The 144,179-nt window shown below is 45.6% G+C and overlaps 1 long non-coding RNA gene across 1 annotated transcript; it reads right to left on the minus strand.

Moving 5' to 3' along the window:
• Positions 1-8,088: 8,088 nt before the first annotated feature.
• LOC138528746 (uncharacterized) lies at positions 8,089-98,642 on the minus strand. Its single transcript, XR_011284221.1, has 3 exons — positions 98,396-98,642; positions 10,150-10,217; positions 8,089-9,596 (listed from the first exon to the last, which is right to left on the minus strand). It is a non-coding gene; the product is annotated as an uncharacterized lncRNA (long non-coding RNA).
• Between the last annotated feature and the right edge of the window lie 45,537 nt (positions 98,643-144,179).

Raw genomic sequence — 144,179 nt, forward strand, 5'->3', positions numbered from 1 at the left:
AGACCTACCCTGTCTGCTGCCTTAAACCTAGCACTTGCAAATTGCTGGCTGCACTACAACTGTTTGTTGCCTTTATTATTTATTTATTGTTATTTATCTGTTTCTCCTCTGCTTCGCACTTTCCACTTCTCCCCCCTTCCATGCACTTTTCCCCTCCCCCTCTCCCATGCACTTGCGCGTTCTCAATGTCACTGGGCCTAGTAAGATTGCTGTTTTGTTCTCCCCTGTTCCCCTCCCTTGCCTTGTCGCGCTCTGAAACACTTGTGTACGAGCGTAATAGAAATAAAATATCAATATATCAATATCACATTAGGCGCACATAGGGAGCATTGTCTGCACATCCGTCTAGCCGTACACAGAGCAAAGGATTGATGCTGGAGACTGTAGGAGCAGCACCCCGGAACGCAGAAAAGCGTGCTGGAAGAGCAGCCGCGAGAGGCCTGAAACAGATTGAGGACCCTGTCAAAAAGGAATCGCGGGTCGGTGGCCCTTCGTTGTTGCGGCGGCGCAGGAGTCGGGAATGTGCACGAGAGAGAGACACACAGGGGGAAGGAGGCCCGTTTCGGTAGCAGCCGTGGACAGAGGCAGTATGCAAGGATGAGCGGACACATCACCAGCGGGCCACTGAATTAAACGAGCAGTGAAAGGCACACTAGTAAGCTTATGTGGGGAGAACCACATACAAGGGCAGCGCTCCACAGATGCAACAGACAACGACGGAAGCTGAGCGGAGGAACAAAACTGACTAAACTCTGCAAAGACACATTTTAACAGGTACGCGAGTGCAGAGCAAGAGTTGGATGGCACGTAGATGTACTGCAGGCAGTGGCAACATTGGCTGACAACTCCAGGTTGACACCAAATATGAAAGAAGCCCTGTAGAGATGGAAGACACAGGCAAGGCTACAGGCATTATTGAGGTGGGGTCTGAGGGTGATAGAGGCATGATAACAGCGGTGCCTTGCTGATGGTGAAAGGTATGAGCAAAAGACATTAAGATAACTTAACATTCTGCGAGGGACCCAACGACCAGCCCAGATGCAGCACTGAGCACTAACATTAGAGTTCAAGTCATAATGGAACACCCACCGCCCTGCGAGGGACCCAAATACCAGCGCAGATGCAGCACTGAGCACTAACATTAGAGTTCAAGTCATAATGGAATACCCAGCGCCCTGAATCGATGAGCCGGGCCCGGTAGAGATCTGGGTCTGCATTTATCCCCCTAGAGGCAAGTGACCCCCGTGACAGAGTGGACCATGAGCACACCAACACAATCAAGAAAAGACATGCTGGGGCGGACGTCCCCTAAACTGGGAAGGTGCGCCCACAAAAGCAAGGAGCGCCAAAACGGACTCGTGGCACCTTGTACAGGTGAAATTTGCAACCAAATTGCCCAAAGTCAAGGGGAAACAATCCACCATTGAGGAGTTTGCCAAATCTCCACAAGTGACTGAGGGGACCAGCGGGAAAGTACAAGGCACTTGTGAATCCGAGAGGATGGCACTCAACAACCAACAGATACTGGACGCTATAGCTGAACTAAAAGTATCATGGGAAAGTAAGATGGGCACAGCAATATCAGAATTGAGGACATCGCTGCAATCTAAAATTGACGCAGTGCGCATAGATGAAACCTACTGCAATAAGATGTAAGATCATTGGCAGAGCGCACAGGAACCCTGGAAAAGGAAGTGAAAGACAACACAAGCACGTGTACGACTAACGCAAAAGAAATTCACGTGCTGCAACAACAGATGCGCAATCTAGAGAATAGAGTCGAAGAAGTGGAAGGACGAGCTTGCAGAAGCAACATGCGCATAGTGGGGCTTCCAGAACGTGAGGAGGGAGCTGACCCGACAAACTACGTTGAAAACACGTTGCTGCAGGAGATTTCGGGTGGAGCGCTAAGCCAAGGGTTTACAGTGGAGAGCGCACATAGGGCCCTGTCAAGAAGGCCACCAGCGGGAGCCCCACTGCGGCCCATCATTGCTAAGATTTTAAACTATAAAGACAGGGAGAAGGTCCTGGAGCACTTCCGCAAAGGGGGAACGATAAGCAGAGCGTCAGCAACCATCACCGTGTACCCGAACTATACACTCATGGTGCAGAGAAAACGCTTGAACTATGTGGCAGTGAAAAGGAGGATGCGTGAAGCAGGCTACAAATACATGCTGCTGCATTTGGCAAAAATGAAGGTGCTCCTGAAGAATAAAGCTCTGTTTTTCGAATTACCAGAGGACATGACTGCATGGATGGACTCCAGGAACTGTCCGATGGGAGAGGACGATCAGAAGGAGAGTGCGACCGAGAAATTAACTGGAGACTCGCACGTGCCACACTGATGCATAAGAAGCCTTTTTGGGAGATAAGTACGGCACATATAGTGACACTGGGACTGGATTACAGCAGATTGCATGGGAAATAAATGGGTTAGCTTATACGGTTCTGTATTATACATGCAGTCAGCGCGTAGCAGGAGGCACAATACCAGGAGACACGCTACCGACCCCCAGGGGTAGTTTAGTTGGGATACTGTTAGGGCGGTATCCCCGTGCTGAGTACAGAGTATCAGTTATACCGAGAAAAGGGCTAGATGCGGGGTAGCCTGAGATCCAGAAATGGAGCTGGGCAACAAGTTTGGGGAGCTAGAGGGGAGGTGTGAGGAAGGCAACAGTTGGGGTTGGGGGAGGGAAGGGAGACGGGGAGTTTGAAGAATTTGTTAGGGAACGAGCTTACACCCACGCACTAACGCGCATGAAGCGGAAGACAAGGGAGGATACAGGCGGTACTGGATATGGATGAGAGATGGGAGACCTTAAAATAGAAACCTGGAATGTCAGGGGGCTCAATAGTTATTTGAAGAGGAATAAGATCATGATGTATCTAAGGAGGCAGAGAATAGACATCGCCCTATTACAAGAAACTCACCATACGAAGGAAAAACAGGATGTGATAAGGAAGAAATGGAAGGGGACCACCGTAGGGGCAACGTATTCAGCATACGCCAGAGGGGTAATCACTTGGATAGCACCACATATCCCCTTCCAGTTATTACAGTCCACCATGGAGTATGATGGGAGGATGGTGGCGATACAGGGATTGATAGAAAATAGGGAGCTGTGTATTATTAACACATATGCCCCGAACCAAGCTACTGTGGCCTACTTTAAGACCTTATATAGCAAAGTTAGCCCATACCTCGGTGGTGCAGTCATATGGGGAGGAGACTTTAATTGCACGCTGGACCACAGAGCGGACAGATCAGACAGGAAAATGGATAGACCTACCCCTGCAGCCAAAACCTTGAAGACCCTGTTGGGAGACTTTCATCTGGAGGATGTATGGAGACTGCACCACCCACATGAAAGACAGTACTCTCATTACTCGGTCCCACAAAACTTGTATACACGGCTAGACTATATGTTTGTTACTCTGGAGCTGACGGGGGAGCTAGTGCAGTCGGAATACAAAGCGAGGGTTCTCTCGGACCACTCGCCACTGATCTTAACATGGCAATATTTGTCTCCTAGAGCCAGGATTCCAACGTGGCGGCTCAGAGCCGAAGCATTGAAAGACACAGGGCCTCATTACGAGTTTGGAGGTAGCCATGGTGCTATTAGCGCCATGGCTGCCTCCAAACTCATGTCCGGGTCCGAGTTCCTTGAATGAGGAATTACCGGGTCATTCCAACCTTGGAGGATCCGGTAATTCTTCATTCAAAAAACCCATCCCCATTCCCATTCGAGCCCCCATAGGGCTCAATGGGAATGGGGATGGAGCTAATAAAGGGCCCGTTATTAGTTCCCTGGTCCCCTTGCGGGACCCGCAAATGATGTCTGGTCTGACCAGACGTTCTGAGCGGGTCCCGCAAGGGAACATCGTAATAGGGCAGAATGGGTTTACCGGCACCAGCACCATTACCTGTACCGTTAAACCCATTCCACCCACCTCGTAATGAGGCCCACAGTGTTCAGAGGGGACTTGAGAAAGGAAATTGTAGAATATTTCAAAAATAACACTGGAAGCGTAAAAATTGGCTGGCATTCTATGGGAGGCATTTAAGGTGGTGGTGAGGGGAGCAGCCATATCTAAATCCAAAGGTCTGCAAGGAGGTATAACGCAGGAGTTGCAAAAGGCAGAGGCTAAATTAGAGGTAATTATGCATAGAGGAGAGATCTTGCTCCAGGAAGCCGAAACCATAAGTCAATTGCAACAAGAGTGTAGAGGGCAATGGGAGAGATTATGCAACCTGCACTACAAGAAATACATAGAGAGGCAGCATGCTGGTGGGGACAAGCCGGGGAGGTTGCTAGCATGGTTGTATAAAAATTGAGACACCCAGACCAACAATCAGAGCAATAAAGGGGGAGAACGGACAAATACACGACACCCAAGGGGGCCTGAACGATAGGTTCCTTGAGTTCTACCAACAATTGTATGGAGACATTGAAGGGGGCAATTGGAGTGGGATGGTTGAAACATTCGAGGATATCGGCTTGCCTAATTTGGGAACTGAAGAGAGGGAGAACCTAGAGGCCCCAATTACGTTGGAGGAACTAGAAGCAGTGATAAAACAATTACCTACGAGCAAGGCCCCGGGAGCGGACAGACTCCCCAGTGAGTTCTACAAAACATATAAAACGGAAGTGCTCCCCCGATACTGGCAATTCTGAATGAAGCGTTAGAAATAGGGATACTGCCGGAATCCCTGAGAGAGGCAATTATTATTCTGCTTCTCAAACCTAACAAGCTGAGCATAGACTTCGGATCGTATAGACCGCTATCCATGCTGAATCAGGACAGCAAGATACTCATGGCCGTGCTGGCAAATAGACTGAGACAAGTTATTCACAGACTCATACATCCTGACCAGACCGGATATGTCCCAAACAGAGGCATATCCGACAATCTCAGAAGGCTCCACCATGTCATAGAGCAAACAGAAAGGGACTTGTACGAAGTTGCAATTATCTCATTAGATGCAGTGAAGGCCTTCGATTCTGTCAAATGGCCTTTGCTGATGTCAGCCCTAAAAGAATATGGGATAGGGCCCAGGTACCTGAAGTGTGTGAAACTACTGTACAGTATGCCACTAGCCAGAGTCAAGGCGGGAGCAATCATTTCAGAGAGATGGCAACTCAGCAGGGGCACTAGACAGGGGTGCCTTTGGTCCCTGATTCTGTTTATCCTTGCACTGGAACCCTTAGCGATATATCTGAGGCAACAATATGAGGAGGTGGGGATCTATACGAAAGGAGGGCCACATTTAATATCAGTGTATGCTGATGATATGCTGTTATACCTGTTATACCTGAAGTATTTGCATTGCTCTCTGGCATTACGATTAACCCTAAGAAATCATGTATATTTCCCTTGGGGAGATATCGGGGGATTCCACGGGAAAAACTACCAGTATTACAAATACATTGGGAGACCAGGACTTTCATATACCTGGGGATTGATATTTATCACACGGTAGAGGATGAATACAAACATAACACAGAGAAGGCAGTGGCAAACATTGAGAATAGCATGAGATTCTGGGCTAAGCTCCCTTTGGCCATGGTAGGGAGGGTGGCACTGTTGAAGATGGTTGTATTGCTGAGGTTGTTACACTTTTTTGGGAATATACCATATATGATACCCAAGCGATTTTTTGTTAAACTTCAAAGCATATGAAGAGGGTTCATATGGCATAATACCAGGAATAGAATAGCCCTGTGAAAAATGCAGAACATGTATGATAAAGGGGGCATAAAATTGCCCTGCTTTGAGGTTTATTATTTGGCCAGTCAACTACAATATGTGGCTAAGTGGTGAACGGAAGACTCAACATCGGAGTCTAGATTGTTGAGGTCTGAATGTGTTCCGTTTTTTTTTAAAGAATGGATATGGCTCCCAAAACCAGAGCTAAAGGGAGGCACAAGGATGTTAGTACTGGGATGGAAGATGTGGCGCAAGGCTTGCCAGGTCATCAAGAACCCGACCCTGTGTTCTCCGCTCCGCAGGTGCCGCTAGTGGCATTGACCGGAAGTGTACTCGCAACTGAGGAAGACGATTCGTAAAACATTGGTAACCGGTGGGCATTGCAACGCTGGGAGATATATGGCAAGATGGGAGGGTAATGGAATTTAACGTATTGGTAGAAGAAACTGGCCTACACTCAGGGCAGTATATTACTTACACCAGATTGGTCCGGCGGGTGGAAGAGACATTGGCCCTCATTACAACTCAGGCGTTAAGGGTTAACGCCACCGTTAACCCTTAACGCCTGATTCCCACCTTAACGCCTGCTTTTTGCAGGCGTTAAGTTCCATGGTGCTAAGGCACCTTGGTGCTAATTACGGCACCGTAATTTACGGTGCCATAATTAGCGCCTTCCCCACTCCCATTATGCCCTATGGGGCAAAAATGGGAATGGGGAAGGGAAAATGGGAAATGGGGATTTACCGCCCCACTCACCTTGTAATGGGGCGGTAAATCCGCCATCCACCATGGTGTAAACGTAGTTTACACCATGGTGGTAAAGTTGGTGCACTTAGCACCTCAGTTGTAATGAGGGCCATGGTCTGAAATAGTGCTGGAAGGTCAACTCGACACGGCCATAGAAACAATTTATGATATCTCAGAGGGGGGACACAAGGTCTCCCGAATCTATGAACTGCTAATGTCCAGGGTGGGAAAGGAGGTGACCCAGCTGAGACGGGATTGGGAAGAGGAAGTTGGGGAGCCCATGAATGATGGGTTGTGGCTTAGGGTTCAGAGGTACCACAAGAAAGTGTCCAGGAATGCGAGACTGCAACAGATCCAGCTATATGTTACTCAGAGAGCGTAAATAACCCCCCAGAGGATTGCTCGATTCAAGAACGCAGGAATACAAACATGTCCTAAATGTGGGGAAGTGAACGCAGGGATGATACACATGTTCTGGGCATGCGCGGAAATTGGAAAATTCTGTGAAGAACTAGCCCACCGCTTAACCGAGAAAGGGATTGTACTAGATGTGAAATCTGTGTGGGCATGCGTGGTAGGGGTTTTTTCTAGACCGTGCAAACTGAAACACGAGAGTAAACTCAAGGACTTGGCCTATATACTGGCCAAGCACAGAATTGCCATGGGTTGAAAAGCAAACGATAGACCAAAAGTAGATGTTTGGTGGCATGATCTCCAGAAATGGGCAGAAGCGGAAACGGTGGTATGGAAGGAAGCGGCCTATACAGGGGGGATGAGGAAGCGGAAACTCTAATGGCCTGGAAACACTTAGTAGCTACACTGTCTGGGTCCACCCATGTCGGCCTAAGTGAACATGATTCCTCCGAAAATACAGAGGCGGAGGTACCCCTAGAGGGAACAACGGGAGATGGCTTATTGGGGTAGGCTCGAGTTTGAGGGAGGGTAATGGGGAGACAGTGGACATTTCACAATATTGTATATAATGCTTGCTTCATATGATATGCACTGTCGGGTTTGTTTTTTGCTTTGTTATTTTGTTGATTGGTTGATGTAAAAGTTAATACAAATATATATATTTTGTTTAAAACTTTGCCAATTCATCATGGGCCATGTTCCTTCTAATGCGTTGTTTTGATGGCAATTTCTATACACCACCTTATGACATGCTCCTTAGACACATTTTGCAGCTACCTTAAACCCATTGCTTTAAGTTTATGATGTAATTATGGATGAGGTCATAACCATAAGGTCAGTTACCATGTCACCCCCCTCTGGATAGCTGACATTGACAGAAAGGGTGCATGTGGCAATGAAAAAAAATAATTTCGCTAAGGGTAAAAAACAAGATTGGTGCTGTAGCACCTAGAAACCCCTATTCACACTTTAAGAGCTATAGTTTGCATGTAAGCTGCCTAAGAATATTGTGATTAATTGTTTCATAAGTACTAAATGCATACAAAATCATGTACATGTTTCTTAGAATATAGTGCACATATAAGTGTCTAGAATTATACTTGTAGGTGCTAGGAAAAATATAAAATGATGAAATGCATTTAATAAGAAGCATTCAGATAAATTCCTGCCGCTGGTCATGGCCTCAATATATAAAGGTGGAGGTTTGGTAGACACATTTCTACTCAGCATCCAGCACAAAGTATTTTTTGATTTTCTCGCTCAACAATGGACTTTGTGATCTTAAACTTATGAGTGCATATGTAGATAGTCCAAAGTTTAAACTGGTGGTCTTTTAGGTACATCAATACATGAGTCCCTTTTTCACTTACCATGATGCTAAAGGTAAAATCCTCCAGTGTGTAAGTGTGATGTGTGCTTACACTTTGGCCTTGAGGTAAAATGTACAATTTCAGTTCATTGGAAGCAGATTGCGGTTCAAATTTAGCTAGATTCAGCAATACCGCAGGCTCTCTGAACTCAGGATGAGCTGCCAATATTTGCTTGAGGCGTGCCAAAAAACACAGTGATGTCGAAAACAGAATTTAAGTTCGAGATTTCTGCTATCTATGGGGTAGCTGTCTCCTCTTCTCCTGCATTCGATGGGGAGCCTTAAGGGGTAATCCTATGTATTTTTAGCACCAGGCAAAAAAAAAGGTTGTCTCCAAGAAACAGTCGGCTCCAGAGGTCAAAGCGTCCGAGATAAAACAGGTGTCATCCTGTGTTCAGCTTGAATTAGGCTTTGCAAATTGGGCATCTGTTCCACATTGTTTTGCAATGGTACTGATGGAGTCATCGGGACATATTCTTCGTTTTTGTCCTGTGGGCGATTTGTCATCCTCAGACAGGTACCCATAACAAGCCTCAATGGATAGCGGGATATCTATAAAGTCACAGTAAAACACTTGAGGGAAAAATCTCTGGATTCCACCCACGTCTCTGTGATCTGATAGAGTTTTAGACAGTCGATCTTGCCAAGACGCAACTGTGCTGTGTGTGACTCTGACCCCCAAGTTCCTGGTGAGGAGTAACTCCTTCGAACACACCACACACTTGGCAATGGCTATGAACATTGATTTGATACTAATTAAGGACAAAATAAAATGTTCAAATTGAGAACATTGCTCAAAGCCAAGGTGTCTGCACAGTTCAGCTCTGAAAGGAAATGGATCAGCTACAAGGCTCTGGATGCAGAGGTCACTCATGATTTAGTGTTTAGCACAGCATAGGAGTGAAATTCCAAGTATGGCAAGTATCACAAGCTGTCAACTGGTCGGCGAGAATGTCAATGTTCTAATAAATGCGTTGAATGCCAGGCCTTTTATCAGCACTTTAGTAGCAAACACAGTGACCGCAGTGAAAGCTGAATTTATGGCTGTTATCTGGGAACTGTAAATTAAGGCTTGAATGGCCCCTTGCATTATATCCTGACAGGCCAGGAGAGATACAATCTGTTTAACCACTTTGGAGAGTGTGTATTTTCTACACACCTTCTTGCTGCACCACAATTATGTATGAACAAAGTTCCACAATCACATGATGATCCAATTAGTTTTGGTTATTGCCCCTTTCCGATTACACGTGTTTCGGCATTAACTATGCCTTTTTCAAATCAGGGCATATCTATAATCTCCAATAAGTGAGAGAATGGGTACGAACAAAGTAAACATTCATGCCATATTGTAAAACTAAAAATATAAACAGCATAGTGAAAATGAGAATGTCAGAATATGAATGCAAAATAAAAATAAATAATGATAAAAGACATCCCCCCCAATGGGGACAACGTCCAACACCCCCATGGGGCAAAAATCCCAAAACATTACAGGCAAATATAATAAACAATCATATTGTCATCATATGATCATGTTAAAAAAACAACATAGAATAAAAGTAGCAACAATAGTACAAAAAACATGAGAAAATCCCAAATGGGACCAGAAATTGGCAATGGAGAGACCGAGATTAGGGGTGGGGGGTCAGGGAGGAAAATGAGGAATTGGAGAAAAATATATATAACAAATGGGGAAAGAAACATTCAAAAATAACAATTAGTGCATTGTCTTAGTGATTTTAAAAAGCATGAGGGCATTTTACATGTTGCATACATATCAAACATTTCCATAAAGAATTGAGACTGGGTTCATTTGCAAATTGTATATATATGCGTTACTCTATCTGTCCCATGACTCCTGTCCTGTCCCACTTTACATAATGTAATAGTTCAAAGAGTTCCCTTACCCTTCAGCGTTATTCATATATGCATGTTTGTAGAGATGTTGAGATAGAACTGGGGTAAATCCCATCTGCTGCAAAACAACAAGAAAAAATAACACTTAAAAGCCATGTGGCATATGATGGTATTTACTGATTTATCCATCTTGACATTGTGTTGTGTGTCCCTATATTGATTTTAAGCCGTGCGTAAGCTTAAACACTTGTGGCTGTGTTTAATTACTTGCACTGACGGTCTGTAAGAAGGGCCAAATGGAGTATTGTCATGGATGTTCTCCATGACCCAATCTCCCACCTTGAGGGTGGCGTCAGGAGAGGCATTGGCAGCTTCCTCCTGGAGAGATTCCCTCAGCAGCGTTATTGCCAGCAGTTGTTCTTGTCTGGAGGGAGGACTGGGGAGTGTGTAGATCAGGCATGAACATGTGTCTCCCAGAAAAGAGTTCAAATGGCGTCTTACCCCTGCATAAATACTGACGTGGTAAATTATTGAAACTTCTTATTAATAGTGGCATATGGTCCAGCCAGTTACCCCATAGCACAATTTTATGGAGTGATTTGCCCTCTCTATTATACCATTGTCCTTGAACAAAACAAATTAGAAAAATGCAGTGTTAATCCCCAAGCCTCTACGGCCTTTCTCAGGGCCCAGCCTGTGAAAGCTGGACCATTATCAGCTTGGAATGCCTGAGTTGCTGTCATGACTACTACACCCTAGTGTGCCTGTTTGACCAATTTGCAGTCTGCTCTCTCCTGAGGAATCCCTGTACAAGAATCCATTATTACTAGAATATATTTGTATCTATGTACTGCTAGTAGTGGGCCTATGTGATCCAAGTATTGAATCTCAAAAGGAGAGTTTGCCTTTCTTAAAGGAGCTTTCCAAGGCTTTTTACTGTGAACCACAGTGGTTTTTAGACATGCGTTCCATTTTGCTATTTTTACTTTAACCTGTTGCCTCAAACCTGGCCACCAATGCCTATCAAGAAGCAGCTTTGGGGTCAGAGTAACCCCAAAATGGGTAGATGCAAGTCCAGCATGAGTGGTAGCTATCGTATTCTCTCAGTCTGCTTCAATAGGGATTAATTGTTGAATAGGATCTCCCTTTCACATGGGAATTGTGACTACTGCTTTGATATTCTCTATATCATAAATATAATTACATGCAAACCCCTCTGGCCTGAGTAGGATACCCAACATGTTTCTTTAATTGCCTCATCAATTGCAGACGCTGAGCGAGTTATAGCTGCTACTATTTTTCACACTGTGTATTCTTCGGCATATTTATCCGCGAATGCATTTCCAATGCTATGAACGTGCCCTTGTGTATGTGCTCTAATGTGCATCACCCATAATAAAGGGTGAATCTGCTTCAGGTCCCAAACATGTTTCCCGAGCTGTCTGTAAGAACAGTTGTATGCCTGTTGTCATGTCTCCTAGGTGTTTGGTTACAATGTCAAAATGTATACAATTTATATCATGCGTAAAAGGCCCTGTGATGGTTGCACATGCAGCTGCAATTTTCAAATGTGTTCCAACAGCTGGAATTGCTGATCCATCACAATTAATTACTTGGTGAAAATCAAATAATGGGATTTCGGGCAACGTTGTGTTTGGCTCTGTAGCCATTGTCCGTGTTAAATCACTCATCCTTGTTAATTCTGCTTTATAATGATATTTTACATCTGGGGCACAGTGAGTCGCTGCCCACTGTACCCATTTAGTGTGCAATGTTTTTGCATTGGGCATTCTAGCTCATGTGGCAGCCTCAAGTTGAACTAAAGGTGTGTTTATGTGCATAGTTATATTGGCTGCTAGGGGGGGGCACTCTTTCCAAAAAATGACCTGGACTGCCATGAGGACTTTTTCCTCTGAATTAAATCTCAATTCAGGAGTGGAATATACATGTGATTTATAAGCAATTGGTTTAGTCTCCCCTAAATTACAAACAGTATACGTAAATGCATTATCGCCTGCTATCATATCTAGGTCCTTATCTGTGTTTCTGTTTTACAATGGAAAAGTTAGTTATATTGGCCGCTAGGGGGGGCGCTCATTCTGAATAATGATCTAGACTGCCATGAGGACTTTTCCCTCTGAATTAAATCTTAATTCAGGAGTGGACTATACATGTGATTTATAAGCAATTGGTTTAGTCTCCCCTAAATTACAAACAGTATACGTAAATGCATTATCGCCTGCTATCATATCTAGATCCTTATCTGTATTTCTGTCTTGCAAAGGACAAGTTTGTGCCATCAGTGAGTACATATGCTGCAAAATGTAAGTGTGCTCTGACAACCAGTGAGCTACTTTGACATTTAGTTTTAGTTTTATCAAAGCATACAACAGTTTCACTGGCTTTACGAAATTGAACACGTAATATCTGCCAAAACTTAAAAGACCTGCAATTGTCTAAGAGTGTTAGGTTGGAGTATTCCGGCACAAGAAAATCAAGTGACAGGCATCTGCCCTCATCAGTGAGAGTGAAACCCAGGAAGGTGACCCAACTGTGAGCTATTTTTGATTTCTTGAAGTTAAACAAGTACCTTTGTGGCAGCCAACGTGCAAACTGCTAAATCCACTTGCTGCAAGTGTTCATGTAAGATAAATGTCATCTACATATTCCCATCAGTTAGGAATATCTTCTAACAGACTCTGAGTTCTGCTTGATGAGGTGCTGGGTGAATTCTTATACCCCTGTATAATTATTTTGAACAGAAAAGGCGTCCTCTTAAAAGTGAATGCAGTGTATTTCTGGCTTTCCGCACTTAAAGGTTGTATAAAATATCCATTTCCTAGATCAAGGTTTGTTTTGTATTTGCATCTGTACTGGTTGACTAAAAGCTCTGAATCTGAATTGTGCTGATTTGGACTTACTCTCTTTTAGAATGTGTGTTTACAATGTGACAGTCTAGGTCCAAACGGTAAGTACTATCCGGTTTCGAAATAGGCAAAATCTGAGTATTATTTCGGCTTGCTTGCTTTATAATCACCCCTTGGTTCACTAGTTGGTCCACTATTATTTGTATGTGTGGCATTGCTTGTGGCTTAATGGCATACTGTCTCTGTGTGGAGGTGGTGTTAACATAGGGATTAAGTGTGCTGGATATTCCAGATCATGTCCCACATGATTTTTAAATGGTTGCACTTTACCCAGCGCCGGCCATTCTTTTGCATACTTTTGTACTGTTCCTCCACTCACTTCCTTTGAAAAGGTAGGTATCACTAGTTGTTTACTTTTAGGCACTTGTCTCACATACAATGGTGGCCAATCCCGGAGTGCCGAAAACCCTTTATATTGGATATTTAACTGTGGCCAAGACAGTGCTTCAATTACTTAGGGATGTTCACCTTCCAGCTGAATGGTTACAAAATGTACTTCATTATTTGCTAACATTTGCCCAGTGGGTGTAGTTATCTCTGCATTTTTATGTGTCTTGGTGTGCTCCAACAATGCTTTGTGACTGCATTAAAATATAGAAATGTCAGACCCAGAATCTAAGAGGACTTCTAGCCACCCAGGGCGATGCCTTGTCTTGCGAATGATTAGATGAATGTGCAGACTCTGCATTTTGTTCCACTTGAAGGGCTGCAGTATGCTTCCTTTCAATTTTCACATCTTTCCCCTCAGCCTTAGCCTGTGGGGAATGAGATGAGCCCTTCTCAGAACCATATTTTTGTGGACTTCTCATTTGTTTTCTATTCCTGAAATCATAGTCTGTTGGTCTAAAATGAGGCTGCCCTCTAGGCTTACCCAAAGTTCTTTTACCCATGTGAGCGACTTACTACTGAGGGACATCCCTGTCTCCTGTAGCTTTTCCATTATTTCGTTCATGGTCTGGGTATTTTTCTTCCTCTATTGGAGGAAGCTAATGGCGGCGTGTTCTCCACTCCAACTCCCTTGAAACGATCCACCACCTCTTGAGAGTCTCCCTTGCTGGTGTACTTCTTTGTCTGTGTACTATCTTTGTTAGGCTTTTTCTGTGCCTCTACAGGACTCCTGCCCAGGGGATATCTGCCTAGTGATTGATAAGTGGATGTCACTATGTCCCCAAATGGCTCCCTTTTTTCTTGCTCATTTTGGAGGGACAACTTTCTATGAACTTCTAATCGTGCAGGTTGTCCTTTCAACTATGGTAGAATTATGCTCTCAACCATTCAATAAATATTAGATGCTATGGAAAAGGCCCAGATTCATGGCTTTAGCAGTACCCCATTTTCCCATAATGTCTCCCAATATTGATGATAAGGATGAGATGGATGGAGTGCTTAGAAGCTGCAAGTACAGCCAGCTATACATTGAAATCCACCTGTCACATCCTGCTAAAGGGGGTGGCCATACGGAAGAAACATGTCTAAAGCCATGTGTTTTTGTTAAGGTGTAACTTGTGCATAGGCTTTCAGCTGTCCTCGTTTTTCTGAATACCATCTGGGTATGTCCTATTTTCTGGAAGGGCAAGACCCAATATGATTCTCAATGTCTGTAACTGCACCCCTCCTGCCTCTGTCCATCCTTGTGGTTGCTGAGCAGCTGCTATGCTGTAAGTGCAGCATAATGTAATGCAAGGTTTCGCACAATGTCAAAATGTGCAGGCAGGAGTTCATAGTCTGCTTGCAAAAAGGGCCCTATACGATTTGGATGAAAATGGGCTAAGAATTCTAGGGACAGGTCGGATGTGGCTAACCGTTCATGCCTAGCATTAGTTTGTGGATAAACTATATTACCAATGTCAGGGCTGAACTCGGATCTATGTACTATAAAATAGCCCACCTCTCAAGAAGTGAAAGCATGTTGTCATTAAATCAAGTTTATTTTACAACGTTGCTGGGAGAGAGGCTAGAAAACTCCTTGGAGATTTAACTCACCTGAGTCTCCCTGAACCACAGAACAGCTACAGTATATATATACATTTCAAGAACAGTTAACACCCTCCCACATTTCCCTAATTTTCCCTTACAAGTCATTACCCAAAATACAAATGGGTTGGCCGTACACAAGGAAATCTAACACCCCCAACCTCGTGGCTGCCTTAACTGTGGGACCACCCCCTCAGACATACAATTTTCATGACATTGCAAATACAAACCCAACACTCTTCTTTGGCTTCTTCCTACAAGACACACAACTCTAACATGGCATACAATACATTTTTAGTACTTCTTCCACTTGGTCACAGACCTGAAATACTAAATCTGACACACATGGTTTATGTATGGACACTTTATAAGGCTGTAGGGAACTAACAAATGGCTCTTTTGATCGGGCACTAACTCGTTTCTCCAAGCACTCTGACACTCTGGATATTTATTCTTGGCGTCCTCTCGCCTTTTCATTGTGCGCGACTACCTGTTCAATCCATTTGGCATCTGATCCCATTATAATATTTTTTCCTGCTAATCTATTTGACCTTCTCATAGGGCCGCGGTTATTTCTGCTCCAAGTCCACCTTTTATAGTTTTAGCCACTAACCCTAGATTATTAGTGCCAGGTGGCCAATGCTTCTTTGGCCACTCACTCAACAATTTCTAAGCCAAGTCCTGGGCCCATGCTCTTCATTCTATTTCAGATCGAAATAGCCATTCCCATGTGGTTGCAGCTGTCTTTCTGCTAACCGATACTTTCTCCCTCGACCAGACAGTTTTCCCAAACCAGAATGTGTGCATGTTTATTTGTATGCATGTGTGTTCAAAACCACTCAAAACTACTGCATCCCCTCATAATGGATTCCCCATTCAAGAGCCTTTTTCCAATTAATATGAAGCTTCTGTGCAATAAATCTCATTGTGCTCCAATGTTATATTCAGAACAGACAATGAAGTGCCCACCAATTGTTACTCCTGTCCCCCGCACACCTGTAGATACTGGGTACCAGTCAATATGTAAATGTCATCTGGATTATTTAAATACAGGACCCACCTACAAAAGAGAGCCACATTTTTCCATACCATTACAATTCAAACATTTTAGACTTTGAGTGAAAAAAACACACACTTTCACTATATTCTTTTTAAGTATATTTCATATGCTCATAATAAAACATTCAAGCATAACTTCTTCAGATATGAAACACAATTGTACCTACAAGCATCAGGCACTTCATGGAGTCCTTTATGGCCCCAGCAAATGCAAATCTTTTCATGTTTCATTTTGAAACAGAACATGTGCTAGAGCATCCAATCTGGTCATCCAGAATAGTACTATGGAAACGTTTTATAGACAACATTTTTGTTGTCTGGAGAAGAGACAGACATTTACTAAGGGAATTCCTGACCTTCTTTGACAACATACACGATCGTATCAAGATTACGATGGAGTTAGGAACATTTCTTGGATGTGGAATTAGAACTTAAAGAGGGGCAGTTGATAACATACATATTTCATGAACCCAGAGACGTCAACAATTCTCTTCCCTACTTGAGTCAACATCCTAGACATCTGAAAGATAACCTCCCATATAGTCCATTTTTACAATTGAAACTAATGGTATTCAACGAAGAAACATTGAAAGTGAAGAGTGATAAGATGGTGACTCGATATAAAGACAGAGGATATCCTGCTAACATCATAGAGACTGCACAAGAGAGAACTATCAATCTGAAAAGAGAGGAGTTATTTACTCCAAAGAACAAGAAAGGTGAAATACCCTTTCTGTACACGCTAACAATTTCAAGCCAAAGTCACCAGGTAACAAGACTGAAAGGAAGAATTGGAGACTGATTGAATTAGACCCTCATCTCCGCAGACTTTTTTCCCATCCACCCCTCATTGCTTACAAAAGAGGAAGAACCTACGTGATCAAGTAGTGAAGACAGAAAAAAACAGATGGATACACAACCTACATTAGGAAAGAAGAAAAGTGACACTTTCCTGTGTTTGCAATGTGGCAATTGCAATAATATTACGAAGGGAAACTATGTCAGACACCCTTGTTCAGGGCAAAAGATCAAACTAAAGGACTTCGCTACATGCAACTCAAGATCACTCATCTATGTACTAAGTTGCCCTTATAGGATATATTATGTGCGACAAACAACATGTAGAGCCAAACAACATTGGAAAAAGAACAAGATCCACATCTGCACAAGAAACACAAAATTGCCAGTAGCTAGACATTGTATTGTATTAAGACACACTATTGCGCAGTTCAACTGTATCATACTTGAGATAGTCCACAGACCACCAAAAGGGGTGAAATATAGGAAAGAAATTGAACCAAAAGGGAGCTCTACTGGATAGAAAACTAGACAGTTTAACCCCAAATGAAATGAACAAAGACTTTCCTCTGGGATTTTTTTGAGATATCCTTCAACATATTCTGTAATGTATTGGATTGCTAATTTAGATCACTCTTTATGGAAATCAAATATGATAGAGTGTGAGCATGGTGACTACTAGTACTTGTCCAACCTTAGAGGATCCATTTATATAGGTAATAGTCATTAATCCACTAGTACACACATCTAACCCCACCACCCCCTTTATCATGATTTACAATAGCCTCTTTAGAATGAGGCAGTTTCCCATTGATAGTAGAGTTAAACTTGTGTGTAGGCATACAGTCACACAGGGCTCCTTACCCCTTTCCAATTAGTGAATGTTGGCATTGTTGCAATTTTATACAAAAAGCTTTTTATATGTATTGTCAATCATTTTAGTTTACCTCTTGTAACGATAGTGGATTACTGATTTTGCAGCATTCGTTTTCCATAAATTACATTTGAGTATGCATAGTTCCCCTTGTGTTGATATCCTGCTCGCATAAGTCTTATGATGATTTTACAGAACACTTTACATGAGGATTAGCAATCTAACAGCAGCATATGAACTAATGAGTGAATAACAGGCATACACCATAGTAACAATGGATATGCATTGTCATATTCACCAACAAGAGCACATAAGGTACGGGTATTATTTACTAATAAGATCCCCCGACAACCAAGCGACCTGGATGTATAACCAAACAGCAATTGATTGCAGATCGCACTTGCAGCATGCTAATATTTACCTATCACATAGCCCGGGATCTAGAATGCCTGGACGACCACAATATAAATAGCAGACATTTATATTCCTTTACACATGGTGCTTGACTGCAGAACGCATGAAAACGATCGCAGCGTGGGGGCGCTGTTGCGCACAAGAGGAAATGGTCGCTCCCGTGTGAGCTCCGGTGGAATCCAGAGCCGAAATTCCAGTATAATCATAAATAGGAACCGGTTCTTCAAGAATCCAGCGTAGAACGTGTCGCAACAGCCACAGATCAGGCACACGAAGTCTGGTGACAAGAGGTTGAGGGATTTCGGATTTACAGCACTATTTAGGTCCCACGCGCTGTGAGAGACGAGGGCCGGAGACACGCCGAGGGCTGAGGGCAGGAGCTCGGTGTCAACCAGCGCGAGGGGCGGCTGAGGAACATGCGGCCCGCCAACGCCTGGAGGTGAGTCGTGGGTGCTCCGGTTCCAGTTGAGCCCCTGCAGAACCCCCAAACACACTGCTGGTACTATACTGAAAGAGGCGAGACCTGGGGACGCCCGGTATCGGCACTGATAAGGTGAGAAGAGGTTGTGCGTCCCGCTATGCCCCGGAGCCCCGAGCATGGCTGCATGGTGACCCCTTTGGACAATTAGAGGCCCCGCGGGGGTGGGCTGGGAGACTCAGCTGCTATTGGGTGGGCACGGGGCCCCCCGAAGACCAGAAAATGCTCCAGCCGGTGGGGGGTGTGGCAGGAGATTACCCCCCCTTGCCGGCGAAGGTCAGGTCATCCCGCCGCCCCCCTGGACAAGGCTCAACACTTCCACAGGGATCGGGACGGACCACACCCAATCCTGCTGCCACACGTGGGACCAACATTGGCGGAACGTGCAGGAGCGGGTCATTCCCACTCCGAATCTACATACGGCATCAACTTGAAAGAAATCGAGCAGATACCAGCTAAAATCCACCCACTGCCAAGCAACCCCCAAAGAGAAGAGACGCTGGCCCATACATGTGCTCATCCGAAGTAGGTGAGAGGAGACAACTGAGTAGACATTAAGGAACCCCTGCAGGGAAAAACAATCTGAAGCCAGGCAACTGAAGAGCCCAAAGACTACATTTGGCCCTCAGGCGACGAACAGCAAAGGGGGGCACTCCCCCCGCTTGAATCAAGGATCAGGGAAGTGCAAAGACACATAGCACGGACTATAAACTCATAACCCCATCGCACCTGGGTAGTAGTAGGAACCCATTGAAGAGGAAAGGGGCGTCTAGGATACAGTTCCAGAACACTCTAGAGGTGTGCCCCTTCCGCACAGGACCAACGCAAGTTCATACCTTGTTGACAACGAACCAGCCCCTAAGTCACACCAGTAGCTACAGCAAATCCACACAGTGGCTGGGGGCTGGCTGCAAGAAAGAACTGCTAGTAATGAGATTAAAGCACAGATGATACTAACTCTCGTGGGTGCGCAGAATCACCTCAAATGACAAACCTAGCACCCCACACGGGGTCAGCTTTAGCTCCACTCCACTCCCACCAGGTATAGAAGACGTGCAAGGGCGGAGTGCAGAGCTAACTCCCTGGATACATCCCCTCTAAGAAAGAACGATGCCCAAGAGCTTTGGTCCCAAGAAGGGTAAAGGAACCATTGACAAATACACAATAGTTATACAGAAATATATGGAACTAGAGATGGACGAGGAAACACCCTCACAGGAACAACAGGCCTCCGCAGTACCGATGATGGACCCTAAGGCGGTCTTTCTAGCCATGCAACAGGGCTTCTCAGCCCTCAACTATAAAGTGGATGGGATAACAGCAAATGTGGCTTCCATCAAAAAACTAGATAAAACGGGGGCGTGGCCAACTGCGCGATGCAGTAGACGTGTGCTCTCGGAGCTCCCGCGACCGCGGCCCAACATCCTGCTACATTCGACCATTTGCAGTGCTTGGGGGACCCCCAAGATAAGCCCCCCCAGTGCCCGATACCCTGGAGCGCATCTGGGGCGATTTCCAGCCCGAAACGCCCAGGAACCGCGGAGACAGCAGCGAATGTGGGGAACGCCGGTGCGGCCCGCGGAGGAAACAAGATGGCCGCCGGGGTGCGCTCTGGGTGAGGAGCGGGTCATCTCTGCATCTCCGTAGCCGGCGGGGACGAAGAGCCAGAGTGCCTGTGCGGGTTGGAGGCGCAGGCGAGCCCCCCGAGGGAACCTGTGAGGGGAGCCGCCCGCCCGATCGAAGAAAGGAGCGGACAGCTGAACGCTGCGAGGGAGTCCCGTGCACTGCCGAGGCGGCCCCGCCGGTGAGTGCCTGCTGCTGTTGCTGGGGGGTCCCTGCGCGAGACTCATCCCGCCTGCTCGGGAGACCCCAAATTCGGTGGGAATCCCGAAACCCGACTTCATCCTGAGAAGCCGGCACGAGCACCGGACACAACTCCCCCCCGAGAGCAGACATCTTGAAATCTGCTGGCCCGCTGCGCGGGCTGAACCATCCGGCGGGGCCCACGCCTCCGCGAGGCTTTGTTTGCTCCCCCCCCGACCCCTGGGAGATACTAGGTGATAACGTTGAGGGAGAAGGCGGCCCTGGGGCGCGCCGCCGGGCAACGCCTGGAGAGACGGCTGGGGGTTTCTGCTGCAGCCGAAGGGGCCATTCGGGTCTCTCCTGCCCCCCCTGGAACTACAAGCACCGAGGATCTAATAACAGAAGGTGGGGATACGCCGATACGCGGCCTCCATCCCAACGGGGTATAACAACCCCCTAGCGCCGGTGGTCGGTCCAACACATCCACTGACACGAGTTCGCCACCCGGCTCTCTACGCCCTTCCCTTCCCCCCACCCGCCTCGGTCGGGGGGGCTGCCCGCGTCCACAGAAGGTGTGGGCAGCGCTCATAACCCAGCGCAACTGTCCTGGTGGGGCTGAACCAGTGTGCAAGAGGGCGCCCGTGAGGCAGTGACCATGGGGAAAGACAAGATTAGAAGACCGGCCACGCAAAACAGAATCGACCAATATACGGTTCCCCCATCGCAACCTCCTGACACTCCACTGCTGCCGTCGGTCGAAGAGGACTCCGCATCTGGGCTCTCCCTAAGGGATGTCATGGCAGCTATAGCGGACTCCCGCTCATCGATGGAGCAAAAGATGGACGGAATCAGTCTCGACGTGTCCCTCCTCCGACATGACCTGCAGAAACTATCGGCACGCACTGGGGAGGCGGAGCAGCGCATCTCCAACACGGAGGACGGGTTGCAAGTAATACAACAACAGCTCCAAGGAGTCACCGCCAAACTTAAAACTCTGGAAGCCAAAGTCGAAGAAGGGGAGGGCAGATCCAGGCGCAATAATATCCGCATCCTCGGTATCCCCGAGAAAGCTGAAGGCCCCTGTATGGAGCTTTTCTTGGAGCAATGGCTGATGGACCTGTTCGACCAACGATCCTTTTCTAAATTCTTCTCTGTAGAGAGGGCACACCGAATGCCCACTGGCAGACCAGTGCCTGGTGCTCCACCGCGAACGGTGATAGCAAAGCTACTGAACTACCGAGACCGAGACGCGCTGCTGCACCTCACACGAACCAAGGGCACGACCACATTCAACGGGTCCAAGATAGCCTTCTTTCCGGACTATACCCGTGAGGTCCAGAAAGCGAGGCAATCCTTTGAGAAGCTGAAGCGACAGCTGCAAGCGATGGGAGTCAAGTACGGCCTGCTCTTCCCAGCCCAGCTGAAAATATATTACAGGGGTACAACAGTCCACTTCAACGACCCAAGGGAGGCCTGGCGTTGGGCAGAGCAGCACATAGAAGGGGACTGGTCGGCGCCCCGGCCCAACAGGGACAGAAATCCTAGACCACCACCGGCACATCCTCCACATCCTCCGGATCCGGGTCAACCACCCTCACCGAACCAACCGGCGGCGGCCGAAGATTGAACAGGATTGCTCCTTACGGAGGGGTCTGCCCCCACAAGCGGGAGCACGCCCAAATTGATGTTGCAGGGGGTGTGGGAGAGTACCACAGCACTGCTATAAGTTGTCTAGGTCATTAATAGTGCGGTCTGCGGGGGCACTTCTTCCGTTGCAAGTGGGGAAAGCAACGGGGGCCCCCCCCCTCCATTCGTTAACTTCTTCTAGTGTTAATCTGTACAAGGGTTTGTAAGGCTGTCACCTTACGTTGTTGAGGGTCAGCGATGTTGGGGCGACAGGTACTTCGTGTTGGGGTGGAGTATGGGGTGGGGGTGGGAAAGGAAAGTTTCAATGGGTTCACTGTTACCCCGGGAGCAACGCGTCTCCGCAAGCTCCGAGGTTTGTTGAAGTTGAAGGTCACGGCAACACGAGGCTACAAATGGTTCAGGCAGCACATCACTCAGCATTCATGGCACATACTGCGATACACCACTGTTGACGGGGATGCCCTCCTCGGAATACACCTGGTCAATCTCTTGTGTGAGTCCTTAGATGGCACCTTTACAACCCCAGTCGACTCCGACTGAACATCCCAAGTCTCTCAAGGTGCTCACCTGGAACGTAAATGGGATGGGCTCGGCGATCAAGAGGCGCTTGATTAAACATATTCTCAGTAGACACTCCCCCGATGTGGCCCTGCTATCCGAAACCCACTTGGCGGGTTCGAAATGTTTGCATTTCCAACGCACAAACTACAGGGCTGCCTTCCATGCGGGATATACAATGGGATCCAGGGGCACTCTCATCCTCATACACAAACGTGTCCCTTTCACCCTCCAGTGCTTAGAGCAAGACCCACTGGGCCGCTATGTGCTGATCCTTGGTACGCTTGGGAACGTAAGGGTCGCCTTTGTCTCGGTGTACTCCCCGCCCGGACTGGGGCAGGAGCTACTGGACGAATTGACTGCCCTCATAGGTAAACACCAACCTGACGAGCTGTTTCTGGGTGGAGACTTTAATGATGTCATGTGCAATTCCACTGATCGTACACATCTCAGACATCGCAACCCGGACACCCCCACAAAGCTCTCTACCTTTGCTTCTGCCTTGGGCCTGGGTGATGTATGGCGGGAACTGCACCCGGACGTCAGGGGATACTCCTTCCACTCTGGTGCCCACGGTTCCCTCTCCAGAATTGATTATCTCTTTGTTCCACATACAGATCTCTATAAGGCAACGGCGGCGGAATTCCTTCCCCGGGGCATCTCAGACCACTCGCCTCTGCTGGTGGAGATCCGCACGCGGGGTGTTTCCCCCCCTAGGACATGGAGACTGAATACTTACTATCTGGGTTCCCCCGAACTTGTTGATCACCTCACTGAAGTCTCTACCGAGTATTTTGAAATTAATGACAACGGAGAACAGGATCCAGTGGTGGTTTGGGAGGCCTATAAGACCGTTTTGCGGGGTGCCTTAATCTCCTGGGTGGCAAATAATAGGCGAGAGAGGCTCCGGGAAGTAACAGAGGCGGAGGGTGAACTGGCCCAATGTGAGAATAAGCACACCCTTGACCCATCCCCGCAGACCCAGCTCTCCCTTAAACGAGCCACCGAGCGGCTCCGAAACCTCCTATTAGATAATGCTAAACAAGCCCATTGGGACTCCAGAGCCAGAATTTATGAGCACGGAGGCAAAGCTGGCCGAATGCTAGCCTGGTTGGAGAGGAGAGATGAGGGACAACGATGTGTTCGTGAGATTGTCAACTCACGGGGTGAAAGGTTTCAGTCGGATGCAGAGATAGCTGAGGCTTTCGCCCAATTTTATGAAACACTTTATCGGGCTCCGACCTCGCGGCTGGACCCGTCCCTTCTAAATGACATCCCATTCCCGACTCTCTCAGTACAACAAAGGGTGAGGCTGGACTCTGATCTTTCAGAGACCGAAGTGGCTGACGCACTAGCCCAGCTGCAGACCGGGAAGACGCCAGGCCCGAACGGGTTTCCGGTGGAGACGTGGCAGAAACTGGGAGGGGTCAGCATAGCGTCATCTCTCCATAAAATGTTATTGTCAGCCCGGGAACAGGGCGCTCTCCCGCAGGATCTGTGCAAGGCCACCATCGTGGTCATCCCCAAACCGAGCAAGCCCCAGGAACACTGTGCCTCCTATAGGCCGATCTCGTTAATCAATGGTGAGGCTAAGGTCCTCGCCAAGCTCCTGGCCAATAGGTTACAATCAGTGGCCGATACCCTAATACACCCGGACCAATGTGGCTTCATGCCACACAAATCGACCCGAATGAATCTGCGTCGACTCCATTTAGCGTTAGAGAGGGCTCCCGCCATTGACATTCCGCTTGCCCTTCTGGCAGTTGACTTTGAGAAGGCTTTCGACTCGGTCCGATGGGATAGCCTCTGGGAGATCATGGCACGTATGGGCTTTGGAGAGGAGTTCATGGGATGGGTGAAATTGTTGTATACAAATATATGGGCGGAGGTCAAGGTGAATGGGTGGACCTCTCGCCCCTTTCGACTGGGACGTGGCACGCGGCAGGAGTGCCCCCTCTCCCCCCTTCTCTTCGCCCTGGCGATAGAACCATTGGCTATATGGCTTCGCCAGAGCACATCCTGGATGGGATTCAGATGGCCAGAGGGACACGAGGACCGGATATCTTTATATGCGGACGACCTCCTGTTATACCTGGGAGACCCTGCCCGAGCTTGCCCCATAGTGACCCAGATTCTTGTCCGATATGGGAGATTTAGCGGTCTAAGGATCAACTGGAAGAAATCTGTTTTCTTCCCAGTGAAGGGAGGAGAACAGCCCGACCCACAGGAATGCCCTTATCAAATAGAACAGCTTGGTTTCCGATACCTTGGGATTTGGATCACATCGGACCTAACTGGCTATAGCAGGCATAACCTCAGGCCAATCCTGGATCGATTCTCTAATGATGTACAGCACTGGAAGCTTCTTCCCCTGACCCTCATGGGTAGAGCCGCTCTCTTTAAAATGTTGGCTCTTCCGCGTTTCCTTTACGTCCTTCAGAACGCCCCTTTGCAGATCTCGGGGGCCGAATTTGGCCGGGTGGAAACTCTCCTTAGGGAGCTCTTGTGGGGTGGTGGACAAGCGCGCATAGCCCTGGCTACACTTCAGAGGTCGATCTGGGAGGGTGGGATCGGAGTGCCCCGCCTTCAGACCTACTATTGGGCCTCACAATTAGTGGTGGTCAATGACCTACTGCATGGGGACCGGGAACTACCCCACATTAAGGCCGATGTGGCAACCATGCATGACACCGATCCACTACAGCTACTGTAAGACACCCCCCCTAGACCCTCCCCACTAACGATGAGGGCACAGATCACTACCACTTGGAGGCAAGTGCACAACTTTGTGGGATGGGGGAACAAGATATCACTACAAGAAATACTACATAGAGTGTATTATCCTAGAACTGCACTGTTTGGATGGAAGAGGGCAACAAACCCGAATTGCCTTAGATGTGGGAACGAGGAGGGGACCTTCTTTCACATTCTGTGGTCCTGTCCCCGCATCCGAACTTTCTGGGGGGCCTGTTGTCGGGAACTGACCCGGATACTCTCCACTTCAATAGAACTTGACCCGAAGGTCCTAATTCTGGGAGCGCCAGGGGAGTATGAACTGAATAAATGGGGAGAACTCTTATTGCATACGGCGACGGCCCTGATGAAGCGGAACATTGCACAAAAATGGGGAGTCCCCGAATCTCCGACGATGGAGCAATGGGCGATAGACATGGACACATGTGCTATGTTTGAAAGACGGGTCTATAATGCAAGAGGCTGTCCCAACAAAGCCTCTAAAATATGGGCGGCATGGGAGGAGGGAGGGCCTTGAGGCGTGTGGCCTTGAGAGTTGCCCTTTTGAATATTCACACTGTGAATTGCAGGTGTGTCCCCTGTGAACGGTAATGATATACTACTACTGCTGAATGGGTCATGTGGGCCTCATCTGATGTAGCTGCCTCTTTTTTCTCTTTTCTCCTTTCTCTTTTCTTTCTTTTGCGCCTCTCTTTTGGTTTTGGCCTATCATGTCTATGTTATGACTAAATGAAAATAAAATGTTTTATAAAAAAAAAAAAAAACTAGATAAAACGATGTCGCGTATGACTGAGGCTGATACGAGAATATCGGGCACAGAAGACACGCTTGAGGCCTTGAAGAACATGGTGTCCACAATGGCAATAGATTAGGGGACCCTGAAGTCCAAGTGCGAAGATTTAGAGGCGAGGTCACGGCGGACTAACATTCGCATAGTTGGGGTTCCGGAGGATGCAATGAAAGGGTCGATGGAAAAGGCAGTAGAAGACCTTTTGCGCACTTTCCTGGGAGACCCTGGATGGTCACCAATGTTCATCATGGAACAGGCACACAGATCACTTGCCCCGAAGCCAAACCTAGGGGCATATCTTAGACCTATTATAGCCCGTGTCGTGAACTACAGACACAGAGACTTGATTTTGAAAACTGCTAGAGAAAAACAAGAGCTAAAATGGGAGGCTAACACCATACGTATCTTCCCGGACTTTACACTGGCGGTGCAACAAGAAAGGAAACTCTTCACAGGGGTCAAGAAATTGTTACGGGAACGACAAGTGCAATATGCTATGCTTTACCCGGCAAGACTTAAAATCCAACATCAGAACAAAATATATTTCTTCACATTCCCAGAGGAAGCAGCAAACCTTGTTGAAACACACATCCGTGCTCCAACAGGTCAAACTAGAGCAGAAGGGACTTCGTGAATCCCTGTGGCTATGTAACAGCAAACACGTCCATGACATAATATAGATTTGCAAAAGCAAAGGCCCCCCCTCAGGATGGCTCTCATTGGGGGTGATCACGACTTACTCTACAGATTGTTTTGATGAGCACTACCCCACATGCGTCAATATGAGTGTGAGCAATACACAAAAGGTAGCAGGCGCCCCTCTCTCGAAAGAACAAGGCATGATAACCTGTTCAGTGGTTATTAACCACATTGAGAGTTCGCAGCCATTGCTTTTTGCTCACTGTACCTTCACAGATGGGAAATATCCATTTGCATATCAGTCTTTGTCCCGCCCACAAGGGCAGTCCAGCACCGAAATGCTATGGCAATTCCTCTCTGAACAAGAGTACCATCAGCAACCCCATACACGTGTTTCAGCCTTGTTGGGCATCATCAGTGAGGTGAAGCTGAGCCTCTCTAAGCACAGTGAGCAGGGAGTCCACGTCTGGTTGCCCCCAGGTAACCTAGGGTGACCAACCCCAAGTTCCTTTCAAAAATACACAAAAGGTAGCAGGCGCCCCTCTCTCGAAAGAACAAGGCATGATAACCTGTTCAGTGGTTATTAACCACATTGAGAGTTCGCAGCCATTGCTTTTTGCTCACTGTACCTTCACAGATGGGAAATATCCATTTGCATATCAGTCTTTGTCCCGCCCACAAGGGCAGTCCAGCACCGAAATGCTATGGCAATTCCTCTCTGAACAAGAGTACCATCAGCAACCCCATACACGTGTTTCAGCCTTGTTGGGCATCATCAGTGAGGTGAAGCTGAGCCTCTCTAAGCACAGTGAGCAGGGAGTCCACGTCTGGTTGCCCCCAGGTAACCTAGGGTGACCAACCCCAAGTTCCTTTCAAAAATACACAAAAGGTAGCAGGCGCCCCTCTCTCGAAAGAACAAGGCATGATAACCTGTTCAGTGGTTATTAACCACATTGAGAGTTCGCAGCCATTGCTTTTTGCTCACTGTACCTTCACAGATGGGAAATATCCATTTGCATATCAGTCTTTGTCCCGCCCACAAGGGCAGTCCAGCACCGAAATGCTATGGCAATTCCTCTCTGAACAAGAGTACCATCAGCAACCCCACACACGTGTTCTCCCTCTCACTGTGCTTAGAGAGGCATCAGCTTCACCTCACTGATGATCCCCAACAAGGGTGAAACACGTGTATGGGGTTGCTGGTGGTACTCTCGTTCAGATTGGAGTTGCCATTGTATTTCGGTGCTGGACTGCCCCTGGGCAGGACAAAGACTGATATGCAAATGGATATTTCCCATCTGTGAAAGGCACAGTGAGTAAAAGCAGTGGCTGCGAACTCTCAAGTGGTTAATAACCACTGAACAGGTTATCATGTCTGTTCTTGCGAGAGAGGGGCGCCCGCTACCTTTCTAAAACTATTTGTTAAGGAACCTGGGATTGGTAACCCTAGGTCTCCTGGGGGCAACCAGACGTGGTCTCCCTCTCACTGTGCTTAGAGAGGCATCAGCTTCACCTCACTGATGATCCCCAACAAGGGTGAAACACGTGTATGGGGTTGCTGGTGGTACTCTCGTTCAGATTGGAGTTGCCATTGTATTTCGGTGCTGGACTGCCCCTGGGCAGGACAAAGACTGATATGCAAATGGATATTTCCCATCTGTGAAAGGCACAGTGAGTAAAAGCAGTGGCTGCGAACTCTCAAGTGGTTAATAACCGCTGAACAGGTTATCATGTCTGTTCTTGCGAGAGAGGGGCGCCCGCTACCTTTCTAAAACTATTTGTTAAGGAACCTGGGATTGGTAACCCTAGGTCTCCTGGGGGCAACCAGACGTGGTCTCCCTCTCACTGTGCTTAGAGAGGCATCAGCTTCACCTCACTGATGATCCCCAACAAGGGTGAAACACGTGTATGGGGTTGCTGGTGGTACTCTCGTTCAGATTGGAGTTGCCATTGTATTTCGGTGCTGGACTGCCCCTGGGCAGGACAAAGACTGATATGCAAATGGATATTTCCCATCTGTGAAAGGCACAGTGAGTAAAAGCAGTGGCTGCGAACTCTCAAGTGGTTAATAACCACTGAACAGGTTATCATGTCTGTTCTTGCGAGAGAGGGGCGCCCGCTACCTTTCTAAAACTATTTGTTAAGGAACCTGGGATTGGTAACCCTAGGTCTCCTGGGGGCAACCAGACGTGGTCTCCCTCTCACTGTGCTTAGAGAGGCATCAGCTTCACCTCACTGATGATCCCCAACAAGGGTGAAACACGTGTATGGGGTTGCTGGTGGTACTCTCGTTCAGATTGGAGTTGCCATTGTATTTCGGTGCTGGACTGCCCCTGGGCAGGACAAAGACTGATATGCAAATGGATATTTCCCATCTGTGAAAGGCACAGTGAGTAAAAGCAGTGGCTGCGAACTCTCAAGTGGTTAATAACCACTGAACAGGTTATCATGTCTGTTCTTGCGAGAGAGGGGCGCCCGCTACCTTTCTAAAACTATGAGTGTGAGCAACAACGTAGAACCGGACATACTATACACGGCCAATGTTGGCATGGGCACTAGAAAACGCCACAGCCCCCCCTGTAGCAGGTGCACGTGCAGTTGATGGGTGGGAAGGGTGGGGTTTTAAAGGGCACAGTTGAAGTTAGGGGAACTGTGAGGGAGGGGAAGGGGTTAAGGTGGGACTATTGGGGTTTAATTATGGAGAGAATGGTATTAAAACAAAAAGCACACAGGTACTAAGCACAATGGTTATTGAGTGCATTACGGAAATATATTGGCATGCATATGTTAACAATTACTCAATAGATAATGGCTAAAGCAGGCCCAGACAGCATCACAATATTGAGCTGGAATGTACAGGGCGTGGGATCCAGAATCAAGAAAAGGAAGATCTTGGCATATATCAATAGACAGAACCCCAAAATAATCTTTCTCCCGGAAACTCACATAGGACCGCAGCAAGGGGGACAACTGGTGCCAAACTGGGGAACCCACCAATATTTCACAACATATTCCAAACGGGCGAGGGGGGCAGCCATTTTAATACATAAAACCTTGCTGCTTAAATGTATAAATTCGTAATGTGATCCCGAGGGGAGGGATGTGTTACTCCATGGCACACTCTGTGACTCTGTGACAGGGAGATGGTCCTTCTTAATATATATGGTCCAAACATAGACAACACAGAATTTTATTCCACAACATTCCAAAAATTGGCAAACTACCATACGGCCCATTTGATATGTGGAGGAGACTTTAATACCATCCTCCACGTACACTCAGACCGCACGTCAACACAAACTAGGAAATTGACCAAGGCAGCACAGAAAATACTCATACATATGGCAGATCTACATCTAAAAGACGCATGGAGAACATTAAACCCTTCTAAAAGAGAATACACATAATACTCCACAGCCCATGACATGCATTCTAGAATAGATTTATGGTTGGTAGACAACGATGTCTTGTCCTGGGTTACTAGCGCCCATATTTATCCCAGAACATACTCGGATCATTCGCCAATACAGCTAACATTGCAGATTCCCGGTAGTATGGAGAAAAGACCTCTGTGGAGATTCAAGCCCGCAGTCCTGCGGGACCTGGTCTATAAAAACACAATGGAGCAGCAAATACAAGAATCCTTTGACATTAATGAAAACTCTGTTTCCAGTCAGGCAATTTTGTGGCAAGCATTTAAGGTATTCATTAGAGGCAACTCAATGTCCACAGAATGTGGAATCCTCAAAGATATTAGGGGTAGACTGGAGCGATTAGAGACACAAATAACCTCTCTACAATCTCAGCCCGCACACACCCCATCATCCCAGCTTAGCTCAGAAATAAAGACTAAACTAGATGAATATACTGAGGCAGCGGACCAGGAGATCCGATACTTCGATAAGCCGACCGCGGCACGCCGATATGGGGAGGGTGAACGGCCAGGGAGGCTATTGGCCAGAACAGTGAGGGGTGGAAAGAGGTCCAACAACCATACCATGCATACAAATACAAGATGGTACTGTGACCACTGATAACAGCAAGGTGGAAGAAACATTCTATGCATTCTACAAAAAACTGTACTCCCCGCAGTGCAACGTCACTGATGAGGAGATACAACATTATCTCTATCAAAAACCAACGACACTCCTAGCTGACGCTACTAGGGACTCATTAGAGAATCCGATCACAGGGGCAGAGATAGTGGAGGCGATAAAGGCACTTCCCAATGGGAAAACCCCTGGTACAGACGGCCTTGGGCAGAATTTTATATGAAGTTCAGTCACCTGTTAGTGCCCAGATTATATGCTGTATGGTGGAAGCCTTAAATAAGGGAGAACTCCCGTTAACCACTAGGGAGGCAGTAATTACGCTACTGCTTAAACCAGGGAAACCCCCAGAAGACTGTGGTTTGTATAGGCCACTGTCATTAATAAATACAGGCGCGAAGATTTTAGCAAAAATACTAGCAACCAGACTAACACCGCTGATGCCCTATATGGTACATGAGGACCAGGCAGGGTTTATTATGGGCAGATCCACAGCAATGATTATTAGAAAATGCCACAAAATTTTGGCCACAATAACCCCCGAAGCTCAAGGAATAGCGGTATCCCTTGATATGCCAAAAGCATTTGACACTGTCTTCTGGCCCTTCCTATTTGGGGTACTACGAAACTATGGGTTTGGCCCTAATTTTATAAAATGGATACAAATATTATATACATGTCCACATGACAAGATTACAATCAATGGAACCTTAACAGACAAGCTAGAGCTACGCGGAGGCACCCGACAAGGCTGCCCTTTGTCACCGTTGTTGTTCGCCCTAGTAATAGAACCCCTGGCTGATATTCTTAGGTCACGCTACAGCCCGTATGCATTATGGCTAGAAGGTAAACTACAAATTAAAACCCTATATGCAGATGATATTTTATTATATCTAAGCAATCCAGATCGCTCATTGGGCAAGGTTTTGGCAGAGGTGGAAAGGTTCGGTGACTACTCAGGCCTACGTCTCAACCCCAACAAATCAGAGATATGCCCGCTAACAGAAAATACAATAAAACCCCAAAATCTATATGGTCTAATCTGGAGCCCGATACATATTCTGTACCTAGGAGCATACATTGCTAGAACAGCCCAACTATCCCGCGCCCTGAACTACAATATATTGGCTGACACCGTATGCACAAAAATTAATCACTGGAGCGCCCTACCCATATCAATGATGGGAAGAATAGCACTAATCAAAATGATAATACTACCAAAACTGTTCTACCTGTTCACTACAATGCCGGTCTGGCCGGGTCGCGCCCTATTTGCTAAAATGAACAGTGCCTGTGTTGCGTTCGTTTGGAGAGGACATCCTAGACTGAGCTAGAGGACATTAACTGATCCTTATCGGATGTGGGCTGATGGCACCCGACCTAGAATTATACTATCTGGCGGCGTAGGCACACTATGCTGCCCAGTGGGCCACGCACTTTCTCAATACAGGGACCCCACCTCCTGTCCAAAAAGAGTGGGAAGCAATCACAGCACTGCACAAGATGACCAGAACTACCCCCAAACACTACAACACCATAGACCCCACGAAGGTAACGACCACGGCATTGGCTAAAATAGCCGACATATTTGGCACTGACAGGCTGTACCACCCACGTTTGCCACTCTGGGGTGATCCCCAAACACCTTTCAACATAGACGGGGAGGTGGCTATGCACTGGAGCGCCAGGGGCATTGCTCAGTGGGGACAGTTATTTTCGGAAAAGTGCTTCGTGCAATGGGACAACATCAAAGATATAGTGGGCAATACAAATAGACATAAACAACAATATATTTGTGTAAGAAATGCCATACAAAAGCTATGCCCTACCTTCCCAAATGAACCGGAGATAAACATGGGGCTCGGATATATGTGTACGGGGGACACAGAAAATTTCAGCCTCAGCACTGTATAAAGTTATAGTGCAGACACGCCCAACAGAGAAGCACACGACCAGGAACAAGTGGGAGCAGGATCTGGGACAACAAATAGAGGATCAAGAATGGTCCCAGATCTGTGCACTGACCAAACAAATACCAGGCAATTCCAGATCCAAACTAATTCATTATAAAATAGTACATAGGACACATTATACCCCTGCTAAGCTCAAACGGATTTACCCGGCCACATCGGGTACCTGCCCGAGATGTAACACAGAAGAAGCAAATATATATCATATGCTCTGGGCATGTATAAAGTTGAGAGGCTACTGGGCAGAGGTTTGTGAAGCACTGGATGAGATGGCAGACCAACCGGTGGAAAGGTCTACGCGAATATGCTTGCTGGGTGTGGTGGGGAAAATGAACCCGGCATGGCAAAAACTGTTAAACTTGAGCCTATTACTAGCCAAAAGAGCAATATTAATGAAGTGGAAAAATGCAAACCCGCCAACCAAGGCGGATTGGGACAGAGATATGGTTTGGACAACTGACACAGAAGAATTATATATAGACTCAGTGCTGCCCTCCTCCAAGCCTAGAAATATATGGGCAAGGTACAAACAATATTTGGCAGACAAGGCCGAACACGAAAACCCAGACTCAGAATGAAACTAATTGTGCATAATGTTATGAAGTAATGTGAAGTATATATTTGCATGTGCATTACCTGTGTGCAACGTTAAATAAAGTTTTTTAAAAAAAAGAAAACGATTGCAGCAATGCTACATAGAAAACAGGAAAATGCTCTCTCTGTTTTTGAATACTACATTTTTTTGTCACTACTTGGTTACCATTTTTCTTCAGAATCACACTGTATATCAGCTCCAGAGGCAGGACTGAGTATTTCACATAGTCCCAGATAGGACTTTAAAATACTCCAGAGGGGTTATAATGAAGTAAGGAGAAGCCCACTCCAAAAGATAGGGTTGCCTTACTTTTATAAAGTCCTTGACAAATATTTAGAGTAGTGACAGTGTCACTATGTAATTCATATGGTAATAGTGGCATTTTTAACCTCAGCCATTTTTCTTCTAGTTCCTCCACGCAGAAAGAATTTATTTTTGAAGCATTAATTGTGCACAAATTGTGAAAACTCAACATTTAATCCTTATCAGGTGAATAAATACTGATCGAACCATGACAGATAAAGGAATTGTTCGAACCTTATAGTCACCTGAAGAATGTTATTGTGAAATGTAATACTAATGTGATATACATGTGTTTAGATCATAGATCCTGCCATGAAATGAAGAATATTAAAGGTCAACAGAAGATTGATTGCTCCTGAGTAAGGGGGGTTTCCCCGAAACGCGTAGAGCTAACCTAAATTGAATTATTACTTGTATTTTAATTTAATGTGAAATTTTAAACTTATCATATGCTTCAATGTTTTATTATGAGCTTATGAATTATACTTTCAAAAAAATACAGTGAAAGTGTGTGTTTTTTTCACTCATGAAAAGCTATAAGGTTTGAATTGTAACAGAATGCAACAATTTAGACTCTCTTTTGCAGGGGGGTCCTGTATTTAAATAATCCACATGCCATTTAAATATTGACTGGTACCCAGTATCTAGAGGTGTGCTGGGGATGTGAGTGACCCATGATTGGTGGGCACTGCATTGTCTGTTCTTATTGTACTCAACCATTGCAGCCTTTATAAACACTAATTGTTGACAAATAGAGTTAATTGAGGTGTGTGCCTGACCTTTTGTTTTTCTTGATATTCCCATAATATTTATATATTTATTTGCATTTTTAAAGAGCTCACATAGCCCGCTGGCATCGAGGCGCTGTTACAGGAATCGTTTGTTTTTTCGTTGTTATTTTTTGTCTTAGTTGTGTATTTATAACACGCTTAAATACCCAGAGGTTTCTAAGCACGGACCCAGGGATAGAACCTGGTTTGCTTCATGTCGTCTTGCTTCCAAGGCGAACACGTTGCCGCTGAGCTATCCTCCCAGGATTATATTCACACAATTTATGTTGCTACATGTATGCAAATCTAAAATGTATCACACTTGACACAAAATAACACTAAAAGTAACCTTTAACAAACCTCAATTAACTATTCTAAATACATGCAAAACTAAAGCACTGTAACAATATCACATCCATTTCTTAACATTAATATAGTGCACACAATGTGCATTTCTCTTTCCTATTGGGAACAAATCAGTCTACCCCAACATTCCCCCTTTAGTTAATTTATTATCTAATGAATATCCTGGACTCAAATCTGAACCCCCCATTAATTCCCAATTTACAGTTTGAGTACCCACATGGCATGAAATGGCAGTGGCCCTAGCCTTGGACAGGTTAGCAGACATTATACGAGCAGTTCTTAGCATGTTAAAGGAACAGAATCTAGAAATAACTTAACAAAGGCAAAAAAATGCACAAACCGCAAAACACAGAAAACGATGACTGGCATCAGGATCTTCATTGAAAGGCTCATCCATGATGGAATCCACGCAAACCTAGAGTCGATCCATGAATCAGATTGAATGCCAGTCTCACTATCCGTGGCCTGTTTCAGTTTATGCACATTACGAGAGACTTACCCAGAGTCTTTAACTCACTATCTTTCACAGAGGAGAAATATCCAAAACATATCAGTCTTTGTCCTGCCCTGGGGCACTCCAGTGCCAAAATGCTAGGCAATTCTCCTCTGAACAAGAGTGCCAACAGCAACCCCAGAAACGTGTTTCGTCTGGTTGGACCTCATCAGTAGGGTGGATTCCCCCCTTGTTAATTTGCATAATTTAAGTCACTTTAGGTCACGCTAAATTACTAGGGGAATCTAGACGTGGACCCCTTGCTCACTATTCTTAGATAGGCATTGTGCCACCCTAGTGATGAGGTCCAACCAGACTGAAACACGTGTCTGGGGTTGCTGTTGGTACTCTTGTTCAGAGGAAAATTGCCTAGTATTTCGGTGCTGGACTGCCCCAGGGCAGGATAAAGACTGATATGTTTTGGATATTTCTCATCTGTGAAAGATAGTGAGCTAAATAATCTGGGTAAGGTTCTCGTAACCAGGACTAATGTCTGGCAGAGGGACTCCCAGGACGCCCCTTGTTAATTTGCATAATTTAAGTCACTTTAGGTCACCCTAAGTTACTAGGGGAATCCAGACGTGGACCCCTTGCTCACTATTCTTAGAGAGGTACAGCTCCAACCTACTGATGAGGTCCAACCAACCTAAACATGTGTCTGTGGTTGCTGTTGGTACTCTTGTTCAGAGGAAAATTGCCTAGCATTTCGGTGCTGGGCTGCCCCAGGGCAGGACAAAGACTGATATGTTTTGGATATTTCTCCTCTGTTAAAGATAGTGAGCTAAATAATCTTGGTAAGGCCCTTGTAACCAGGACTACTGTTTGGCAGAGGGACTCCCAGGACCCCCCCTTGTTAATTTGCTGTTTCAGTTTATGCAATGCAGTAATAGTCTGTGCAAGAGTCTCCTTCTCCCCATAATACTCAGGTGTTCAATTGAGGAAGCTGCTTTTTATTGAATGAACGTTTGTTCTGGTTTCGCTTTCTGACATTGGCACTGCGAGTCTTGGAGGACTCTTGCCAGGGGAATCTGCGCTCGCTTCCTGGAGGAGGCGGAGCGCATCGGCGCTCACGTGTGCAGTCACGTGACCTCTTCTCCACTTGAAGTCACAGCCTCAACCGCCCGAGCGGCGCGTCTGTTCAATTGAGGAGGCTGCTTTTTATTGAATGAACGTTTGTTCTGGTTTCGCTTTCTGACATTGGCACTGCGAGTCTTGGAGGACTCTTGCCAGGGGAATCTGCGCTCGCTTCCTGGAGGAGGCGGAGCGCATCGGCGCTCACGTGTGCAGTCACGTGACCTCTTCTCCACTTGAAGTCACAGCCTCAACCGCCCTAGCGGCGCGTCTGTTCAATTGAGGAAGTTGCTTTTTATTGAATGAACGTTTGTTCTGGTTTCGCTTTCTGATATTGGCACTGCGAGTCTTGGAGGACTCTTGCCAGGGGAATCTGCGCTCACTTCCAGGAGGAGGCAGAGTGCATCGGCGCTCACGTGTGCAGTCACGTGACCTCTTCTCCACTTGAAGTCACAGCCTCAACCACCCTTGCGGCGTTAAGCCCGGCCGCGGAGTAAAGGGCGGCGCATTCTTCGGCGGCACGAACTGTTTTGCTGCTGTTTGGCGCTGGGTCCTGGTCTTGTCTTGGCACCTACTGGATCTGCTGTTAAGCTTAGATCTCGGCCTCTGGTCACTTTCAACTGCAGTTTGTGCGCAGAGTGGTGCGGCATCACAAATAGCATGACTGCACAATCGGGATCAGGGGCCAGGTGGGGCCACAAACAAGACGAAAGACCATACAACAACGGCGGATGCAGAATCCATAGACATCTTTAAAAGCAGACTTTGGCCTAGAGACATCCAAGGTAAGCTCAAAATCAAGAAAAAGTGTACCTAAGCAATTAGTGGATCCTTGTCTACAATCCGAACTCATTGAGCACATTGTTCTATCAGTAGACTGTACAACCCCCTTGATAATCAGTAAAGATTTGGAATATTTACCCAAAGCGTCTGTACATTTATCTACTGTTGAAGCTGGGGCAGAAGTTGGGGCCAGAGACGAAGCTATGTCAACTGGCTTTCTTGCCCCGTCTGATGAAATGGAAATCTTAAATAGTCTTCCGACACAAGTATCGGCTGATCTAAACGTCGCCGATAACTCTTTTGTTGCTGCTGTAGCTTTTGATGTTGCGCAAAAATATTAAAATAATTATGGAGATCCTAGTAGGTCCAATAGTGCACCAGATAATGTCGGTGAAGTTGAAGTGACAACTACTTCTGACGCTACGGATGTAGCGACTGTTCTCTTTGTCATTCCACCACAAAAACCACTATTAACTCTGCTCAACCTACCTTTACTCGACCGGAGTGCTCTAGGAATAGTTTCACGACCTCCAATTCACTCTGAAATAGTAGATGCTTTTTTTTACTGCCCACGAATTAACGGATGCAGAATTAATGGAAGCTTACCAAGATGAGGATATAAATGAAGTAACAAAATGTACAGTAGTACCAGAAATGATTACTCATTCGGTTGATAATGATGATAAAATTTTGGCTGGCTCCTCGTCAGTGATTAACATGACTAAAAAGACCTTTCTACATTTGAACATGAAAGATCAGTTTCAAATACCTACACGAGTGGTCAATGCAAAAACAACTGCACAAATATCACCACAAAGCACTTCTAGGCACTCACGGTTTCGATTTGATGAAGTTGATGTAACGCAACGATCGAGCCGTTTCTCACTAGGACACGAAAATCAAAGTTCTCAAGCAAACTCATCTTGTAACGTCCATAACCTTGATGCAGAAACATCAAAAATATCTCGAGAGAAACACAATGTCGCTTTGATGGGGAAATGCCATATTACTGGCCCACTCTTACAAGAAAATTGTTATTTACACGATGAAGTGGAGCGAGATACGAATACATCTACAACCACATTCAGAACTCACATGAGAACTTCAAAGAGCTCACCAAGAAAGAGTGGATCGCGACTGAATCAATTGCAAGTTCCTGTGACGAACGAATTTGGGAACTTATCAACAACAAATAATCCCAACTCAGAATCATCAAACAATCTACACACATGTTCAGCAGATAAGACTGGTGCTGAGTCGAAACCAAGTCTTTCCTCGGCAGCAGCTATGCAGATATATAACAATGTATTAGCTGCCTCGTCTGCAGCTCTTCTGCCATTTCTGAAGATGTATGAGTCTCTTCATGAAGCCCACAAAGATCACACCCTACTCATAATATCATTAAAGGAAAAGATGGATAGTTTTGACTCGGCCACAAATTTTCTGCAAGCTCAGTTGACTCTGGAAGCTGAACGTACACTGCGTTGGCAAGAGCGGCTAAGCGATCTTGCCGCACGCCATCACTGTCAGAATGACTCTTTGTCTGATGGCTTGCTTGAGGCTGTGAAATGGATGCGCCACTCTTCCACATTGATGAACTCTAAAATTGAGTCACATAAAAACGCATTAACCCTTGCAGGAAAACGTGATGCAGTCTCGAAAATAACATCAAAAAACTCAACTAAAGGTGTGAACAAGTCATATGAGCAGTCTTCAAATGTAACAGACGTGGAAATGACGTCTATGACGATTCCTCAAACTATACTGTGTCCTGATGCGGACCTGCCAGCAAATAATATAAATCTTGATATTCGCTGCACTGTTCCCGCTCCAGCACAAATAATGAGCCAACAAATGGAAGACCAAACCAAAAGGGCAGTCTCCGTGACGCCCTCGATGTCTTTTGGAATTTTTCAAGGATCAGCCAAGTCCATCGAGACTGTAACAAAGAAGGTCGACTGCACACTAAATCGGCAAAACCAGCGCAAGTCAAAAGGATGCCTGTCACTAACAAGGATGTACAGTCTCAGAAATCACAACATTTTATTCGAAATGTACCCGCAGATGCCAGGTTAGGCTTGTTCAATCGCTCCGAGCCATCTAAATCAAGTGTTTCTAATACTATACATGCTGAAGTGAATCCTAAAAAGGACCCTGTGCGATTTGTAGCTCCCTCTAGCAAGCGTCAAAGAGTGGACTCAGGACCAGAAAGTATCAGAAGTCACTCTTCAGGATCCTTGATTAATATTTGTGATCTTTCTACATACTTGGATGACACATTAAGTGATCGACCAACTTTAAATCCATGTATGGCTCCTGAAACCCCTCATGTTCCACCACCACAAATTCTAATATCTGAGTTGCAAAAAGATAGGAGTTCTGAATACAGATCAACGGTGACTGAGAAAAGTTTGAAAAATATACCATCACTTTTGAACCCTAAACAAACAAGAACTCAAAACAATAAACAAGTTCATTACCTCTCTCGTGCTTCCACATCCTTAAAATCAGACAACAAATCCTCAAACTGTAAATTGAGATTGCACAATCTCCATCAAGAAGATGATGATTTGAATTTAAACCGCAATAATGTGATGAAATTATTTTCTTGCATTCCATCACTTCGAACAATCACATCTGACGATATAAAAATTGTGGAGTACGCAACCGAGCGGTGTTGCGACCAAGTGCTCTTGCACATTTCCTCAGCTTCTGTTCGTAATACTATCCTGAATGCCTCTGATGAACTGCTGATGTTTGGATTTGATATATCGGTTGAACCAATTAGTTCTGGTTCAGAGATTCCTATGACCAGTTTGAAGAGCACCTCTCATAATAATTCAGAACAAAGATGTGCTAATCTACGTCGAGCAATGCTAATTCCAGGCTCCCAAAGATCATGCACAAAGAAGGCCATCGAATACAAAACACAAAACAACAAAAATGCTTGGCACTAGCCACCAGCAATTGAAAATGAAAGTATTCGGGAATTTCTGTCCTGGAATACGAGAGGATTTACTCATTTGTTCAACCGATTTGATGTCGAGATAAAAAAGGTTTTTGCCATCTGCCTGCAAGAGACATGGTTAAGCGATCCACTAGCTAGAGACGGTTTTGTGATTCTCTTAAACCCCGCAATTAAAAACGCAAAGGGGCGTCCTTCCTCTGGATTGTTGATGATGATTAGGATAAACACGTGGTGGCGGCTCATTGACTCATTTAGTCCTAATCCATTTGTGCAAGGGGCCTTACTTCAAACAAATAATAAAAATATGAACATGAACATAAGGAAGCACCTGCTTATCTTAAATGGATATTGGAACCCGAAAAAAAATCAGCACAAAATCGTTTCTGGACTCAATAAAACATCTTATTGACAAAGCAATATTGAATTATAAGAACGTTTCAATAATCTGCGCTGGAGACTTAAATGGCACGTGGTTCAAATACGACCAAGTTAACCAGGTGTTTAAACTATCACCAAACAATGAAGTAAGTAGTCGAGCGCATTGTTGGAGCAACGTATTAGGAAATCGCAACTGCAAAATGGTCAACGGTCATGTGCCAGCTGATCAACCGCCAAAACAAACGTGGTCAGATCACAACGCACAATCAATCATTGACTTTTTTTGGGTTTCCCAAAATCTATTTGAAAAGGATTTGTCATTATTAATATCTCCTATGTCAAGTAGTGACCATAACCTGTTCCGGTTGGCCTGTCCAGTGGAATGGACAAATGAAACAAGAATACACGATATACCACTTTATGTGAATGCTGGCTGAAATTGCCTTAGGATAAATGTTTCCAAAATACAAAAACTTAATCAGAAGCTTCTTTATGACAAATCAATGTTGGTTGATTATGTTCTCTTGCTTTCAGATTTCGTCATTGAAAGAGCCTCTATGTAACGCTCACCTGATTCCCGTAGAGGCGCCCGTCTTGACTGGGCGTATACAGTATCTTCAAAGGTGATGTGTAACACACGGCTGGCTCTTTGGGCTGGACCTCTGTGCACTGTATGTCTGACTCGAAGGGTAAGATGTCTTAGGTAAGTGAACGCCGTGCTCTCCATCTGCCTCGGGGCAGGGTGCTGTAACCAGTTTCTTCACTGTATAAGGGAAGCAGGCCTCTTGACTTCAGAGGACTGCTGTCCGTCGTTTCCTGCACGAACGGTAAGTTTCGAGTAATTCTAATGTCTTTAAAAGTCTTTAGTAATGATGTCTCTTGTTTTGCAGGGTTCCGGCGATGGCGGATGACGGGCTGAAGTGAGTTGAAGATGGAGCCCGTGTGATGAATAGAAGCGCCTGGAAGCACGTAAGTAAGCGCTTGTTGCCTGCTTCACGATGCGCTCTAACTGTCTTTTTATTTTGCAGGTACAAGTTCGGAGCGGCTGCAGGGTGCCGGAATACCCACTGGGTTAGATGTGGAAAGGAGTAATGGCACGTGAGTATTAAAGTTCCCCAATGAATTTAAACGCACCTTGTTTTGTCTTTCAGATGCGGAATGCAGTGCGAAGACCTCCGGAGCGCACGAAGAGTAGGTAAGCCTTTGTCTTTCAGATGCCGGAATGCAGCGCGAGGCGTTGGTGACAGCCGATGGACCAGTTAAGTGAAGCGCTGTCACTGAAGACCGTAATGCTAACCTGTTCTTTCTTGTCTTTATAGGTGTTGCTGAAGACTGGATTCAGGATGGTAAGCCTTTTTCCTTAGGCCCAGGATCAGATGCAGAAGACACGATGAGCGTTCTGCTGCAGAGGATGCAGAATAACGCAAAGCAAGATTCATCCATCGGGTGTGGTTTAAATAGCCTCCTGTAGTGCTTAGGTGTCTCCTTACACAGCCACGCCTAGGTAAGAAAAGAGTTCCTGCTTTCCAGAAGAGTTCCAGTGTTCTGAACCTAGGGAGTGGCTCCTGCCCCACCCAACAGGAAAAGTAGTTCCAAACAGAAGAGGATCAGAGGCTCAACTGGCAGGCAAGTAAGCAGCATGGTCTGCTGCAGGTAAGTCCACCCAAGCATTATGAGCCTGGCGCTTCCAGCGCTGGGACTGGGCATATTTATGAGCCCGGTGCCACTGGCGCCAGGACTGGGTCCAAAAGGTCCCAATTGGGACTGGTTGGCACTCGGAACCTGGGTTATGGATCTGCTTCCAAGGGAGTTGGGAAAACCCTGACCTTTTGGAAGCAGAGATCATGACAGTACCCCCCCTCAAGGCCCCTCCCAAACCGGGCTTCTCCGGGGGTTTTGGCTTGTCAGGAAATGTTCGGTGAAATCTTTTGATTAGGCGAGGAGCGTGGACATATTCAGCAGGTTCCCAGGATCTCTCTTGGGGGCCGTAGCCTTTCCAGTCAATTAGGTAAAATAGTTTAGATTTGGAGATCTTGGAGTCCAGAATGCTTTTGACTTCAAACTCGAGTTCTCCATCAACTAGGATGGGTTTTGGAGATTTAGTTAGTCGGGTTTGAGGTTGCACGGGTTTTAATAGAGAGACGTGGAAGACCGGATGTATCTTCATGTGCGGGGGCAAGTCCAACTTGACCGCTACTGGGTTTACTATGGTAGTGATGGAATAGGGACCAAGGTATCTTGGGTTGAATGTGCGTGGCCCTTTTAGAGGTAGATATTTGGTGGATAACCAGACTTGATCCCCTACTTGATATTGAGGGGCTTCCTTCCGATGTTGATCTGCTCCTTTCTTGTATTGTTCTTTAGCCCTTTGAAGGTGAGAAACAGCTTCCTTAAAGGCTTGGGTGATTGTAGAATGCAGGTAGTCTACTGCTGGTGTTTCAAGATCTTGGAGGGGATCCAACTCCGAGGTTCGAGGGTGACTGCCGTATAAAAGAAAAAACGGGGTATTCCCAGTTCCCGAATGGACAGAGTTATTGTAGGCATATTCGGCTATCCAAAGGATGTCTTTCCAAGATTTTTCAGTTTGTTGCAGCATGCAGCGTAAATACTGTTCCAGAGTTTGATTGGTCCTCTCGGTTTGTCCGTCGGTCTGAGGGTGGTGACTGGTCGATAGTCTCACATCAATTTGAGCCGACCGACAGCAACTTCCCCAAAAATGAGAAATAAATTGACTACCTCGATCCGAAATTAGAACCGAAGGAAAACCGTGCAGTCGGACGATGTTTTCGAGAAATTCTCGGGCCAGAGTTGCTGCTGTTGGCAAGCCTTTGAGCGGAATGAAATGCGCCATCTTGGAGAATAAGTCCACGATTACTAGAATCGTATTGTATCAGGAGCATGGAGGTAGATCTGTGATGAAGTCCATAGAAAGGGCGAGGTGGGATGTCAATAGGGCGTAAGAGGCCTGCTGGTCTTTCCTTTTGACTCTTGTTTTGGGCGCATACTCCACAGGACATTATAAAGTCTCTGATATCTTTTTTCCAAGACTGCCACCAGAAGTAGCGCTTGATCTTTTCTGAGGTCTTGGCCATACCGGGATGTCCTTCCATTAAAGAATCGTGATAACAAGAGATTACTTTTTTCTGTAAATCTGTGCTGGGCAGGTATAATCGTTCTTGGAAATACAATAAGTTGTCCTTTACTGCAAAGTCCTTTCCCTGCAGATGCCAATTCTGTATGTCTGCTGGAGTTACAAGTTGCCTGGCTTGATCCTTAACTTCCTCTATGGATTGTGTGGCGATTACACCCAGAATTCTTTGTTCGGGAATGATTGGTACAGGTTTAGGGTTGATCAAGTGTTCTTCCACTCCCATCCGAGAAAGGGCATCAGCTTTACCATTTTTTGTACCAGGTCGATAGGTAATTATGAAGTCAAACTCGGCAAAGAATAATGCCCAACGGAGTTGTCTAGAGGATTGGGCTTTTGCGGTTTTCAAATATTGCAGGTTTCGGTGATCCGTAATCACAGTAACGGTGTGTCGGGCCCCCAGCAGATAATGCCGCCAAGCCTTAAAGGCAGACTTGATAGCCAGAAGTTCCTTGTCAGTAATCGTGTAATTGATTTCAGGAGGCGAGAATTTGCGGGACCAAAATGCCACGGGATGCAACTGATTGGTTACCGGGTCCTTTTGTGATAGAACTGCCCCCATGGCAAGGCTTGAAGCATCAGTTTCCACGATGTAGGGGAGTTCGGGGCGAGGGTGTTTTAAGATTGGTGCAGAGATAAATTTAGTCTTCAAATCCTGGAAAGCTTGTTCCGCCTCGGTAGACCATTCAAAACGTTTGTTTTTCTTTAACAAGGCAGTGATGGGCTGGACTATTCGAGAAAATTCGGGGATAAACCTGCGGTAAAAGTTAGCGAAGCCTAACATGCTTTGCACACCTTTTACGGAGGATGGTGATGGCCATTTGAGAACTGCATCGACCGTCTTTGAATCCATACGCACTCCGCTAGGTGATAATATGAATCCCAAGAATTCAACTTCAGTCACGTTGAAAACACATTTTTCCAACTTAGCGAAAAGTTTGTGTTGACGCAATCTTTCGAGGACCATTTTCACGTGTTTCCGATGTTCAGATTCCGATGAAGAATAAACGAGGATGTCGTCAATGTAAACAACAACACACACATCTATGAGCTCTCTGAGGACATCGTTCATAAAATATTGAAAGGCGGCCGGGGCATTGCAAAGTCCGAAGGGCATGACCTGATATTCAAATAGCCCATATTTGGTGCGGAAGGCCGTCTTCCATTCATCGCCCTCTTTTACCAGTACCAAGTGGTAGGCTCCTCTAAGATCCAGCTTTGTATATATGCATGCTTTTCTGACTTGGTCCAGGAGTTCAGGGATCAAAGGTAACGGATATCTATTCTTGACGGTGATCTGGTTCAGGGAGCGATAATCTATACAAGTTCTAAGGTCTCCTTCCTTTTTTGGGACGAAGAACAAAGCTGAAGAAGCAGGGGACTTGGAAGGACGAATAAACCCATTTGCCAGGTATTGATCTAGGTATTGTCGAAGGTGAAGGTTCTCAGGCTCGGTGAGGGCATAAATTCTACTACAAGGAGGAGTAGATCCAGGTATCAGGTCTATCTGGCAGTCATAAGACCTATGAGGAGGTAGAGAGTTAGCCTGATCCTTCCGGAAAACATCTTGGTATTCTAGGTATTCGGGAGGTAACTGGGGAGTCTCTGAAGAAATTGCTGCCAGTGCAACACCAGGTGGAGGGTGACAAGTAGAGACACATTCTGGAAACTGGACCGTTCTTGCTCGCCAATCGATCAGAGGATTGTGTTTCTCTAACCAAGGTATTCCTAGAATAATCTGAAACTGAGGAGCCTTGATCACATCGAACACGATCTTCTCATGGTGTCCATCTTGACTTACTAGCGTCAGTTCTTGAGTGGTATGCGTTACTGGTCCGGAGGCTATCTCCGTTCCATCCACCGTAGTAATGACGTCCTTTACAGCCTTGGGACAAAGAGTTAGATTCATCCTCAAAACCATTTCATGATCCACATAATTGCCGATGGCACCGCTGTTGACGTAAGCTTCAATTGCATGTAATCGATCCGGATTATCAGGGCTAATGAGGACCATAGGTATCACGAAATGCGAGGTCACGGAACTGGTTTTCACGCTCGGCAAGAGGACCTCTATTCTTGTCGGGCGAGGTCGTTTCCCTGCTCAGAGTTTGTAACTTTGGTAACTGCAGCTCCTACTGCCTTCTTGGCAGGTTTCACCGGACAGTCTCGAAGAAAGTGCCCTGAGTTTCCGCAATATAGGCATAATTGCAACTGTTTTCTCCTTTCCCGCTCCTTTTGTGTTAGAGGACCTTTCAGGCCCCCTATTTGCATGGGTTCCCCGGAGTCTATTCCTTTGGAAGGAGTTGGCGGTTTGGAAAATACTCGAGCATCAAACTTGGAACGATCGGCCTTCCTGTTCTGCAGTCTGTGATCTATTTGAACGACTAAGTCTATATAGTCCGAACAATCTTGTGGGGGATTCACTACTTGGGTTAACACATCTTTGAGCTCTCCACGTAGACCTCTATAAAACAGCGTAATCCTTTTGTCCTCAGGCCATTGAGTTTCCACTATCAGTCTGTTGAAAGACGCAATATAAGCCAAAAGGTCTTGATTACCTTGTCGCAACGAAAGAAGCTCATTGTCCAAGGCCTGCCCCTGTGAATGTCTTGCGAACAGTTTTTCCATACTGAGCTGAAAAGCTTGAAAATCATGGAGGACCGGATCATCTTGATTTACTAGAGGGATCGACCAGTCTGCCGCATTGCCACTAAGGTACGAAAGCACGAAAGCTACTTTAGCTTGATCAGTTGGAAAGGCTGCTGGCCGGCATAAGAAATGCAACCGGCACTGATTGATAAATACTGCAAACCTCTTTGGGTCACCGGAAAATCGTTCGGGCGAAGCCAGTGGTACATTCCCAGGTAGGTTGATCTGCACTGGATTCATAGAGGATGTAGAAGGAAGATTTCCCCCAGATGCGGGTAACGGGGTCTGTCCGGCTTGTGACTGTAGCAATTGTCTAGCGAGATCATCTGTTCGCTCCTTGGAAATAATCAGTTCCCTTCTTAGAGCGTTTGTTTCCTGACGGGCTGCATGCACTTCTGCCCTTAGTTCCCCAAGCAACTGGGCTAGCTGGTCGGTATCCGAGGTCTCCATAGCGCCTGGACGGGAGTTTTGCGGTAGGCTTTGCGTTCTGTAACGCTCACCTGATTCCCGTAGAGGCGCCGGTCTTGACTGGGCGTATACCGTATCTTCAAAGGTGATGTGTAACACACGGCTGGCTCTTTGGGCTGGACCTCTGTGCACTGTATGTCTGACTCGAAGGGTAAGATGTCTTAGGTAAGTGAACGCCGTGCTCTCCATCTGCCTCGGGGCAGGGTGCTGTAACCAGTTTCTTCACTGGATAAGGGGAGCAGGCCTCTTGACTTCAGAGGACTGCTGTCCGTCGTTTCCTGCACGAACGGTAAGTTTCGAGTAATTCTAATGTCTTTAAAAGTCTTTAGTAATGATGTCTCTTGTTTTGCAGGGTTCCGGCGATGGCGGATGACGGGCTGAAGTGAGTTGAAGATGGAGCCCGTGTGATGAATAGAAGCGCCTGGAAGCACGTAAGTAAGCGCTTGTTGCCTGCTTCACTATGCGCTCTAACTGTCTTTTTATTTTGCAGGTACAAGTTCGGAGCGGCTGCAGGGTGCCGGAATACCCACTGGGTTAGATGTGGAAAGGAGTAATGGCACGTGAGTATTAAAGTTCCCGAATGTCTTTAAACGCACCTTGTTTTGTCTTTCAGTTGCGGGATGCAGCGCCGAAGGCCTCCGGAGCGTGCGAAGAGTTGGTAAGCTTTTGTCTTTCAGATGCCGGAATGCAGTGCGAAGACCTCCGGAGCGCACGAAGAGTAGGTAAGCCTTTGTCTTTCAGATGCCGGAATGCAGCGCGAGGCGTTGGTGACAGCCGATGGACCAGGTAAGTGAAGCGCTGTCACTGAAGACCGTAATGCTAACCTGTTCTTTCTTGTCTTTATAGGTGTTGCTGAAGACTGGATTCAGGATGGTAAGCCTTTTTCCTTAGGCCCAGGATCAGATGCAGAAGACACGATGAGCGTTCTGCTGCAGAGGATGCAGAATAACACAAAGCAAGATTCATCCATCGGGTGTGGTTTAAATAGCCTCCTGTAGTGCTTAGGTGTCTCCTTCCACAGCCACGCCTAGGTAAGAAAAGAGTTCCTGCTTTCCAGAAGAGTTCCAGTGTTCTGAACCTAGGGAGTGGCTCCTGCCCCACCCAACAGGAAAAGTAGTTCCAAACAGAAGAGGATCAGAGGCTCAACTGGCAGGCAAGTAAGCAGCATGGTCTGCTGCAGGTAAGTCCACCCAAGCATTATGAGCCTGGCGCTTCCAGCGCTGGGACTGGGCATATTTATGAGCCCGGTGCCACTGGCGCCAGGACTGGGTCCAAAAGGTCCCAATTGGGACTGGTTGGCACTCGGAACCTGGGTTATGGATCTGCTTCCAAGGGAGTTGGGAAAACCCTGACCTTTTGGAAGCAGAGATCATGACACTCTAATTCTGTTATGGGACAAACACATAAACATCTATCATCAACATTATTGACGCTAGCAAAAAAGGCCATGCGACGTGATGTGAGGAAATTGAAAAAATCATATATTGCAATAGAATCCATCAAAATTGCAATTAAAAAGCGTCGACAATTGTATCGGAATTGGTTAAAATCCCAAAAAATGATTATTGAGCAAGACAAAGCAGAGTTATTAATGAAACAGTTAGTCCAGAAGAATTCTCGAGAAATCTGGGCAATCCTGAACACAGGAAACTCAAAACATCACTCTGCTTTGTCAAATGGGATCGATGCATTGCAATAGGAACTTCACTTTGCTAAAATCTTCAGAAATTCACAGCATGAAGAAATAAGACCTGCTGAACATAATTTGTCATCATGGGATATGCAAATCTCAGCCGAAGATATAAAAGCAGTAATACGGACCCTGAAAAATTCACATGCCGCTGGTCCAGATTTAATAACCAATGTAATGTTGAAAAAACATGAAGATGAATGGGCAATGTTCATGGAATCACTATTCCTACGATTATCAGTAACAATGACGATTCCGGTCTCTTGGCGTGAAGCAATAATTGTTCCCATTTATAAAAAGGGAAATCGGGCAGATCCAACTAACTATCGCCCGATAGCCCTGTCAGATACAATTGGGAAAATATTTGCTTCCTTTTTACGCCAGAAGCTGGGACAATGGTCTATAATAGAACAAATTCCGGACATACGGCAAACAGGTTTTACCAAAGGAGTTGGTGTCGAGGTGAATCTCCTACTAATGACTATTCTGAAAGTTGAAAGTTTAAGAACCAAATCATGATTGTATGTAGCTTTCATTGATCTACGGGGTGCTTTTGATAGCATCAATTGATCAAAATTGTGGCAAAAATTGGAAAATTGGAAATGTCCCAGTAACTTAATTGAACCTATAAGAGTGTTGTATTCAAATACCGTCATCAGCATAAGATTGAATAATCAAGGCACCTTATCTAATCAGATATCTACAAATATGGGCGTGAAACAAGGCTGCCGATTGGCTGCCGAGTTATTCAAACTGTTTATTGCTGATCTTCCAGCACATCGTAAAAATGTAAGATGTTTTCCGCCTATTTTAAATAATACAGAAATCGGATGCATCATTTACGCTGATGACGTGGTTCTCCTAGACAAGACCCCGATAGGTTTACAAATCTACATGACTATCTAAATAAAAATGATTTGGTATTAAATACTGAAAAAACCAAGATAATCATCATTGGTAAGACAAATACCAAAAATAAACATCAATTTAGATGGAAAATTGATAATAAACATCTGGATGTGGTAGATTCAATAAGATACATGGGCATCTCATTTAACAATTCATTGTGTGAACAGCATTGGAAAAGCGACATGACAAATCGAATGATTCAGTTTAGTATTCAAGCTCAGTTGCTGTATAAAACCTACGGAAAATTCACCTTAACCCCCGTACTGACATTTTATACCCAAAAAGTAGTTCCAGCTATAACTTTTGGGTCTGAAGCGGGATGGAACATTGACATCACCTTTTGGAATAAATTAGAAGGCATCTTTTGGCGACGAGTTCTGAAGCTACCGGCGTATATTTCAATGAAGCAGCTAAGATATGAACTCTCTTTGAATTCTCTTCATGCATGTGTCATGTGGAAATCTTTGATGGCTCTGCGGAAAATGATTTTGACGCCAATTCAACCAGCTTATCAAGTTTTTTCCTCCAGACCAGGCACAGGAAAATCAAATCTCCTGGAAGGGCGGAAACAATGTATGGAACAGATCCTAATACACGCCGATCTAACAGTAGAAGCTTTGGTAATGAGACCACAAGCCGTGAAAATAAAATTTGAACTTTCATGTTGGATTCAAAATAATGACGAACGTCTAAGAATGCCAACGACTTTAGACTCCGGGTTGGGAGCACATAAGTTAGGTGTACCATGCCGCTACCTAACAAATTGTCCTTCCCGACATCATCGTGAGCAATTTCTACGTATTCGTCTAAATTCAAGAAAAACCAAGGCGATGATGTGGCTTCGTCATTCAAAAGAAGTAAATAACAATAAGTGTCGCTTCTGCCTGAAAGAAATTGAATCTTTAGAACATTTACTTACAAAATGTACTCAGACCACACAAAAACGGATTCTGCACTTGGGAAGCTTCAGTCCAGTGAACTCTGAATCTCGGGACTGGTGGTCATATGCAATGGCTGGCAGTTCAGTGAAATTAAGCTGCGCTGTGGTGGACTTTATGGACTCTTTAGAGCTGGAGGCTTTTATATGATCATTGATCGAAAACTTGTTGTCTTCCTTGTTTTCATTTAGACAAGATGCTGAAGTGTCATTGATAATACTAAATTGTATGTTTAGTGAGGAAACCAACAAAACTTTTATGTTGTAACAAAAGTCTGATGCCACAGTGTGAGCACTGAGGCAATCAAGTCTGAAGTTTAAAAAAAAAAAATTAAAAAATACTCAGGTGGAAGGTACAACATGAACCACTGATCATGCTACAAACCCCACCCTAGCATTGAGGAGGTTGAGGACGTAGAGATTCTGTAATGCCATAAGCCTTAAAGCACGTTTTTCTTCCTTGATGGCACTAAATGCTACGTTTGAATGAGGTAATCTGAAGCCATTTTGCACTTGCTATGGCTGAAACACCCATCGCCAGGAATGAGACAAACACCATCTCTTCCTCGTTAAAAGGTCTGTACTGCTCAGGAATCCTGTTAAGTGCTTCTACAGATGCTGCTGAAACATAATTTGAGGGTTTTACACTACTAGGAAGTACCTCCTTCATACGCTCAGAAAGGTTTAATATACTGTTCTCATCCTGAAACTCAAAGGATACAAGGGACGCAATGGGCAAGGAAGGCACAGATATACTTTTTGATACCTTACTTCCAAACATTGTGTTTCTGGAACCACATAAATGGGCACATGCAGTGTACTCAAACTGCACACACCCCGCCCGGCTGGAGGCAATTGTCAATCGGAATTTGTTCCACAAGTCCATGTGGTGTCTAACAATGCAGATGTCCCTACAGCCAGCAAGTAGTATTATGCAACTGCAGTTTCCATTAGTGCCCACAGGCACACAGGGACTGTGCCATCTCCCTTAAAACACAGAGAAATACATGTAAGCAGCTGATCTTAACAGGTTTCTCTCGCTCCTTGAGCCATGTCAGACATCATATATGACGTTTCCAGATATTTACGCAATCTTAGTATAGCCATTCCTCTTCATCAATAGGAACTATTGAAGCTGCAACAGACTGCCCTTGAAACTACCCTCTAACCCTTGAAACTGCCCTCTAACCTGACACACGGCTAGGTGCACCAGATACAGTGCACCTCTACATTCTCTTTCATCTGGAATAAATAACCTAGGTATGCCAGAAGCATAGGGATTGAGTGAGAAGATCCTTCTCCTGTGTCAGTGGAGGGATTCCGGTGTCCCACTGCATGTCACCTAGGTGGAGCCAACCCTGATGGCCCTCCACCTTAAATGCTGTCGGAGTGGCAAAAACCACATCGTATGGACTGTGAAATCTCTTCTCACTCCACCTCTGCACAAATATTCGGATGAAGATACGATCCCCAGAGAGCAATGACTGATGCTTCAACTCCTCAGATCTGTTGGTGCTGTCTTTCATTGCAGTCGACTGTTGATGAACAAACTCAACCTGTGAAGATATCATTCTGACAGCTTTGGTTAACACTCTAAGCTAGTCCCTAAACCTTTTGGCCAAAATCTATGTAGATTTGTGGGCATCAGCTACAGTACATACAGGGGTAAGTGGTGTACACATCCAATGCCCTGTGACTATTTCATGAGGTGTGAAAGTCAATTATACTTTCCTGGCTTGTTCCTCAAAAGAAACAATGCCACTGGTAAGCAGTATATCCAATCTTTCCCCAACTCACTACACAATTTTGAAATCTTCATCTTCAACAACCCATTTAATCTCTCCACAATTCTGTTGGCCTGAGGGTGTTACACTGAACACAACCTGTGCTTGCTCCCCAAAGGTGAAGTACACTCCTCCCAAAGTGCATTAAAGAAATGAGTTTCATCGTCGTACTACAAAACTTCAGAGATTCCCCACCTTGGAAACACCTCTTTCACCAAAAATGTGGCTGCCGACTTAGCATCAGGGTGTACACAGGAACCAGCTTCGGGCCATAGGGAGAATGGACAATGACAAGGTATTAAAAATGACTGTAACTCTGTATCATGTCCACAAAATGGATATGCAACTCCCGGAAGGGTCCTGAATGTCTTGATATGATTCCTCTCATTGATTTTTATCATGTTTCAAGGATTGAACTCTCTATACACAATGCAATTCCCTACAAATGTACTTACCTGCTCTTGTAAGTTTGGTATGAGCCAACATTCCTGGAGCTCTGCTGCTATTTTTCGTTGAGCAGTGTGCTTCAGGTAATTGAGCTGCTCCAGAGCCACAACAAGTACCTCTACACACATCACTATCTTCCTCATGAGCTCCTGACTCCACAACAAATCTGTGGGTGAGAAAGCACATCCCCTCTTTACCCGGAGCTCTTTCTTCTCCTTCTGGGCTTTTCCCTGTAACTCAACAATTTGAAGCAAAGGGACTGCATTATACAGTACTGGCAACTGTGCCTGCTGGGACACCAATTCTTTGTTCTGGAAATCTGAAAAATATAAATACGCTGCCTCTTTGGCTGCCTTATTGGCAGCACTATTTCCAAGTGCTATTTTGTCAGTATTATTGGTGCGGGCAGCACATTTAACCACACCTAATCCTTTTGCTAAGGTTAATGCATTAATTAGTTGGGATAGTAATGCAGCATGCTGGAAAGGGGACTGTCACATCTCTTAAAGCCCTTTCTATGCCATTTTGATAACCCTGAGTGTACAGTGGAGGTTGCGTACGGTGAGTCCAAATGAATAGAGACTGCCTTCCCCTCGCTCATCTCCAATGCCTATATGAGGGCTATTCATTTTGCTGCTTGAGCAGAAAAACGCAAAGGCAACCTTTTCTTCATCCTGACCTGGTACTCCCCATCCACAAGACCCACAACCCCTGCACCTGTATGTCTTTCCGCGGTGTCCTGATCAATTGTCGATGAGCCATCAACAAAGAGTACCTCACCTCCTTTTAAGGCATCTTCCTTAATATCAGTATTCTCACTCATACGTTGCACAGTCATGGCCAATATCATCAGGTTTTATTGGTTTAGCTACAAATGTTGTGGAATTGACTATGTGACACCGTACAGGATTTATGGATGCATTTCACAAATAATCTCATAGCCCGAAGGTCTCTGTGTTGTAAGTGTTGACTTAAACTTGTTCAGAATTGCAAAGACTACATGCTCCACATACAGTGTCACTGGACAGCTCATAGTAATGGTTGAGGACTTTTGTATTGCAAAAGCTGCTGCTGCTAGAGCCTGTTCACAAGGGAAATGCCCCTGCATGACGGGATCTAGAATCCTGATGTAGTAAGCCAAGGGTTTATGTCTCAATGATGTTCTCTGTGTCAGGACCGCTGTCATTACCTCCCCATTTGAATGAGAAAACAAAAAGAATGGCTTCTTGTAATCAGGGGTCACCAAGACCAAAGCATTGCTGATCATGGTCTTGAGTTCCTGAAAATAAGCCACCATCTTGTCTAACCATCCAATCAAATCCTTTGTCTTCTGTGCTCCCTTGAGTACTAGCAGCAGGGGCCTCATGTAACTGGAGTAGTCAAAAATCCATGATCTACAATAGGTACAGAGTCCTAGGAACGGCTGCATATGTTTTACTGTAACTGCTACTGCTACTGCTCTCTCAGGCAATCCTTTCCTTCCTGCTGGTTATATTACTTGCCCCAAATAAACTACCTCTATCTGGTAGTACTGCAATTTCTCTTTGTCCACCTAATACCCTTGTTATGCAAGCAGGGTGAGGAGCATTATTGAATCTCCTCGACACTGTTCCTGTGAAGTGCTGCAAACCAATAGATCATCCACGTACTGAATTACTGTACTGGACACGTGTAAATTGTCCAAATCCATTTGAACCACCAGATTAAAAATACTTGGAGATTCGCAGTAAGTACCCTTGAGGTAAACTTGTATGCATGAACCTCTGGCCACAATATGTGAATGCAGTAAAGTACTTAGAATCGGGGTGTAAGGGAACTGAGAAAAATGTGTTTTTCAAATCAATCGGCGTAAAGCGGGTCGACCCTGTAGGGATGTTAAAATGATTGCAGGATTTGGAACCACTGGAAACGCCTCAACAATATTATTCAAAGGACACAAATCCTGCACCATTCTCCAACTTGACCCATGTGCCTTTTTCACTGGATAGATGGCTGTTTTGCATGGTGACACGGAAGGCTGGATTATACCTGGTTTCCATAGTGCCATAATGGTTTCATATATCCCCTTGTCTGCCTCTTTATACATAGGTATTGTTGCACACGTGGCAGAATTGCACCAGGTTTCATTTTTATCTGCACTGCTCCTATGCTTTTCAATAAACCCACATCATGGGGATTGCTAATACACAAATGACTCAGCACATGTTCTCAATTTTCTTTCTAATATGGCAAAGTGGTTCTAACGACAGACAGTTTTAGCTTGCTCCATATGTTCTAAATTATCTGGCAAGGCACTCCAATCTCAAAATCCATCTCCCCGGTGTCTTTGGTGTCCTCCAACAACTGCTCGTTGGACACCGCCCTGAGCGATAAGGTTGGATCAATGCACAAAAATGTGTGCCGTTCTTCACCTTCCTCATCGCAGCCTGAGAGAACCACCCTGTCTTTTTTGATAATCACTGCTTCCAAAATTATAGTTACAATGGTTCCTGGTGTTATCTCTTGTGAATTTTCAGGAGGAAACAAAAATTCAAGAGATATTCGCCATGTCGTGTCTCGAATTCCAAGGTCACATCCTAGCACAACCATGTCCCCATAAATGAACAGAGCTGAACGTACAGGCCCCCGCCCCTTATTGCGCTATCACTGTAAAGTGCATGCATGAAGCGCAGTTGTTCTTACTGGGTACAACCCTGGAGTTGAGCACACAAAACCTTTGTCTATGAATGTGATAGCCATATTTAGCTTGCTGAGAATGCCTCTACCCAAAAGATTCACTGGTGTATCCGTACAATGTAACAAGGGAGAAGATACATTTTGATTACCCACCTTGATACGCAGATCCTCCATGTATGGAACCGAACTCGCTGCCCCAGAAAATCCCTGCGTGTCCATAATTTTACCTGATAAGAGAAACTCATCTTCCTTGATACAAGATTTTGTAGCCCCTGTGTCTATCATAAATGTAAAAGTTTTATTTCATATTGTTATACCTATCTTGGGTTCCTCTTCCAGATCAGCAGTAACAGACAGGACTGGACATTCTAGAGATTCTTGTGGGCTTCCCTAATCTGGATACACATTGGTACCCGGCAGTCGGAAAGGATTGTCTCCCAAAACACTTGCTCCAAAGTAATGCGCCATTGTTCCTTAAGGTAAATGATTCTAATCCCATGTCTGCACCTATGCTTGTGCTGGTACAGGTGTATAGTTCTGTGCAACTTCAAACACTGGGTTCTGACCAACGCGAACCTGCTGTGGTTGCACAGATCCTGGGGCATATGGTATATGGCAGGGTTGGGGGCTGCACCTGTTGCAAAGGACTGCATGGAAACCTACCAACAAATCTCACTGGATTAGCACTTGGGTAGAAAAAATACAGATATCTATTCTGACAATGGGCCTCATTACGACCCTGGCGGAAATCGAAAAACGATGGCGGAAATGCAATACCGCCATCGAATAGCGCTCGGTGCGACTATGACCCGTCACCGCAAAGTACGATGCCATTAGCGACACCGTAGTGAACGCCAACGCTAACTGCACCAAGTACGCGCGCGCGCGCCATGCCAAACCGTAAATACCACCATGGCGCAACGGTACGCGAATTCCGACCCTAGCGGACATGTACCTAACGCCATCAAGCACGGCGGAAAGTACCATTCCGCCATGGTGAGAAGTACGGCATCGCGAATCAACCGTAAACGGCCCCACTGAGTGCCTGTACACCGCTCCCTGCCCACAAAGTACAACTCCCCGTAGGTGCAATGAAGTCACAATGCAACCAGTGAAATGTACAAGTCACCCATGCATGCCAACGAACAAAAGAATCACAAGAGGGGCCAATGGGAGCTGCAGGGCACAGATGGCACGAATACAGAAGCCATTCCAATGGACATGACCACAGTCCCCCACCAAGAAACGCACGCAAACACAGGCACCTGTGACCAGCAATATTCCGAAAATCACATCATTCCACCAGTCCACCTGGCTGACCGGCATCTGTTACACAAAACCCAATCCCCCGCCCCTGAGCATGACAACATTCAAACAGTCATATTGGCAGCCCCCATCCCTGACCTCACTGGGCTTCGTAGGCAAACGCGCCCAGCACAGTACCACGCAACTAAACTCCGAAGCTGGAACCCAATGCAGATCTCCTCACAATACATCGCTCCCCAAATAGGAATATGCCACATCACTTGCAAAGAGGAACGCTACACGGCCCATATCAGAATAGAAATTTAATGCACAACAAAATCACCAAGCCCATACAGCCATTAGGCCATGAACTCCAAAACACATTTCACCATTGTGGGCTGCATCCGCAAGAAATGACCAGCTACTACTTGTGTGACGCCCTGTTCCATCATGGTACACAGAGCCACATTCACGTACGAAAAGGCAACATGGAAGCGCACAGAACCGCAGGGCCGTCCCAATGGGGAGGCACTAGTCCAGCTGAAAGGCCGAAATGTTGCTCCGAGCCACTAGTACTGCGTAAGGGCATGTGGCCCATTGGCGATCGTCCCATAAGATCGTAATGCTGCTCCACTGATTAACACGAAGCAGCAGGTGTCGGGAGTAAAAGCCATCTGCAGGAGTGGCATACAGATGGCAGTGGCAAAAGGGGAGGAGATACCTGTCAACCAAAAGAAAAGAAAAAGAACAGAATGGCCATCAGAACTACATTCGAACAACTCACTTCAATGATCACACTAAATCCACAGCCATATGCATGCTAGCCCACTCCAAAGGATCATCACCACCCCAAAACCACTTGCGACTCATAACCATCTATATCGAGGTGTAAACACCATCACAAACGAGTGTACCTGTGCATGCGTCTGTGAAAACAGAATCCATCAGATGGGAATGTTAACGTGCATGGACACAAGTGTCTGAAGGCGCGTCGAGACAGGGAGGGCTCAACAAGGCCAGATAGACGATGGTCCCACTATGGCAGCCCTGCATCACATAGCGCAGGGGAGGCGGACAGATTCCAAGAAGCCCTGTACATGGCAAACTCTGTATCAAATCATCTGCCCATGCATCCATTCATCATTCCCTCATCCCGGTATAAAAACGCCTGAATATTTACTCACATAACATTAGAAATATCTATTGAGTCTGTGCGTTATGCAGCCTGCAAAATCCACAGTGCCCCAGCCCGTAATTCCAGTGTTGTGAAGTAACATGTATTTGGGAACGTCCGGCCTCATCGCCCACGTCGCTATTGCGCATCCCAAACTATTCATATCAATCATTGCATCCTCGCCATGGCCCCTGTCTCAAGGACATTGAACAATAGAACGTTATATTTGCAGTCAGACCTGTGGGCATCTCCTCGCCGCTAGCTGAAAACCGAAAGCGCCGCCCTTCGAATTCCTCATTTGCAACATCACGTCGAAAAGGCATCTGTGGCCGTTTGAAATCACAAATTAATCCATCTAGTGCGGCTGTGTGTGAAAATGGCAACTGCCTTCACCCACAAATGGGACGCCCCGCCCGTCGGTGCAACTCGGTACAGTGATGCATGAGGGCCCACCGTTACTCGAGTACTACGTTCCACTGACCCTTCACAAGTCTGTTCGCGACTGCAAAGATTGTATGTGAAACAATGGGACCATAGCCGAATGTACATATCAACCAATGTTACACGGCCATCGGGTACAAATACATGATTGCAATAGCAAGATGCCATTACTCGAATTGCAGCGCTGTGTGCGGGACGTGCTCGGCCAAAGGGGAGAGCAGCTTGCACAGGTGGAATGAATCACCACAGGTGGAGGCCATACAGCCTGAAAACACATAAATTGCACACCCAGTCTCCTCCCACAACCACACCCACTCCGAAATGCTACCGGCAGGACTCGCGATGTTGGCCCTGGGGGACCTGATAGCAATGCAAGTACTCCAACTCCAAGAAGAAGACGAACACCAACTACAACCGGCCGCACGGAGGAGACGCAGGAGGAGGAGGAGGCCAAGGCAGGGCCAGCAAGGGCCGCCAGCACAGCCACTACCACCACGCAGGCAGCCCGCAATCCCACGCCTCCGAGCACATCCGTTCAACCTCACTGATGAGCAGATCCACACCCTCTACCGTTTGGACCGGGACACCATAGCCGCCATTGTGGACATGACACAGGCTGACCTTGTCAGCATGATAGATAGCCCAACCGCCATCCCACCCCTACTGAAGGTGGTGTCTGTACTCCACTTCCTGGCCACAGGCACCTACCAGCACACAGTCGGACAGTTGCATGGCATTTCTCAGCCACTGTTCTCACGGACACTATTGCAAGTGCTCGATTCCCTCCTGCAGCACGCAGACGACTACATCTCTCTACCACGCTCGGAGCAGGAAATTACCAACACAAAAGTGGGATTCCATGCACTTGCCGGCATACCGGGTTGCATTGGTGCCATCGACTGCACCCATGTGGAATTAGTCGTCCCACATGCCATGGAGGCCCAGTACCGCAACCGAAAACAATTTCATTCTCTGAATGTACAAATGGTGTGTGACTCCAACAGGATCATTACACATTGTTGTGCCCGATTCCCTGGATCAACCCATGATTCTATGGTCTTGAGGAACTCTACAATACCACGCTACATGGAGCGACACGCAGGGAACAGATCCTGGCTACTCGGTGAGTCTCATTTCATGCATGATGATGTGGGGTATGTGATTCGGCAATGACCTGGCAGGAAGGGGGGGGGGGTGTGCGTACGTAGCAATGGCATTCTACATCATACGTTTATCGTCCACATACAGGTGATGCTGGATATCCACTGAAGAGATGGCTCCTCACACCAGTCCGGAACCCACGGGACCAGCATGAGGAGGACTACAACCATGCCCACTCACGTACCCGTGTAGTCATTGAACAGGCATTCGGCCTACTGAAGACTCGTTTCCGCTGCCTCAACAGGTCTGGCGGGGCACTCCTGTACCGCCATGAGAAGGTTGCAAAGATGGTCATGGCATGTGTCATGCTCCACAACATGTGCGTACGTAGAAATGTGCCCATGCCCCCTGACGCAGAACTGCAAGCACCTGAAGATGGTCATGATGAGGGTGGGGATGTGGCAGCACCTCAAGGAGTCTGCGAGGCACCGGAGGGCCGTGACATTCGTCAGCATCTCATTGATGCATGCTTCTAGCACTCACGCCTGGTGGCTGATACATGGACACGGTACTCGTGGCACTGTGTGTGTCTGGTACATGCACAATATGGACTGTACGCCTATGATGGCCTAGTACACAAAGATCATTGTCCACACATCTCATTGGTTGATTGTGCATTGTTTATGGCATATGTGATATCATGTTGAACACCCTATCGACCCGCCACCCAAGTGAGCCCAAAACACCCCCTCCACCCTCCTACCTCCCCCCCGAACACCAGTGTCCAAAGATGCTCATTGTCAGTGGGCAGTCGCTATTGCAAGCCCCCTCTCCGGGTATCAGGGGCACCCCTGCCTGTGGAGCGCAGGTTCCTCCCAGATCTACGTTGGGGGCTGCCCTGGACGGAACTTGCAACGGATGATGTCTCTGCCTGCTCACGTCCATGCATGTCCCTAAGGGTTTGTGAGAGCTCAGTGAGCACACGGCACACTGCGGCAAGTTCGGCACATACGTCTTTGGACGTCGCATGCAGTTCCCCCCTCAGGCTCTCGGTGCTTCTCTCCATTTGTACTCTCAGGCTCTCGGTGCTACTCTCCATTTGTACTCTCAGGCTCTCGGTGCTACTCTCCATTTGTGCCCTTAGTGTCTCTGTACTTCTCTCCATTTCTGCCCTCAGTGTCTCAGTTGATGTTTCTATGTCTGCCTTAGTGCCCCCACATTCATCGGCATGGTCCTTGAGGAGCGTGGCCAGTTGCTGCTGTTGCACGATTAACTGGTCGAGGGACTGTTGCCTCTGCTGGGCCATGGCCATTTGCGGTGGTGTCACAGAGGGGCTGGTCACCTCATGTTGCCTTGCCACAGGGCTTGTGGGGGATGGCCAGTCGTCGTCTTGTGGGTGCCCCTGCGTGGTATCCTCATGTTGTACGGGATGGGACAGACAGGGGGATTGGGACAGGTCATGGATGGATCTGACTTCGACATCCCTGTCTTCTGTGTCGGAGCATGCTGCCATCAATGGGGTGTCACCTATGGTGCTGCTGCCACCAGAGGCAGTGCCTTCTGTGGCATCCATTGGGGGGACCTGTGGTGGTGGTGTTGTGGGCATGCTGGCTGCTGGGGTGCCTGTTGATATTCCCTCCTCTGTGCTGCCACCTGATTTGTGCTGCTGCCGTGTCTTGATGCGTGCAGCTGAGGTGGAGGGTCTTTGGCCGTTGGTCTTGGCCCTCTTTGCAGGTGTGCTGGTAGGGGTGTCCTGATGCTCGTCGTTTGGATCGGACCCTGTGGTGGAGTAAAGGAGGGCGAGGGTTATTAATGGGTCTGTGGGAATTGGAATGGCATTGTATCACATGCATTGGGGTGGTACCTGAGGGTGATTTGGGTCGGGGCCTTGGAGGTGCTTTCATTTGTGTGTGGAGTGAGGGTGCAGTTGTTTGGCAGCCTGCAGTTAGGGTGTGCCTGCTGCACGTGTAGTGGGTGTTTTAGGGGTTTTTAATTATTTATGTATTTATTGTGAGTTTTAAAGTGCGCTATTAGGCCAATGTGTGTGGACGTTCTCCTGGACATGTGTTCCTGTTGCACTATGGGGACACATGGTACTTCACATGATTGGAAATTGTGGATTTAGCATTGTTTTATTTGGGCCACCTACCTGATTCTTCGGATGTCTGCACTCCTTTCTCCATCCCTCCGACTCCCTCTATGCTCTCCATTCCAATGGTGGAGGCACAGATTTCTTCCCAGGGGGTCAACTTGATGGGTGATTCCGATCCTCCCCCGGTGGCTGTGGCAATGTTGCGGTTGGCAGAAAGTATGCTACGGATGCGTATCCGCAGGTCGTCCCATCGCTTTCTGCATTGCTGTGGGTTGCGGGGTGCGGTCCCCACCGCACTTACCCGCTGTGCCACCAGAGCCCATATGGCCTTCTTGTTCGCAAGTGCCGTCCTGGTCATTTGCGTGGAGAAGACGACGGCAGCATTCTCCTGGAGGGTCTCTGTTAGCACGGTGAGTTCCTCACGGGAGAAGTGGACCTGCCGCTTGCGGTCGCACGCTTTCTTCGCTACTTTTCCCATTTTTCTTGGTTTTGCTAGGGTGGATGACGGGTTGGGGTGTGTTTCAGGGTAGTGTTTTTAGTGGTTGTGTGGATTTTGTGGTTTTATAGGTGTACGGCGGGATGTTTCCCGTTCCGGGCCCATGTTTTTACTTCCGTTTCCGTATATTTACGGTCACCGTACTTTCCGGTTGGCGCTCACTGCGGTGTCCGCTAAGATGGGTGGCGGTATTGCACCTAGGGCGCCGTACGGCGGCGGTGTGGGCCGTTTTGGGGTCATTTCCGCCATTGCGGACTTTGCACTTCCGCCATGCCGTGGTGCTCGTGCCCGATGGGTCGGAATGGGCCGCACTTTGCTCCATCGTGCAATGGCGGAAACGCTATTTACGCTGTGGCGGTCCGGTCAGTCACTTTCCGCCAGGGTCGTAATGAGGGCCAATCTCTTGAAACATGTTGCATTTTCCCGCAAGACCAGCATTGCACTCAATCCAACCCTCCATACTGACGTCACGTCGGACCAATCATCCAAACCCACCAAATGCACCACCTCCACTCCACAATACTCCTCTTCCCCCATGAATCCTCCCACCTGCCTTAAATCAGGAACATACCCATCTATCCATCCTGATTCCAAACTGTCCTGGTTGTTGCAATCGTCCCTGCTGTCCCTCTGCAGAGCTAGTAATCAGCATTCTCTTTTTCTTTTTCTAAAATGAATAGCATGCACATGTATCTCTCACTACCCCTTGGCCTCTATCCCTACAACCGTGTCCAAATCATGCTGAACCTTTTTCAACATATGATAAAAAAAATTGCCATGTTCATATTTCTGTTTCTGCTCTCCACTTTTCCTGAATTGTCTGAATATGTATAATAGAATCATGTTCCAATTTCATTGTTTTAGCTAAAATTAAATTAATATCTGGTATATCAGGGTACATTTCCCATAGTGCCTTGCACACATTCGCCCTACAATTATTAAAATGTGATCGATCATATTCATTTGAGTCTAATCTAACTTTCGGTTACCCTGCTTTCCTCCAGAGGTCTTCTAATTGATTGTTCCCCAATTAAAGCAGAAAATAAACTGTTCATGTCCCCAATTGCTAACATGACCCCAGAAATATGTTTTTCTAAATCATAAATCCACTTCCCTGCTCCTGCAGTGCCTTCATCGAATTAGTCCAAGTGCGACCACAGAACATAGTAAGCCTTTCCTTGTCCTTTCAGAAGCAACGGAAATTGAGTTGCCCTTATTTTTCCCCGTTCTACTGGGTTTACTTACAACCACCATGCAGTGACCACGGCATGTCCTAAGACCCCATGGTGTGGATTATGTGACTGCTGCGATGTGTAATGCCGGGGCTGCTGCACCCTAAGCTCCCTCTCAAGTCATATCTTCCCAATCCTCATTTTTCTTCCCTATTGCTGCATCCATCTCTCTTCCTTCTTGTTCAAATACTAGACTTAAAGCAGAACTATTCTCAAGGTCTAACTGAACATCCTTGATGAAAGATTTATCAAGTATTAAAAGTACTTGTTAGTGGCTCCATTTCTCCAATCCAACTTCTCCTTTCTGTCTATTCTCTTTTTCCATGCCTTGCTCTTGTAGTCCCAGTACCTCCTCCTCTCTTCATGACTCTGTTTCGTCCCAATCTCTTTACCTCTGGATTCCAAGTTCCCTTCTCAACCTATCTTCTATTCTGGCTGTTGAAGGCCCTTCCAGCCCTCTTGCATCAGTACTACCTACTGAGAAAATTGACCTTCTCTCATCTTCCGTTCTTAGTCTTTCAACTAACCTTCTGGTCTGCAGCATATCCCCTTGTCATTCTCTCCAATCAGACCTTTCTGGAAGCCTCCCCCTTTGGGGTGTAACCCTCTCCTTTTCTTCTATTGTAACCTCTGCTAACCAGGCTGACAAATGTCATTTCTCCTCTACCCCCATTCGCAGTCTTCCATAGCCCCTCTCTGAAGGCATTGGTGTCAGGAACTGTGAATGGAAGCTTTGGAAGCGCTGGAAGCCTTGACTTGCGTGCGCTCTAGTCCTCGCCCAATATGGTGGCCGTGCCTTTAAATGCTGGCTCCTCCCACAAACCGTTGCGTTGTATCTGTTACACTATGCTCCGGTTCGTGTGGAAACTTCGTTTGTGAATTCCTCCTTACCAATCCTCCTCTTCTGCTGCCTTTGCCTTCCCTGTGTCTACCTTCTGTCCTCGCTTCCAGTATTTTCCCGGTGTACCTGTTTTCTGGGCTTTGCAGCTTCTACCTTGTTTATACTTTTTCCTCCTCGCCCATTCTGACGGCTCCGCCTTGCCTGAGCGACTGTCTCCTCTGTCTCTTTGTTTTCTGCCGTAGCATTCTATTTCAGTGGCTCCGGCGCTTTCAGGCGTTCGGCTACTCAGCGCTGCCACGCTTCTCGCGTGCAAGCATTTTCTCGCTCAGCATGCATCTTCCTTTTCCTTTCTACTTGTAGCCTGGGTATTTTCTTGTGCACTAATTTCTATACTTCCACTTTTTCCAGTCATCCTTTCACTGTTATTTATGGGCATTCCTGTCTGTTCTTTCATTCCTTTCCTTGAACTTATTATTTGTTATTTTAGTTTTCTGATTCTTTCCTCTGTGTGTCACTATTGTGATTAGCATTTGAAAAGGAACCTCCTTTCTTCTTGCTCCGGAAGCCTGCACTAGCTCTATTGTACCTGTCGAGCTTAACAGACTTTCACCATCGGAGTTGGAAACCGACTTCCTTCGGTTTAGCTGAAGATAGACCTCCATTGCATTGTGAAGGGAACAGACTGCTTCCAAATTGAACCCATCTGGAAACAGGGTTTTTTCTGCCTTTGTGCTTTTTCCCTGGAACTAGGACTGGCCCCCTGGGGGTCCCCGCGGACAGGGTTCCATCTCTGCCAAGGTGGCCTCCGGAGGGGCCAGACCCTATCTACACGAAAAGAAAGTCAAAACACCAAAGGACAAGACTCCTACAAGGAGGAAGGACTGTAAGAAGACGGAGTCTAATCCTAAGGAATCCGCCTCTGAAGATTCAGGTGAGGAGGAAGGGGAGAAGGCCTCGAATCTTGACAGCATACAACGCCCGATATCTACCATGGCATCGCTAGAGCAATATCAAGAATTGGTAGCAGCTATGCAGAACCTTACTAGGGAGGTCCAGGCATTGAGAACAGAGAACATAGCCATCCGACAACAGGTTGTGTTGCATCGTGACGACCGGGGAGACCTGCCTACGAAGCCGCTCTCTTTTGGCAAATATGATGGTCACCCGGGAGGGCTGAAGGAATTTCTTGACGCTTGTAAGGTGTATTTCGCCTTTCGGCCTCATGCTTATGAGACTGCTAGATCCAAGGTCGGGTTCATCATTGCCAACCTAATGGGAAACGCTCTCTCATGGGCTACACCGTGTGTCACCAGAAACGACCCGATTTTGGGTGACTATGATCGTTTTACAGAGGTGTTTAAGGAACGTTTCGACAGACCTGAAGTATTCTATTCCTCTCTAGAAGCGATCCTAGATGTCAGCCAGGGAAACACTGATGTCCAAACCTATCTATCTCGTTTCCAGAGGCTGGCAGCCAAGGCAGATTGGCCTGATTCCGCTCAGCAAACAATCTACAGACGGGGTCTTCATGAAGAGATCAAGGATGAGCTGGCTCGAGTCTTTTCAGGAACTGGTGACATTGTCTCTTCAGATTGAGTTCCGTCTACAAGAGAGACGATTACAAAGAAGAAGAACCAGAGGCTTTCCACAACCAACCAGTCTACCCTCTCCTGCTCCTCCCACCAGAACTACCCATCCTACAGATGAACCTATGCAGATCGGGGCTGCCCGAGGACCTCTAACTCAAGAAGAAAGAAAGAGAAGAAGAGATACTGGATTGTGTATGTATTGTGGCTCCTCGAAGCACTTATTGAGAGACTGTCCTGAGGTTCCACCTCGAAGACAGGGAAACTTCAATCCCCAATCTATAGCAAGGGAAGTTTCGGGGGAAGTAACAAGCACCCTTGCAACTACACAAGAGCAGTAAGCACAGATGATAACAGTTTAATGGTGTTTCGAGTTCACTTGTGGCTGTCAGTGGCTGGTCCCACAGAGGTGTTCGCCATAATTGACTGCAGAGCAGCAGGGAACTTCATCGACTCCAAGTGGGCAACGGAACATCTTGTCTCCACAATACCCGAGGCCACTCCAATTCCGGTCGAAGGGGTGGACGGAAAGCCCTTATCTTCCGGACCCATTACCAAGGAGACCATTCCGTTTAGAATGAGGTTAGGCCATCACGAGGAGTTCCTGGTGTTTGACCAGATCCGAGCAGCCCATTTTCCCTTGGTCATTGGCATTCCTTGGTTAAGGAGGCACAACCCTCATATTGACTGGACTGCTAACAAGGTGGTCTTCAATTCTGCATTCTGTAAATCACACTGCATGAACTTGTCTTCGGCTTCCAACACCCTAGAGTATGGCCGAAGCAGTACTCAAGAACCAATCACAGTGGCCTCAGTTCCCATCCATTATCAAGAATTCTCAGAGGTATTCCTGGATGCTGTTCCCAGACAACTCCCGCCGCATAGAACAGAGGATTGCGGTATAGACCTGATACCTGAGGCAGTGGTCCCTTTTGGGAGGATGTACCCTTTGTCACTACCAGAGAGGAAGGCTCTGAGAGAATATCTCGACGCTAATCTTCAAAACGGACTCATCCAAGAGTTCAAATCCACTTGTGGGGCTTCCTTCTTCTTCTTAGTTATCGGAGGCGTGGGCGGACCCACGCAGGCGCTTCCCCATCCTATAGGATGATGTGCACCGTAACCACTAATTATTATTTAGCTCCATTTAAACTCACAACTCCTCCCATCTCCCCGTCTGCCTCACAAAATCCAACATCACACTACTCCTCCTCCTGCCTTGTTCTTCATTCCAAAAAAGGACTCAGCAGAGCTACGCCCTTGTATAGACTACAGGGGTCTCAAAAAGGTTACCAATCAGGATAGATATCCCATGCCTTTGATCCGGGACATCTTGGAGCCAGTACATGGGGCGGTGTACTTTACCAAGCTTGACTTGAGAGGAGCTTATCACCTCTTGAGAATCAGGCAAGGGGACGAGTGGAAGACAGTGTTCCGTACCCCTTTTGGACTCTTCGAATGCCATTTGGTCTTGTGAACGCACCGGCCATCTTCCAGAGGTATGTGGACAAGGTTTTTGCAGATATGCTGTTTTTGTCGGTGGTAGTGTATCTGGATGACATCCTCATCTTTTCCAAGACTCTATCGGAGCACAGGTCACTGGTCAGACTAGTCCTACAGCGTCTGCAATCCCATCATCTGCTGGTAAAACCAGAAAAATGCTCATTTGAATCTACGTCCGTGTCCTACCTGGGATACATATTATCCAAGGAAGGTATCGAGATGGATTCCAATAAGGTAAGGGCGATCAGAGAATGGAGGAATCCCCTCAACATCAAAGAACTCCAAAGCTTCCTAGGATTGGCCAATTTTTTTTGGAGGTTCATCCCCAACTTTTCCAACAAGGTACCCCCACTGACCTCTCTGTTGAAGAAGGGAGCCAAGTTCATATTTGGTGAAGAGCCCCAAAGAGCCTTCTGTTTTCTAAAGGAATGTTTTTCTACGGCCCCCATCCTTGTCCAGCCGGATCAGACCCGACCCTACATTCTGGAGACAGACGATTCTAGAGGGGCGGTGGGGCAGTTCTACTTCAAAGGTCAGAAGACGGCTATGAACATCCGGTTGCTTATTACTCCAAAACACTTACCAGTAGTGAACACAACTATTCAGTCATAGAAAAGGAGCTGTTGGCTATCAAATTGGCCTGCCAAGAGTGGAGACATCTTCTACAGGGAGCTACTCATCAATTTACTATTAGAACAGACCATCGTAACCTTCGGGTTTTACAACAGTTGGAATGTTCTAATGCCAGACATGCCAGATGGGCGTATTTTTTCCTACAATATGATTTCGTAATTACATACATACCTGGTACAGAAAACATGAAGGCTGACGCCTTGTCAAGAAGTCTTGGGGATACTTCTGGTTCCTACAAGGGACACGATTTGGTTTTCCCAAATCTTACAGTGTTGGCTTCAACTGTTTCATTCCTTCAAGACCTAATTCCACAGTGTCAGATGTGTACTGAGCTTCCGTCAACGGTCATTCAGGATAAGGGCGGACTGTATTATCATGAAGGAGCTCTCTATATACCCACTAAGAAGTTACAGAAACAGATGCTTTCTTGGTGTCATGTCACCCCTTTAACTGGACATTCCGTAATTAGAAAGACATTTTACCTGCTACGGAGGGGTTTCTGGTGGCCGACCTTAAGAAGAGACGTAAGCCAGTATGTTTCCACTTGTTCGGTTTGTGCTTCTAACAAACACCGAACGGGAAAACCTTTGGGGTTACTGCAGCAACATTGCTTACCTGACCGTCCTTGGGAACACATCTCTACCGATTTTATAGTGAACCTCCCTCTGTCATATGGCATGACAACAATCATGGTGACAGTCGACTCATTTTGCAAGCTAGCCCATTTTTCAGCCTTCAAACAGGTTCCTTCTGCCTCCGATATGGCCACAACTTTTCTCCAGGACATAGTCCGTCTACATGGTTTACCCAGGACCATAGTGTCAGACAGGGGACCCCAATTCACCTCAAAATTCTGGGCTTCTCTCTGCCAAGTTCTAGGGATTCACAAGGCCCTCTCTTCAGGATACCACCCGCAGAGCAATGGCCAAACGGAAAGATTAAATGCCAGCCTAGAACAATACCTCAGATGTTTCTGCAGTCCACAACAAGAAGAATGGTATTGTTTCCTCCCACAAGCGGAATTTGCCTACAACAACTCCCTCCATACCTCGATCCAGATGAGTCCTTTCTATTGTACTTACGGATTCCATCCTCAACACTTACTCTGGCTCAGTCCTCCTTCTACCAAAATACCAGCTCTAGATGGGGTTTTACAGGACCTACAGGAGGTACACAGACTCGCTAAGGAAGCACACCAAGCGAGTCAATTTACACACAAGAAATGGGCAGACAAGGGTCGTAGTGTCAATCCAAGCTGGAATATAGGGCAAATGGTCTGGTTGTCCACCAGATTTCTACCTAGATGGGTTCATAAGGGGAAGTTCTCCTCTCGTTTCCTTGGGCCATTTCCCATTTTGCAACAGATCAACCCTGTAGCATACAAGCTCAAACTTCCAGAATATCTCAGGAAGGTGCATCCAGTCTTCCACGTCTCCCTTCTCAAAGAACATAAGGAGGACCCTTTTAAGAGGCATGTGTTCAGAACGCGTGCTCAAGTGAACCCTGCACCTGAAGAATATGAGGTGTCTCATCTTGTTGATTCCAGATACGGCAAGGGGTGGTTGCACTATTTGGTTAATTGGAAGGGTTATCCAGTAGAAGAGAGGACATGGGAACCTGTGAGCCATGTACATGCCCAACGTCTAGTGCAAAGGTTCCATCGACTTCATCCGGGCAAGCTGGGGGCCCCCCCCCGAGAAGACAGGGGTATACTGTCAGGAACTGTGAATGGAAGCTTTGGAAGTGTTGACTTGCGCGCGCTCTAGTCCTCGCCCAATATGGTGGCCGTGCCTTTAAATGCTGGCTCCTCCCACAAACCGTTGCGTTGTATCTGTTACACTACTCTCCGGTTCGTGTGGAAACTTCGTTCATGAATTCCTCCTTACCAATCCTCCTCTTCTGCTGCCTTTGCCTTCCCTGTGTCTACCTTCTGTCCTCGCTTCCAGTATTTTCCCGGTGTACCTGTTTTCTGGGCTTTGCAGCTTCTACCTTGTTTATACTTTTTCCTCCTCGCCCATTCTGACGGCTCTGCCTTGCCTGAGCGACTGCCTAATCTGTCTCTTTGTTTTCTGCCGTAGCATTCTATTTCAGTGGCTCCGGCACTTTCAGGCGTTCGGCTACTCAGCACTGCCACGCTTCTCGCGTGCAAGCATTTTCTCGCTCAGCATGCATCTTCCTTTTCCTTTCTACTTGTAGCCTGGGTATTTTCTTGCGCACTAATTTCTATACTTCCTCTTTTTCCAGTCATCCTTTCACAGTTATTTACGGGCATTCCTGTCTGTTCTTTCATTCCTTTCCTTGAACTTATTATTTGTTATTTTAGTTTTCTGATTCTTTCCTCTGTGTGTCACTATTGTGATTAGCATTTGAAAAGGAACCTCCTTTCTTCTTGCTCCGGAAGCCTGCACTAGCTCTATTGTACCTGTCGAGCTTAACAGACTTTCACCATCGGAGTTGGAAACCGACTTCCTTCGGTTTAGCTGAAAATAGACCTCCATTGCATTGTGAAGAGAACAGACTGCTCCCAAATTGAACCCATCTGGAAAGAGGGTTTTATCTGCCTTTGTGCTTTTTCCCTGGAACTAGGACAGGCCCCCTGGGGGTCCCCGCGGACAGGGTTCCATCTCTGCCAAGGTGGCCTACGGAGGGGCTAGACCCTATCTACACGAAAAGAAAGTCAAAACACCAAAGGACAAGACTCCTACAAGGAGGAAGGACCGTAAGAAGACGGAGTCTAATCCTAAGGATCCCGCCTCTGAATATTCAGGTGAGGAGTAAGGGGAGAAGGCCTCGAATCTTGACAATTGGTTCTTGCCTTCATCTATCCACAGCCACTGAAGTAGTTAAGTAGTTGCTGCGGGCTAATATTCTGGATTGGTGTATCCTTCGGTGGGCACCAAGGGATAACATCCATAGGGCAGTGGCACAGAGCAACCCTCTGTACCTATCATAGTTGACCCACTTTCCATATCCCTGTGGGTCCCCTTTTTCTCTTTCTATATGTTCCATAACTCTAAAATATTACATTGCTTTTCTAATTTAGAACCCTTATACTGTGTAACTAAAAAGGTGTATTTTCTAAAATCCTTTTATCAAATGCACCTTCCTCTGCCCACGATTTAAAAATGTTCCCCTTAGTTTCATGTACTCATTCCCTGTGGTACTTTAGAATTTTTATTTTAAGCCCTGGAAGCACCTGGCACAAATGGTGGAGCGGAGTACGCATAGTTAAATTAATCCGGATACAACAATCTATTTCTACCAAAACTTAAAAGCTGAACCTGCAGCACAAACATCTAATCAAAACCCCAGCACAGAGCCAATTCTTCCCTCCCAATTTCTTAAGATTTTTCCCCAATCATTCATACACTTTTAGCCACACCACAATTGTCTTACTAACTTGTTTTCCCTATTTCTTCCTAAGACACTAAGACACAAAAGACAGCATGTTTTTACACTGCTGTGGCCAAAGAATCCACGTTATCTCTTATTCTCTTTTACAGTGCTTGCGACAGCAACACAGTCTTTTTCTGACTACAGAAAGATTCTCAACACTACCTTTACTAACCAAGAAAATAAAATAATACCCTAAGTACAAAATAGAAAAAAATGGAGAAAGAAAACACTAATCTCACAAACCATCTGACTCCACACGCATCCCCAATTATTACTCCTGAAAAATATACAATACACAACCCTACCAAAACCCCACTTGGCCTTCTGTCAAAGTGCACTTATATAAACTAGACGTCCTCCGAAGCTCTCCTAAAGTGGTGCTCCTCTCAATCGTCCTGCACAGCTAAGCTGTGGCACCATGCCTTAGGAGGCAGACAATCTTTCAACCAATTTGGTGCTTGCAAACTGCTCCTTTTCTATGTGCACAATAACTGGTCCCCTCAGAAAAGCGCTGCAGCCAATATGTGCGGATGGGAAACTCAAGGGGTCACCAAATATCAGGGCTGACCTTGCATCTCTGTACTCTAAAATAGCCCACCTCTCAAGAAGTGAATGCACATTGTCATGAAACCAATTTTATTTCACAACTGCTGCTGGGAGAGAGGCTAGACAATTCCTTGGAGATTTAGCAGACCTGGCTCTACCTCAACCACAGAACAGATACAGTGTATATACATTTTCAGAAACATTTCCTTCATGTTCCCTTACAAGTCATTACCAAAAATACAAATGGGTTGGCCCTATGCAATGAAATCTAATCCCCACAATCTCATTGGCTGCTTTCAGTGTGGCACCATCCCATTAGACATACAGTTTTCATGTCATTGCAAATACAAGCCCAACACTCTTTGGTTTCTTCCTGTAAGACACACAACCCTAACATGGCACACAATACATTTTAGTACAGCTTCAACTTAGTAGCAGACCTGCAACGCTAAATCCGACATGCCTGGTTTATGTATGGACACTTTATGAGGCTATAGAGAGCTAACAAAAGTATCCTTTGATCAGGCACTAGCTTGTTTCCTCAAGCAGTCTGACACTCTGGATATTTTTTCTTGGCATTCTCTCACCTTTTCATTATGCACGACCACCAGTCCAATCCATTTGGCCTCTGTTCCCATTATAATATTTTTCCTGCTAATCTATTTGACCTTCTCATAGGCCCGCGGTCACCTTTGCTCGCAGTCCCCCTTTTACAGTTTTACCCACTAACCCTAGATTGACAGTGCCAGGTGGCCGATGCTTCTTTGGCCACTCACTCAACAATTTCCAAGCCAAACCCATGTCTTCATTCTATTTCAAATCCAAATAGCAGTTCCCATGTGTTTGCAGCGGTCTTTATGCCAACTGATACTTTCTGCCTCAGTCAGCAAGTTTTCCTGAACAAAAATGTGTGCATGTTTATTTTTATGTATGTGTGTTCAAAACTACTACATCCCCTCAGAATGGATTCCCAATTCAATAGCTTTTTTTCCCACTTTATATAAAGCTTCAGTGCTTTAAATCTCATTGTGCTAAGTTGTGCAATGTGCTCTCATATTATATTCACACAATGTATGTTGCTACACATATGCAAATCTAAAATGAACCACACTTGACACAAATTAACACTAAAAGTAACCTTTAACAAACCTCAATGAACTATTCTAAATACATGCAAAACTACACCATTGTAACAATATCACATTAATTTCTTAACCTTAATATGGAGAGCGCAACACAAATTTCTCTTTCCTTTTGGGATAAAATCAATCTACCCCAACACCTACAAAACAGTTTACATGATTTATATGTGTTAAAACCAATACATGAAACTGATATGTGCGATATTTTATAGTTTTTAAGTCACCTCTTATCAGGATTGTGGCATACACATTAATGGTTCTATTGGCTGGCGTTTTTAAATATGTGAATAAAGCTTCTGCTGGTAATCCAATTGTGCAACTGTGACAGTAAAGTTTATATTTGGAGCATCACAATTTGATAATCGCAGCCAATCAAACATGGCTTTCCTGCAGTTGATGGCAATTTGCATTTCCTGATAAGCCATCTTTTTATTAAGAAAATATGTGAAACCGTAATTATTATTTAAAATGCATGGAAAATAAATGTTTCTCCTGTACTGCACGACCAGTCTCAACACCACCTCAGCAAGAGCCATTGTACTCACTTTGGGAAGAAAAACAAACAGATACACAGTAAATGGTTTCTTCTCCTACGAGTACCAGCCTACTGCCATTTGTCTTCCTCTACCCAGCCCTCCAGACTCAAAATATGGCTCAAGCCAGCCGAATAAGACTGCTTACCTTGTGTGTGTGTGTTTTTGTGTGACTCTTGGCCTGGCCTATATATATAAAATTTGCTAACAGAAATGGCGGCCAGTGAGTTGGAACATCTTAATTTGCATTCTTAAAAGTCATTAGGTCACATGTTCCCCTCTCTATCAGAGTTCAAATCTTTGTAGCTTCAAATGCTCAAGTTGCGGTCTGGGAAGGCCTTTTTCACAGGGAAGTTTAGAATTTCAGCTCTTACTCTTAGTTCTTTAGCAGACTTCCTCTACATTGGATTTCTGTAACTTCACCTTTCACACATTGTATCTAAATAAAGGGCAGTTAGTTACAAATGTCTTATCTTATACTGTTGAAACCCAAAGTATGTGGTCTGAGAACAAATCTGTTAAAGCAGACAGAGCAGGCCAACTGTAGCCTCCCGCCTTGCTCAGGAAGCAGCTTGCATTCCACATCACTCCTCTTTCTAGCAGGCGAAGATAGAATTTTGGATACTGATGTTTTAACCTTTTGAACTCAATTCCTGTTGCAGTTTAGGAATTGAGCATTTATGCCCGGCCCTGCTGGAAACCAACTTTCTTTGCTTAGGTCTATGCTGTTTGTTTTCCAGGTCGCCCATGTTATGATGTACATACCTTTTCTAATTCAACATGAGCCATGTTCATTCTAATGCGTTGTTCTGTTGGCAATTTTTTTACACAACCATATGACATGCCGATTATGCACATTTTGCAGTTTGTTACAGCTGTCTTAAACCCATTGCTTTGAGTTGGTGGTGTCAATATGGATGAAGTCATAACCATAAGGGCATTTATCATGTCAGCTCTGGGACACTTAGTTTACTCTCCTGGTTTGCAGAGACGCCCTACCTGAGGCATTGCCGCAACTTGGGCAGAGGTGAGGAGAGCCTTGATTCAGGGAATTTACATGATGGTCAACTGGTCATCCCCCTCTGCATTACTGTCTACATCTTCTTGAAAAGGACGTTCAGGTGTTTGCCCATGCTGTTTCACTGGCAGCAATTTATTTATTCAAGGACACTGGAAGATTAAAGCTTTGACTGGATGGACAATACTTCTGTGTATGTAGTATTGTTTTTGTCCGAGGTGCTTTTATACCCAAGTTAGAGGTGGAGTTAAAAAAATGAGCAGATCAAAACATTTTTAAAGGGCATCTAAAGGTGATGACTCAACTCGTAGAGTAAGGACTGTGACAAGGAAGACCTGAACTTGGAGTGATAAAGATTACCACTAAGTAATCAGGCAATTAACAAGGTGTTGAAAAAGGGACAAGATGTAGAGCCAACTTGCAATAACAATTACCACAATCAACGGTAATGAATCAGCCAATGTTAGAGAACTGGGCCTGCTCTGCCTGCCCAGGACCACTGACAGCCAGCATCCTCTCCTGTGTTATGAAAGGAAGAAGTGAGACTTATCTTTATAGATGGCACTGGGCCTCATTAGGAACAACATTGCACATTTAAGTCTTCATTCATGCAGCTTCATTTTATGGACATGAAATTGTAGCGGGCTGCCCAACATGAGAGAGTGAAGTAAGGATAGATGGAAATCATAGAGTGCAGATATTGGAGTTCACCCAACTCATTGGCCTTGCACCAAACCAGGTCTAGCTCATAATGTTTGAAGTGCAATGACTAGCTAAGCTGGCTGACGAGGCATGGAGGGATAGTGCCAAAAATCTATTGATTTGCACTACTTTTTTCAGGAAATCTTTGATGAGCATTTCCATGTTCGAAATTAAGGTTGATTCAGCCCAGCCTAGAATGGGACATTAATCCTGCATCAGTGGGTCTGTAAGTCTGCATCCTTAACTTGTGTATTCATGACCGCATGAACCAACATTTTAAGATAAGTGAGTGTTGCTTCACCCTCATCCTCCAACACTCTTGTTCTATTTTTATGTTCAACAATCCTGGCACCCTCCCTTTCAATACTTGTCTAGTTCTTTTTCCACTTTGAATGAAAGATTGTCTAGCTTCAGGCTCTATCTTCAGGCACACAGAGTCGACGCCAGCCTTTATCTGGTTGAGGAAGACTGTCACATCACGCATCAGCAGGGAGCCACAGGTTGAACCAAGGGGGTGATTTGTTAAAATTCGGCACTGTCTGGAATACATTTGCTACATTCTTTTTTTGTGGAATCCAGATGGACCTGCTCTTTACCGTCTATACCATAAAAAAACCATGGTCATGAAGAATGAGATTACAAGAGCTACAGCCTAGGTGTGAAAAGCTACCCTTTCCCCGGCTCTGCTCACACTCACGTAGTTATTCATAGCAGAGTCCAGGTTCACCCCTAAAGCATGAACAAAATGCTCAGTGGCATGAAGGCAGCCCGATCACCCACGAAATAGGACTAGTGAAAAGAGCACCACTACCAGCCAGAGGAAAAATGGAGACTCAGGGTAGCAAGAATCTATCACACTGCTTCAAAGGGCACAGGGAGTTTGAACTAGGTCCTCTAGCCCCACTGACTTCACTGCCACACCTCTCCCTGCATGTGACCTTAAGAGGCTCAAGCACTGGATAAAGTGATACAAACCTCAATGAACCTAATCACTATAGAGTAAGGGTGTGGTGAACATGGCAAATCACAATGGCAGATCAATCTGCAAATCAATCATTGAGTTCAAAGACCACAGGCCGTGGGGCCAGCAGGACATCACTTATGAAGGGGAAACATCTCTAAGGTGTGCCCAGGCTGCAGACATAAACCAAACCGCTTTAGAAATCATTAGCAGGCGAGCAGCACACCAAATCTGCCAGCCCTGCACTCACAACTCTAAAAATGACAACTGAACATCAGGAGGGGCCAAGTGACCAAGAACACCAGTACAATTACATATGATAAAATACACAAGCTATGTATGGAACAGTTTGCATGTTGCAATGTGATAACTTAGTTTGTTTCATAGTGACTGTATCTTTTGTATTTGTTTGTAGTAGGTTGGTCATTATATTTTTGCATTGTATTTAACAATGGAATTGTCTTGTGTGTTTTATAATAAATATGTGTGCTACATTTCTTATGTTAGTATACACTTTTTTCTTTGTTTTTATACTTCACATTCGTGGTAATTACCTCAGTAATTGTATGTTTTTAAAAACCACAGTAGTTATTTTTTGGTTTCAATTTTCGTATACTTTTTGGCAGGCTTTATTTCAGAGTTAATATATGTGACAAAATTCCATAATTAATAAGCCTGTTCTGTCTTTTCTCCTGGAGTCTTGAGTTGGAGGTTATTAATACTGCATCCCTTTGGGCTGGTTGCTGTAATGGAAAGCGTTGTTTGTCATTGCAGTCCCAGTTTGTACTCCTACCTAAAGGAGGGATGAGGCTGGTTGAAATACAGCCCCAGTTGTTTGCTCTGCAACCTGCTGTACATGAATACCTTTCTTCAAGATACTTGCCACATAATTCATCCCATCCTCACCCACTAAAATGCTCCATCTCTTCATCCTTGCACCTCACTATTGTTATAGGTATTTTGCATTTATACAGCGCCTTATATACCATTGGTATGGTCTGAAGGCGCTGGTAGGTTGAACGCCCTTGGGAACCGAAGTTCATATCAGTAGAGAGAGTAGAGAGAGTCAAAAGGGTGCGTGTGGGCACCGGGTATGTGTGCAGCTCGTGCGGTATCCGTGTAAAAGCTGCATTCTAGCGGTAGGTGTGCTGGTTGAGAGGTCAGGAGTATGTGTTCATTCTGGCAGGATTTATCCAGAGCGGATGTGGCTGCGTTAGGCCTGAGGAGAACGCCTGGCTGGGGTGTGTGTTACCAGCAGTGATTACTTAGAATGATGTGGAGTGAGCGGCGAGTGTTGGTATGAGAACAGTTATACCGAATGGTGTCATAGTATCACTGTGTTCTAGTTGAGTGGTGATGTAAGGAGAGAGTAAGCGTGGTGGTGGGATAAGATGGGTTATATACCCTTTCAGGTATTCTCTGCATTCCAAATCATACTATATACGTCACGTGCTCCAGTCCGTTCCATGCACTCCTATCCACTCCATGCATCCCAGTCTGTTCCATATATTTCGGTCACGCATCCATGCATTCCGGCTTGCCGCGTGCGTTCGAGTTTGTTCTGTGCGCTCTAGTTCGCCATGCGTACTCCAGTCATTGTGGGTTAAATGCTCTTTAAGCATTATCTGCGTTCCAAACCATACTTTATATGTTACGCTATTATATGCGCTTCAGTCCGTTCTATGACCCCTATCCACTTTTGTTTGCCCCACGTGTGCACTCTTGTCGGCCTCAAGCATGTATCCACTCACCCCCTTTACCCCCTCAACCCCTCTACCCCCTCAACCCCTCTACGCACTCATCCCCTCTATGCACTCACTCCCTCTACGCACTCACCCCCTCTGTGCACTCACCCCTTCTGTGCACTCACCCCTTCTGCACACTCACCCCTTCTGCACACTCACCCCTTCTGCGCACTCATCCCTTATTCACATTCATCCCTTCTACGCACTCAACCTCTCTACTCATTCTTCCTCTCTACGCGCTCAACCCCTCTACGCAATTCAACCCCCTTTATGCACTCATCCCCATTACGCACTCATCCATCTACGCATTCATCCCTTCTACGCACTTATCTCATCCCCGCACTCACTTGCTCCCTGCACTCATCTGCTCCCCGCACTCATCTGCTCCCCGCACTCATCTGCTCCCCGCACTCATCTGTTTTAAACACTTGTGTCTTTCACGCATTCAACATCAGTATCCTGTCTTATATATTCATCTCTACACTCATCTGTTCTATACCTTCATCCGTTCTGTACACTCATTCATTCTGTACACTCATTCACTCTGTACACTTATCCACTCATACGCTCTAACACTCATCCGCTTTATCCACTCATCCACTCTATTCACTCATCTGCCCTATCGACTCATCCGCTCAATCCACTAATTCTCTCATCCGTTCTATCCACTTGTCTGTTCTATCCTCTCATCCACTCATTCTCTCATCTGTTCTATCCACTTGTCCGTTCTATCCTCTCAACCGCCCTATCCATTCTTCTGCCCTATCCACTCATTCTCTCATCCGTTCTATCCACTTGTCCATTCTATCCTCACACCCGCTCTACGCACTCACTCCCTCTACGCACTCACTCCCTCTACGCACTCACCGTCTCTACGCACTCACCCCCTCTACGCACTCACCCCCTCTACGCACTCACCCCCTCTACGCACTCTCCCCCTCTACGCACTCTCCCCCTCTATGCACTCACCCCCTCAATGCACTCACCCCATCGGTGCACTCACCTGCTCTGTGCACTCACCCCTTCTGCGCACTCACCCCCTCTACGCACTCACCCCCTCTACGCACTCACCCCCTCTACGCACTCACCCACGCTACACACTTCCCACCCTAGGCACTCACCCACCCTAGGCACTCACCCCCTCTAGGCACTCACCCCCTCTACACACTCACCCCCTCTACACACTCATCCCTTCTACGCACTCATCCCTTCTACGCACTCATCCCTTCTACGTACTCATCCTCTACGCATTCTTCCTCTCTACGCACTCATCCCTCTACGCGATTCAACCCCCTTTACTCACTCATCCCCACTATGCACTCATCCCTCTATGCATTCATCCCTTCTACGCACTTATCTGATCTCCGTGCTCATTTGCTCCCCGCGCTCATCTGCTCCTCGTAGTCATCTGCTTTAAGGACTCGTGCCTTTCACGCATTCAGCAGCAATATTTTGTCTTATATGTTCATCTCTACACTCATCTGTTCTATACTTTTATCCGTTCTGTACAGTCATTCACTTTGTACACTTATCCATGCATACGCTCTATCTACTCATCCGCTTTATCCACTCATCCAGTCTGTACACTTAGCCACTCATACATTCTAACACTCATCTGCTTTATCCACTCATCCACTCTATTCACTCATCTGCCCTATCCACTCATCTGCCTTATCCACTCATTCTCTCATCTGTTCTATCCACTTGTTTGTTCTATCCTCTCATCCACTTTATTCGCTCTTCCGCTCTATCCATTCATTCGCCCTATCCACTCATTTTCTCATCCGTTCTATCCTCTCATCCACTTTATTCGCTCATCCGCTCTATCCATTCATCCGCCCTATCCACTCATTCTCTCATCCGTTCAAACCTCTCTTCCACTCTGTCCACTCCTCCGCTCTATACACTCCTCCGCTCTATACACTCCTCCGCTCTATACGCTCCTGCATTCTATACGCTCCAGCATTCTATACGCTCCTGCATTCCTTATAAGCATTTCAAAAACACACCAGCCTCACCACACCCTTCTTAACACACACAAATCATCCAGCTTGCTACATTTACATTTTTCCCCACTTCGAAAATTCTCTTATACTTTCCCTACAGCACACATCAACTCACCACACTTTCATCAACAGTCCCAAATGGAACTAGCAACCTCACCATACACCAACCTGTGCATAACACCCTTACCCCACATGAACCACACAGCATATTACACACACTCAAATAACGCAATCACCTCATCACCACATGCACTTCACTTCAGGCACAACACAATACCCATATACACAAGCACAGTATGTAATACATACATCCCCACAACACAGTAACTACTGCACATCCTCCATGGCACATCACCTTAAGCACACACAACTCTCAACAAACCCACCATTTCTCCCACATCATCTCCCAGCCACATCACCACGCCCTTACACATTACCCACCAGACCACTCCCCATTCCATATCATGCAACCCTTCTGCATCACTGTCGCATTTTAAATAACCATTCCCTTCCACATTACCAGCTAATTCAATGTCACCCGCTCCTTCCACATGACACTTCTCTTCCACATCACCTCCTCCACATCACATCACCACTCCCCTTCCACGCCACCAGCCTCTTCCAAACCACTATCATCTTACACATAACTTCTGTCTACATCAACAGCGACTTCTTCATCCACACCACCTTCACTTTCAATAACATCATCACTATCCACACCGCCATCATTATTAACGTTGTCAACAATAGCCACTCCAACATCATTAACCATGCTGCCATCATTATTTACATTGTCCTTATTAGCTATATTGCCATCATTATCCACAATGGCATCATGTTAAGACGGATTTCTGAACTCTGGGCTGGTGGGCAGAGGTTCAGAAGGCCAGCCTAGTTTCTTGGAACAGGGTAACCTTCCGGATAAGCCAGACCAATCAAGGTAGCATTGGCGGCGGTCAAGACTAGGTCTCAGGAGGGATGAGGGTGACTGAAAGACCTCAATGAGCACGCAGAGCAAAGGACACTTACTAATCACTCCTACTCAGGTGTAGATATATTAAAAATACAAATACATGTATTTCAAGGCCTTTGAAGTTATACACACAATAATCGACAAAGTTATACTTTTAGATCAATACAATCCTATCTCCATACATATTTACAAGAACAAGTGGCCTAAACAGTTAATGCACGACATTGGTCCACAACCTAAAAAGGGAAGGAAGCAGGTAATGCAAACAGTCTTTAGGCAATTCTGCAGAAATCACAGTCCTAACTGAGAGGCAGTCCAATCCCTAAAATGAGGGGAGCCTATTGCTCAAATGTACATGTACGTGCAATTGCTCAATGCAATGCTGGTGCACGCAGTAGTGCAGGTGGGTGAAACAAGGTCTTTTTTAGGGTCTGTAGCTGCTCCGGAAGGCAGGTGAGGTGATGCAGGTCTCCCCAGCTGGGCACGGCAGGTTCCATGATTTGGGAATAGCTCGATAGCTCAGGCTATCTGTGAAAAGGAGAGAGGCCTTCAGGGGACACTTGTGCGTAAAAGGGGTTTGAGGCGCTAGGAGCCATCGGTAAGGGTTGCTAGTACTCACCGACCCCTGGCGCACTCCGGATCAAACTTCGGCAGTCGAGTCCAATTCAGTTGCAGGTTCAAATGCAGCAATTCTGTAGCTCTGCAGCGTTCAGCGACGAAGTTACAGTGTTGATTCCCAATCGGGATAGTAGGGATTTCTCCGCTCCTGGTGGATGGATCAGGCAAGTTTCACTGCAACAGGCTTCAGGGGCAAGAGGGGCACAAAGGCAGCGCACCTGCAAAGTTCATCACCACGCCTGGGCGACACGGTAACCGCGTTCTCTCCGGATCAGGCTCTCTCTTTACTCCAGACCTGGGTACGCCAAGTGTATGAAATTCGGTGTGTGGGTGCTGGGAACAAAGAGCTAGCAACGTACCAAGTTTTGAGGGTCCCCTCGAAACGACGGCGGTATCAGGGTAAAGGTCCTGTGCAAGCTGGTCAGCCCACCAGTTGGCCCAGAGACACTTCCAAGAAGGCTTACTTGCAGGGTTTGATGAAGGTGCCGAGAATAGTTGGTCCCACTATTCCAATGGGTCGAAGTGTCTTTGCAGACCTTCTAGTTTTATAAGATGCGGAGGGGTCCAGTAGGATGACAGCGGGCTCAGGGTGCCAAACCTTCCAGCGGGTCACCAGTGGAACCCTGACTCAGCTTCTTAGTTTCAGGATACTTGGATCCTATCCTGTGTTCAGTGAGAACTCCAGAGATCGACATGGTGTGGGTGTTTGGAGCCTACTCTTATACAGCAGAATCTCCTTTGTGCCAAAAACGAAGAGGACTCAATGGGAGATCTGCTCACATACAGGCACATCATATGTGGACCAATAATGGACCACTGTGGTCCCAGGCATTCACAGTACACCAGACTCTCTGGCTAGAATGTGTAATTGAACCAGACAGTCCAGCCCACATCCTGGAAGCACACACACACACAAGGGATGCAGAAGCCCGCAAAAGCTTGGCATTTTGCGGGAGAATGCATGCCCAAATAAGGACTGACCCGGATAGGCTTGACCTGGGGAAGGTGAAGGGGCAAGATGGCTAAAGGACAGGAAAAAGAACCTTGTGGCATGGCCATTTTGGAGCCAGGCCACCTATTTGTGCCATACGCGGTAAACATGGTTTACCGGGCAGGAAAGGGTTAAAATTACATGAAAAGATAAGCTGCCACCAGCCCTGTCCAAGGCACATCTGCACTTCTCCTAAAAAATCCTTCAAGAGTATCTAGGGCCTTTGGAAATGACTATTAAACCCAAGTGCACTGTGCTGTAAGGTACATTGTGCACTTGCTACATGTTGCAGGAAAGTTGCAACATGGACAAGGACTAAGGGAAACAAAGTCTCCCAGTACTGACTGTCTTTAAGGACATGTCAGTTTCCCCAGACTAAAGCAAGCGAAAAGCTCAGGGGAGTGCAGCTGAAGGCTGTGCTCCACTGGCAAAGTCAGACTATGATTTTTAACAGCAGCAAAAAAGTTGGGAGGTACACAACTGGAGGGAAAATTACACATACATGGACATTGTTCCTAACACATCAATATCTACATCACCATCACAATTCACACCATCCTCCATTGCACCATAACTGTCAGGACTCCAGATGTCCATGAAGATGGTGCTTTGAAACTTCTCACTCACCCCCCACAGACAGTATGAATAAGAGCAGGGTGAAAACCTAGGTGGATTCCCGCCCACAAACCCTTCAGTCCGTAGAGCACAAGAGCCTGCACGATAGCACAATGATTTATTTAAAGAAAAGAGATAGTCCACATAAACCTGCATGACAGCACAAGGTCTTACACTAGGAGATATGAAGGGTGGTCTGGTGGAGAGGGTCCAAGGTACATTAGTAGTTTACCAGGATAGATAAACACAGTTCCAGGGAGGAAATCTACAGAGCAGTGGCAGAATGCAGAGTTATTCGGGAAGGAAAGACATTCCAAAGGTAAGGCAGAGGGGTTAGTAGAAATGGTCCAAGCAGTGGCAAGCCATAGTGGAATTACTCCCGCTAGAGGGAACGAGGATAGAAGGTACCAAGGGGGCCACAATAGAGTTTCCTAAGGGGAATGAGTAGCACTGGGAAGTTGCATACAATAAGGTATCAAGGCATTTGATTTGATTGTTTATTTGTATAACGCCTATACATAATGTGTTTCAAAGCGCTTCAAGGAGGGAGGGAACATGGGAGAGTACAGTTACATTCTTACAGGTCCTTGAAACAATTCAGAATGTGAAATAACTATCATAGTCAGGCGACATTTCAGATAGTGCAAGTGCAAGGAACAATTAAGGAGGAGAGGGGACGAGAAAGAATGAGACAAGTCAACCAGTAACATTACTATGCCCGACGACAATTGATGTAGTGCATGAGTATAACAAGAGGAGGGTGAGGGGTGAGGGACGGGGGATGGAGTGAGGAGGAAAAGAGAGGAACAAAGCAAGCAACTATCATAATAGGTCAAAGGGCGATTCAGAATAGTCCTGTGGGGGGGGGAGGAGAAGACAAGGAGGGAGGGGGGGGAGAAAGACAAGCTGATATCAAAGGTCACAGGACAGATGATAAGAGTAAGTGCTAATGGACATAAAAAGGGAAGGGGGAGGAGGAGAGGGCAAGGTGGATGCGAAAGACAGGCAGCTACGATTACTATGCCTGACGGCAATTGAGGTAGTGCCAGAAATTAACAGGAGAGGAAAAGGGAGGGGGTGGGTAGGAGCGTAGGAAAGGAGGGAAGGGTGAAAAGACACTCAAGGGTGACAAGGAGATCGGGGGGGCAAAAGAGACAGCTAGGGGGAGCAAGGGGTGGCTGGGGGATTCAGGCACACTCACGGGGAGCATCGGATGGGTGGGGGACTCAAGCACACTCGGGCATCAGACAAGGAAGTCCATGAGCAAGCATGGTCAAACTGAGTAACACAAACCCATACCAAAACTACACGCAAGGGCATTCTGTAAGAGAAAGCATGGGTTGGAGACAAGGATGCAATGACATGCCAAGTCAACAGTCAACAGTAAGGTCCGTCAAGAAGACAGAGCAGGAGAAATACCAAAGAAATAAAATCTCACAGCAAGAGTTGCTGCATGCCAGATGCATCCTAGCAGCCACAGACCGGGTGTATGTCCGTGTTGACATCACACACTGGTGCACTTAGTGGCAGTGACGCTGGGTGAACACTGGGCAACTGGAAGGTGTAATCCTATGAGTGCCAAACCTGGGATTCCATCACCACGATAGATGCCAGGGCAGCTGCCAGTGAGGAACACCCACTAAGACCCACTATATTATGACAATAACATACTACAGACTCTCCTACAAAACCATATGCCTCAACATCATCCACTTCCATGTCACCTCTGCATTGTGCATCATACCCCAACCCATGGACACCCTTGTTTGTCCCAGCATGACATTATTCTGGAGGGAGGCTCATGGATCATACATCGTATGCTAAGAAAACGTGCTTAAGCCAACAATAGCATCCTTTGAAGAGATGACACATCAAAAAGAGACATAAGAAAACAGAGGTAGAACACATATCAAAGCAATGTACAGACTTCATGGTGAATGTGGCAGCGTTTTGAGAACATCATACTGCATAAACCAAAATATGTAACTGAAGCCAAGACTATCAAGATATTATGAGTGGCTTAACCCATTAACAATAACATGAAGAGATGTGGAATGCCGCCAGAATAATTACGTGTTAACACATTACCCAGTATGCAAATTGGAAGATTTGGTAGAGAGAAAAGGACAGAGGAAAAGGATCCTGGACCAACCATCATTTCACAAACCTAGATTAAGAAACAAGCTCCATTGCATTTGAACTCCTGAACAAAAATGTATACGTTAAATAAGGACCTGCTCTTTTCAGACAGCCCAAGCTTTCTATTATGAGTCATCAGCACCTATCAAGGACATCATGGGTCTTCAGATATATTCTCATCCAAGATAGTGTCATTGAGAGATGTGTATTGGGAAGGGATGCTGGGTAGGTTTGTGACCCACATCTTGACCTCAGCAAAATTAAATGTTGCTAATGCATGGAAAAAACAGATGCTACCCCAACTGCTCGCTGGTGGGGCAAGGGGAGTTTGGTTGGTTTTTACAATAGAAAAGAAATGCTGCCATGAAAATCAAGCATTGCCGATACAAATAGTTTTAGATTTTGTGTAGATATTTTCCTCTTCTTCATGGTGTTCCTCAAGGTTTTTTTCTTGGCCCCTCTACTTTTATGCTGACGACACACAACTTTTTCTCTTTTTTTCTTCGTTTACACCGGATGTTCATGATAATTTAACTTCCTGCCTGCTTGCAATCAAGTCCTGGATGTCAGATCACGTTCTTGTCCTGAACTCGTCTAAATCCGAACGTCTGTTCTTCCCTGCCACCACTATCCACTGCCTTCCCCTCCCTCCTCTGTCTTTTCTCCTCCTTCTTCCTTATCTCCTTCTAGCACCGCCCGTAATTTCGGCCTCTGCCATGACACAGATCTATCCTTTTCCCATCACATTTAATTACCTGTCGTTCTTGTTGCCTTCATCTCTTTCATATTCGCAATGCTAGTTCTTTTCTGACTTTTGCCGCTACCAAACTCCTTATCTCATCAATCATGTTCTCTCATCTATTTTATTGTTCCACTATTCTCTCTGGTCTTCCTCTCTCTCGTCAGGTCCCACTTATGTCTATCTTTAATGCTTCTATTCAACTTCTCTACCAGCTATTTCCCCATGATTCTATTTCTCAATCGCTTTCCTCGCTTGGTTGGCTTTCCTTCTCTTCTCCACTCAAATTTAATTTTCTTTGAATTGTGTTTAAATCCTGCTATGGTGTTGCTGCCAGTTATTTGTCATCTTTTGTATCTTTTTATGTCCCTACACGTTCCCTTTGTTTTCACTCTCAATTCCTATTATCCGTCCCTCAATTTTCTCTGAAAATGTTGTACATTGAATCAGTCTGCATTTTATTGTAATGTTACTTATTTTGTTCAGCGGTTTGGAATAAAGCACTCTATAAATGCTAAATACAAAATACAAATATGGGAAAGGTATTTGACAGGCATTGCTGTAATGATACTTACTTGTCATTAATGAAAGCAGTTTGAAAAGGTGCACATACCTGGGCATATAATAGCAGTGCCTGACAAATACCCATATAATACCTATGCAAACAAGTACTAGAAATGCCAACAGTTTGGGCTTTTGCATAGGTGTGGGAAAGGCACTTTCCAGGCACTGATGTAGTGATATTAACTGGCCATTGATGTTAGCAGGTGCAAACTGGTGCACGTTTCTGGGCATCTAGTAGCAGTGCCTGACAAATGCCTAATACTTATATAGAAGCTACAACTGTTGGCTTTGCCAATGCTTGTTTTTAACAGGACTTCAGTGAAGGACATGCATAGTGCTTATAGATTGAGTGACTGAAGACAGACTTGGTTAAGAAATTTGTATTACACCAGTAGCATGTTTACAACTCCAATTAAGACATTGTGTGCTTTGAAACACATATTCTTGATGTATAAGCGCCTTACAAATGCACAATAAATAAATAAATTAACTCTCCGAAGAGTGCTTTGAAAAAACACTGGCAGGCCCATCGAGCACACAGTTTGATGGTAAGGCTTGACTAAAGCAAGCTCAAAGAGTTCCGATGAGGATATGTCTTGGGCGGGAGAGGCAGGAAGTGAGTGGGAATGGCCCTAGGGATTCTCATGGCTATGGGCAGTCAATGGGTATGTAAATAACCAAACAACACCTACAAGCACTGTCTCCCTCCTCATATGCCATTCTCCCTATTTCCCCTAAAGGGCTACCTATAAGACAAAACTAAAAATAAATGCAATACTTCTCTATGTACATGATGCCCATCTAGAGATTGTACACGTTCATATCTGGTTGGGATAGAAACCAAACCCCTAGTCAGGAGGCGTTTCATTAAAATTATTCCATTTTTTTTTTATTTAAAATGATATAGTTTAAAAATAAACTTTTCATTTGTGTTCATAGAAATATACATCACATTCGGATTAGCATGAGCTTGAGTTATTCAGATCAAGAGATAAAGTAGGCAGAGAAGAGGGGAGAGAAAGAGAAAAAAGAAAAAAAAATGATTCAATACATATTCATCTTGAGGAAAATTCCCAACTGCCAAGTCCACTTCTGGTTGGATTCAATGAAAATAAACAGAACTTCCACTCCAGCTGCCCTAGCCTTCCATCAATACAGGGTCCCTGGTGTACTTTTTGTGCTGTATGCAACTAGAGTTAATGGTGTTTCCTATACATTTTGGATGTATCTTTCTAACGCTTGCTCCTATAAAATATTTATTTGAAGCTGATGTTTTTAAATAAAAAGGCCTTCACTAATATGATCCATTTGGACACAGGTGTGCAATGTACGTTAAGACTAAGAGATGCGTAATATGTCAAGCCTCCGAATTTCAGACATAAAGATAGTTGGCTTTCATATTTTCCAAAAGTAAACCAGAAAGACTAGCTCCATGCAGGAGCTGCCTTTATATATATTTTTTTTAGATATTTAGGGCCAGATTTCCCCAAAATATTGTAATGGGATTTTCCCATGTTAAAACATTTTTGTAAATCGGGCCCTTAGACTTTTTAGATATTATTGTCATTCTGAAAACGTAATTGGATTTTACTATTTGGTGGGATGGTAAACTCAGACCGCCCTATTTTTTGACTGCAACGAGACCGAGGCACCTTTTTCCTGTTAACAGGCTTAATTCTGAGGCAAAATCATAACGTATCCAAGAGTTCAGAACAGACTCAGGCGCAGTTCTCTTTAAGGGCCTCTATGACTATTCCTGGGTCTCACTGTGAAATGCTCGTCGACAAATATTCATAAGATACTTGTGGCTACCAAATCCCACCACAATCATGTGGATACATTTAGTAGCACTTCATCTCTTACCTATCCCATCCTATGATAGGTTTTCAATGTTTTTTTTTAAACAGTAAAAAAGCCCCAACGTCCTAATGAGGCCTAACGTGGTCTCCTCTGGGATTTTGGGGTATGTTTTTGCAGGTGTTCAGGGGAGGCCAGGCCTCCAAAAGTGAATGTGGTATGCTTTCTATTTTTGCTAAACCCCTCGGCTACCTGCATTAGAAATAAAAAAGACCACTTTTAGCAAGATGGGTGGATTTTTACAAAAAACACCACTATGCAGGCAGCCCACTTCCTCTCCCGACAAGCCTACTGTGGCAAATTATTCCAGTTAAATCATCAAAAAGTTTGCTGATTCGTCTTAATTTTAATCACTTGGATATTTCGGTGAAACACGTTTCCTCCAGATGCGTTTGCCAAGGACTAGTGAGCAAGATGTAGCAGAAGAAGGCTTAAAAAAAGGAGCCGTTCTGTCCACTTTTACAGAGACAGTCCCTCTCTCTGCCGATATCGGATCAATCTTATGCGTATCACAAGATCAATCTTTCTGGTAAGGTAAGACATCCTTTGTTATATGTTCTGTACAGGTCTTCCCCAGTTTTTCCAGCTTCTTCTTGTTCTGAGCTCCTGCACTGCATGGAGGCGACAAGCGTAACAAACTTTGTCAGGAAAGAACTCTGAGGCGCAGGTAAAAATAGGTTCCCGGTGTTTGTGGTGGCTCCTGCTTATCCTCAGAACCTTCTAGTAGGCCACTCTTCCTGCCTGTCTCAGTGCTGTCCAACGTGTTAAGAATGGGCTCCTGAGGGGGGCGTGGCCAGCGGGCGTAAGATGAGGACGTGATCCCTCGCCGCTCCCGGCCACCAGCCCAATCCTTCACTCATCCTGCTCTTAAAATACTACTGCGGAGTCCCAAAACTATTGCAGAGACGTCCGAAACTTTGCTGCTTCGATCCAGAACATCCCGGATCAGAATTGGTGCGAGCTGTGCGAGATATAACCCGCGGAGATCACAGACAACGAACCGTGGTGGGAGACCAAGATGGCCGCCTGAGGACACGAGAGGCGGAGACCGCGAGGCCTGGAGCTGCATCAGGCCCAGGAGAGAACGAGCAACGTGCAATCACCCACCCATCGGCTCCGGAAAGGGAATCAACTGCTTCGAGCCGGCGGTCGCCCGCCTCCCCAGCTGCCGGACTACACCGAGGCGGTCTCGGGCGCTCCCGCGCGCACAACTGCGAGGGGAGACCCTCCCGCCGCACCTGGACAGCAACGGACCCAGGCGGCTGCCGGCGGACGTGCGGAACACACAGCCTGGTGCCCATCGCGTCAGAAGGAGCCTGAGGTGAATCGAGCTGTCACCCGATCGGGCGCGTGGGAAAGCGCCGGAGAGCCCCCCCATCCCCACTTCCCCAGAGGGGGCCAACGCGAGGCGGAATCCGGCCCCTGTGCTGCAGATGCGGGTGCTCCGCTCCTCGTAGAGCGCCTGCACGTCCTCCCCGGATGCCTTGCTGCAGACAATCCTATGCCGGTAAGGAGAGGGGAGGGAAGGAGAACTGATCCTTGTCCCCTGGCGGGTGGCATTGGACCAACGCGGCTCGAGGCAGACCCCGCTGTACCCCACATAGGCCGCAGGAAGCCCATCCCCATGAGACACGTGGAGAGTTCAGCACGGCAGTGAAGCTACAAAACAACGCGGGTTCCCCGTGCCGCAGGAGCACCCCAACAGCTCCTACGCCAACTCCTGCCCATCTCGCCGTCGTCCCTGGTGGCGCTGAGAGCTTCGAGGACGTGAGATAGAACCCGGTCATCCTGTGTGACACTGCCCAGACGTACATGAACAAAGACAACGTTCCCAGCCCCAAAAAGTTAGCAATCTAGCGCGTATTGCCAGCAAGCAGCGGCGAGAAAGTCCAAGCTATCTTGACTAAACACCAGAAGGCGTTCAACAAAACAATCACGCCATTGCTGCGGGGCCCTGAGCGACGGCTACCCCTGTGCCTCCTCAGCTTGGACAGCACCGTTTTTCCCACCCGATAAACGCAACTGTGGGAAACTAAGCACCATTGTCCTCCCTGTGCGCACTCATAGGGCTCCCATTCACCATTGTGAGAGGCACTGGAAGCAACTCCCACGGAATCGCAGTCCGTAAAATTGTCCCCGACACGCACACAGGAACTGTAAACATCCCTACTGCATAGAGTTGAAAGAGTGGACCTACCATACCGGAATCTCCCTCCCATTCAGCAATACTTGTCTCCCTGTCCTACAGCGGGCCCCCCCTTCCAGGTAGCTCTTGGACCTGCACAGCCACTTCACCAAAATACCTGCAATGGGGAAAGATAAGCCCAGAAAGACCATCACACAAAGCAGGATTGAACAATATGCAACTACACCAATGTCTCGTTCCCCAGAGAGACCACTACAACAAGACTCGGATAGCATGGAAGAGAATATCTCCCTCAGAGACATTATGGGTGCCATTGCCAGCTCTAGAACTTCCATGGAGAAAAAGATGGACAGTATAGGTGCTGACGTATCCTTGCTAAGACATGACCTCCAGAAGCTAACGTCACGCACAAGGGAGGCAGAGATGCGGATCTCCGAAACTGAGGACAACCTCCGTGGAGTTAACCATCAGATGGCTGGCATGATGGCAAGAATAAAGCTCCTGGAAGCAAGAGCAGATGATACTGAGGGCAGATCAAGGCACAACAATGTCCGTATTCTCGGCCTTCCAGAAAAGGCAGAGGGAGACTGTATGGAGCTCTTCCTGGAGAGGTGGCTCGCGGACATATATGACGCACAGTCCTTCTCCAAGTTCTTTTCCATTGAGCGTGCCCATCGTATTCCCACCGGCAAGATCACACCGGGAGCACCGCCTCGTACAATTATAGTAAGGTTCCTAAACTATAGAGATAGAGATACAGTGCTGCAGCTGGCGAGGTCTAAAGGAACTATCACGTACAATGGATCAAGAATTTCCTTTTTCCCTGACTTCACCAGGGAAGTTCAGAAAACGCGTCAATCCTTTGACCCCCTCAAAAAACGCCTCCAAGCAATGGGAGTTAAATATGGGCTCGTATTCCCCGCCCAATTTAAGATTTTTCACAAGAATACAACAATACACTTCACTGATCCAAGGGAGGCGTGGAGCTGGGCTGAAGAGCATATAGAAGGCGACTGGAGTGCCGACGGGAGACGGAGAGGAGAACGGAATAGGCCTCGTCCTGAGCGACCACCTGAACATGTACCGCAACAACAACAGCAGGTAGGAATCCCACAACAGGTGGAGGATTAGTAAACATCGCCAAGATCCTGGACGTCCACATCACTACAAATATACCGCAAAATGCTGCATCGCACACTGCAAGAGTGTCGACGTCGGCAACCCCGGCTGGCGGCCAACCACACGGCGGTCCCCCCCCCCACCGGGCATAAAGTAAACTCGGAGCGCCCATAGCGGAGCTCCACTGCCCTGCCCTGTGTTGCTCTCAGTGACAACACCTGGCACACCTGTGCTCTGGACTCGGACTGTCACAGGGCAGATTGATGTAGTTTACAGTAAAGTTGTTTAAAAGTTAAACAATGGGTCGACAGATGCTTCAGTTGTGGGTGGAGTATGGGGAGGGGGGAGTTGGATTTATTATATGTATTCAATGTTCAGCATACATAGGCAAGAGGAGTACGATATGTAGACTAAGCGGGATGGATATGACGGGTATGCGACCGAAGAGATCCACCTGTGAAAACAAATCCCAGAACAACAATGGCGGCTGAGAACACTCCAAACCAAAGAAAACTCAAACTCCTGGTATGGAATGTGAACGGATTAGGTAATAGCATCAAAAGACGCCTGGTCCTCCAGCATCTAAACAGACACTCCCCAGATATAGCCATGTTGACTGAAACGCACCTAGCCGGAAACATATGCAAATTCTTCCAAAGATCAAACTACCGCACCGCGGTACATGCTGGCTTCTCTATGGGCGCGAGAGGGGTCCTTATACTAATTTACAAGAAGCTCCCTTTGGCAATCACAAACACATTGCAAGACACAGGAGGCCGATATGTGTACATTCAAGCAACGCTATGGAATCAAACACTGGCACTCATGGCAGTATACTCCCCGCCAGCTCTCCTTAATGACCTGCTAAACGAAATTACCCCTATCGTGGCAACGGGACTTGCAGACACAATGGTGATTGGGGGTGACTTCAACAAGGTCATGGATTATACCCTGGACCGTACACACCTGAGGGCCAGGGACCCAGCCACCACGACTAGATTGGCTTCCTTCGTGTCAGCAATGGGCCTATGTGATGCGTGGAGAGCCCTTCATGCTCAGACACGACAGTACTCCTTCCATTCGGGGGCCCATGCCTCGATGTCTAGGATAGATTACTTCTTCCTCCCACATCAATCTATCCACAAACTAAGCAGTGCATCCTTCCTCCCGCGTGGAATCTCCGACCATTCCCCACTCCTGCTTGAATTGGAATCAGCAAGACCACGACCGCCACCCTCATGGAAGTTGAACTCCTACTACCTAGGATTCCCAGAATTTCAGGAGATGATGGAGCCAACTACCTCCAATTATTTCAAACTTAATGCAGATTCGGTGGATAATCCCAATACATTGTGGGAGGCGTATAAACCGGTTGTTCGCGGAGAAATTATATCATGGACATCCCATAAAAAAAAGAAGCACAGTGAAAAACTCATTGAGGCGGGGAGTGTGGTCATATCCAAAGCGATGGAACACATAGCCAGTGACACCCCAGAGACGAATAGGGCCCTATTGTTGGCACGGAAAAAGCTGCACAATCTGTCTCTGGACTGTGCTAGGAAAGCACATGCTGCAATGAAGGCACGTGTATATGAGACAGGAGACAAGGCAGGCAAAATGCTTGCGTGGCTCGAAAAGCGAGACGAAGGACAACAGAAGGTGAACCATATTAGAACTTTAGACGCAAACTTAGTTTACACTGATGTAGAGATTGCAGAACGCTTTGCCGAGTTCTATGAAGACCTATACAAACCCCCCACCATTGCCAAAGATACTACTATACTAACCAATATTGCCCTCCCAACACTCACCACTGATCAAATCTCCGCTCTAGACAGCAAAATCACTACTACTGAAATATCAACTGCCATCGGGCAACTCCAAGCAGGCAAGACCCCTGGCCTGAACGGGTTTCCGGTGGACATCTGGAAAAAGCTAAACCATCTAGATATACCCGCTCACCTGCTCAATGTGTTTGAATACTCCCTAAAACATGGCGAGCTCCCAACAGATCTCCGCAAGGCCAGCATCATAGTAATTCCCAAAAAGGATAAGCCCCCAGAAGAATGTACCTCCTATCGGCCCATATCCCTCATTAATAGTGAAGCTAAAATACTAGCTAAAATACTAGCTATAGATTACAAGTAGTCATTACATCTCTGATCCATCCGGACCAATGTGGCTTCATGCCCCAGAGGTCGACCAGAATGAACATTCGTAGATTGCATCTCGCACTAGAGAGAGCACCGGCCCAACAACAATCCCTGGCTCTGTTGGCCATAGACTTTGAAAAAGCATTCCATTCTGTTCATTGGGAGGCACTATGGGCCATAATGCGCAAAATTCGGGGAACCGTTCATACGATGGGTACAACTCCTGTATAATAACCCACTGGCCGAAGTTAGAGTAAATGGGTGGCCGTCGCGCATCATCCGATTAGGCAAGGGAACCAGACAAGGTTGCCCACTTTCGGCAATGCTATTTGCACTAATAATAGAACCATTAGCAGCCCTCCTGCGAGACACCAACACGTGGACTGGCTTCAGATGGGGCCCGAATTGGGAAGATAAAGTATCCCTCTATGCAGACGATCTCCTAATATACCTGGGCGACCCAGCGGCCTCCTGCTCTGTGGTCACACAACTCCTAATAGATTATGGAACCTTCAGCGGACTCAAAGTAAATTGGTCTAAATCCGTGCTGTTCCCAGTTAAAGGGGTAGACTGTATACCGACATCCGGCTCCCCATATAAGGTTGAAACCAATCAGTTCCGATACTTGGGTATTTTAATAACCAACGGGCTGGATAGCTACATAAAACAAAACTTACATCCAGTTATCAGAAGATATGAGCAAGACGTAGTCCACTGGCAGGCGCTACCACTGACACTGTTAGGAAGGGCGGCACTCTTCAAGATGTTGACCCTACCCCGCTTCTTATACATTCTCCAGAACGCCCCCCTACATGTTCCCACTGCGGAATTCCACAGAATAGATACCACAACACGTATACTCCTGTGGGGTGGGAAACGCCCGAGAATTGCCCTCTCAACTCTCCAGCGCTCGATATGGGAGGGGGGAATCGGACTCCCGAATATCCAGATCTATTATTGGGCGACTCAGATGGCAACAGTCAATGACATACTACACGGAGACCCGACCATCCCACACATAAGAGCAGAGCTAGCGGCGAGACACGGTATGTCCCCACTTGAAAGCCTCTACTGTAAACAAACCCGCCCGCCCGAATGCACAATAGCAGTACAAATAAGCCTTGGTATGGAAAGAAGTGCATAAACATTTAGGTTGGGACAACAAAATTACCCCAGTCCAACCCATATGGAACAATGCTAGGCTCCCAAACCTTGTCGATCTCCCAAAATGGCCAAACTGGGCCGCCGCTGATGTATAGACAATCCAACAGATAATCGTGAATGACCAACTAATACAGTTCCCTGAGCTCGCTACCGCATATGGCCTCCCAGAGACTGAACAATTTCACTATGGGCAATTGCAGCACGCACTAGCTTTGCACAGGACCCAACTTGTGGACATGCCAGAATGCACGCCAATAGAAAGAAATATAGTTGTTGACAGTGTGAGTAACAAAGTTACATCTACCATGTACAATGCCATTTCTTCATTTGCCACAAAGGAACTGCTGAATCTGAAGGCGAAATGGGAAATTGATATTGGCCCTATATTACCTGAAGACTGGATTGAAATCCTGATGTACCCTAGAGAATGCGCAATCTCAGCACGCATTAGGTTAGTACAACTTAAGATACTCCACAGGATATACTATCCTCGAATAGCTCTGTTCAATTGGGGCGGAATATCCGATCCCAATTGCCTACGGTGCAAACAAACAGAAGGATCCTTCTATCATATCCTCTGGCAATGCGCACGCATACAACGATTCTGGCACAAATGCAGCGCGAGACTCTCCAGGGCCATATGCCGCCCGATTCCAACAGAGCCCAAACTCCTTCTATTGGGCATCGCTGATACAGTAGAATTGTCACGATTTGAAAAACTACTTGTTTCAACAGCCACAGGAATTGCTAAAAGGAACAACGCACAATTGTGGGGCTCAGAAAACACCCCAAAATATGGTCACTGGATAACGGACGTGGATTCAGTCATCCTGATGGAACGCCGAGTCTACCAGGCTAGAGGCTGCCCGGGCAAAGCAGATAAGATCTGGGGAAAATGGGAACAGACTATGTAACTCTGCTATAATGTTGTCAAATTGTATTGTTGTGAAAGTGTATAAGGCCTACACCCGCTAATACCATCCTCTCAGAAGTCTTGAACAGTACCATGACGCACAAACTGCCAGCTATCTTACCGTCCAATGTATTTACACTACTGGTATCTCTGCGATTGCTTATATCTAAACGTATTTATCCCTGCTACTCTGTCACCCGTATGCGAAGTCTTACAATTAAGGTTTGGTATGTTGTTGTTTCATTGCATAAAATATAATAAAATGTGTTATCAAAAAAAAAGAATGGGCTCCTAACAGTAGTGGCTCGCATTTTGTTAGTCTTGTGGTCCTCATTCCGTCTCCTTGCAGTCACCACCAGTTGGACCCGGCCAGCTCAAGTTGATGTGGGTCCATTGGAAGGAGGAATTGTGAGGTAGACGGGCACTTTTGCCTCCCACTGTAGATTGACAGTTGTGGAGAGCGATTCTTAACCTCAACAGGTGTGTCTTTAATAGCCCCCAGCCTACCAAACTTGTAAAGAAGTTAAAACTAAATGCAGGTAAAGTTAAGTATTTCCACTAAAAGGCTTCGGCTATGAAGGAACCTGCTGGAGAGTCACAGCATGAAATGCCATTTCACTAAAAATGAGAATGGGAACGCCCGAGGGTCTCTGAAATATATGACCTTTTGACCTGAAGCCACTGTTTGCACTTATGAATAACAAATAGATCTGAAGACAGTGATGGCGAAACAGTCATGTGCATCAATTCATCTATAACTGCTGCAATACCATAGACTAAAGTTAGGGCCTTATTCAGAGTAGGGCGAACATAGTAAAACAGGCGGGCGCCATTTTCTAAGCACTAGACTGTAAAGGTAAGGAGAGGAATCAAAATGTCATCCTTCTATGCCTTACTTGTACACTCATGCAGAGTAGGGGCACCAAATGGATCTAAGATTTCCGCCAGGCATTCCTCCCTCCGCCTTTAAATGGCTTCTGGCTTAGATCCAGGAAAAGATGTTTGTGCTGGGATAAAACCAATGGATTCCTACGGACTGTGTGTATGTTTTTAGCACCTAGTAAGAGCAGGCGGATTCCATAAGGATCCATTGTAAATGCACTGAAGGCAGTCAGCATTTAGGGCCTCGTTGAGAGTTTGCGGGTAACAGTAAAACATGCAGTATTTCGGGATACTACATGTTCTAACGAGCCACCCACCAAATTATGAGTTTCTCAAATTAAAGGCATGGAATCCACCTGCACTTGTGTGGAGGAAATGTGCTCCACACAAAAGTGTTTCTGCATATCATAGTAACCCATGCGGTAATTACACGCGCAGTAATGTGGTATTTCCCCATGAAGTCCTATGGTATGGGACGCACAAATGTAGACTAACAGAAAGGTCCTCATACGTCTGAATGAGGCAGGCTGGTCCTGTTTCTGTATGCTTACAATACACAATAACGGTATTTGAGTTTGGCAGTGTTTCCAGAGGAAATGCAGCCACACTTTAAATGAGCACCTCATACATGTGTACAAAACGGCGCGTAAAAGCAAGGCGTACTGGAGATCTTGCCTACTTTTACACTTTGCTTTTGCACCGCGTTTTTTTCAAATGTGGAAAACCGCATGGAGGCGACTAAGCAGCATGTAAGTGCTAATGTTTAATGGTCGCATCCGCGAAATTATCATTGCTTACAAAATCACCCAAATAGCTCCTAGTCTTAGCAGGTTATGAGGTGTGATTGCAAGGGGTATATACTTCATGGAACACAGAACGTACTGCCTGCGGCAAATGTGGGCTATTTACCACATGTAATCCTTTGTTTGTACCACGTTTCAAATATCTCATGCAATCACAACTGACATATGGTTAAAAAAAAGTGGTACTCAAAATGCCACATGTTTTTAACGTTATCGCCAGCCGTGTGCTTTACTTCAACAAACAGGCTGTGGTTAGCTCCCACTGTCGGCATCCTTAGACACTTGCCTCAAACTATCAAAACATCCCTCAGCAGCAATGAAAAATCAACATGCATGAACGTTAAAATATTTAGCCATACACAGCGGGACAGCGCTAAAAAAAATCGAACGTGTGCCATATGTGTTCATTTATTAAAATGTTTGTATCAACCGTACATCCGGTGTGTACATACATAATAAACATTTGAGGAATTACGGAACTACCCGAAATATATGTATGTATAATGTACACCAATACATATCTCCTTTCTCCAACATATGTAATTAACATATATACATAGAGAGAGAGAGAGAGAGAGAGAGATAATACACATACAAATTATTAAAAACTCTCCCAAATAAATGTGGTAAAAAGCGGGATGAAAAAGGTTTTTAAGGCAAAGGGTTGTGCAGAGAAATAAAAAGAAATCGTTATTTCGTTTTGTTTTAATTTTAGACCATTTTGTTTTATATATGAGCAATGCTGAAAGTGCAAGGGAAAATGCGAAAATGCGTGGGTTATTTACCCGCGCGGTAAAGAGGCCAAGGAAAAGTCCCCGGGAGATGTAGGTAAGACAATTTTCACACGCGGGCGTGGTGTGTGCGCGTTGGATGAATGCCAACCAACGTAACTTGGTAAACTGCTTCCGACTGTTTTAGAGGACCTCTGTACGCGGTATGTAGATTTCTAATTTCCTTCTAAAGCGTCTGCGATTACTTGACAGGCACTGAACATACCCCTCATTTTCAATAGCTCTAGAACATTTGTGGAATCAATCCAACAATAATTGCATTTTTACCCGTTTTCAGTCTGTTTTCAGGCAGGGTCCTGATCTTCGGCGGCTCTGCATCCGCGAGGCATTCCTCGACTTCCGCGCTCCAGAATAATCTAGCAGCCGGACTGGCCCCCTGCAACGATGAATGGAAATCCCGCCGTCCGCCTCGCGACCCTGGCTTCCTCGCGTTGGATTCCCATCTCTCAGCACATCCGTTTCCGAGCACGTCCTTTATAGTTCGCGCGGTTGTTTCCCTTTCTAACCCTGGAAAAAAACGAGAAGTCCAACCTGTGGCTGCTGCTTGCTTCTCTAGCGCGCAGACTCCTCGCCTGGAGAGCTGGGCTCCCCCTTTCTATACCAGAGCGCTTCACACTGGCGTTTCACTGTCAGACTCGCGCCAGCTCCTCTTTCACGGAGCATGAGACAAGGGACCCGTTTCAGCCAAGGTTTGGTGGGCAACCCATCATCCACCTCAAAGTTTTAACAGACTTGGACTGGCTTAGCCCGAAGTGCCTGCGCAACATGGCCGTGTTGCCCAGGTTTTTTTCGGAGAAAATGAATTCGGCTTTTTGGTTTTGGTGATTAAAATAGCCGAAACCATTGTTTCAGTAGAAAGAGGGAATGGGGGTTCCGAACTGAGAATATCTGGTTGGCATTGCAAAGGGCGATGATGACATGGCATGAAACTGTCAAACCACTAACATCCCTTTTTCAAACTTCTCCACTGTACTACTCAATGAGAAGTTCTCTTGCAATATTTGCTCCAATCAGTGGGTGTCAGGCTTTCCATTTCCCATATTGGGTTATTTTGGGCTATTTTTCTGTAGATAATTGGACTATGTTTGGGCTACTTTTGACAGCAGATGTGTTTTTTGTATCTTTTTGCATTTATTTGCAGAGCACATAACCCGTAGGTATGTAGGTACTCGTTTCATTGTGGAAGGGCAGGTTATTTATAATTCACTGAGTTCTTTTTTTTCTTCCAAACACAGTTCTGGCCTTCAAACCTGTATTTGCTCAGCGTGGTCTTGCTTCCAAGACCCACGCGTTGCCATGGAGCTAGCCTCCAGTCCTCCTGAGGCTGTTCTCCTATACCCATCCCAACCCCACTCTCTCTACCCCCACCCACCCACTCTACCTCCACTCTCTCTACCCCCACCCGCCTTACCTCCACTCTACCCCACCCACTCATCCTACCCCCACTCTCTCTACACCGGCCCACCTCTCTCTACCCCCACCCGCCACCCTACCTTCACTCTCTCTAATGAAAACACTACCTCCTCCACTTTCTCTACCATCACCCACCCTAACCGACTCCCTCTACCCCCGCCCACCCACCTCTCTCTACCCCACCCACCCCACACCCACTCTCTCTACCCCATCCACCCACCCAACCCCCACTCTCTCTACTCCCACCCAACCTCCCCCACTCTCTCTACCACCACCCACCCTATCCCCACTCACTCTCTCTACCCACAATAGCCCAACTCTTTCTACAATTACCCCCAATCTCTACCCCCTCTCATCCTTCCTCTCACACTCTCGCTTTATTTCTTACCCTCCCGCTCTCAACCTTTCTCGCTCATATTTCCAAAACGAATGGCTTTGTAAATGCTTGTTAGTTGTAGTTTCGACCAATATTACTGACAGAATGTGGTTTAAAATGCCATGTTTGCAACATATGTTATCAGGAAAAGCCCCCTTAAGCGGTACTCAGTCAAAGACCTGTTGGATGGTTTCTCTTTCTTTAGCACAAAATAAATGACACAATAAAATGCTTACTTGGACGAGACTGCACAAAAACACCAGACTCGCTTGTAGTGGAAAAGGTTGCATTAATTTGATAGGCTACAGCTTACAAACCACGCTAATCTGGCTTTTTGGCCTTTTAGACTACAAACCATTAGCAAATGTACCAAAACAATTAATTTATCAACTCACCCTTAAGTCCCCTCACCCCTCTCTTCCCCCTACAACTCCCCTCACCATCCTTCCCACGTTTCTCCCCCATCCTGTACCCGAGCCAATGCCCGACTTTCTTCCAAACCTATTCCCCGTTTTTGTACCCCCGTGCTAGCCTGTCCATTCAAACTGAGCTAATAACCCTGTCGAGTTCCCCAACCATTCTCCAAAGGACCGTGTCTGGGGCACACAGAATATCCCACCACAGAGGTGTTCTTTCTGCCCCCCCACCCTTCATTTCCAATTCTTCACTACTTCTTCCACTGCCTTTCTATTGCCCAATATATAGTATTTGTTCTCCATCATAGATAGGTGAAAGGTGTTGTCTCTAAACAAATCAAACTCATTTGGCCTCATTACAAATCAGGCGGTCTGGAAATAACGGTGGCGGTAAACCCGCCGCCACCGTTGTTTCCGGACCGCCAGATCCCGACTCCTGCAGGCGGGAGGTGATTTTCCCACCAGGTTTGACCTGGCGGGTTTAACACCGCCCGCCTGCAGGCGGACGAGGAAACACCGGCAGCATTACGAGATGCTGCCGGTGTTTCCATGATCCCCATTCCCATTGAGTCCAATAGGACTCAATGGGAATGGTGATTAACACCATTCCGCCTCCGTGATTCCCGGAAAACCGGGGTTGCAATGCCCCGGTAATTCCGGGAATCACGGAGACGGAATGGTAATACGAGTCCGGCGGTAACCAGGTGGTTTTACCGCCTCGGTTACCGCCGGACTCGTAATGAGGCCCATTGTATCTTATCTCTGGATGCTTCAGCCTGTGCACTCCCCACATCGCACAACATTTTCCTATCTCCCTATTAATCTTCTTCCTTGTTTTTTCTACTGCCCCCTCTCTAAAAGCCCCTTTCCACACTCTCCTTGTCAATAGCTCTATCAAATTTAGCTTAAGCTCGGGCTAGTCCTTTGTCAAAAACATGAAGTGCCTTTTTATCTTCTTTATCAGCGCCACCCCTGGCACCCTCATGAGACCATTCTCCCCTCTATGACTAACTGCTGCCGCTGGCACACCATTATCTTTCTGCATCCCGCCAAAATGGGTAACATATGGTCTCACTTTTCTTACCAACACATCATTGTAACTGCACCCCAAATGCATCACAAACACCCTCTTCCCGTTTGTTTCCCTGCCCATTTCACCAGGTAATAGCCACAAATCAAAATCTGAGGAACCTCTCTACTCCCCTGTGCCACATCTGTGAAAAAAGAAAATTGTGAAACCTGTGCAATAATCCTCACACTTCCTTTCCTTACACCTTACCTCTGACCTTTATCCAAGTCCCCAATGTAAGCCTTATACTTTCCGTGATTTCCAACGCCCCAAACTCTTAATTCATTGTTCACTCATCCCCCGTTTCTTCCCCTCCAATGCTGCTCCTATTCTGAATGAGCGAGTACCAAATGCTATGTATTCCCCCAAAGCTTCCTGTGGTTTCCGCATTGCACCCAAAACCTGTCCTACAGTTAAAACCATCCCATTCTTGTGCATAAAAACAGACCTTCACTGCAGCCCCACTGCACCTGTCACTATGTTCCTGCTTTAATCTGACACAAATCCAGTCCCCTTGCTCTAGTTGAACCCAGAACGCTTTGCCCTGCTGGTCCCTTTTTGACTTAATAATCCTAATCTTTTAACTGTTGTCTGATAGAACCACATCTTGCCAGCTTAAAGGAATGGTTCGGTCAAAATTTTGTATTGCCCCTACGGGTCGGCCATGTGTTTTGAACTCTAAATCGCTCGATTTTAGAAACATTTCCTATGGACCATACCTGAGTTTACATCCATTAAACGCATGCGAAAACAGGCAGTAGGGCGCCGCCATTTTGTGATAATCCTATCACTTGCCGCATCGCCCTGGCTGACCTGCTTTTGCGGCACTAAATCATATCTGTCCCTGAGCCTGACATTATCAAAACATTCATATTCCCCGCCTCTCTCTGTGACGTTTCTGTGCTGCGTAGGCAAACGCGCCTAGTCGTCTTCTACGCGACTTCACACAGAACCCGGAAACCAACACAGATCAACTCACAACACAGCGCGCCACAATTCGGAATATGAAACTGTACTTTAAAATCAAACAGCAACACAGTAAATTTGGTAAAGTACATTTATTTGACATTAAATGTTTATAGAATATTCAGCAATTGCCATATGAACTCCGAAAGTCATTTATTTTCTTTTATCTCTATCCACAAATCCGTAAAAGTTTATCGTGAGTCGCGCGCTGTTCCTTTATGGTACACAGTGTGTTGGTTTTCCTTCAAAGAAGCACTTTCGTCGCACGTTGAACCGCAAGGCTGTTCCATCAAGTAGGCACTAGGCCAGCGTAAAGGTTATGTTGCTTCTAGCCGCTAGTACCGCGTAAGGGCATATGGGCCCTTGGCGATCGTCCCATAAGATCATCAGGATTGTGCAGTTGTTTACATTAAGCTGCAGCTGGCGGATAAAAAACCATCTGCCGGTGTCTGAAACTGGTGGCAGTGGCAAAAGGGAAGGATATACCTGTTTTGAAATCATAAAATGTATAATAAGTCTCGCCAGCCGATCTTTATTAATATTATTCATTTAATTTATTACGGCCGAGCTGAAACTATTTGCTTTCAAGGATAGTGCAATGGAGCATGTTTGGCTCTAAAATCAATGCGAAAACTAACAAAATAAATCGAGGTTAGTACACAATGAGAAATGACTTTTTGTCTACATGCGTGTGGAATGTGGACCTGCATGCCCATGTGCCCGCTACAAGGACGATCCCACAAACCTTTTCAAAGCTCTTCATTCATTCATTTATGCATGCATCCATTCATTAATTTTTCATTCCGGTATAAAATCGTCTAAAGAGTTACTTACATTATATTTGCAATTTCCATTGTGTCTCTGCGTAATGCAGTCCGTACATCCCACTGTGCTCTTGACAACGATTTTTCGTATACTGAACTAACATGAAACTCGGTCTAGTTTCAGAATTTTCTGCCTTATAGTCTCTTACGTTATTGCACCCCACACCCCCCCTTCAAATGAAGTTCTTTCGGCATGGTCCCTGTCTCTCAAGGTCAAAAAACAATAGGACCTTATACTGCAAGTGCGAGTTGTGGGCCTCTTCAGGGCGCGAGCTGAAAATCAAAGCCGCTGACCTACACTAGAAAAGAGCATACATTCTTTCTTTGCAACATCCTGTAGTAAAGCCATCTGTGAGAACTTGAAGTTTCGAATCCATCTATGTAGTGCACCTCAATGTGCAAATGTGAACTGGCTTGTCTCCCATCTGCAACGGCTCGCTTGGCGCGTTCTAAGGCCCCCAATTTTGTCCTCGTTGTCTGCGAGCTTTGAAGCCCCAAAGAACCATAACTATTGAGACTTTTAATTTTTTGGGGAAGGTCAGGGAAAGTATAAAGTACCCGAGGAGTTGAGTTGAAAGTGAGATTTATTGTTTGTTTGTTTTATTATTTGCAATACGCAAGCCTCCCCTTAGTTAACAGTGCCCAGCATTTAGAAGAGATTGCGAAAATTAGTTACATCAACAAAAATATATACATACACATATAGACAAGGTCAGCAATATGAGGTGAATAGAGAGAGAATTCAAAGATGACACCCAGGTTGTTCGGCACCCAGGATGGTGAAGGTAGGGGATAGGGTTAGCGTACTTTGTATGCACACTGTACAATAACATTTATTTACAAAAAGACAATCGTATTACAATTATTTAAACCGGGATTTGTACTTCACAACCAGCTCTCCTTTGGGTGGACATGGCACAGTGGCAATGTTGGGTGGCAATGGATCAGTGCTCTGCACAGAAACGTTCAAAATTCCATATCTGTGCTTCTCTAATACAGCAACAATAAGGCTTTTGACAAAGTCGAACTCCATTACCTCATAGACTGGTTTGATCACCCATTGCTTACTTCTTTTTGAAAAGGCCTTAGTGTAGCGAGGCATCCTTACATTACCCTTAGTCCTAGATTGTTCACGGCCGAGATTCTCGTTATGGGCCAAAACCGCTTGTAGAGTCAATTGTCTCATGCCCTGTATGCTGAAATGCAAGTGCTTTGGCCTGTACTTTAGGCACATATTGTGGAACACCTCCAAACCTCCTGTGTGACAGAATTCTGTCAGTCCCCTCAGATCTTCTCAATGGCTTTTTGTGTCGGTGAAGATGGATTCAACCACTTCTTCTTCCGTGCCTCCACTGGGGACAAAGGGCCATGCTCACATTGGTGGAAATGTAGGTTTTCTGACCAGCGGTGCACGTTGGTACAGTGGTGCATCAGTGACCGCCATTTTTCAAGTAGTATTTCCACTGACCCTTCACAAGTTTTGGAGCTCCACCAAAGATGGTTGCTCATAAACTGGGACCACTCTGAAATACTTTCCAAACCTTTTTTTTTTTTTCCCTGCAGCCGAGATTTTCTTATTGATTGATTTAGCAAGATGCCATACGTCAAATTGATGTTTGATATGTGGGAACTGCTCTCTCATTGTCTTGGCAATTGAAACGTGTCTGTCCGTGGCTATGAGGTCGATGTGCATTCCCCTCGATTGCAGATATTCCACTGATTTTATAGATCCTAGTTTCTCCATGGCCACTGAGGATGTACATTGTGTTACCTGCACGACCACCGAACTCACAATTTTCTTACTATCCATGTCCTGAAAGTGGTAGGTGCAGTACTTGGCAGAAAATCCAGGGCTGTCGCACTGTCATCGCTGGCTAACCTGAATCGCTTGCCTTCGAATGTACTTGCTAGAGACAATTGTTCAATTTTCCAAGCATCACTAATGGCCGGAAACAGATAATCATGTTGGTATTTGTAGTACTGCGTTTTTGAAATGAAATGGAGTCCCACAAACTGAAAGAAAGACTTTAACTTTCTAAAACTGGAGCCACTAAAAAGTGATGCAGCTGCACACAGTAAATTGCTCGCTGGCAGTTTCCCCAGCATCGGTTGTGCAGACCATGAGAACGTATGATGTAATCTACATGCGGCATGTATTGTGACGTTACTGCCTTGTTTTTGACGAGTCACATGAATCAATGCCTTCCCACATACTTTCCCTCTGACGGAATGCCCACATTTCGGCACACTTATAATATCCATCAAACAACTGTCGAATACTATGTATTTGCCCTCTTTCATTAGACTATCATCCTGCGTCAAAGTTGTTTCGGCCTATGACGTTGAGGACATTTCACCACATTTGAAAGAAATATTGCTGCTATCAAGTTCTGATGCGTCGGTGAATGTTGCTGCTGGTTCATTCTCTGTCATTTCAACATCTGCTACTTCAACATTGATGGGAGAACACAACAATGTCGACAGCTTTTTTGGTGGCAATTTTTTGGCGGGTGTAGATTGTGTGAATTGATCTGCGACTACTTCAGAGCTATCTTCAATAGATCCAGTGTCATGTTGTTGCGGTGGTGCGGTCGCACTGTAGCAATGGTCCAATACAACTTTACTGGATTCTCCGGACACATTAATTTCATTTTCTGTACATTTGACATGAGCATCCCGAGTCTCAACACGCCGCGTCTGAATTAATAGTTCCTCCATAGCCTCCATAGTGTAAATGGTCTGGCAAGCAACATCTCTCATTCGCTTCACTGTCTGTGTATGTGTAGTTCGTAGACCCACGGGTAACTAGAGGACAGATTGGAAAAGGGATGTTCAGTTTAAACACAAGATAAAGTATAGTACAATTGACTTGAAAAAAACATAAAATAGTCCCCAGCACAAAAAAATTTCTAAAGTTATGAACTGTTTGTAACTAACCTTATTTTTGTTTCTTTTCTTTGAAACTTTTTTGACTCGACCTTCAACATCTGCACGCTGTTGCTCCGATACGTATCCGCATGTCTCCCCTTCCTCTTGCGCTGCAATGACTATATTTTCTGTATCCGCATAGACAGCACGGAATGAGGCTCCATCGACTCCCTGAAACATAGTATTTTCATTACTGTGTATCAAAATATTGTTAGCATGAAACACACGTGAGGACGAACACACATGTACATCTCAATAGCCAAACAAGATTTACACATTGTGTGGAACAATCAAACGACAAGTATTCGAGCTCTGATGACCTAGTTCGATGGAGCTGTCAGTATCCATACCTCTGGCTCTGCATGGACTCCCACGAATGATTGTATTGAAGAGGAGGCATCAGCAACTCCCTGAAACACAGTACTTGCGTTAGTATGGTTTTCAATATTGTAAACATAACACACACTTGGGGTCGACGGCACAGGTACATATAAAGAGATAACCACAAATGTTGCATTGTCTAAAAGAATCAAGGAATATTTAAATATGATCAGATTTAATCGACTTATTTCTCCGATTTCTTTACATCTGCATCATCTAAATGGGATCTTGTGATTGTAGTGGAAGCTCCATCGTCTCCCTGAAACACAGTACTTGCGTTAATAGGGAAGAAAGTATAGCAATTGGAATCATGTTATATGATCACGCTCGATGGAGCTGTCAGTATCCATACCTCGTGCTGCTGAAGAATATCTAGGGCTGTTGTCAATGTGGTGCGCACTTCCGAAAGCTGTTGCGCCGATTCGTATCCGCATGGTCCCGCTTCCACCGGAATTACTTGAATGTCAGGCTCCGTAACAAGTGCGTGGGTTGACGATTCAACAACTGCCTGAAACATAGTATTTGCATTAGTAAGGATTACAATATTGACAACACAACACACGCTTGCGGTCGACCACACAGGTACATATCAACGGCTCCATATCAAAGTGCCTCCACTAGTGGGTTCGCTCCTTCCCCTTATGTGATGTTAACTTGGATGACATTCGCATAGATGAGAACACTGAGCAGGACACGGGGCATCCATTTTTGTACCTCCTTTCCACTCCATCTTGGTGACCAGGCCTCACTGCGATAGTACAGCGCGCAGAGCACATGGCCCACACCCTCATTCCCACTCTGACTGGAAAACTCCAGAGGTATTTGCAACAGCTAATAAATGTAACACATCACTCTTCCTCTGAGATCACGGTCCTGCATGTGAACCAGCCTGAACCAAGCACATAGCTCGTTCATCTCCACAAACGTGTCCTTGCCCACGCACCCTCGCCAGTGGAAACCTACTGCCATTCTGACCCTGTGTCCCTGCAAGGTATTCTCTTCATGTGCCAGACCACTGACCACGCCATGATGCCCACCTAGCAGATCCCCAACTAACATTTGACCCCTACTGCAGTATATCGTTGCCTATCAATAACAAATGCCACATACCGGAGATTCTTGTGAGCACAGACCCACACTTCAAACAGTGTATTATAGTGGTCAAGACCCTTGACCTAAGGCCTGTATAATCCAATGTTAATTGATAGTATAGATATATGTGTGACTTTTATAGAGACATAACCGACTGAAAGACTTTGAACAAGTGTTATTTAGTGCATCTATTATTAATAATATATTATGTTTCCTTAGATAGTGACCACCCCGCTTCACAGCGACCTGAACTTCACCCATTCCGAGCACAGATGTCTGACGTCCATCCTTGAATGGAGACACACTTGATTCATTTAAAAAATCGAAACAACCGTTGTTAAAATATATGTGGTGTTTTATTGTGTATCTTATTTTGATGACACAAAAATACAAGACTTTAAACATTGTACAGTTCAGGTTGCAGCACAGCGAGAGAAAATCCCCTGTACTGACCGCTGTCACTCAGGAACGTTTCTCTTATGGCACGAACGGCACAGGCGGGTATCACTCTTCGAACGCGGTGTCCAAGCCTCCCGTGAAGCCACCATGTAAAGGAACGATAGGCCACCAGCCTGTACCACCTGTGAAAAGGAATGAAACAAACTGTTTTTAAATGACCAAGATAAGTTTAATAGACGTTTGTTGTCAACGACAATTCTTGTAACTAATGGCATTCTGCTCGGACAAATGCTAGCTAGACACTGCACACTATTGAACGACTTTCATGCGTTACAATAATATGTATATGTAATTTTGGATATAGTAGAAGACCATGAAATAATAGTGACATGACAAGCAGAGTATACTTACTCGTTACTCGGATTACGAGGACGAACAGTTGCGTGAAGTTCGTGCATAAACACCATCATTATCCTCAACACGGACCGTGTGAGGCAGGCTGCCCTGAAGTCTGGCAGCTCGGTGATGCATTGCGGTCGTGGCTCACCTTCCGAAATGTAGGCCACGCATCCCGAGTTTTCACAGCAGCAGCAGTTCTCCTCCTCGGTTGGCATTAGCTCGCACGGATTGCATGTGCACCAGGTGGAAACACCGTACATGCGACTAGGTCCAGGCTCTTCACCTGTTGAATCGTCCTCCCAACTGCCGTCCGAAGACCCATCGTTTTCGCGTGTTTCCCTTTCCAGTAGTTCCTCCTCGGTATACTCGGGCTCGTACATGTAGGGCATTATTGTAGCCATTGTGTGTTCAGAGCACAGAAATGAGTCACAGAATACTCAAAGTAACACAGAGAGAGGAATGGAATCAAAAATCTGCTGCTGTGTGTTGTGAAACGGTCTGTTTATGCTTATTGAGTAAAGAGGCGTCCTGCCATTTCCATGGCGACACGTCATTAGCTGAAGCGCAGCGAATGTTGACACGAGACATGCTTTGGCGTTGTGAAATGGGCGGTACGCGTCTGCTGATGACAGGCTCAGGGGCGGGGGATATGATTTAGTGCCGCAAAAGCAGGTCAGCCAGGGCGATGCGGCAAGTGATAGGATTATCACAAAATGGCGGCGCCCGACTGCCTGTTTTCGCGTGTTTAATGGACGAAAACTCGGGTAAGGTCCATAGGAAATTTTTCTAAAATCAAGCGATTTAGGCTTAAAAACACATGGCCGACCCGTAGGGGCAATAACATTTTTTGACCGAACCATTCCTTTAACCCCCCACTTAGCTCCCACCACCAATTCAGATAACCTAAACGTGCCAAAAACAACCATGTATAACATGCCTTGAACATCCCTCCTTCCCATGATGACCAACATACCTCTTCCAGCACCCCACATAACCTCCATAATAAATTTGCTGTCACTGCCTTTCTTCCAACACTCTTCTGTACCCTCTCCCTGACCCAACCTTCAAGCATCCGTTTTGCCAATTTGCCTCCACTTCATTCAAAACCCCGCTAGGGCTTACCTGGAAATATCATTGCTCATGCATCACGCTATAGTTACCATTGACAACCCTTTATCATTCATGTTCAAGATGTAATTCACCCCGTCCTCCCTCCTTCTTCCCCTGCATCTCCTCACCCAGCCCAACGGCGAGCCCCTCTGTTACAAATTCCAACCATACTCTACTGTAATTTGCCCTGTAACTTTCAGCCAACAAATTCTCCACTAACTGCAGCGTTCTCAATCTCTCAGCTTCCACAAGTCCATTGGTATCTGGTGCCCTTCTTGATTTGCTTCCAGTGCCAACCTACAGGACCTCTGCCACTGAACATGAGATGAGACGAGGCATCAGCAATGCCGTTATACTTCCCTGGGACATGCCTAGTTTGAAACAAAATATTGTGCAGAATGCACCATAGCACAAACTCTCAACAGTCTGGACCCCCTCCGATTCCTGGCAGACTGCCAGTACACCACCTCCACTGCCGCTGTATTGTCTGTACACATTAAAATTCACACATCTCCCTCTGTACATTAGTCATTACCCACAAATGTCTGACGAACTCTGCCCCCAAGTACCTCTCAGACAAATTCACCAAACACCAACCAGCCAGACCTATGAGAGCCCTGTACTCACATTTCCTCAACATCCTGAGGTTCAAACTAAAAAGAGCTAGATGAGCTAGTTTCTGTGTACTGGCCACCAAATATTGGAATACCCTCCCCCTCACCATCAGAATGGAACCCTCTTTCTGGACCTACAAAGCCAAATTGAACAGTTGGCTCTTCGACAAGAAAGGACAACTTGTTCTTAAAAAACCCCAGTGCTTTGCCCATCTCTTTTGTATTTCCCTTATGTAACACTGTCAGTTTGGCAATGTCGCCTAAACTGTAACCATCAGTGACACGCCCTCCTGACTGAATTGTATGTGTCCGTATTATATCAATTTCGACGACCCTCCTGTAACCATCGGTCGACCAGCACTTCTTGTTTTGTTGTAATCCTTTTGTATGCCTGTAACACTCAAGTTTTTGGCACCCAGTTACCCCAGGGTTTGGTGCACGTTACAAACAAATAAACTAAACTAAACTAAACTTTTTTATTCTCCAGTTTGTTCCCCCACACAGCCAATGTGACTATCAAAGGAAATGCTCCTGCCCCCTCTTTTCCACTGCAGTGTCCACTCCCCCACGCACCATCTCCCTCGCCGGTACACCCCAAAACCTTGCGCTCTTGATGCATCTGAAAATATCTGCACCTCCTAAAACAACTGGGCCACCTGGGAGCCATATGGACACGCCTTTGGAATTCTCCAAGAACTGTAACCAAACCTTAAAATCATCTCTAAGGGCACCCGGCGACCATATTCTGTGGTGTGGTTGTTTAACACCTGACATTAAATGTGCTATGTTCCTGCAAAACATGTGCCCTGGAGCAATCACCCTGCATGCAAAGTTCAAGTGTCCAAGCAATTTCTGCATAGCCTTCAACACCATCTTCTGTGCTATTGCAGCACTCTCCAACAACCCCACCAAAATGCTCACTTTGTCCTCAGGCAAGCAGGATGTCATTGCAACATAATCCATTTCTATTCCTAAAACCATTAGTACGAAAGACGGCCCTTCAGTTTTCTCCTCCGCAAGGGGAACTCCCAACTCTTCCATTAAACCTTGAAAAACCATCAACTTCTGTTTGCACTCTTCTTCCTTTCCCACCCTACCGATAAACAAGAAATCATCTTGTTTGAGCTCTTTGAAACACTTGCCTTGTGTATAGATGCTTTACAAATAAAAATTACCATACTATCCAAATAGTGTAACACCATTTGGTAACCCGACCTATACGAAAAACACCATTCTTTCCAACAGAGCTCATGATATCACATACCCCATGGGCAGCACCTTGTCCACAACTATTCTGTCCTTAAATTGCATGGAAAGCCAATTTAATATCGCATTTGGCCATAAATGCTCCGTCGCCACTTTCCTGGAGCAGCTCAATTGCTTGGTCCACACTTGTGTAGGACACCGCGCACTCTTCCTCCATGAGAAAGTCATTCACAGACATGCCCTCCGGCCATGACAACTGGTGAATCAGCCTAAACTCCCCTTCCATCTTCTTAGGCACCACCCCCAAAGGTCGACACCACTAAATCACCCTCCAAATCAGCCCACCACTCTCCCATATGCAATTATTTTTGCCAGTTTCTTTTCTACTATCTCAGGTCGCTCCTTTGTCAACCTTAACTTCTCTGCCCATCTTGGCACCCTAGCCCCCTGATATCCCAACCTAAACCCTTTGCTAAAACTGTCCCCCAAAATCTTTGCTCCTGCTCTATCGGACGAGTAGCTCAGCCATTCTTCCAACTTTTCGATGTTAACTGGTGATTGGCCTTTTCCCGCAATCCCTCTACCCGAACCCCGTCCCCTGCCCCTATCTCTGGCCCAAAAACATTGAGTAACAGGGGGCCGTCACGCGCATCTGCTGCACTTGTGTCGGAATTTACAAATCGCCTTTAAACAAGCCTTTTTATTGAAGGCCGAGCATGCTGTAGACGGCTGCCCCCTGCCTCCGTACCCCACCCTGTCCTGAGGGGGTGACCAGGAAAAGACTGGTAAGGCACAGGCAGGCCACTCGCTGTATGCAATGTTGGAGCCGGGTGCGTTGGTGCTATCCATTGCAGCCAAAGATCCATGTCAATCTCCACACACACCGCACTCTGATCCTCTCCCATTTTTGCCCTACATATCTCATGGTAACGAATGCATGCACACACCTCAAAATTCACAAAAGCCTTTCTAATGAACTCCACATACTTAACAAGCGCTACACTCCTCTCTGGAAATTTCTCACAATATACACTGGCATATATAATAAATGCTGATGCCCAGTTATCAATCGTCACCGGTACCCTAGGCCTTGATGTCAGCTCCTTCTCCTCCTCCTTGGACGCTTCTTTCGCCCTCACCTCTCTATGAAACAACTTAAAAAGTTCAACAAATCCCCCCATATTTCCTCCTTTTGTTGCTTGCATTAGATGCACTTCTAATAGCTTAATTACGCCCGTGCAAGGCAACTTCTTTCCCTTCTCCTCACCCATGCCATCCTCTTTTTTGTCTTCCCCTTCCTTCTCATGCAGCCCCTTCCCTTGGGCTACCAAGTCTGTTTGTACCTCCACTGTACCAGTGCACCCGCCCCTGCCCCATCCATCACCCCTAAACCCGCTTCTTTCCCCCATTCCTCTGTGACCCCACCTCACCCCAGTTTTACCCATGCTGCCGCCCTTCTCTTCCCCTGCCGCCCCTTTCAACAACCAACCATGCAATGAGGTCTGCCTTCCCTTATCTCCCCTCACCTCCTCCTCCTAATGCCTAGCACGCACCACTTCTGTCAACTGGACCTTGCTTGTCCTGCTAATCATGATCAGGGCATCCCTAAGCGCCAGGGCATCCACCCGCTCCTTAGACATGGCACTCACACCTCACAGCAACTACAAAACAAACCCCCTTCAACTGGTAATAATAAACAAAAGAAAAGGGGGGATAAACTGTAATATGCGTTTTACCGCACTAATAATCTCTCAGATAATGTATATATTTATTTGAAAACTTGTTCCTTAATATACTATTCGTATTCTGAGTTATTATACATTATTAATATATATATATATATATGTATATATATATATATATATATATATATGAAGTGGAGGCAAGTGGATATATATATATATATATATATATATATATATATATATATATATATATATATATATGCCCCCAAATGACTAGAAACTAGTGCACCAAAAATCAACCACTGAAAACAAGCTAGAAGCAACAGCACCAGAGGTGACTGACACAATCCGAATGGGACCTGCTGCCCCCTGCTGGCTAGATGGAGCACTGCACCTAATCCGAAAGCAAAGAAAGGTAAAACCTGTTAGTCCGTATATTTATATTTATAACATTTCAATTGACATCAGGCTAGAGGTGGGGAGGGGGAGGATGGTATGTTAAATTGTGGAGTCTAAAATCCAGGAAGTAATGATTTGGAAACAAAGGAATTTAGCTCTAATCGACGTTATACCCATGTGTATAACTGCGCCTATGCACCCAGAACGGTATAGATGCAAAATGGAAGTGCGTCACAGGAAATATACTGTGGATGCAGCGGGAGTGCAGGGGGCATCATAATGAGAGAGGGGGGTGTTTGTGTGTGGGAAGGGTACAGGAAGATTAATGGAGTTCATCAACATGCAAAAAAACTGGGAACGCACACCTTTTAAATTTTTGTCTCATAACCGCAGTTATGACAAATGCACCTATTTGCGCATCCTGTTACTTTTTAGTATAACAGCGGTTATCAAGAAAATAAAAACATTGCTCTTTTCTAACACGAACTGTATAAAATGGATCATATATGGGTTATTGATTCATTTATACAGTCTGTGTTTTTTGTTTTTCACCCTATTTTTATAACTGAAAGGACAGTTCCGAAAAGAGTAGTTTTGGGGTGGAAGGAGGAGGGTGGAACTTGGAAGGAAAGAACATTTGGGTTGGAACATATAACAAGGGGTTAATGTACTCATTTAGATTCAGCGCTGGCAGTATTGGAGTAGGTTGGGTTGCAGGTGTTGCAGGTGCCGTTTCCCCACTGGATGAAGGAGCTGGAGTGGAGGGTCCACCTGTGGCTGGAGGCAATGTGGCTGGAGCGGTTGATGGTTAGGCCGATGAGGTGGATGCACTAGTGCTGTACTGGTGTGCCGAGCAAGGTCTGTGGGATTTCACCTTTTGTCTCCAGTGGGCCCACCCATAGAACTCATCCACGTCATCGCAATGCACCCTCCTCAGATGTTGAATTAAGGGGGAGGTGCCTAGGGTCTGGCAGGGTTCTGTAGATGGTCCCCGTCGCAGGAACTTTTGACAAAAGGTACACTGCACCTCTTCCACCTACTTGCGGCTGTGGTGGTCCTTGACGTGGAAATACCTCCAGCTGTTGGATTGGTAGTGCATACCACAGCTCTTCATCCAAGGAGGTGATGGTATGACAACACAGATGACATCTTTGGGCTCTTCAGGAACAATGACCTGCTCAACATCATCACTATCACTACTGTGTTCAGACATGGTTGTTTTGTGTTGGATGGCGCCAAAAATGTATAAACTGAATAAAAAAATACAATACAAAAAAGACAATAACACGTAAAAGAAAAATGTTTTTTAAAAAATAATTAATTAAAGAATAGACAGTACTCACAAATCACAAGACAAGGGATAGCGGTTTGGGAACAAGGGAGTGTAAATAGGAAATGGAAAAATTAGTTGCTGCTTTTTAAAGTACTCTGAGGGTATGAGGGACATTTCTCCAACAAAGACAAATCAGCAATGAGAAAATCTTAAAAGTTTCCAGTGGGTGTGGTAAATAACCATGGGTATGACCATCTGCTCAGTGTAGCCACACTAACCATCATAATACGTGGAGTAATCGCGGCTACAATTGCTGACCAATCAGAGGGATTGCAGCATAGCCTTGTAAACCGTCATCACGATGGGGCGTAGCCGTGGCTATGCTTCCTGGCCAATCAGAGGCCATGCAGCGTAGCCACATAAAGCATCATAGCACTGTGGTTTAATCGCTGCTAACCCCCCTGACCAATCAGAGGGCATGTAGTGTAGCCACGTAAAGTGTCATAGCACTGGGGCATAGTCGTGGGTATGCCCCCTGACCAATCAGAGGGTGTGTAGTGTAGCTGCGTAAAGCACCATAGCACTGGGGCATAATCGCTTATACGCTCCCCAACCAATCAGAGGACGCACAGTGTAGCTGTGTAAAGCATCATCATGTCAGGGTGTAGCTATGGCTGTCTTCCTTATCAATCATAGGATGTGCAACGTAGCTGCGTAAAGCATCATATCGTTGGGGCGTAACTGTGGCTATGCTCTCGGACCAATCAGAGGCCGTGCAGCTTAGTTGCATAAAGATTCATAGTGCTGGGGCATAATCGCGGCTATGCTCCTCAACCAAACAGAAGCCGTGCAGCATAGCCACGTACAGCATCAGCTTATTGCCGCGGATATTCAACCATCCAATCATCGTCATGCTATTTTGGCACATATTATAGCCGTGGCTATGAAAATGCCATTATAGTTGCAATTACGGTATCGGCCAATGGGAATTCGCTTGCACATAGACAGAGTTATGGTCTGTGAACCACAGAAAATATGTTTCTGTGAGTGTAAAAATGTTTTTTTTCACGATTTCTATGAGGTAGATATGTTTGTTTGTGGTGTACCCGTGGGGTATTTCTTTGACAAATGTTATTTTAAGCATTCTTTCATTTACAGCTAATAGCCACGATTAATCCATGTGTATCATAGCCACAGTAATATTTGAGCCAATCAGACGTCATGTATTTTGTTGGGCTATGCTAACCGTGGCTATAATGGCTAGCTAGGTAGCTGTGGTTACTAAATCATGTTCTTGCATAACCGCGGCTATACAAGTAAAGATGACAAGTTTGCGTCAATCATAGTAGCAGTTTGAAATGAACATGTGATTGGTTGATCCAAGGTACATTTTGAAAGATGGTATTGGAAGGTGGTGTTTCCTTTTCATTGTACTGAGAGAGAGGTGTGTCATTAACTGTTATGTTGTTGAAGAGTGCATACATAATACTATTGGTGGACATTTGAGGAATATTTTTTAGAGGTGGAAAAATGGAGAGAAGTTCTGAAGTAGAAAGTGACAGTGATTTGTCAGGTAATGAATCTCATTGTTTAGAAGATTGTGGAGGAATACCTAATTTTGAGAATGCGTCAAACACTGATGTGGACGTTTTTGGCAAACCTTGTGAGAAGCATTGGCTAAGTACATGTTTATGGTATCACAACAGAACTCTGGATGGATTTTTTGAAAGAAGAGCTGTGTGTATGGCTTACAGAGAGATATTTTTGATTGGAAGTACAGAATATTTTGTTTTTGGGAAATGAAAACTAATAAAGCATCTAAAGGAAGACCACAGAGACATATTGCAAGTTTATTTGGATACTTCAAAGGGAAGTTGTAATGGAATTGGAAAAGTAGACACATTGTCACAGTAAAAAAGTATTTTTTGGGTACAATTTTCATATAAAAAAACAAAAGCTCTTTTAAGAGCCATCCATAGATGGTATATAAAAATTTAGAAAATATAGTGTGTATTGTCTAATTTTTGTATGGCCGCAGCTATAACCGTGGCTATTAACTAATGGTTCCAAAATATTTACTTTGTAAATATGTATATATATATATATATATATATGTAGGTAGTCCTTAAAAGGACTATTTTGGTGCATAATGAGTGTATTATTTCAGCAAACCTGGATTATTGCTTTAATGTTGTTTAAGAAGATTGAATTTCCTTGATCAGTTCTACTCCATCATGTCTATACAAGTTGGACATGTAGAACTGGATGTTGTTGTTCGATATCCACAGGTGTTTCCGGTCTCTGATGAAAGCAGAAACAACTTCTCGTTTCACATTTCTCAGAGATTTCTCAATTTTAGAATTAAATATGGTGGTCTACTTCCATTTTTGCCACAGAGTAAGGATGGAAAAAATAAACTTGGTGTGAGGAAAAAGGTCTATGAGTTTTTCTAAATCTTGCTTCATCATCAAAGCTAGAGACATACCTTGTATATTTCCCAAATCATTGCCTCTGCAATGAATGATTATGAATTATGGCTGCCTTGTGCTTCTCACACTCAACAATTTAGGAAGAATCTGGGATCATCGCATTTCTCGCAATCCAAACCATTTAACTCTAAAATCAGTCAAACCCAGGTCCATATCGATATGTAGATTTTGACAAAATCACATTAACCAAAACACTCAGCTGTCTCCAACGCCCACACAGTTTTAATTCCAGCCATGATGTCTGCACTCTGTCACTGTTCTCTTGATAATACCTGATTATTTGCAATTGTAGTATTAGTAGCGTGACGCATGGACGATGACAGTATTTCGGTGTTTCCAATTGGTAGTCTTGATTGCTTTGTGTTATTGGATGTGATAGTTTGAAGTGAAAATGTGTCAGCTTTTTTGTAGTTCTTGGGAAATTCAGTCCTCTGTTGTTGCCATTGCTTTTTGAAAAGTTTGAAAGTCACCATTTTATTTTATAACTGTCACTCTTCTTGCAGACCCTCTACTGTGCTGATGCTGATTGCTTGGCTCTTGTGAAAAGCTTTGCATCCTTTGGAAAAGTTGAAGGGAGTGTTTGGAAATACTTACATATTTCAGGGATTACTTTGACTGTGGTGTGTACAATGTACATTACGTACGTTTTAATTTTTGGGTACTGAAGGTTAGAAATCTGGTTTCTCAGAAAGGGTATTCTGACCACTATGTGTGTTTTTAAAAGAGTGCTTGAGTAGCAATGTGAGTGGTCAATGTTAATGTGAAACGAGATTGAGAAGCATATTTGTGATGACTACTGATATCTGAAAGAAGGTGGAAATAGTAATTCTTCCTTTCTGTTGCTTTACTACCATTACTATATTATGTGATACGATACTATATGCTTAGATGTAGGCTTTTGGAAGTGTATGTTACAAGTGTACATTCTATGTTATTTAAGTGTACTTAATGCTGATGTATAATTGAACCTTACTTAGGAAGGTTTCTATGTTCCACATGGTATAAGTTGCTGTGGCAACATTGCTTATTACGTGCCTTCAGTAAGAACTGTTTAATCATATGTGTGGAGATTCTATGTTATGCTTGCATGGCATGACATTAAAAATGCATTTGCTATGGTTACTAATAACTGAAAATGAGTACAATGTGTAATCATTACTTTCACAGCAATGAAGCTAGTTAGCAGGGGGAAATATGTTCTGACTGATAGAGGGATTCAAATAAAATTTGGTTGACTGTGGGCAAACAGGAACTAGTGGGTAGGATGGATTTCCAGGTAGGCAGGAGCTAGGACTGGAAAACTAGGAGCTAGAACGAGGCAGGGTATGGCCTGAGTGGGCAATGACCACCTACTATCTTTAAATGACCACAGAGTAGCGCTGTGTGAGCATTTATAGATGTGCATGCCACTGAGTTGGGACAGCTATAGTAGCTTGAGAATGCACTTCATGGTGAAATCTGGCTGAAGCTGTGAGCTAGTAAACAGTGTGCAGCACGTGTACATTTGGGCCAGGTGCATAGTGTACCTTTTTTTTCATCCCCTTTATACTATGTAATGTGCTCTAAAATGCATATGGTGTATTGGGTGGTCAGTCATAATTTCGAAAAAATAATGTTGAATGACAAAAATGTCAACAAAAAAAATGTTGAATTCCGTTTTTTTAAATTATATATTTATTTTGGGGTCCGGGAGTAAAATAAAATGGGTAAAACAAAAAAAAAATAAAAAAAGGGGGTTCGGGGGGGAACCCCCCATTTCGAAAAAAAAGTATTGAAAAAAAAATGCGACTTTTTTTTCGACATTTTTTTTCTCGAAATAATGACTTTCGATACTATTGTTTTCGAAATTATCACTATAAACCGGTGTATTATGTATTCTCGCATCTTTAAATATCAAAACATACACACTTAATAGTGCATAACCTGGTTTGTGTGTCACTATTTGCCATAGGAGTCAAATATAGGTGCTGGTGGTTGTTGGTGGTTGTTGGTTTCAAACAAAGCAGATTCCTCTTGAGTGTAACTAGTAGCTAAATATCTGAAGCTACTGGCAGTTTTGAGGTAAGGAGATATTTTGGTGTGAACTGTCGGTTTCTGTTAGTAAAGTGAATGTTGAGAGTTGATGGGAATTGTAGTGTAGAAACTCTGTGCAGAAGGAGACAGTGGTTGTGTGAATGTAAGTAGCATTTTATTTCTACTCACATCTATACAAATGCATTAGCGTACATATTCACAACTCAAAGACAATTAAATCTGCAGCTTTCCATAGTTTTAATAGTACAGCATCAACAACCCCTTACTATCAACACTATCAAGTGAAGGTTTTTAAAAAATTGTGCAGCAAAGCTTTGGAAACAGAAAAGAGCTGCAGAACCCTGAACAAGTTAATTAGGTTCGTGAAATACATTCCTTTTGCGCAAACTTGACATTAAGTGTACAGAATTTTACAGAAGGCCTACTACATACTAATAAACGTTACTCTGTTAATATCGTAACCTATCCCTGTAACTATGTCTGAGGTGCTGCAAACATCTGAATCTACTGAGCCTCTTTCCGATTTGATCATAGACTTGAATAATTCGGATGTGTCATTGTCTAAGTCTGCTACTCATCCAGTCAGTAAAGAGGAGGAAATTACATCTATGGTGAAGAAAATCTTAGAGGACACATTTGTATCGAATAACAATGGGTGGTATTTACCACGCAATAATATGAGAGAACCCACAAGGGTCAATATGTGTGGCACAAACAAACAAAACCTTGAAAAATCAATCAACGATCTTGATCTAAGAAAACCTGCTTTGAGCGACCTTCCCAGTCTCATATTGACAACTCTGTTTTGGGAGGGTAACCGAACTTCTTTAAACCGTTCCTACATACTCTCATTGTTTGCGGGAATTCCAGAACTAGCACTAATTTCATCAGCTGATATAGTTCTGGTGGACTTCATTCATAGACAGAGATTTGACTATGTGCGTCTTGTAATACCATCCCCTTTAGTAAGGAACCTCTTGCTAAAGGAGGCTGAATCCCTACAACGTAGGGGTTTTGACCTCTTCCAATATGAGCACACCCTCCCCCCAACGAATGGCAATTCTCAACTCAAAAATGGTGTGGAAGGTGGAGTAGGGGTGGAACCTCAGGCGGGGATTAACAATCTTTCAATGGGCAATGAAGACAAGCAAGAGTGGAGATGGTTGGCTCTTTCCCTCAGAGAATCCATTAACTCTCTGAGGGAAATGGGAAAACCACTGTAGCAATCCTAGAAAAATAACTTTGGCAAGTTGGAATGGAAGAGGACATTTACACTTAATCCATAATAGTGAGGTTACCAATGTTTTACAATCTTATGATTTGTTACTTCTGCAAGAAACTTGGGCTACCAGTGATCTCGTATGGGAAGGATTTGATATAGCTCAAATTAAGGCTGCAAAGGGGGTGAAAGGTCGGCCTATGGGTGGACTCCTAATTGCCTGCAAACAAACTCTAGGGGCAACAAAAATGAGCGAATGGTCCAGTTCCAATTCCTTTCTAACCGTGACCTACAAAATCAAAATTGGCATGATTAATATCCAATTTTGTATCACCAATGTATATTGGAACCCGCTAAAATATTCTGACTCCCAATTGGTAAAAGAAATTAACAACTTGACCCCAAAAATCGATGCATGGAGAGCGGCCAATGTGAATGGTTTCATAATCTTTGCAGGGGATCTGAATTCAGATTGTAATATTGACTCTACGGTGGCGGATGCCTTATTGTCCGAAAACAAGCTGTTTAACTGTAATGCCAAGGTTACGGCAGGGAACCCCAAGTTTCGGGGAGCTCTATGGTATAATTTTGTGGAAATTATGGGATTAACGATGATGGACAACAAATGCCATACTTGGAATGCTAGAGGCTGTAGCTCTATTTTGGATTATATTTTCGTGTCTATTGGGTTTGATAAAGTTATTTCCAAACTTACTGTAGTTAAGATGCCTACTAGTGATCACAATTTATTACATATTAACTTTCCCCATCCTATACCAACTGGACCATTATCATGCTATACTCAGGGCCTGATAGTAAATCAAAAAGGTAACTGAGTGAGGTGGTCATTTGCTAAAACTAAGAAATTTTCCTCTGTCATGGTTAAGAATTTGGAACAGATGCATTTTGAAGACCGGATCTGTAATTTGTCTGTGACCAGGTTTACAACACATGTTAAAGATCTTATTTTGAATTCAGCATTAAATATGATACCTGGTGGTAATGCTAGAAGGAATCACTCACACTGCTTCAATATGGAGGTTCATAACCATAGAAAATTAATGAGAAGTGAAATTCGTTCAGTTAACAAAACTGGCCATACCGCTGATCATGCACTTACGCTGATTAAAAAAATTAAGCAACAATACAAAAATTGGCTAATAAGCTTTAAGGGCATGCAAGCCCAATCGGATGGGGAATATATGCTTAATGCACTGAAAGGTAACAACATCTCTAACTTTTGGCAAATCATTAATAAGGTTGAAGTATCCCAAGAGGAAATGCTATTTACTCAAATCAGTGAGAGAAGGTGGGTTGACTACTTCTCGAAAATGTATGGCGGCGATTTAGCCAATTTTGGAGGTTGTTGTTACAATCACAGACTTAGAACGCTAGCACACACCAAAAAGGTCTGTTACAATCACAGAGTTAGAACGCTAGCACAACACCAAAAGGATACTCAGATGTACAAAAAAGGATACAAGTTGAGTTCCCGGAGGACTTCTCACAATCGGCTATTCCGGGTGACTTCTAAGGAGATGAGTTTGATGATTGAAAACCTTCCAACCAATGCCACTCTCAGACTATTGATAAACAAAAAACAGCCTGAGAGAGTAATTAGTGGAAAGGGCCAGATATGGGATGGATACCACCAGTCTGCTGGATAAAGAATAATAAGTTTTAGTCACTAGTCAAATGATCTAATTACTATGTATGGGTTAGATTAAGGACAAACTAACCTGTAGTTTGTGTGGACTGAAGACTGAGTTCCAGGAATACAAATCCGAAAATAAAAACCAACAAAGGGAAAAAGGGGAGTTAGTAAGGTAACTAACCCGAACGGAACGAGGGCCGCACTAGTGACAGGTTGGTGCACACCGGATAGCGTCCATAAAGTTCTGTGCACTTATCCTTGTAGAAAGTAGTTGGATGGAGGTCTGGATGGAAAAGGTATCCCTAGAACAGGAAGGTCCAGGATAGGCTGGGACTGGCAGAGCCCTTTAGAGGTTTGAGATGGATCCGAAATCCAGATGTGGAGAATAGAATAACCAGCTGAAGATAGCAGTATGAACCGCAGGGTGTTGCTGCGAGGAGCCAGAGGACCGTGGCGTTAGGATAGCTGGGGTTCTGGCCGAGACTTGCAATGCGGGTCCGGCTGGTAGCAAAGGAAAAAGCAGTTTGGAAACTGCTTAGAAGCAAGGTAGAAACCGAGCTCCGGAACCAAGATCAAAGAACAACGATCAGAAGCGCCGATTAGCGGGAGGCTTCCGTTTAAATACGAGTCAGCTGGCGAGAATGCGTGAGTAGCGCGATGACGTCCAGTCATGTGATACTCGCGCATACCTGTGGAATGCAACTGGTATTGGTAAATGGTATGCGCGGTATGCTTGATAAGGAATGTCCGCCCGTTCGCAAAAGGCAGAAGATAAGGAAGTCTGACAATGAATTAGCGGGAATGAAGGCGTTTGCCAGGAATCTTCCCCCAGAGTCGCCACCGAGTATAAAATGGTCTGGCTGATCTCTGGGCTGTACGTGCAGGGTGCTGAGCACGAGCATGGGAGGACCTGGCAGGCATGACAGTTGTGTTAATAAGACTGCGATATGGGAACTGAACATCTCAGTTTCCAATATTTCTCGCCTTATTATTAAATCAAAAAACTCGGCGGCGCCAGGGCCGAACAATCTATCAAATAAGATCTTAAAAACGGATACTGATGTTTGGGCCAAGGTTCTGCATATCCTATATAAGGATATTCTGAGCACTAAAACTATACCTGAATCCTGGAGATTAGCTCTTGTACTTCCGATCTATAAAAAGGGATCCAGATTTTCTCCGGAAAGCTATAGACCCATAGCTATCTCGGACCCGGAGTCTAAAATATTTGCCTCCATTGTACTGGAAGAAATGCAAGACTGGATTAAGAGCAACAACATATTGGATGTCAAACAAATTGGCTTTAAAAAAAAACATAGGCACGGACTGTGGGGGGCTTATACTTAAAAGTTTACAATCCAAAGCCCTAATGAAAAATGGAGTTTCAATTTTTGTTGCCTCTATGGATCTCAGTCGAGCATTCGACATGGTTGATCGCCCATCCCTATAGTCCATTCTCAGAGACTTGAATATCCCTAAACATCTCCTGGAGATAATAATAGAATTGTATTCAGAGACTAAAATTAAAGTGAGGTTAAACTCGGAAGGTCAGCTTACCTCTGAAATTTGCACTCCTAATGGTCTCCGACAAGGCTGCATGCTCGCTCCAACGCTGTTTAATTTATATGTCTGTGGAGCTAACAAAGCGTTAAAGAACAAAGGGCTGGTGGCACCAAAACTGGGAAACAAAAGGATTGAATGGTTAGCTTACGCTGATGATTTTTTGCTTTTGGATTGCACCAAAGCGGGTTTACAACGATTGATAAACGCTTTTGTAATATTCGTGTCTAAATTACACTTAAAAATAAATGCAACCAAGAGGACCATTGTATGTCTTGGCAAATGTAGGAACAGTTTACTCGGTCACTCATGGTACTGTGAGGGCAAACGTATTAAGTGTCAGTCTGCCTTCAAGTATTTGGGTTATAATGTAATTGGTTCAGGTTCCACAACCATAATAAAAACTCAATTGAGGACTAAGGTAGAGATGGTCCTAAGGCAAATGCGTAAACTAGAAACCATATATTGCAAATTCACCATGGTACCGTTAAGAACCTTTTACTTTATGAAAGCAATTCCAAGGTTTATGTAAGGTACGGAATTTTTTGATTTTGAAAAAACTGACTGGTTGAAGTCTCTGGAAAGTCTTATATGGAAAAGAATCTTATACTTTATAACTAAAAGTGTTCCGATGGAAATTATAAGATATGAGTTGGGCCTACATTCTTTGCAATCGTTTATCATGTGGAAAAAGATCTTGCTATGGAGAAAGTGTTTAGTAAATCCATCTGATAACCTTTATACTATAGCAGGTATGGACACCCATAACTTGTTTATCAACCAGTTAAAATCTAAGGTTGAGGTTTGTCTTACCATTTTGGGTGTTTCAATTGAAATGTTACAATCTAACCCGCAAAAAGTAAAAAGTATCCTAAAAAGTGATGACTGGTTACAGACTGTAAGTGCAGTATCGCAGTCAAGGAATTTCAATCAAGCATATTCTTTCTGGAAGTTTTTTCCTGGTATGGAAGCCTATTTAGAAAAATACCCTTGCAGAAGTTTACGAAATGGCTTCATGCGATTTAGATTAAATGTGATGAGAACCAATAGCACTCTGAAGGGTTGGAAGTTGTTGACTGACCCTTGGATCTGGTCCAGATTCTGTAGGAAAGAGGGTATTGAGGAAACACTGCATCATATTCTATTTATTTGCCCAGCTCTGCTACAATACCGAATCTCATATTTTGCTCAATGTGTACTGCATCTACATCATGTCAATAGAGAACTATTGTGGTATCAAATGAGACATGGTCAAAACACTGTACTCAGGATTAGAGTGATTGCTTTTTTAAAAGTTGTTTGTGACTTATCTTAAATGTTTTTTAGAATCTGTTAAATGTAGGTGAATTTGATCTGCTGATTTTGATAATGAAATACTTTCTTTGAATAGTTGTATGTTGATTGGAATTATGTCTAGTTAGTATCTAATATTGTTTTACCTTGGAAATGTATTTTTTTATTCTGTTTTTATAAAGTGTATTTTGTAAAGGTTTAAATAAACCATATACAATAAAAAAAAAAAAATAATATCGTCAATATGGTCTTGATAGAAATGTAATACCAAGAGAAAGGTAGTGTTACCAAAGTCACCAGTTTACAGTTATCATTAAACACGTAAAAAGACATGTTCATATATTGCTAAAGAAGTATATCAGGAAATGTGCAGATGCATAGTTGAACCTCATTAAATAAGGTTTCTTTGTTTCACAGGGCATACGTTGATGTGGCAACACTGCTTATCATGTGCACACAGTAAGAACTGTTTAATTATATGTGTGGAGATTACATGTTATTTTTGAATGACAGCACTATAATGGGGTGATTAATCCCAAATAACACTAAATCAATAGTGATATCCCTATCTTTTTTTGGGGTGAGAGAATTAGAACAATAACTCGGAAGATAGATGGATAGTACAACAGTTCGCCTTAGCAGGAGTTGAGAAAATATAACAATAAACATAATAATTAAAACATAATTAAACTCTGCAAGTCAACATACATCATATCATACATTTAAAACAATAATAAAACAATAGTTTTGTGACAAACAATAGATCCTGATCAGTAGAATTCACAGTTTCCGTCTATAAGGGGATTTATAAACTGACTGCCAAGGTGTGTAAGTATAGATTGTCCATTGGTGGTTATCTATACTAGATTCTAATCACGGTCTTGTATACTAAATTTTAGAAGTTGAAGCTCAACATGTTTCTGTTCTCTTGTCGATTAAGGAGCATTCTTCAGGAGCGGCGGATTAGGTCACTTTGACAATGAGGGTATACAGACGTTTTCTTCCCTTCTTATTAGCTATTCTAAGGTTGAATTCAGGCGAACTGATCCAGTAAGTGGAAGCAGTCCCTGGATGGATTTCTATTCACTGGGAACGCCATTCATTGAGATAGTAGATAAATCAATTTGAGTAATGGAGTCTGAAACCTATCAGGTTATTGTGATTTAGAAAGCTGATCTTCGATAGATAAAGGTGTCGATAAGGAGATGGAAGTTTCTCTGGATTTTTCATGTGGTTGACTGCTTAATAGTCATCCGGTCTCTCCCGTCACTTTATAGCTGCTTGTTAGCTGTCTTTCTATCTTTATTCGCATGTATAGTTGTTATAGTCAGTTTTAAGATGAAGGTTGAAGTCCTCTCGGACGGGTATTTCAATCAGCCCTCTTCTGAGGACAACTGTAATGCTCATATGTAGCTGTTCTCAGTATGCCGTTCTGTATTGGACTCCATTAGCCGCAAGCGGCTCCTGGGATTTCGGTTTCTAGAAAGCTACTTATGAGCGTTACAGTATTAAAGAAGAGGGCCGATTGAAATAACCGTCCGAGAGGACTTCGACCTTCATCTTAAAACTGACTATAACAACTATACACAGTAACAGAGTTATTTTGCAGGGGTAAATATTTTCTGAGTGATTGTGGGACTGACGCTGAATTTTGCGGACTAGGAGCACAAAACAGCGCCTGGGTATGAGGGCTAACCAGGTAGGCAGGAGCTAGGTTTCGAAAACTAGGATCTAGAACGAGGTGTACACATGGTAGGGCTTGAGTTGGCAAGGCCAACCCAAAATCTGTAAATGACCACAGAGCAGAGTTGTGTGGGCTTTTATTGATGTTCATGTCAATGAGGTAGGACAACAACATTAGCTTGAGGCTGTACTTGTTAGAGAAATCTGGCTGCAGCTGTGAGCTAGACTGTAGTGTGCAGCAAATATAACTTTGCGCCAGATGCCTACTCTACCCTTTTTGTCCACTTAATACTTTAGTAATAATCCTGTGTTCTATGGGCTACACCGTCCAGTAACGGCCCGGGCCCCAGTTGCAGGCCAGTGCAAAGCAAGGGCTGTTCCACTGGGCCCCTTTGCAGTTACCAGGCTGGTGTAGCCCGCAGAATGTGGTATTAGTGCTATGAGCACCCCAGGGCAAACCCTTGAAGTGCTAATAACAACAAAACAAAAAAAAAGGTCACACTGCCTCGTTCACAGCAGCGGCCGTGGAGAGTCAGGTAGTGTTGCCATGGAAATGGAAGCAAGAAGCTGTGCGGCATGGGTGGAGGAGCCCCGAGGTAAGGAGTGATGGATGGTGGGGGCGGGGTAGTGTGTAGGGGTGATGGATTGCCAGCGGGAGGCAGGGGAGGAGGGAAAAAACGGCAGCCCTGAGCGATGTAGGTGCACAGAGCATTCAGGTTGCTTCGAACCCGGGTTTACATCAGCAAATTCAGCCTGGGTTTGTAGGCAACCTGAGTGGCTCCTGCATCCTCTGTAATGTGCTGTAAATATCCCTTTGGTGTTTTTGTAGTTCTTTATATAGCATGAAGAATGGATTGGTATGGGGTGAATGCTTTCATGCTGTCATGAAAGCATTCATGCTGTCATGGTTTTTACTTTATGTTACAGCCGTAGGGATATAAAGGTGAAATGTATGCACTAATTATGTTTTATTTCTCCAATATACATTACAAATGCCTTCAAGTATCCATGCTCAACATGCCCGAAGGAAGGAATGACATTTGCAGGGAATTACATTCACATATAGAAAGATTTTTTAGTTAAGAGAGTTAAGAGAGTCACAGTAAAAAAAATGCAAATGGCACTCTTGCTATTGCAGAGAGTGGACGTGGCTATGAAGTAAAAAGTGATGTGATTTCTTAAAGAGAAGAAATCCAAAAGGCAAGAACTAGTGAAGGAGATATATTAGGACAGAGTTCAGTAGATGTAACAAAAGAAACTCTGGTGTGGAAATGTAATTTTTTGTGTAATATTGACTGGTACTCTTTTAAAGTCTTAACGAGTTTCTTGCAAGTGTTTCACAAAAATGATAATGCACAATGACAAATCAAGATCCTGCAGAAAATGGATGACTGAAGTTCGTGAAAAAACTGGACTTCTGGGTCACTCTATGGCTTGTCTTGAGAAAGCGATATGTGAGAGTCAGTTTCATCACATACATATGCTGGCTGCACATCATAACAAAATATGGTATCTTTTTAAAATGTATCAGTGGAAAACACAATGTATGTCACTTGCACTGTTAATAAGTCCTTGACTAGTGGAACTGTAGAAAGTTTAATTTCTACATTTCAGATGATAAAAATCACTCATTTGAAAGATTATGTGTGTATAGAAGATCCACTTCTAGGAAGTGGACATGATGATCCTATACTTTCACAGGATCTCATTTTTCATGAGTATGGAAAAGGAATGTCAATTTTTTAGTCTTCTTCAAGTGAAAGACCTGACTTTGTTTGGGTGTCCTGTCAACACACATTCTACAGAAAGCAAGTACAACACGTGTACATTGAAGAGAAAGTAAAAGACTCTGTAGAAGATGTTTGGCCCATTATCTGTATTTGTTTGTAGAACTGCGATTCAAAACAAGTTAGGTATTACTTCTATGAATACACTGTTTGAGTATTTTCCAAAGAGAAACATTCCTGCAGGAAGTGTCTTGAACAACATGGTGGTGCTTGAAATTCCTGTTGTGCTAAAATTTGAACATTTTTGTAATAATTGCATTGCAAACTATTCATGCTTTCCATGCTATTGCTAGACTGGAAACAAACACATCAAAGCTCCCTAAAAATTCATTAGTGGAAGGTGTTAAATGCAAAGTTGTGTATTTGTCTCTCAATTTATAAGAGAATGTGAATACTCTGTGAGTGAAACGTGACATTAGTGATTCTTTGTTTGTTTTTTATTAACTGGCATTACTACAAAGGACAAAGAAGTTTGGCAATGCCTTATAGATATAGCAAAGCTTTAGAGATTCTAGTGAATCACAATAAGCTGTATAAAGATAGTCTAAATGTACCAGATTTGACTATACTTGATGTTGAATCAACAAACAAGAACTCAGAAGGTCAGTTTCAGTGTTTATCTGTTGCAGGAGGGAATAGTTAATATGAACATTACAATATTCATCCTCTTCATTTACGAGAAGTGATGCGTGACAGTCTTGAACTGTACCAAATGAAGCGAACAAAAGGTGGGCCAGTCAGTGTCTGGGAAAAAACGTTTGAAGCGTGTTCTTTCCATTTGCTTTTTCCCCACTGCAAAAGGAGGCAGATTGGATGATCAGAAAGTACTCATTTCTTCTTCAGAATGCAGTTGTACACGTATGCATTCTGAAGATTCCAGATTCCGCATCAATATCGAATATATTTTTCTCGTACTATATTGAAGTCGGAAAATGGGAAAACATCATTCCCCCATTCTCATCCAGACCCTGGCCTAGAGGATCACAGCCCAAGCACCCCCCGTGAAAGGGGTTTGACCCGTTCACTTCATTACCTGACAACATGGTACCATGTGTCCACGGTCCCCACAAACGAGGAGCATGCCCAATAGCATGCCCTGGTCAAGCCGACGTCTGCGGCATGGTTCAGCTCGACTAACGTAACAACCACGAAACCCAACATCGTTAGAGATGCCACCACGACATAGCCAGCTGACAAGAACACACGTGCCACCAAGCACACTGGTCACTCACACACCAGCCTACACGAAGAACATACTCAGTGCTATGACGTAGCGGACTGAGACACTCACGAACGTGCATCGTTGTTATTTTTCTTTCACATAGGCCTCCTACCGCACTGCAGAAACGCAAGATGCCTGAAGAGCTTGTATATACGCTTGCCGATGCTTTGCCACCCCATCCCCATATAGACGCCATCATATATGTCTACTGCTGCATGTGACACTCTGTCATCCTGCGACACCCACATTATGGATTATGTACCACCGCCCAGAAGCTAGGCCCGAGTAGGCCGCAAGCAAGAGTCCCCAGGAAGGAACCTCCCAGACGAAATCCTCCCAAGGCGAAAAGCAAAGCGCTGACCACGCAGAACAAGCCCTAACGAGAGCTCACCACCAAGTCCGCAATGTTGCAACCCACATGCCGCACTCTCAGCACCAAGGTTACACCTGCCACCACCAAGCGCCCCTCAGAGCAGAAATACAAATCAAATACTCGTAATTCTGCTCCAGCTACGGTCTCTCCACACGTGACCAAGTCGAACTGACAAAATGCCAACCTCAGGAGACAGAGAATCGATACAGGATGCAACAGCGAAGTGATAATTTGGAAACCTACAGCAGTGGGAAAGGCGTGATCACCAGCCACTAGCAAAACCTGTCCATTGTCCACCATTTACACATAGTTACACATTGTTGCCAATACCAGGTACATCGCGAGTTGGGAACGGCGATGGCCCCAGGCTTAGGGGCTCGCGAGGGGACCAATCAGAATACAAGGGGCACCTCACTGACACCATTTCAGCTAGCCAATCACCAAGTGTCCCCTTATAACCAATTTGTTGTAACAACTTTTAGGGACAACCCAAGTGTAAAACCTGACCCGTCCTTATCCACTAATATCCTTTCATATATGTAGCCATACTAACCCTACCACTCAGGGAGTCAACCCGAAGTGGCGATAGGTTTTATGACGATGTTTCCCAGGTGACGCAAGTAGCGCGTCATACAACGGTAAAAAGGGCCTGCGAGCCCCACTAATGACGAGAGCGTCTCCCCAGATGCATACGGGCTGAGATCAATCCCAGCTGTTATCCTAATAAACAGCAGTAATTACTTTGCTCTTGTGTGTGTCTCATACTCCTTTTGGGATGTGGGAGGAGTTGGGCCCTCCCCAACCCCGGAGGTCCGCGGACGGCTCTGCCGGCCCCCGGGAAATCACCCCGACAAGTTGGAGGCACTGCTGAGATCTGTTTGAGATCTATCTAACCTGGGGGCACCAATACCAGGCCTCTTGCAACGAGGCAGCCCGGCAGTGCGGCCCCCTCTGCTGTTGCCCCCTTTTTGAGGACTGCAGGACCATCGCGGAACTGCGAGAAGACCGGACAGCGCAATCCAGATATTGGCCCTCGGGAGCCGACTTGAGAAGTATCCTGTCCGCGGTTGGCGAGTGTCCAGACGTGGTCCAGACGTGGTCCAGACGAGGGGAGGTGGCGAGCAGCCTTGGAGGGGTGCCCACGGCCGAGCGGCCCCGGCTCACGAGGACTTGGTCAGTATGGCACACCCAACCAGCAACGTAATGTTGTACGGGAGGGGGAGGATTTGTAAAGAGGGAGGTGAGAGGTTGTAGCAGTGTGGGGAAATTGATTTTGACTAATAAGCGGCGACTGAAGTGTGAGGCATAGCGGGACATGCACGAGGGCTGTCCCCTACAGCGTCACGGAGCGAGTTGGGGGGCCCTAGGCACCCACGTATGACTGTTGAAGGGCGCGGATTGGTTTGAGATCGCGGACACCTGTGTAAGAGGGGGGTGTGGCTTTCCTATGAGTTGGCGCTGTAGATCAATGAATAGATGAGGATTCCTACTAATTGAGTATTGAAGCTCGTTAAGTAGATGACGTTTTCCCGCAGGGGGTAGCTAGGTTGTTTACAGAGAGCGGAAGATAATTGGCTGGTTAAGCCCCTCGGGAGAGGGGGCGTATCGCAAGCGAGGCGACGCAGCGTGCGCAGTCCGATTATAAAAGTTTATTGTTGATTACCTTGCTCCAGAAGAGGTGAGAAGACAGCTGTGGGGTTAATGGGGGATAAAAGTGTGAGAAATTGTGTGCATTTGTAAGGGTTTGGAAATTGTACGTACTTACAGGATATTGTAGAGGTTGGTGACATCATCCGTAAGGATTGTATAGGACACAGCAACCATCTCGCGTCCATTCGGGGGGTGGTCGAGGATAGGGGGTGAAAAAAGGGGTAAGGGGAAAGGCGGCCGTGCACGGAGAACGCCAGCCGCACTCAAAGGGGGGAGGGCAAAGGGGGAGAAGCGGCCGCGCACAGAGAACACCGTCCACACTGAACAAGGGGCTGCAAAAGTAGGGGAGCGGCTTGAGCAGACAGTGGGAACGGGAGAAGGAGGAGCTAAGTTGAAGGTGTGCAGAGTAAAGGAGGCGCAGGAACGTGGGGCAGCCTAGAGGCATCCCGCACAGGACACAGAGCCGCAGGGGGCTCTGTGCGCCACGGCCAAAGGGGGCCATAGCCGTAAGATTGAAAAGAAGGGAATAACAAAAGTATATTTGTGTAACATCAGAAGTGCTTTTTCTTTCAGCGGACAGTCGGAAGTCCCCAGCTTACGGGGCCAGGTAAGAGGATAACATTGAGAAAAGATAAAAGTGTACCATGGCAATGTATTACGGGTCGGGGGCAGGAGCAGGACTGGGATTCAGAGCAAACGCTTTAACTACACCACTCCAGCACATGTGTACGACACTGTCAACACACAAGGAGAAGATAATAAAGTATAGCATTGATTGGACACAAGGAACGGACAATAAACTAGGAGTACCGTGGCCGCCCAAAGGCAGCTTCGATACGTTTACCCAACGCTGCCTGCTAACATATCTCCACAACACGTACAAGGGGAAGAAATTGGCAAACCACTTAGAAGTTTTAACCTTTGGAAGACGTTCCAGGGAACCAGACCAGAAGACCCGGGTATGTTTACAGTACAGGAGATAAAGGAGGAGAAGGGGATAAGGGAGGAAAAAACGGTAAAAGAAGAGAAGGTGAAAGGAAGGGGTGGGGGTAAGGAGAGAAGGAACCAACCCAGCGCTGAAGAAAGTGAGGGAGAGGCAGAAGGATCATTTCTGGTAGCAGAGGTAAAAGTTAAAAAAGAAGGGGCAGAGGACGTGATAATGGCTAAGGTAGTGAAGAAGGAGGAAGGGGGGTTGTACCCAATAACAGAACTTAGAGAAGCAGCACGGCAGCAACTGACGGCTGCTGAGGGATACTCCAACCCCGCGTACAGCCCCCCACCATACGCACCCCCAGACGATTGTCAAAAGGGGGTGGGGCGGAAGGTACGGTAGATTCCACCACAACATCGGTAGGAGCGGGGGGTGACAAGAGTGCCCTGGGGAACTTTGCAAATATAGGGCAAGATGAGTGGGTAGCGGCACAGGTACTTTTGAAGCTATGGGGAACACTAACAAAGGAAGAGGAGGACACAGTGAGAAAGGTAAGTAAGGAAGAGAAGGACGACAAACAAAAGGAGCACAAGGTAAGTAAAGAGGGAGAAGGGCGGCTCTCGCAGGAAGAGGAAGAGATGCTGGAGGAAAGATTGGCGGAATTAAGGAGCGTACGAAGCGCACTGATCAGACAGTTCGAGAAGGAAACGCAGAAGAGACAGGAAGAAAAGAAGGTAAATAAGCAAGAGATGGCGAGAATGAAGGAACAGGCGAAGGAAAGAAAGAAGGAAGAAGAGCGCATATGAGCGATAGCAGAAAGAATGGCACACGCAGAGAATAGGGAGATGAGAAGGAAGGAGGAGGAGAGGGAAGAGAATGATAGGGAAATTGGGATGCAGAAAAAGAAGATTATATCTGAAAGCGCACGAAAGTATGAAGAAGGTAAGGTTATAGAAAGCATATTAAAAAGGGAAGGGAGAAGATGGGGAAGAAAGGAAGAAGAGGACCGAATATTAGCAAGGGTGAGTGCGTAGGTATTGGAAGAGCTCTACAGGAAAAGAGCGAACATAGGTGGAGAAGTAGCGGAGAAGAAGGAAGAGTCGAGAGGAGATAGGAGGATGGAGTGTGGAGCAAGGAAGTACACTCGCCAGGACAAGGAGGCGACATCAACATCAACGCACAGGACTGAGGTTGAAGAAGGTGAGTACAAAGATGTGGATTTAATAGATTTAAGGACAGTAACCGTAGGAGGGAAACGCACAGAGTGGGGATTGACATTTCCAGACGGATTTTGCAGCGAGGAAGAGGACGGTTCGAGCACAAGTGGAAGAGATGACAATAGGGAAAGTTTAGGCAAACTGTACATAACGCGCACTAACTGCGAGTCACCATGGGCATGCGAGAGACAGGGACATCAAGGTGTCGGAGAAAGAAAGGTGAGGGAGGCAGGAAAGAAAACCCCACGCCCACTAACACCCACGCATGCACCAACACCACGTCCGCTGACGCCGACCCCCGTGCACACTCCATATGTTGGCAGATTTAGGGACCTTCCAGGACGCAGGCAGGAAGAATGAGCAAACACACCACCAATAGGACAAGAAGGTAATAAGAGGGGAAGGAAGGACATAGGAGGCGAAAGGATAAACTCCTGTAACATTGATAGTGTTGAAGAGTTACCAGATATGGAGGAAAATGATGAATATACTAACATAGACGGTTGAGGGGAGATGAGAGGGAGCACAATCTAATGCCGCTACTAGAGAGAGGAGGAGCCAGACCACAATATATCCCCTGGAAACATGCCTATAAGGAAAATATAAAATGCAGGCTTCTGTCACTGAGTGCTGGAGCTGGGATGTGGATATATGAGATGGAAAAACAAACTGCGGGGCAAACGCTAGCGGTGGGAGACATGAAGGGTCTCCTGATTTCAATACTGGGGGATGCTGCTGATGACATTTGGAAAAGGGCGGGATTCCCGGGGTAACAATAAACAACATGGCATATGATGGGGCTCCATTTGCCAACTGCAGACATGCACTGTGGCAGGCATTGAGGGTCCAATATCCAGACACATCAGACATAGGAGCAATAACATTGCGCAAGATGCGTGAGAATGAAGATCCTGTTGATTACATCCAGGAGATTCAGGAGAAGTGGCACTTGGAAACGCGGGAACAGTGGGATAAAACACCAGCAATTTTCTACCACATACTAGTACAGGGGCTCCCGGAGCGAGTACAATGACAATTGAAGAAGTTGGTGGGAATGGAAGCTAAAGTGTGGCCAGAAATACAACTGACAATAGTGCACTACTGTAGGATGTGGCAGGAAAAGATGAAATAAAAGGAAGATAGGAAGGTAGAAGAAGCAAAATTGGTTCAAAAGAAGTTATCAAAATATGCCATGGAGGGAGCACTGATAACAGCACCCAACCCCACACAGGCCACAGTAACGCAAAACACAACATAACAACAGGCATCACCAATGCAGCAAGCACAAGTAATGACACAACAAATGCCTCCACCCCCACCATACACAGGAGGGGGCTATATGCAAACGGGAAATGGGTTCTGGAATAACTACAGAGGTAGGGGCGGACAGATGAGAGGGATAGGGTATGGCCCGCCCGCACAACAACAAGGGGGAGGGTTCAGGGGTCACAGTCAACAAGGACAAGAGGGGTACCAAGACAACATGGGAGGACTCCAATGGCAAGCACGGGAACCACCGACATGCTGGATATGTGGATTAGTAGGACACATGTCACGTACATGTAGGATGAGGCCTGCACAGGTGGGTTGGGGAGAGAAAGGGCAGCAAGGGCCTGTGGTGGAACAACAAGGTTACCCACAACAGCAGGGGACACAGCAACAATTACTGCCACAACAAGCACCGATGCAACAACAACAGGCACTGCAACCACAACAGCAACAGCAGGCTCACACTGTGCAGCAGCTCACACAAATACAGTACAATGCAATAACATCCACTGACACACCTGTAGCACAGACACAGCTAGGGAAGGTGACAATACTGGGTCACAGCCCGTATACGGGGAACGGACAGTCTCTTTACCCACAATAGGACAGCCCACAGATGTCCTTGATGTGTCCCATCCTATCTGTTACACCTAACCCTGCGGAGGAGCCACGCATACAGGTGACAATAAGTGACAAAAGATGTTCCTTCTTGGTTGACACAGGGGCAACCAGGTCATGCATAAGGGAGGGAAAGTTTCACCTGTCAGGTGAGGCCATGAACACTCAAGGATTCTCTGGGGCTCGAGGGTTGGTTCCATTTACTGATAACATCTCCTTATCGGTAGGTGATCATGATATGTCCCTCCCACTATTATACTCAAAACAGTCACCAGTAAACATACTAGGTAGGGATATCATGAGCAGACTGAATATGACTATCTCCTTTACTGACAAGGGAATAATATGCTCCACACCAGGCATAAACATGCTCACAGCACGACAGATACTACAGGCGTATTGTGGCAAAACAGTAGATGGAGAACTATTTCACTACGGGACAGACATGGCAATAGCATGGCTACCAGGGATTGAAGGAAAAATTTGGAGGAGGCCAGCAACGTACCTTTTCAGGCCCGAGACACCAGCCAGTGAAAGGGAGGGGACAAGGACGTCACTGAGCATTGAGAGCATTGTAGCAACACAGGGCTACATTGCAGTACACGCCCAAGACAGGGAAGGGAGAGCATGGAGAGCGATAATAGCACTGGCAGAAGGGTACCGACTAACCCAGATATCGGATGAGGAGATCTTCTCGGATGATAAAGTTGAGGGGGTGAGGGTGTTTGAGATGAGCGTTGACATATGGGCAACGGTGACATACGGAGACGTAGCGCAGAAGATGGCGCTGGCGCTAGAGGCACCAGCCACTACCACTGTACCATTTCTAGAGGAGGATTTGGCTGCAGTACCTGCATCTCTATGGACCACTAGTCCATATGACGTGGGCTGCATAAAGAGCATTGGAGGGGTGAAAATAAAGTTGAAGAAAGGAGCTATATTGCCAATTTACAATAATGCAATATTGCAATACCCCCTATCAAAAGAGGCAGAAGAGGGGATATATGAAACAATAACAGCACTAATAAACAGAGGCATACTAGTACCATCAGAGTCTCCATGCAACACTGCTGTGTACCCTGTGCGCAAGGCTAAGGGAGGGTCTTGGCATTTCATCCAGGATTTAAGACCCCTCAACCACATAGTGGAAGCAGAATACCCTATAGCGGCTAACCCGGCCACTATACTATGTGGGATACCAGCAGAGGCGTCACGGTTTACCGTGATTGACCTAAAAATGCATTCTTCTCAATACCTTTACACCCTGACTCACAAGACTTGACAAGTTTCACATACCGCAACACAACATGGAAACACACCAGGTTGCCCCAGGGGTACTGCGAGTCACCATCTATCTTCAACAGGGTAATACAAATGGACTTGGGCAACATTGAAATGGAAAGCCCGGTGCTGCAATATGTAGATGACATAATGATTTGCAGCACCACAGAAGAGAAGTGCAGGAGAGACTCCATCAAAATGCTCACAGTACTAGTAGAAAAGGGGTACAAAGTAGACAAGAAGAAGCTGCAGTACTGCTGAGAACAAGTGCTGTACATAGGACAGCTCATTTCACAAAATGCAAGGCACATTGCACCACAAAGGGCACAGGCCATAACCAACACACCCCAGCCACAGACAGTGGGAGAACTGCAGCAGTTCTTGGGCCTATGCAACTACTGCAGGGCCTGGGTGTTTGACTACAGCTCGTACACAGGACCACTGCTTGAGGCCCTCAAAGAAGCGCAGAGGGAGGAGAAGGAGTTGAGGTGGACCACAGTGATGACAGAGGCATTCCAGGAACTAAAACATGCCATATCAACAGCACCAGTACTTGCTACTCCGAATTATGAAGCACAATTTTTCATCTTCTCACATTGTAGTTCAGCAGTAATGAGGGCAGTGCTGACACAAAAAACAAGTATGGGACACAAACCAGTAGCTTTCTACAGTGGACACTTGGACCCTGTAATGTTAGGCCACTTCCCATGCGAACAGAGCCTGGCTGCCGCTGCTTTTGCGGTAGAAAAGTCATCATCGATAACAATGGGCTGCCCAACCACATTGTATGTGGAGCATGATCTTTTTGCAATGCTGAACAAACCAAAATCAACATTGACCACTCAGAGGGCATCAGGGTATGAAGTTATTTTGTCCAAGCCAGAATTAAAAATAGTAAGGTGCAACAACCTTAACCCTGTGAGGTTCATAACAGAGGTAGCAGAAGATGACAAATACTCTCATGATTGCACACAGGCCATTGACACTTACTCCAGCACAAGAAAGATTGAGGAAAACGCCCTAGACGGGGAGAGATTTTGTACATTATTGGGTCTTCAACAATTGACCAAGGTGATGGGATACGCAGAACGGGAGTGGCAGTGGTGAGACTGACAGCGGATTTAACATATGTCCCAGTGAAATGTGTCCAGTCACCACAACACTACTCTACCCAAGCAGCAGTGGCCCTAATTTTAGCACTAAAAGAAAGCATTGACTAAAGAGTGACCATATATTCTGATAGCGCGTACGCCACATCAACTGTACATTCAGGGTTAATAAAGTGGCTGCGAAGAGGGTACAAAAGAGCAGACGGCACACCACTGCAACATGCCCTACTAGTGGCTAAATTAATTGAAGTAATTGAAGACCCCAAAGAAGTAGCCTTGGTGAAGTGTCAGGCCCATACAAATGGCGACAATCCTATTTCCAAGGGTAACGAAACAGCAGACGCACATGCTAAACATGCTGCGTATTTCGGTGAGATTTGAATCCCCCCAGAAAAAGAAAAAGATAAGGGGAGGGTGGGGGCAAGGCAGATGCTGTTGAAAGATGGGTACACATCCCTGAAACTCAAATCATGGAATTACAGGCAGCAGCACCCATGGCAGAGAAGGAGCTATGGTTAAAAAGAGGATGCACAATGTCCCCCACAGATGCATTATGGCGTCAAAACAATACAGGCAAAATATTGATACCCCTGGCCGTATTGAAAACAGCCCTGGCCCAACTACATCATTCCGCACACACAGGAAAAGAAGTGATTGCAGCAAGGATAAAGGAAGGGTGGTTCGTCCCGAGCTAAACTCACATGTTGCAAACTTCATTAGCAATTGTCTTACTTGTCAACAATTTACGGCCAGTCACACGCTGCAAGTGATCAAAGGTGTTATACCCCAGCTGGAAGTACCCTTCCTACACCTCCATATTGACTACGTTGACATGATCAATGTATGTCAAGGGTATAGGTACATGATTGTGGTAGTATGCCCATTTTCAAGGTGGATCGAGGCCGGTCCATGCTCCCATGCTGATGCCTTCAGAGCAGCAGAATTCCTAGTGAGGGAAGTTTTTCCAAGGTGGGGGGTATGCAAAGTGTTGCGGTCTGATAATGGCCCACACTTTGCTAATGAAATGTTCCAACACATCACTGCTCTCCTTGGGATAAAGCACAAGTTTGCATGTGCGTACCACCCACAGGCGAATGGTGTTTGTGAATGCCTCAACGGCCTCCTAAAAGAAGAGACAGCAAAAATTAAACAATCAACAAAGAAAAGCTGGCTCTACTGTCTCCCCTTAGCATTATTGAAGTCAAGAAACAGGCAGGGTCGGATCACCACCTCACACCCTACGAGGTGGTGACCGGACACCAAATGCGCTTCCCACTGACACCTCCATCAAGGGCTATAACAGATGGTCGTTCGTCCCAGACGGTTTTTAGTGATGAAATGTACGAATATGTCTCTTCCTTGATTACTAGTGTCGCCTTTATCTCTCAACAGCTCGAGCGGACGCGGGGCGGGTCGAAGAACACCCAGCAAGAAGAAGGAGCAAACAAACGACAGGAGCAAGCGACACAGTGGACAGTAAGTGAAGGAGATAGAGTGCTGCTACGGCACTATAACCGCCGTTGGAATAGCCCCTCATTCACAGGGCCCCACCTGGGGTAAAAAGCAGCTCCTAGAGCGGTCAAGCTCCAAGACAAGAAAGTATGGACACATGTGCATAACATCAAGCGCTACAAAGGTCAGACCCGCCCTTGCGTCGACGACAGGGCCAACGCAGCAGCAACAGCAACAAACGACAACGGCAGCGAAGCCACTGCCCCCTCCCAAACCCCAAACACCTCCAAGGACTCAAATGAACAATTGTCCATAGCCCACCCCATGGTCACGAGATCCCCAAATAAGAAGAACACTGCCCCAATAAGCCCGTTCAAACAAGCCCCACCCCTGCCACCACCCAAATAAAGGACATTGTTTAACAAACTGCCAAATTACACCACACTTGTAGAAACGTGCATGTTCTTTTTTTTTCTTTTTGTCTCGCACATGCAGGTATTGCAAAGTACTGTTTATGTGTAAAAGATAAGTGCAATAATTAAATTATTATGTTTTTGCCCAGAGGTAAATGCTGCCCACAGATGACAATACCCCTGAAGCCCTGTGACATCAATTTGTGTATGCCATAAAGAGACCAAAATATTTAAAGAAAAGGAGAATACGTTTGTATTATAACACGTTCATTTTGGCCATAGAGCAACCATTCCCACATCTCCAAGAGCACTTACCAGCCCTGAGAGATAGGACAATTAAGGTACGCGTGGGAACAGCTTTTCGCCTGGGCATTAAACGATTACCTGATAGGGAGGGCTTGAATAATAAAAACTAACCAATTAATGGGCATTTCCTAGACATTTTCAGGCAGGCATCTATACCATCAAAAGTATAAAGCTGCAGGACCGCAGCAAAGGTAAGAGAAACATGCCAGTGATATTAGCTATTGTAATAAAACTTATAGGCCTATTGTTCATCACTGGTCTACTTGCTGCCACTGTCTGGCAGGCACACTATGCTTCCGATGTAATGGCTGCACCCCTTACTAATAAACCCCCACCACGTCTGCGACAGGTATGGTATCAGGTGGTACAAGTAACGCCAGAGTAAAAGGGAAGAGGGATAAACGTAGCACAGCCATTGATAATAATGGGGTAGACACATATCTTACAGAGTCCGCACATGTCTAAAACAACATGTGGTACCAGCACATGTCCAGAATTGGTAGAGGGAAAACTAAGGCCAACTGCTATGTGTGCTCACTGATCCCATACACCATGAGTGCATCCAGAACATTTGTGGCTACTGACGTATCTGCAACATCAGTGGAGTGCTTGATATACCTGGCCCTGTTCCAAAGAAAAGGATGATTTCAAGGGAGAACGGCAATAATAACGTGGAAAACGAGGGATACATACACAAAAATAACTTCATCAAGACACTCTCCATGTACAACCACTACTGGCAACTAACACAAGGGCTCCAGTATGTGACGGATGGACAGGAATAAGGGGAAAAAAAGGAAGTAACATTTGAATTACCTACCATGTGAATGGCGTGCAAGAGAAGTTCCTGGAGTATTAGGGTGGTGGGAAAGACCACTGCTATTAATATATGGAAAGGTGTATACGAAGGAAGGGTGGATGGATGGAGTTATGGGGAGTAATATGGTAACATTTACAAAGGCAACGATGGCGAAGATGGATGAAGTAAACAACAAGTGCTACGATGGATGGATTAAGAGCGTAGGACTGGTGACATGGCTAGAGAAGGATGAGGATCCAGTAACAATACTCCCACTAACTGCACCTACACTTTGTTATCAACACAATGGAGAGGTTCATGTCAGAAGAAACAGCAACTGCAGAAGAATAGTAATGATAAATGAGGAGGGTGCCAGTACAGCAGTGTTAATGGATCACTATTGGGCCTGCGGAGAAAAAGCATATCACAGCTTACCGCCATCATGGGATGGAATATGCACTATGGTACACATAAATGTACCCTCCCTGGTAGTACCACAGAAACATGTCAACATGGGGAGCTTTCCAAAAATGGACGAAGGAAATAAGAGGAAGAAAAGATCGGTGAAAATTGGAGAAGGACAGAGGGAAAACAACACAGCAATATTATCAAGAGTAAAAAGACAAGGTGAGCCACTGATGGGGAACTACCCGTGGGGAAGATCGGAAACTGCACTTAGTGACATTCCACCGGGACACAGACTATTCAGCAGAGCAGCAATGTTCTTTTCATCTATAATACATCCAGGACTGCAGGCGTCTGCAAATGCGAAGTTGCTCCATATAACAAGATGGGAGCTAATGATGACAATAAATTCCACCGTCAATGGATTCAATGCAATAAAAGAAGAATTGAGAGCAGTACAAATTGCGGCACTGCAGAATAGATATGTGCTGGATCTCCTTACAGCAATGGAAGGAGGGGTTTGTGCAAAAATTGGAAGATCATGTTGCACATTTATTCCTGCCAATGACGCAGACAATGGCACGCTTTCTGAGGCAGTATCACAACTTGCCAAGATGCACGCTAAGATGGAAGAGGAAGCAAAGGGTGTGAGGAGAGATGGTAGCTGGTTTTCATACCTATGGTCTTGGATGCCGTCTTGGCTGTCAGATGGGCTTAAGATAATAGCTGGATGCATCATATTGGATATGGCCGCCCTATTAGGTGTGAGATTGTGGAAGTCGTGGACAGCACGTACAACTAACGAAATGATGGAAATGGTTGGCATGCATGCCCTACTACCAGCAGAAGACGACAAAAACACGGACATTATCATAAAAGAAAGGGAGAGATTGCGCAAGCAAATACTAGAAGCAGACTTACAGCCGCCATCGGTGAAGGTGGAGAACACGAGAAACCCGAAGAATTATGTTGGGAAGTGGGTATACTGCAAACCCGGTGGTGGATGTGTGTACATGTACTGGTCATTCGAAGACCATGTGAACCAGTATGGACACCTAGCTGGAATAACAAAGGTTTGGAGACCACGCAGAGACAAGAGAGGAGATAATTTTGTGGTCGACAAGTCGACCAGAGTGGGGACTGAAGTGGGAAAATGGGAAAACATCATTCCCCCATGCTCATCCAGACCCTGGCCTAGAGGATCACGGCCCAAGCACCCCCCGCGAGAGGAGTTTGACCTGTTCACTTCATTACCTGACAACATGGTACCATGTGTCTCCGGTCCCCACAAACAAGGAGCATACCCAATAGCATGCCCTGGTCAAGTCGACGTCTGCGGCATGGACCAGCTCGACTAACGTAACAACCACGAAACCCAACATCGTTAGAGATGCCACGACGACATAGTCAGCTGACAAGAACACACGTGCCACCAAGCACACTGGTCACTCACACACCAGCCTACATGAAGAACATACTCAGTGCTATGACGTAGCGGACTGGCATACTCACGAACGTGCATCGTTATTTTTTTTTCACATAGGCCTCCTACCGCACCGCAGAAACGCAAGATGCCTGAAGAGCTTGTATATACGCTTGCCGATGCTTTGCCACCCCATCCCCATACAGACACCATCATATATGTCTACTGCTGCTTGTGACACTCTGTCATCCTGTGACACCCACATTATGGATTATGTACTACCGCCCAGAAGCTAGGCCCGAGTAGGCCGCAAGCAGGAGTCCCCAGGCAGGAGCCTCCCAGACAAATCCTCCCAAGGTGAAAAGCAAAGCGCTGACCACGCAGAACGAGCCCTAACGAGAGCTCACCGCCAAGGCCGCGATGTTGCAACCCACATGCCGCACTCTCAGCACCAAGGTTACACCTGCCACCACTAAGCGCCCCTCATAGCAATACAAATGAAATACTCATAATTCTGCTCCAGCTACGGTCTCTCCACATGTGACCAAGCCGAACTGACAAAATGCCAAGCTCAGGAGACAGAGAATCGCTGGGGTCCCACGTCTGGGATACAGGATGCAACAAGAAAGCGACAAGTTGGACACCTACAGCGTTGGGAAAGGCGTGATCACCAGCCACTAACAAAACCTGTCCCTTGTCCACCATTTACACATAGTTACACAGTGTTGCCAATACCAGGTACATCGCAAGCTGGGAACGGCGATGGTCCCAGGCTTAGGGTCTAGCGAGGGGACCAATCAGAATACAAGGGGCACCCCACTGATGCCATTTCAGCTAGCCAATCAGCAAGTGTCCCCTTGTAACCCATTTGCTGTAACAACTTTTAGGGACAACCCAAGTGTACCACCTGACCCGTCCTTATCCACTAATATCCTTTCATATAGGTAGCCATACTAACCCGACCCCTCGGGGAGCCAACCCGAAGTGGCGATAGGTTTTATGATGATTTTTTCCAGGTGACGCGAGTAGCGTGTCATACAACAGTAAAAAGGGCCTGCGAGCCCCACTAACGACAAGAGCGTCTCCCCGGATGCATACGGGCTGAGATCCATCCCTGCTGTTATCCTAATAAACAGCAGTAATTACTTTGCTCTTCTGTGTGTCTCATACTCCTTTTGGGACGTGGGTCGAGTTGGGGCCTCCCCAGCCCCGGAGGTCCGCGGACGGCTCTGCCGGCCCCTGGGAAATCACCCCGACAATGTGAACATGAATTTTCAACACTCTGCTTTTTTATTGCTCATACACTTCAGACAG

This window comes from Ambystoma mexicanum, chromosome 7q (genome assembly GCF_040938575.1).
Source record: "Ambystoma mexicanum isolate Mex_15411 chromosome 7q, UKY_AmexF1_1, whole genome shotgun sequence".
NCBI classification, from domain to species: domain Eukaryota; kingdom Metazoa; phylum Chordata; class Amphibia; order Caudata; family Ambystomatidae; genus Ambystoma; species Ambystoma mexicanum.